The sequence below is a fragment of the Hydra viridissima genome, unplaced genomic scaffold, assembly GCF_058129835.1.
Source record: "Hydra viridissima isolate aposymbiotic clone 2 unplaced genomic scaffold, HvirCarnegie_v1 scaffold_16, whole genome shotgun sequence".
Lineage (NCBI taxonomy): Eukaryota > Metazoa > Cnidaria > Hydrozoa > Anthoathecata > Hydridae > Hydra > Hydra viridissima.
Window position 1 is genome coordinate 4995940 of NW_028324315.1, and position 144179 is coordinate 5140118.

General features: G+C 29.3%; 10 protein-coding genes across 21 annotated transcripts in view; 3 read left to right on the top strand and 7 right to left on the bottom strand.

Annotated features, from left to right (window-relative positions):
- Positions 1 to 26138: 26138 nt before the first annotated feature.
- On the bottom strand, positions 26139 to 41356 carry LOC149877655 (nicastrin-like). Its single transcript, XM_090073922.1, has 18 exons — positions 41233 to 41356; positions 40982 to 41080; positions 39915 to 40038; positions 39590 to 39672; positions 36919 to 36957; positions 34943 to 35001; positions 34639 to 34719; positions 29738 to 29879; positions 29395 to 29495; positions 29108 to 29224; positions 28888 to 28941; positions 28361 to 28474; positions 28139 to 28285; positions 27646 to 27824; positions 27270 to 27468; positions 26928 to 27149; positions 26613 to 26761; positions 26139 to 26478 (listed from the first exon to the last, which is right to left on the bottom strand). Exons 1-18 carry the CDS (start codon positions 41282 to 41284, stop codon positions 26316 to 26318), a joined length of 2124 nt encoding a protein of 707 aa, XP_089930048.1. The 5' UTR covers positions 41285 to 41356; the 3' UTR covers positions 26139 to 26315.
- On the top strand, positions 30209 to 32896 carry LOC145186969 (uncharacterized). Its single transcript, XM_080063275.2, has 2 exons — positions 30209 to 30719; positions 30940 to 32896. The coding sequence occupies exons 1-2, from the start codon at positions 30350 to 30352 to the stop codon at positions 32541 to 32543; spliced, it is 1974 nt and encodes a 657-aa protein (XP_079919401.2). The 5' UTR covers positions 30209 to 30349; the 3' UTR covers positions 32544 to 32896.
- A 717-nt stretch (positions 41357 to 42073) lies between the features above and the next one.
- LOC149877656 (platelet-activating factor acetylhydrolase IB subunit alpha1-like) lies at positions 42074 to 46214 on the bottom strand. The gene is made up of 5 exons (XM_090074355.1): positions 44747 to 46214; positions 44368 to 44457; positions 43892 to 44008; positions 43657 to 43773; positions 42074 to 42532 (listed from the first exon to the last, which is right to left on the bottom strand). Exons 1-5 carry the CDS (start codon positions 45065 to 45067, stop codon positions 42287 to 42289), a joined length of 891 nt encoding a protein of 296 aa, XP_089930481.1. The 5' UTR covers positions 45068 to 46214; the 3' UTR covers positions 42074 to 42286.
- A 1426-nt stretch (positions 46215 to 47640) lies between these two features.
- Positions 47641 to 54208, bottom strand: LOC145181104 (uncharacterized). Of its 4 annotated transcripts, none has more exons than XM_090074222.1 (7): positions 53947 to 54189; positions 50758 to 50907; positions 50180 to 50632; positions 49615 to 49800; positions 48964 to 49088; positions 48605 to 48829; positions 47641 to 48000 (listed from the first exon to the last, which is right to left on the bottom strand). In XM_090074222.1, exons 1-6 carry the CDS (start codon positions 54007 to 54009, stop codon positions 48610 to 48612), a joined length of 1197 nt encoding a protein of 398 aa, XP_089930348.1. In that variant the 5' UTR covers positions 54010 to 54189; the 3' UTR covers positions 47641 to 48000; positions 48605 to 48609. The 4 variants fall into 4 exon arrangements, 2 of the variants coding, with proteins under 2 accessions (XP_089930348.1, XP_089930347.1); XR_016448044.1 differs by having other exon boundaries at positions 47698 to 48000; positions 48451 to 48829; XM_090074221.1 differs by lacking the exon at positions 47641 to 48000 and having other exon boundaries at positions 48323 to 48829; positions 53947 to 54208.
- A 2657-nt stretch (positions 54209 to 56865) lies between these two features.
- On the bottom strand, positions 56866 to 84566 carry LOC149877657 (uncharacterized). Its single transcript, XM_090073786.1, has 28 exons — positions 84337 to 84566; positions 82545 to 83423; positions 80577 to 80706; positions 80171 to 80501; positions 79696 to 79990; positions 79340 to 79577; positions 78784 to 78963; positions 78416 to 78693; positions 74897 to 75010; positions 72691 to 72815; positions 72461 to 72606; positions 71566 to 71733; positions 70391 to 71445; positions 69976 to 70133; positions 68986 to 69118; positions 68721 to 68870; positions 64882 to 65799; positions 63371 to 63754; positions 62859 to 63280; positions 62573 to 62780; positions 62098 to 62370; positions 61658 to 61910; positions 58769 to 58842; positions 58530 to 58668; positions 58141 to 58263; positions 57973 to 58032; positions 57841 to 57872; positions 56866 to 57608 (listed from the first exon to the last, which is right to left on the bottom strand). Exons 1-28 carry the CDS (start codon positions 84389 to 84391, stop codon positions 57208 to 57210), a joined length of 7722 nt encoding a protein of 2573 aa, XP_089929912.1. The 5' UTR covers positions 84392 to 84566; the 3' UTR covers positions 56866 to 57207.
- Positions 84567 to 87907: 3341 nt separating this feature from the next.
- LOC149877658 (centrosomal protein of 63 kDa-like) lies at positions 87908 to 96454 on the bottom strand. Of its 6 annotated transcripts, none has more exons than XM_090074336.1 (17): positions 96331 to 96454; positions 95694 to 95733; positions 95289 to 95429; positions 95005 to 95100; positions 94811 to 94894; positions 94253 to 94312; positions 93886 to 93999; positions 93639 to 93740; positions 90356 to 90405; positions 89899 to 89989; positions 89753 to 89815; positions 89554 to 89615; positions 89084 to 89111; positions 88890 to 88961; positions 88451 to 88592; positions 88208 to 88242; positions 87908 to 88090 (listed from the first exon to the last, which is right to left on the bottom strand). In XM_090074336.1, exons 1-17 carry the CDS (start codon positions 96372 to 96374, stop codon positions 87965 to 87967), a joined length of 1350 nt encoding a protein of 449 aa, XP_089930462.1. In that variant the 5' UTR covers positions 96375 to 96454; the 3' UTR covers positions 87908 to 87964. The 6 variants fall into 6 exon arrangements, with proteins under 6 accessions (XP_089930462.1, XP_089930466.1, XP_089930467.1 ...); XM_090074340.1 differs by having other exon boundaries at positions 87928 to 88090; positions 94240 to 94312; positions 96331 to 96392; XM_090074337.1 differs by having other exon boundaries at positions 87929 to 88090; positions 88457 to 88592.
- Positions 96455 to 114197: 17743 nt separating this feature from the next.
- Positions 114198 to 117071, top strand: LOC145182155 (beta-1,3-galactosyltransferase 5-like). 2 transcript variants are annotated; one of them, XM_080057427.2, is made up of 3 exons: positions 114198 to 114632; positions 115147 to 116082; positions 116184 to 117071. In XM_080057427.2, exons 2-3 carry the CDS (start codon positions 115158 to 115160, stop codon positions 116354 to 116356), a joined length of 1098 nt encoding a protein of 365 aa, XP_079913553.2. In that variant the 5' UTR covers positions 114198 to 114632; positions 115147 to 115157; the 3' UTR covers positions 116357 to 117071. The 2 variants fall into 2 exon arrangements, with proteins under 2 accessions (XP_079913553.2, XP_089930546.1); XM_090074420.1 differs by having other exon boundaries at positions 114199 to 114642.
- A 149-nt stretch (positions 117072 to 117220) lies between these two features.
- LOC149877659 (uncharacterized) lies at positions 117221 to 120327 on the bottom strand. 3 transcript variants are annotated; one of them, XM_090073562.1, is made up of 5 exons: positions 120313 to 120327; positions 119075 to 119131; positions 118395 to 118569; positions 117969 to 118158; positions 117221 to 117497 (listed from the first exon to the last, which is right to left on the bottom strand). In XM_090073562.1, the coding sequence occupies exons 3-5, from the start codon at positions 118461 to 118463 to the stop codon at positions 117331 to 117333; spliced, it is 426 nt and encodes a 141-aa protein (XP_089929688.1). In that variant the 5' UTR covers positions 118464 to 118569; positions 119075 to 119131; positions 120313 to 120327; the 3' UTR covers positions 117221 to 117330. The 3 variants fall into 3 exon arrangements, with proteins under 3 accessions (XP_089929688.1, XP_089929687.1, XP_089929686.1); XM_090073561.1 differs by lacking the exon at positions 120313 to 120327 and having other exon boundaries at positions 119075 to 119175; XM_090073560.1 differs by lacking the exon at positions 120313 to 120327 and having other exon boundaries at positions 119070 to 119160.
- Positions 120328 to 120953: 626 nt separating this feature from the next.
- Positions 120954 to 140510, bottom strand: LOC145182154 (uncharacterized). Its single transcript, XM_090073558.1, has 49 exons — positions 140121 to 140510; positions 137950 to 138519; positions 137652 to 137798; positions 137009 to 137566; positions 136764 to 136913; positions 136306 to 136631; positions 135917 to 136163; positions 135679 to 135716; positions 135462 to 135512; positions 135289 to 135333; positions 134989 to 135078; positions 134654 to 134698; positions 134467 to 134529; positions 134255 to 134335; positions 134089 to 134139; positions 133919 to 133954; positions 133777 to 133812; positions 133595 to 133657; positions 133322 to 133360; positions 132926 to 133075; positions 132758 to 132820; positions 132575 to 132673; positions 131921 to 131980; positions 131623 to 131812; positions 131234 to 131410; positions 130537 to 130841; positions 130167 to 130373; positions 129781 to 129976; positions 129496 to 129681; positions 129177 to 129344; positions 128503 to 128861; positions 127435 to 127894; positions 127195 to 127344; positions 126776 to 127110; positions 126437 to 126680; positions 126136 to 126339; positions 125769 to 125949; positions 125383 to 125554; positions 125009 to 125252; positions 124651 to 124839; positions 124395 to 124511; positions 124160 to 124309; positions 123883 to 124047; positions 123447 to 123686; positions 122980 to 123210; positions 122647 to 122817; positions 122203 to 122545; positions 121645 to 121900; positions 120954 to 121543 (listed from the first exon to the last, which is right to left on the bottom strand). The coding sequence occupies exons 1-49, from the start codon at positions 140197 to 140199 to the stop codon at positions 121199 to 121201; spliced, it is 9072 nt and encodes a 3023-aa protein (XP_089929684.1). The 5' UTR covers positions 140200 to 140510; the 3' UTR covers positions 120954 to 121198.
- A 2237-nt stretch (positions 140511 to 142747) lies between these two features.
- Positions 142748 to 144179, top strand: part of LOC145181788 (uncharacterized) — a 12718-nt gene continuing 11286 nt past the window's right edge. The window contains exons 1-2 of the mRNA XM_090073559.1: positions 142748 to 143090; positions 143212 to 143284. Of these exons, the coding sequence (XP_089929685.1) occupies positions 143086 to 143090; positions 143212 to 143284 (78 nt within the window). The 5' untranslated portion in view covers positions 142748 to 143085. The remainder of the gene's footprint in view (positions 143091 to 143211; positions 143285 to 144179) is intronic.

Here is a 144179-nt window from a genome sequence, read left to right on the forward strand (position 1 = left end):
ATTATTTGTACTAGAAAATATTTCATCTTTTTTTAATCATTTTTATTTTCAGAAAACAAGTTAATTAGTAATTTTTTTTTAAATGTTGCTAATAGTTATAATAAAAACAATAACTAAACTTTTCTCTGAATAAATATTCTAAGAAAAAACATTTTTTATATTTAGTCTTTACTTTAGGTTATAATTTTTGTAAATTGAAAGTACAAAGTATGATAAAAAACTTCTGACTGTTGTTAATGTAAATATAATATAATATATATATATATATATATATATATATATATATATATATATATATATATATATATATATATATATATATATATATATATATATATATATATATATATATATAAGATCACTTATAATTTATAAGAAATTTAACACAACTATTTAAAAGTTTTAATAAAGTGTTTATTAAAGTAAAACTAATTAGGAATTGAGTCAAAATGACTGTTGTACATGTCAACTTGATCACTCATTAAAACATTAACATTATTACTAATTTAATTGTTTAGTGCTTAACACCAAATTTATTGCGCATTTTGAATAGCAAAAAACATTATCATCGGTAAACAAAATAGATCATTAACTGCACCAGATAATTATCTTGTAGTGAACAATACTTGAAGCAAACCTGTTGTCCTTACTGAAATTTAAAAGAACAAATTAAAGATTAAACTTACACTGTTAAGTTTTTGTAAAAAAAGTTTTAGTCATGCCTCAAATTTTTAAATTTAAAATTTGATGTTCAGAATAATATTTTATATTAGCCATGGCAACAAACAGATGTGTCGTAAACATAAGACTTTAGTTGTTTCATGACTTTCGATATATTACGAATTGTTAGATTTTGGCTGTTTTTATGAATTATTTTATTGTGATATGAATTATTTCACTTCCAGATTGTTTAGCTACAAATTATTGATTGTTATATTATGAATTGTAATCGTTGTATTATGAGTTACATTAGTTGTGTTATGTTGTTTTTTTAGCCGTTGTGCTACTTTTCTTTTCGCTTAACGTGACACTGCTGCGCTATTTTTGTTTTTGCTAAACATAACAGAGTGGAATTTTTTCGTGTCCTTCCCTTTTTTTTTTAAAAGGATAGCAAATGATATTCATTTTACACTTTCACCATGCACAATATTTTAATTTAAAGGTGAAAGTTTAAAAAATTTTTTCTAAACGCTGATACATGTCTGTTTTTCGAAAAAAAATGTAAAACCATAAAATGATTTTTACTATAAACTTTATTTTAATTATAATTGTTAGTATTTTTTTGTAGTATATGTAATGCTAAGTTTGGAATTGCTTAATGGTAGTAAGAAATTAGAAAAGCGCTCACAACAAAAACAAAAGAAAGAATTAAGCTTGGGAAAAGTTGCAGAAATTAATTCTTGAAAAATTCAGCGTCATGAACATATAATCGTACCATTATTCAGCCACCTTTTAGTCGCAATTAATTAATTTGGCTCCAAGCGACATAATTGCTGATAAAATGTTCTTGTGTTGTCTTTTTTATTTTATTTGTATGAAGCCACGATTTTTTGACAACTGATTAAGAAAAATATATCATCTCATCGGAAATTATTACGCCACAAACAAAAAATAGCTACGGGCAGATTGAAAATTCAATTAGTATCAACTTTTAAATGCGTTTTACAAATTTTTCATTAGATTTGTTATAAAGTTAAAAAACTATTGAATTAGTTTAAACCTTTGGCGTATAACTTTTAGGAAATTCATGACTATCTTTATACTAACAGGCCGTGTAAACGGACAAAACATCCGATAAACTGGGGGCCATTGAAGAACACAGCTGATTTATGTCTCATATTAAATAAACGTTTTTAATAAATTCTTTTGAATGGGAAAACACAGGTTTAACATTTTTCAAATGAAAACCAAGTTTAATAAACCTTACTTAACAATAAATAAGTTAAATCTGTGAAGTAAATGTTTTATTAGCGAAACTAGATTAGATAATTTTGATAAAAAAAAAACAAATAAAATGCGTAATTAAAAAGTTGTAACAGTTGGTTTATAATACATTCATTGAGAAACAATACGAGTCTAGAAGGAATGTACAAGGGAGACAAAAAGAAAATGAGTTTAGTTGACATAACATAAATATATTACATAAAGACTTTCGACATACTCTATCAGTAAGTGGATGAAACATGGCATAACAAAACATGGTCCATTGAAAGGCATTGTCAAATGGTATGTTAAGACCTCCACGATTAGTTTCTTTAACGTAGTAGCCATATTTTTTCTAATAAAATTTTGTTCCTTCGTCTATTTCTGTTTTTTTAACATACCCAGAAATGTAAATAAGGGCTTTTTTAACATTTACATCCAGCTTTTCTTCCAGGTCAGGTAAAAAACACTTGATGAACTATCATCTAATAAAAACTTGCACTTTTCACAATCATGACCTGCTTCGTTTTCTGCAACTTCATTTATATTTAAACCCACTTGAAAAATTGATTTGGTTTTAAATATTCTGACTTTTTCGAAAGTTTGCTGAATGTTTATAAAATAAGTCCCACCTGACCCTTGTCGAAGCGTCCCAAACATTTTCTCTAAACGGTCTGTTGTAAATTTAACAAGTACCACGTATCGAAATCCAGAGTTAAGAAGGTACTTGACAAGAGCAATCATACCTGAACATGTATGCCAAAGTGCTGTCCCTGTATCACGTGTGAGCTGATACTGACGTTGATCTTGAATACCAGTCATTTTCTGCGCTGTTCATGCAATTTTGTTCAAAAAAAGTTATTCTTTCATCAGTTTCTGTAGATGTAACAGCTCTATCATCATCAATTTTCCAAAACCTTAATATAATTTCAATAACTCGTATGGTACCATCTGAATTACTAATGTTAGAACATGTCTTCAGTGCAGCTAATGTTTCGTCACAAAATATACGGAGACAAGTAGATACATTTTATCTTTCGATGGGTTTTGGTGCTATTGATACATCATTATGTTCTGAAAGTTTAACAAAATTTCCTTTTTTAATTTCATGTAAATTTCATGTAAATGTCATGTAAATCAGCCCATAATGCTGATTTCAATTCACCATCATCTTCAAACGTTAGAGTTTGAGTTTTCTCAGTTAGCCAGTTGTTTCGCACTGACTTTGTTAAATGGGGAAAGTCATAAAGTAAAAATATATTATTTTCTGTTCGCCATGGCTCCCTACAAGTAAACTTAGAGTAAAAAGACTGTTTGATACGATTGTAATCACAAAAGATAGCAATTAACTCTCCATCAGATTTATGAATACAATCAATGAAATGATTCGCCTGCTCAGATAAAAAATCAGCATTGAGTTCAAATACTGGCAACATACGACATAAGTATTTTGGACCACCACAAATTGAAACCAACATAAAACTTACAACGGTTGATGCTAATAAGTCAGTTTTGTTTACCGCCTTTCCTAATAAAGACCCAGAGCAATGTGTAAGAGAAGGCTTTACGTAAACTTCGTCTATTACAAAAATACATTTTTTTTCATAAATGTTCTTCGCTATTTTAAATATCTCACTGATAAACTTAAAATCATCAAGAGAAGAATTAATTTTTGATGTAAGTTTTTGAAGAAGTGAAATACTTGGAAACTGGTAGTCTTGTCTCAGTCTGTCATCGATCTCGATAACGAATAATGCTCAAAACCACGAATAATCATTTCAGGATTATTCTTTTTTGTTCCAATGATAACAGGACTCATTTCATCAAAATGTTCCTTAAGTACATAAACTTTGTTGCTTTTCATTAAAGTATTAAGATATCTCCAACATTCTTCAAGTTGTGAATATGATTTAAATTTGAATATTCTGTTGATAAACTTTGGATGGTATTTTTTATACCACAATGAAATTTTTCAAAGTTCAAATCATTCTTAATCTTTATCAAAACTCTGGGTATTGATATATTTTTTTCAAAATCAGTAGACTGTATGCAAAACGTATTGCTGGTGAAGTACCAAATAGAGCTTTTCAAAAAATCCAGACTACCAGTTTCGACCTTATTTTTAAGATGCTCAAAATTGACTACTTTATCTTGTTAATTGAAAAGACGGAGTTCATCTGGAATTATACTCAGCACTTCAGACAAAGTTTTAGTTGTTCGAGATGAACCAGGTTTTGTAGGAAAAAGACTTTTTTTCACACAAGTAAACAGTGAAGGTGGGTCACGAGGTCTCATTTTACCATGCTTATTAACTGTTATATAACTAGGTGAAAAATGACGCTCACATACAACAGTATTGTCACTATCAGGTATATTATCCCGTGGTATTATATAAATCCATCGAGCACGTTCTTCTTTATCAGTTGGTAACCGAAACACCTTTTCTTTATTTTCTTTATTATAGTTGCCATTGCAACTCATCACACGACATTTCTTTGGCACTTTTTAAATTTTATATCAACTACAAAAGCAATCGTAACGTTTCTATCTTATACAATATTGTGTAAGTACAAAGATTTCCCTTGAAAAAAACTTTTTATCGAATTTAACTTTTCAAGTGAACTTCTTAAATTCTTGCTTTTTAAACATTGAATAAAACTGGCCCCCAGTTTATCGGACATTTTGTTCGTTTACACGGCCTGTTAGTATAAAGATAGCCATGAGGAAATTCAAATGATGGCGGTTCTCTTAACTTTGAAATTGATTGACAAAAACTGCTTTTTTTAATACTAATAACATATTTGGTGAAAGGTGCTTTTCACTGATAATCAGAACATAATTTTCTATTGAGTTCTTCAAGCTAGAATCCACAATACGATCTTTTTCTATTACACCAATCAGTTTTTCCCTCCGCTCGTTATTTAATTTGTTGTTAGAAGGAGAACTATGAATTTAAAAGTTGTATTCTTAATCTATTTGAGGTTTCAGAAATTTCAACTGCGTTCCTTACACCCTTATAGCCGCATAAAGCCGCATACTCTCAATGAAAATCATTAATGATATTCATTTGAAGTATGCTGCTCATTAAACAAAAGATTTATATTATAAGAAGGTATTATTAAGAAAGTATTATCAAGATGGTAATAATTTTCGGATATCAATAAGTAGAGTAGGGTGGTCCTTAATTTTCAAAGTTTGATTTTTGTACAGGGCACCCTTGAATTTTGTTTATATGCATGCATAAAAAATTCACAAAAAAAATCAGCTAAATCTGAAAACATTTAGAGGTCCCTATCACATATATAATAGTTAAGTATCATGTGGGGTTCCGTGGCTGCATGTCACTAGTTGTTATGCTGGTGAACTCTTTCACTGCACACTATACCGCCTGCATAATTTATCAATATGATGTTACTTATTTGTTGTTAAATTATCCAGAATGCATTTCACCAGCTGTCAGCCATTTGTAATCAGACACTGACAGACACTCAATATAACAATAATATTTGATGAATCTGAATTAGTGCCTACTGACTCTCTCAAGGAAACCTCCGTTACAACTAACCTAGTGGATACTGGATCAAAAGTGAGTGTTTTCTTTGTTTATTTTTGCTTAAATATTAATTTGCCAAATTATATTGATTTAACAATGAATTATTATAAAACAGACAGAATGACCGATCCGCTGTGCTAAATCCATTTTAAATTGTTAATTAATATCAATTGCCTGAGCGCCATAGTATCGAACTTGACTTTTCATTTATGCACATAATTGTGTATTTTATTTATTGGTTTTAGACCTTGTCAGAGTTTTCATATGTCATTGTTGTTTATTTATATTGCATAACATAAATTTTGTCAGTTAGTTTTCTGAGCTCTATAAGTTTTTGTTAGAAATTATATATAATTTGAATAATTAAATTGAATGGTAACAAATAAAATTTATTATTTTAAGGGAGATGCCCAATGCTTGCTGTAGGACTTCGAAACCAACTACAAGACGAGAAACTGAGTTGTGGCTGATAGGCCAAATGTCTGAAATTCTCAGCTCTACAAAGTTACCGTCAAAGAAGGAAGTCATGGCACTTTTCTTCTATTACAAAGAGGCCACCAAACAGATCGTTCGTGAAGCATCACATTCAACAACTAATGACGTTCTTGAAGTGTGGGCTAAAGCCCGCATCCCGACACGGTTGAAGAAACACGTTGTTGAAAAAGTTGAATGTCTGTTCCATGAATGACAAACTGAAGAAAAATAAGGAAAATAAAGCAAAGCGCTCTGAAAGTCTACTGAAGAAGGAAGAAGAATGGAAGGATGGCTTAGAGAGTCTTTTTGACATTGCTCATGCGGACGCCATGAAGATGATTAGCATACAGGAGGACAGGGAGTTCCTGTTAGCTCAGCGTGAGGCGGGACGACGTGGTAAGATGGGAAGTGTTGACAAAGCCATGGCCAAAAGAGAAAGAGATGTTCACAGTAGAGAAGAAAACTTCAAGAGAAGAAAAGAGAGAGAAGAACAGGACAGAGTGGCCAGAGAGGAGAAAGCTATTCTTCAGAATTCCGAAAGCGAACAGGAGTCTGGTAATGATAATGAAGCATTTGGTGAGCCATCATCAACCACAACTTCAAAGAGAACTAAACGTAAACGTGACACACACAAAATACTGAATGACAAGTTAACAGTATGTCTGGATATGGCAAAGGTCAGTGATAGAAATGCTGCACTAGTCCTGACTCCAGCACTGCAGCACCTCGGTCATGACCCAGCAGAGTTTAATATCAATCGATCGTCCATTTGAAGAGAAAGGATGAAATGTAGGCAGAGAATGGCAGAGAACTTGAAAACAGAATTCAAGCCAACAGTTCCACTAACAATACACTGGGATGGGAAATTGCTGGAAGATATCAGTAGCAAAAAAATTGTGGACCGGCTCCCAATCCTCGTGTCTGGACTAGGAGTTGACCAACTTCTTTGTGTACCGAAGCTGCCATCTGGAACTGGAGAAGCTGCAGCAACAACTGTTTATGATGTAACTGTAGCGTGGGGCATAGCTGATAAAGTCAAGTGCGTGTGCTTCGACACTACTTCCGTCAATAGTGGTCCAAGAAATGGTGCTTGCATCCTACTGGAGCAGAAGTTTGACAAAGATTTGCTCTGGTTTGCTTGCCGTCATCACATTTTAGAAATAGTCTTAGGGGCAACGGTTACTCTTTCTCTTGGCCCTTCAAAGGGTCCAGACATTATGATTTTTAAAAGCAGTTGGGAAATCATTGACCGGTCAAACTTTCAGGCATCTAGTTCGAATGACATCGTGCACAGTGCTATTTCCAGTGTTGCAAATGAAATTATTGCATTTGCTGAAAACCAACTGCAACAGTTTCAGCCTCGTGATGATTATCGCGAACTGCTAGAGCTGACAATAATGTTTCTGGGAGGCGTTCCATCTCAAGGATGCTCATTTAAAGCTCCGGCAGGACTGCATCGAGCCAGATGGATGGCCAAGGCTATTTATTCATTGAAAATATGGATGCTGAGAAGCCAGTTCAAGATGACAAAGAAAGAAGAGAAGGGAATAGCAGACGTGTGTCTTTTCACAGTGACTCTGTATGTCAAGGCCTGGTTTAGAGCGCCGTCAGCACCATCTTCGCCTCGTGTTGATCTCGAGCTTATCAAGGAGATCGACAAATACAAGGCACAGAATCAAGCAGTCTCTCAGATCGCAATGAAGAAAATTTTAGGACATTTGTGGTACTTGTCAGAAGAACTGATTGCATTGGCTTTCTTTGATGACGAAGTCTCCGATGACACTAAACGTCTGATGGTCAGTGCCCTGCAAGCACCAAGTGCAGAATATCCTTTGAAGAGGATAGCTGTTGATCCTACGCTGGTGAGCTCCAAGAACTAGGAAGACTTTGTCACCGAGAGCAGTCGTAGATTCTTCACTATCACTAGTCTACCGTCACCTTTCCTCAACAAAGATGTGAAGCTCTGGTCTGCAGATGCTGACTATCAGTTGGTGAAGAACACTGTCAGTAGTATGAGAGTTGTGAATAACATAGCAGAACGTGGAGTTGCCTTAATGGACGAATACAACAAGCTGCACACAAACGATGAGGAGCAGAAACAGTGCCTTCTCTTAATTGTAAAGAAGTAACGCCAGCGATTTCCTGATCGAGCGAAGAATACCCTGGCAATGGACTAACTAGAGGGTTTTTGTCACTTTGACAGTCTCAACACAGAAGGACAATAATAATTACAATATGTAACACTGTAACAGTTGTTTAAATGTGCTTCAATAAAGCAATGTTGTGCTCTGTGATCATATTTGTCCTAATCATTCATATTGTAGAATACTGAGCATATGAGCCTTCTGTGGGCACTTTTATAGATATAAACTCTGCGGTAGAGACCCCTAAAATGTATTTTTTTCAAATAAAATTTTCAGTACAATTATTTTTTCATAAACGTTAACCATTGAAGGGGGTGCCCCGTCAGAAAACTGAAGAAAATTTTTTTTGTAATGAATAAGGACCACCCTAAAGTAGAGCTTTGGTGCATTGTGTTTCTGAACCAAAGTTTTAGAAAATAAGTTTTAAAAATAAAGTAATATTATTCATAAAAAATAAAAAAATGATAAAATCATAGTTAGATCTAAGGTAAATAAATTTTTAAAAAAGATTTTTTTTTTCGACTTGTTTTAATAAGAAAAACTGCTTATCTTTCGGGGGAAAGTATTTTTCATTGACTTTGCGTATTAAAAAGCTGTTTAAAAAACTGACTTTCTTATTAGACATGAATTTTTGTTCATAGCCAGGCGCATCACAACCCCAGCAACTTGTCAATGCAACCATTTTATCTCCTATAAAACTTAAGTAATTAAAATGGTAACGTAAAATAAATCTACAATTGTTAAACATATTCTATTGTTTAGCTTCTATTGTTTAGCTTCTATTGTTTAGTTTCTATTGCTTGATAATTGCTAAATGATCATTAGCCTCCAAGGTAAAAAAAACTTTTAAAAAAACAACTCTTTTTTACTAGCTTTAATAAGAAACGCTACCTAACTTTCTGAGATAAACTCCCTGTCTTTCAACAAAACATTGCTGAAAGATCACCAGTGTTTTCAAGAGGTTTTTATTCCTGTATAGTTGGGTTAGTTTTTTTAAATTTGTTCAATTACAATTTGACTTAAGCTGTTTTCTTTATTTATTTACATCTCATCTAAAAACAGCTTTACATGTTCAATAAGAAACAGTTAAATTCAGAGAAATTTAAACTTAGACTAAAATTTCCTAGAAAATTATAGCTTGGTTGCAACTTAATAATTCTTGTTGGTTTTCTTTTAACATTGAAATAGCTTACATAACGCTTTTTGATTGTTGTAGATTATCGTTCTAAATATATTGAATGTCTTCACACAGTCTCTTTATCTCTTAGTGGCTAAAATATCTTATCTTTATCTCTTAGTGGCTAAAATATCTTATCTTTATCTCTTAGTGGCTAAAATATCTTATCTTTATCTCTTAGAGACTAAAATATAAATAGCTTAGTGAGTTAAATCTTTAAAAAATTGCTGAAGATAAATCTATAATAGTTTAAAATGAAACGTTTGAACCTCTTGATAATTCTTTCCGTGGGTTGCACAAAAATATCGCTTTAAAACATCATCTACTAAATAGAGATAAAAATCCAAATCACAAAATGAATTTAAAAATATGCAATTATTAGAGATGTCCTAAAAGATAAAGGAAATAAATACAATAAATTCAAATAACTTACGAGATTAAGTTACTAAGCATACCAGTTATAGCTATTTAATTACGATTGTCAACTTCAAAACGAATCCACTCTTTAGAGTATGATAGATAGTATATTATAAAAATCATTGTAAAGTCAAAAGTTACTACAAACTCATACCTTGCAACTAAAATTAAAATTCATGCTGATTACTTACGTGAGTAAAATATTTTTTACGGTATCAGCAGAGTGTCTGCCGCCAATTGATGAACTGTTTTACCAAAATAAAAAAGAAATGATAAACATTAAAACTGCTCAAGACAATTAAAAACAATTATAATAATATGTAAGCAAAGATTATAAAATAGTCAAAATTTTATATAATATTATAAATATATAATGTAGGGACATTATGCGGGGGATATATTCTTCCATTAATACTTTAATTATATGTATTTACAATTAGTTTGATAAATTTCATTTTTCAATAAGTTTATTACTTTAATGCATTCAATTTCTTTAACAAATCTGGAAGTAATGCCTCACACTGTAAAAAAACTCACCAGTTTGAGAGAGTTTCGTTACCATCGACTTTGTTGAATGATTGGGTAGGTCAACTGTTGGATGCACTTAAAATATTAAGCAATTTACATACATATATGCATATACAAGTGTATGTCTGCATATTGTATATATATTTATATACCTTTTTAACCATTATCTTTGTAAAAGGTTGATCAATTTTTTATTCAATAAAAAAAAGTAATTAAAAAACCAAAAAATAAACTGAAACAGTTTTATAATAGTTTATTTTAAAAGTAATTTTGGGTAATTTTGAATTGTAATAAATAACAAGGTATTTTACAATGTCGAGTAAAAGTTATATGGTTTTATATATATATATATATATATATATATATATATATATATATATATATATATATATATATATATATATATAACATCTAACACATTTTATCGATGTTATAACAATGTCATAAATATGACCTGCTGTTTGGTTTGTTTCAGTTTCATCATTACTGTCATGTCAGTAGTCATCATCACTGTCATGTTCAGTAGTCACTGTCATGTCAGTAATCATCACTGTCATGTTCAGTAGTCACTGTCATGTCAGTAGTCATCATCACTGTCATGTTCAGACATTTCAATGCCCTTGCACCACTTATAATCGTCTAATGAAATTGCAGTTTACAGATGACTCCTTTTTTGAAAACTTCTGCATATGTTAACCAGTAAGGTAAATATATAGGCAGGGGTTTAAATTATAATATTTCTACATACTAAGTTACACCTTTAAGTATTAAGATTAAAAAGTCTTATATAATGGTAACATATCCTGCCTGCAGTAAATTTAACTTTAACTAATTTATATGATGGCCAGGTTTTATATAATTCATCCAAGTTCTTTGCACTTCGTTCTACACATGCTCCTTAAGATCAAAACACTCTGTAATTTTTAACCAATTAGTTGGAACAAAAGCACCTACAATTTCTTTGTTTGTTTCGACAAGAGAAATAAAAGAATATGACATTTTGATTTGAAATCTTAAGTACTTATATAAAGGAAATGAAAGATAACACTGCGCATTACACTGGAAGTCATCGAAGATAGGGTTTTAACTGTTTAATAATTTAACAACAAAAAATGAATTAAACTTTATAAATTTATTAACAAATTAAAAATAAAACTTATTTTTAAAATAATTTTCTTTCTTCAAAGATAAGAATATTTTTTTTTGAAAAGAATATTTGAGAGTTGGTATTTATATCGCATGCATGTACATTTTCAACTGTTCTAACGCAAAATCCACAAAAAACTTGTGATTTCGTACATGTACGCAACCGTTTCAAATTAATAAAAAAACACAATTGGCTCTTCTAAAAAATTCACTATTGGCTCTTCTACGAAAAACGTTGTTTCAGCTACTGCGCTTTTTATTTTTCGAGCATCAAAATTCTGTTTTCAACTTCTTATCCAAATTAATAATGAAATCTCTATTATCAAAACTATACCCTCCTCCTCCTACCGTTCCTCTCTGTCCTTTTTCCCCCCTCCCCATACCAAAAATAAAGTCCGAACGGTACGTTTGTTTGTACGGACGCTTGATCCAATTAGAGATGAAATAATTAAATGAAAAGGGAATTAACAACACCAAGAACAAGAATTATAATAATAAAAATAAAATAAATAATTACAGTGAAATTTTTTAGTAAAATTAATGATGAATTAATGTATTGTAACTATTATTATCATTATCATAACTATTATTATAATTATTATTTTTATTATTATAATTATAGTAATTATTATAACTATTGTGAAAATGATAATGATTGTAATAGTAATAATAAAAATGGTGGTAATGAAAATAAAAATAAAAATGAAATGAATAATAAGAAAAGAAAATGATAAGAAAAACATAAACTACAAAACTATATTAATATAAACTATGCATCAATTAACTAACTTAATTCTCGTAAATTTCAGAGAATTCTGAATGCAAGTTGTGTAATCATTTGGAAAATGTTAATAAAGTTTCTTTAAAAAAATCTCAATTTTAACAAATTTTTCATGTCAAATGATCATGACCTTTTTGATCAACAGCAGCATCCACATCTTGACCTATTTTAATAATGACAGCCTTTACATTGTTAAAACTAGTGCCACGTGCAATTATTTTCCATTCTGATAACACTTTATCTTTTAAAATACTCACTACTTTCACGTCCGTTCCTACATAAACTTTTCTCTCAAACCAAATGCAGTTTCTAACTTAATGTTTGTTTCGAGCAAAAAAAATTCTCCATGCAAAAAATGCTCTATACAAAAATATTGAGGCTAAAAAGTTTGAATACATTAGTGGATTGATAATTGTAACCTTTTCCTGTGGTATAGTTAAATCAAGACTTTTCCAAAGCACAGTGAAGAAAATTCATGTGCAAAGGAAAAACCTGAGAAGAGTAACACTTTAACGAAACATTTATCAATTAATTCATTAGTTTGTTATGCTAATTTATGTAAGTAAAGACCCAATATTTTCAAAACAACATTTGTAAAAACCGGATGTCTATTCTGGAGCTAATTTTGTTCAAGGAAAGAATGCTAAAAGTCTAAAGAGATCTCGCGTATTTAAACCAAAAAAGAATAACTGGAGTGACTTATCAATACTCAAAATATGAATTTCTATTTATTTGAATGTTTGCTCATTTGATGTCTGTCCATATTTCGAGTAGTTATAAGTCAATTCCAAAATTTCTGAGGTCATGTGATCCATCAAGTGATAGTTTAACTGACAGCTCCATGTTGTGTAGCAAAACAGCGCTATTATTAAGCCTATGCTACAAAAATAGAAATCCAAAGAGAAGTGAACATTAGGTATTTTATAAGTTAGCGAAGGATTGTAACAGTTCCCACTACAAATAAAGTTTCTATAATATGTGAACTATTATTTCGTAAAAAAAAAACGCGCGAATAAAAACAACTGAGGCAAAATCAAAAATAAAATTTTGAAACTTTTCTTTTGTACTGAAATTTAAAACCGGGAGTTAATCTAACATACTAAAAATTATAAACGTATGAATCCAATAGTATCGAACGGCTAGCCTGCGGGCTAAATTTTGTTGGTCCAAAAATGCTTTGTAATAAAACGACATCTTGTTGTTAATTGAAGATTCATCTTTCAATTCAAGTAAAACAAAATGCATGAAATGAATAAAAATTCGCCTCGTTGATTTCTATAAACTTGTGAAAAAAAAAACAATTTTAACAAATACTTCAAATATTTTTTGGTCGGTACAATTTGCAAGTAATTTTTCTGTTTCTTTTCACTTATATCATAAAATTAAAATACAGATCTAAAATGGTGGATGAATATCTTGACTGCTCCATTAAACAAGTACCCTTAAAGTTCAAGAAAAAAAAAAGCTGATGAAGCAGCAATATAAGCCGTAAATAATAAACAAAAATAAAACCAGGTTTAGAACATTCCCCTAGCACTACATCAGTGCAGATAATTTTAGATACAACGGCTAGCAATATTCGAACATTTAGTAAACTTTTCAGCATTCACTAAATGCAGGTGAAAATTTGAAAAAGGCCAAACTTATCAAAAATGTTGTTCACTCTGCTCACAGTTTCGGACTCAATACTTGCTTTAGATGTGATTTCCCCAATAGAACTCCATCCTCTCCTTGGTGTTGTGAACTACCTTTTCAAAGCTCTAAAGGAACTTTGGACAAAGGCTGTTGAATGCTCAGTCTCTCTTTGTATCAAGTGCTAGACACTACATGGTACTCAGTTTGCTGGCAATGAGCGTCACAAGCTTCTAAAAAATATTGATGCTTTGCAAGGGCTTGCTGAGAAATCACTGTGCTTTTGAAGTGTTTCCAAGATTGACACACTGAGAAAGTTTAAATCTGTTGTGTCATCTTGCTTTGGGAATCACCTTGATGATGGCTATGCTAAAAAAAACATCAAGCTTTCAGAGGTCATTCCTTTAGGAAAAGAAAAAAACGTATTTTTTTTTATGACGAAAAAAAGTTGAACTTGAAAGAGCCTGGCGATATCAATAACCACTTACGGACGAGGGAAACAAGTTGTGATAAGAATGGCTGACGTATTGAACTACCCCAGCTCAAAAACTAACTTTATACAAATACTTTTGTATTTTTATCAAAGCTAATTCTTTATTTAGTATCGACAATCGTTTTTTTATGTTTTAAAAAATATATTGATATAAAAACTAAAAATAAGATAAAAAAAAACGTTAAAAAACTGTTACATACAATCTATTAAATACATACAATTTACTAATTACATACAATTTTATTTCTAGTTTCTCTCTCATCAAATCGAATACATCGTCGCAAATTAATAATCGATCTATTTGCATCGAGGCAGAAAAAAAGAAATGCCATCTATAATGCTCCAAAACTTTTTAATGCTTTGAATTTTAAAAGGAAATACTTCAGGTAGTAGAAGTAGGCCAATCAACTTATAAGTCTCATTATAGTTGTATCAACCCATCTCTCAAGTCTAATTTTACGAGCGTCGCAATTAGACAATTAATATCTGCTTGAATCATTTCTGATGTTTCAAAAAGTTTAAAGGCAGCAACGTCACACATGCCATAAGGTTTAGCTGCAAACCATGTTAGACCAGTAGGTTGTCAAATAATATTTCGGGCACGTGGCTGAGCAGTACCAATCACTAGAATATTTCCTCGCATTTTTTTATTACAAGCAAGCAAATGAATTTTAGCAGCGCAGCGTTTTAACAATTCTTACTGTAATGGTTTTTTACTGCAACTGATTCTTTTGCATAACCAATCCACTGATTGCAACTTTTTTAATGATTTCTTTCAATCTTTTTTAATGATTGGTTTTTCTTGAAACAAAGATTTTTTAAGCATAACGTTTTGTAGTTATAAAATTATTTTCCGAGGTTAAACTTTCTAAGCTTAAATTTAAATAACATTGTATTATTAAAACTAATAAATGTTATACCTTACGTGTGTTTTATTTGCAATATATTTTGATAAATTTCCGCAAAAAAATAATGGAAAAATAAAAAAGAACCGTTCCCTTGTTTTTCAGTATATTACATCTCCACAGTTTTCTGAGAATACTCAGGATGCAATCTAAAAATGTGTGCATTAAAGACATTCTCATTCATATGATTTGAGTGTTCTGTATTGATCATTTAATCTTTGATAATGATTTTATACTCTGAACTCCTACTATTCATCTTCCCCTCCCTTTTCTGCTTTCTTTTAAAAATGAAAAAGAGTCTTAAAAGATTCCCACGCAGTTTTTTGTCTGATAGAGTGATTTTCCTTAAGATTTGATGCAAAAAAGCATTTTTTCTAACTTTCAATTTACGATGTTCTGCTATTTGTTTTACACTAACTTGATTATGATAACTTGATATTCATAACGAATGAGATATAGTTGTGTTTCATAACTACGAACATGAAATATCGTTTGCATAAAATGTGTTTGCACTCAAAATTATTATATTTGTGTTGTGTTTAGAAATGGCACAAACAAGACTATGCATGCAGAATGAAACATCATCATAAAATTGCATCAACTGCCTCAGTACTCAGTAAATATCAGTAAATCCAAAAATATTTCTGCAGTGAAAATTTCATCAAGCACAAAAAGTTATTTTGATCCTCAGTTCTATCAACACACTCACACTTAAAGAATGCTAACAGGGATTTTGAGATAACTGATGTTTGATGAGAATTCTGATGAAAGCCTTAACATTTACAGTAAAATTCAAAATATCAAACGAAAATTGTTTCCACCATGGCCAATCTCATAAAGCTGAAAAATTGCGTGATTTACGCAAAAAAACAATTTTTCTTACGCAAAAAAACTCCTTAGACTGCAATCTTATGAACAAAACTACGGAGAATTTTTGAGTAAATTACGCCAAATTTCTTACGAAAAAAACCTGCTGCAAATTCAACGTTTTGCGTAATTACGCAAAATTTTTACCAAAGGATGATTGTGCAGAGAAGTGCAAAGGTTCGTGATTTTTTTCAAACCACAGATGTCTATTTTTGAAAACAAAAAGTCTTTGAAAAACGTAGTTACATAATTTTTAAAAATTTCAGTGAATATTAAGTGTTTCAATAATATTTTTGACATTTTTCTAAAAGTATGCGTTGGGTGCGAAGCATTTTTTAACTTTATTTAAAATATTTAAAAATCTATCGACCTTTTTTTCAAATGTTTCAAACTAAGCTTTCTGATTGGCTGGTCATTTTTTGTCATTTTTATTTCTATTGGCTGAAGCGTGACAATAGTTAGAAAACAGCTTACGAAAAGTTTTGTGATTTATTGATTTATTAAATACATATTTACCTTATACTTTATTATTTTGTATATATCAAATAAACTTTTTAGGAAAATAACTGAGTTATTTTAACTAGATATCTAGTTAGTTAAAATAACTAGTTTTTTTTTCTCTAAACGTTTATTTTTTATATACGAAATTTGTCATTTCTTAAATTAGGACATTCTTAAAGCATAGAACTATGTTAGGTCACACCACGGTATGTTGCGAAGACAATTTGCGTTCATTTTCGATTTTTTTTTTACTATTTTATTCTCTTCACTACATTTAATAATATACATATATTTATTAAACTGAAGTTTTAAAAAATTAATACCGTTTATCAAAGTAAAGTTTGTTGCAAATAAATGTTGATATTGATAACTACTTTTTTTCTTCAGATACCTCAGATGTTCGAAGATTGTTCATTGAATGCTTCTTTGAAGCGCATACATCGAAAACAGAAGAGTTGAAGAAAAAATTGATGAACCATGAAGGCTGATTGAGATGGAAAAACTGCTCCTAAAGTTTCAGGTGAGAAATATTTCTTAGAGAAATTAATCAACGCAGGATTCAAGTTGAATCGATTAGGTGTTCATGAAATATTTTATCTGAGGATGAGAAAAATCTTCTCATTACATATTCGATCAACGTTTGTCGTATCTTCTTTAATCATCCATTGAAGAATGATGGATGGAGTTCGAAGCATAACTTTGTTATGCAGATAAGCACCCGAAAAACTTCATCGACGACATTTGTAAATGGTTTCGTGGTTTGAATGTGAAGAAGCTGCAGGTCAAATATTGTGGAAAATACTTCTTATAGCGTCAAAATGTTGATGCGTCAAAATGTTGATGTGAGAAACACAAAAACCTTTTCAATGTTTAAATATTACATATTTAATAAAGATGTAAAATATTGAGATTATAAATGAAATATTTTAGTAATGGCAAAAATAAATTTATAACATGAAACGCGTGTAAGAAATGTTTTTCATTTATATTTCGAATTTGTTTAATTTGAAATTTGTTTTGTGTTGAAGAGAAATTATGACGAAGAGAAATAAAAATGTCACTTACATTAAAAACTAATTTTAGATTTCAATTTCAAAATCAATATCCATTTACCTGAGTAAACAAAGCCAATCACTGCATGGGAATTACAAATCTCAGACAATCATTTGTATACAACCTTTTATCTGGATATAACGAAAAATCTGGAAAAGTCTTCGAAGTGACATCAAATATATAAAATCGCTTTTTTTTTTTGGTACTGAAAACCAAAAACGTTTAGCAATAGATTTAGACCTTTAAAGCGTGGTATTGTTAAAATATTTATCATAATTCTACCAAAGGACTCTAAGTATATGTACGACAAGATTTTTTTATTATATTACTAAGGAGTTTCGGGAATTTGTCCCAATGATAAAAATTGTTACGGAGAGAACACAAAAACAAAGCCTTTTTTTGAGTACGAAATCAATTTTCTCAGAGAAATTAAATTTTTTAGCGAAGTAATTTTGGTTCGAGAAAATAGTTCCATTGCGAGTCATCAATATTACCCAGACCATCCCACTAAGTGCAGTGAGTATACACTATTCCACTAAGTATAGTGAGTATGCCCTGTTTCTTGTTAGCAATTGTTTTCCATCGAATTTTCCTAAGATAAATTTGTCCAAAAGTTTTGAAATCTGAAGTTACACGAGAAAATCTTAGTTTCAAAAGCCTCAAAAATTGAAACCATAATTACTTTTTTTTTTTTTTTATTTTTGATAGAGAGAGAGAGAGAGAGAGAGAGAGAGAGGGAGGGAGGGAGGGAGGGAGGGGAATATTACAACATTAATAGAATATTATGATATATCAACGTATTAACTAGAATATTTGTTAACAATACTATTTATTAGAACAAGAGGTCCAATGGCTCAAGATTAGGGCTACCTGCTAGCAGTTGGGCATTTCTTCATCCAAGATTTCACCAAGGCGGCTTTCATGCCTTGGTACAACAATAAAATGGAAAAAAATAGAATAGAAAAATTGTTTTGATTGACCTAAAACTAAAAAGATTAATCATCAGTGTCAAGAGTGACGAATCCTGACCGTTATTTTTTCGTCAGTAATAGAAATTACAATTACTTATTGTCAGTAATTGAGTTAAATAGGTTCAAATCTTACGTCAATGACGATTGCTAATGCTACAGTTAAACTACTTTTTAAAGTACTTGGCGAAGGTACAAGAGCTTTCACGTTGTACTTCTTGCACATAATCCCCATCATCTTAGAAAAAGCAGGTGTTTTGACAAGGTTAAAGGGCATTATCAATTGCCAACCATTCCATGATTTCCATATCTTTTGTAAGCTAACGAAGTAGCCACTGGTTTGTGGCTCCAGCATGCTTCCTCTTCTCACCACGGTCAGCATCTTCAGCATTGTTGTCGGAATTTTACTGGACTTTCTTTGCTTCTTCTGCTCTTTATTTATGCTGAAAGTGGTATCTGATGCTTGAAGTGGTGCCTTTTGCCATTCCAAGGGTGATTTGCTTACCCTTATACTCACATAACGTGCACTGGGCCTTTACCTGACCACCCTCGTTTACCTTACAAAACAATTGTCATATGGGGGATCTTGGCATGCTGATGACACCTGGACTGTAGAAATTTAGTTGAAAAAAATAAAGTTAAATTTCGTAACTGACGAATATTTACGTTTACGAATCGTAAACAGCGATTAAAATACAAATAACAAAAATAAAATTTTATTAAACTTAACAATACGAATAAAAATACCAGTAAACTTAACAATACTAATAAAAATACCAGTAAAAAATAGATTCTAAAAACTCTTTCTTTAAAATGAGGACTGGATTTGGAATGTGAAGCACAATTTTTTAAACAAATAAAATTATATAAAAAAAACTACATATAAAAAAACCTATATCGTTATTTACGAACTTTAACGCAAATTATTAATGGATGTTTCGCAACTGATGTAAAATACAAATTATTACGATTGAATTTTCAATTAATTCCACTACTTAGAATATGATCGTAAGTTACGAATCAAATAATGACGTTTATTACAAAAAAGGCAATTAATTTAATCGATTTTCGGAAGATCAAAATTTTCCTCGTTCGCGATTAAGCTGACGCAACTTCGGTTAATCGCAATCGTAAGTCTTTTCTCTAGTTCGTATACTTAAAACAAACGAAATTAACAAGATGAAATTCGGTAAATCGTTTAATTTAAAACTTCGCTTATGTTTTTTCAAATTTGTTTTGAATTTTTATCATGAAATAACCTCATAGTGTTGTTGATTTATTGCTCGTCTCTTATTTTCAGGATAAGTCAACCCTTTTATCGTGATGCATAGGCCAAGTTACTTTAATTGCACCTTCCCTGTAGCCCTGTTAATACCCTATGGCTTAAGACATATTCATATCTTGTTGAAACTGCTACCATTCGTTTTGATCTATCAGTACGTTTGCAGATGGAACTATGCGGTTCTGTAGCGTCTATGTAAGCGTGCTGGTTGATTCAACCAATACAGATTTTAAACAAACCTGCTCCATTAATACTAACTATTGCCACAGCAACTTTGCAACGAAAAAGCGATCTATATACTTTTGAGATTTAAATCTTTCAACAAGAACCATACTTTTCCTGTTTATCATTTCATTTCCTAGAAAATTACTTGGTTCCATCTTTCTACAAACCAAAACTCTCCTTAGACCACGTTAACTTCCGGTTTTTTTCATCGATTTTCTAATATGTAGGTTGGCTATCAGTGTTTTCTTTAAGCAAAACCTTATAATTATATTTGAAGAAACACGTTGAATGTTTATAAAAATGGCTATTAACCTAATCTTAGATTGGATTTATTTGATGAAAAATTGTACTCGCATTAGGTAGCTTTTTTACCTTCCTGATGCTGGATGATGTTGGATGCGAACCTTTGGATCACTCTCTGCTTTTCAACCCGTTTTTATGTATCTTAACTTTCAGATCTTCTCAAAATCACAAGAAAAATCGTAAAATACTAAACTGATCAAGCAAGCTTTATGCAACCTAAAGAAAATAACCAAACATTACTTAATAAATTAGTTGTAACGTGGTTCGTGTAATTGTAGACTCATTGGCTTCTATTTTTTAGATTAATCTAAAGCTTTAACATCTCTTTGATAGAGACGACAAATATTGTAAACACGCTTCCATAACGGCGGTTGTCTCGCTCTTCTCATAGTTCGATGAGTAATATTTGAATCAAGTGAAAATACTGAACTTATATTAGTAATTTCACTTGTTCCTCTTTCTTACAGTATTCGTTCCTTTTTCTTACAGTATGAACCTGATGTAAGTTAGAATTCACATTTCTGTGCCGCTAATTAAAAGTAAAAAGCTTGTCTTTAAAGGTTAAGCTAATCTTTAACTAAAGAAAAACCTCTACTCCAATTGTTTTAAACATTTTTATGTCTACTTATGAATTACTGAATCAAAAAAATCACAAGTAACAAAACGTTTAATTCATTTAAACCTTTCACCACCAGCAGCAGATTTTAAAGACATACTTTTTAAGATAACTAAAGTTGGTGTTGAAAAAAACCAAAGGGGGGACACCGAAAAAAAAGGTTTGTTCAAAGTTCAATATAGGATAAAAAAAATAGTTTTTTTAAAATATAAAATAGAAAGATCATAAGAAAGTGCAAAAAATGATCGAATTCAGTTATTCTCTTTCATAATGTAACCGTGTATGGTAAATTCTAAAACACTCTAGTACGCATAATGGCACCCCATTTTCAGATAGTTCACACTAGAAACTTGTTTGGCTTTTATTTTCTCGCAAACTACATACAACGCAACGACGACGCTGAATTCTGCCTGCAATCTGGGGAAAGAGAGCTGGAAAATGGCGCTCAATCAATCTGGACTGGACTGGTTTGCAGGGCCAAAAGGTCTTTGTGTAAGCGCTGAATTTCTATAAGAATTGCATTTTTTTGAATGTTTTTCTAGCAACAATCAATTTGAAAATTTAAAAGACTTCTGTCTGACCTCTTTCTTTTACAGTAGATAACATAAGCATTAAAGAAAGAAAGATCAATGAGATGAAAAAAAACTTTTTTATACCACTTTACTGGCTTCCTAATTCATTCTGAAAAAGAAACCTCCATATCTACTTTATCCGTGAAGTTGTTGTAATTAATTATACATGTTGGCTTGTGTACTGATTGTCAATGTAAAGATTGTGTCCTTGAAAAACGGTCTCATAAGTGTCATAGCAATTGATCCGCTTATTCCTAGCTGTTCAGAAAGAGTAATTTTGTTTTGAATACCAGTGTAAATAATTGAAGACCACACTGGAAAAGTGATCAAGCTACGTTTTTGCATTTTTTTGGGTTTTTGTCCCTGTTATATTCGGCTGCAGTTTAACTATATAATAATTGACTATAAAGCTGGTGTTATAAGAAGTGGATCAGTAGACTAATAATTATCTGTTGAACTTTTTCGAACGAGTCCAGATAGTATAAACACGCGAAGAACAACCCAGATATCAGTTACAGATACATTTACCCAATCAGCCATATTCTGAACTTTATTTATATACCGAATCAAGAAAGCATTGAACATAATCGAGAGGTTCCCAGTCACAAGTACCAATATTTAGTTTCGGTGATTGTCCAGATACTTCAAAAATGTAAAGTACTAGCAGTGTTGCTATCGCAGCCACAAGAAAAGTTAAATGGATGACAACTGTTTGAGGAATGTGTTCGTGAATTTGATTGGCAGTTTACGAAGGAAAGACGAAAAATTGTTTTATTAGTTGATGGTTGTCCAGTCCATCCAACCATTATTTCAAATCAATAGAATTAATATTTCTACCACAAAACACTACTTCAAACTCCAACCAATGGACCAGGAGGTAGTTAGGTCACTAAAGACCTATTATAGAACATTGTCTGTTCAAAAATTGATAGAGAGCAATTCCACGACCGTCTCACAAAAAATGATAAAATTAAAACAACCCAATATAGATAGTACTATATATCAGTAGAAAGCTCTACTTCTCCTCTTTCAGAAAATATATAGCTTATTATAGTATGCCTCTATTATAAAAAATAACATGGGCTGAAACAGAAGGTAAAAGTAGGCGTTTTTGCAATAATTTAATTCATGTTTAATCACCAAAGTTAAATTGAACCTATAAAAAATTCAAAAACTGTCTTGCTCATTGCAATCAGGTTTTTAGCTGCACTAATCATTCCTGCTTATGATAAAAACATACTTATTGCCAGACGAATTCAGAATACCATTTGTTTTAATCAAATGCTATTACCACTATTGTCACGCTGTGACAATTAGGGTACCAATCGTTTTATTTCTTAGACAACCAGTAAAACTTAGGGTTTCAAAAATCCAGCGCAATCAGAACTCAATCTAGTACATCTAAAAAAATACTAACATGTTTAAAAAAATAATTAGCTCAAGTTATTTTTAGGATCTTTTTTTGTAACGCCGTGACGTCACGGCGTGACAATTTTTTAACAACATTTAAAACAAAATTTAAAACTGCTAAACTGAAACCACAATTGAGTTTTTATCAACTTTAAGGACCCAGATTACTGAGCAGCCTACTTTCTTTTACATCATCTACAAAAACTACAAATTATAGGTATGTTTTGCATAGGCAACATTTGGAGGATGAATGCTCAGCTATCCTTGAGGCTCTCTTTTGAGATACATAGAGCCTCTCTAAGGGATAACTGTAACTCCATTGAGCCTTAGATGTAATACGTGCATCTCCATAACTAATGTGTTGCCTTTTTTTTAATCTTTCAAGGGTTTAACATGCCTCTTACTCATGCTGAGCGTGAAAAGAAATATTGTGAAAGACAGTTAGAAAAGTTTGGCAAAAAATTAGTTAAAGAAAAAGAATCAAAAAAAAGAAAAGAAAGAAGACTCGCTAATTTGGAGGCTGAACGAGAAAAAGAAAGGCAGCGAAAGAGAAAGAGCAGACAAAAAATAGCAGAATCAAAATCTGTAGCTGTTACATCACCCCTTTACAAATCTGCAAGCACTCTTGGAAAAGCTGTTAAGAGAGCCGAGTCAGCACTACCAAAATCACCCAGAAAGAGGGCTAAAGTTGTACAAAAACTTTTAACAAAAATGAATGAAATCCCAAGCCCAGAAAAAATACTTAGTAAAAATGCATTAGATGCTTTAACTGTAAAATTGGTTCTTGATTTTTACCAGCGTGATGATATATCCCGTCAAGCACCCGGTAAAAGAGACACCATTGTGGTGAGATTAAAGAACAAGAAAGAAACTGTGCAAAAACGTCATTTGTATATGAATTTTAATGAAGCTTATGCTGTTTTTAAAAGTGATTATCCTGAAGAATCAGTCGGAAAATCAAAGTTTGCTAGTTTACGCCCACCACATGTGCTTTTGTCTAGTTCAATGTCAAGAAACGTTTGTTGTTGTCAACAGCATCAAAATATAATTCTTATCCTTGAAGCCTTGCACAAGTTTGATTCAAATTTTCCATTGTATTCACATAAATTTCCTCTAAGCATTGTATGTGATAGTGAAAAAGACATTTGTTATAATAATATGTGTACCACATGTAAAGATGCTGCAAAGTTTCATAATCTATTTGTTTCGAATGAAATTGACAAGAATAAATGCATTACATGGTACCAATGGGAAAAAGTTGCAGAAGGTAATGGAAAGGAATACATTAAAAAAATTGAAAAAAAGGGAAGAGTTGATGATCTTTACAGCAGCTTTTCAAAATCTTTACCTTCATTTCTTTGGCATTATTTTATTAAACAGAAACAATCAATTACATATCGTGATCATAAGATCCAACTTCAAAGTAATCCAGACACAGCCGTTCTTGAAGTGGATTTTGCTGAAAATTTTTCAACTTTGTGGCAAGATGAAGTGCAGTCAGCACATTGGCACAAGAAGCAAGTTACTATTTTTACTGCTGAACTTTGGTACCAAAATTCATGCTCATCAGCTGTCATAGTTTCAGATGATTTAAGCCATTCAAAAGAATCTATTCTTGTATTTGTTCATAGTTTATTATCTAAGCATATTGAATCAAGTGTTAAAATACTACAGATTTGGACAGACGCCCCAAGCAATCAATTTAAAAATCGTTTTATTGCATCAGCAATACCCTGGTTGGAAGAACAGCATGGTTTAAAATTATTCTGGAACTTTTTCGCTGCTTCTCATGGGAAAGGACCAGTAGATGCTATTGGTGGGACCGTTAAAAGAATAGCAACGCAAAAAATAATCCAGAGAAAATGTATAACTGATGCCATATCTATTTTGTTTCTATGGAAGATAATATAAATACAATAAAAAAAATTTTAAATTGATGAGTTATTTACAAAAGCAACAGCAAAACCAGGAATATTTGCAGCGCACCTAATTCAAAACAATAATGGTAAAATAGAAATGCGACCCTATTCAAATGCCAAATATTTAGTGAAACAACTTACGTCTTCAGACGAAATCACCAAAAAACTTTAAAACGTTGTATATATGACAGCAAAATAATATGGATGCAATTTGACACTGATATAGTATGGGCGTGTTCGGCAGATTGCTATGTAAAAACTATTTTTATGAAGATGTAGTTATATATTTGTCCAATACTTCTCTACTTAGTTTTAAATTTATTAAAAACAGCCCATTTACCTGGTTTATAATTACCCAAATGTGTCTGGTCACGCTGTGACGTTTACCACTAGTTAATTAAAGGTGCACCTGTTTGAAATTTAATTAAATAAATGTTATTTAGCTATAAAACTTGTAAGAGTAATGTCTAAACTTTTTGTTTAATGCCAAGTTAGTAATTCAGTTCATCTATATTAGCTGAATCGCGATGTTGATCTAAAAACTAAAAAACAGTGAGAGAATTTTGGTCACGCTGTGACGTTTTATATTTTCTCGCATGAATAAGAGGCTAATATATCCACCCAAATTTTTCTTGTTTTTTGTAGCACCTTTTATGAGCTAACAAAATAGCAAAAAAAATTATTTTTATATCTATTTAATAATAAAATACTGAAGGCTAAAGGCAAAAAAAAAGACGGTTGTCACGCTGTGACGGTCATGGAATTGCTCTAGATTAAATAGAGAAAAAAAAAGCCTTTTCTAGAATTCTTTATATTAGATGCCATGCAAATGCTTGATGTTGCTTGGGGAAGGTGAAAACCGAAGCTACTTGTAAATGTTTGTTTCAAAAGCTGGAATTTCAGAGAAAAAGTGTACTGAGGCCTTCAAGGACCAGTTAGAAAAACTTGCAGTTCACACCTCCAAGTTCTTTCCTGAAGGAACAAAGGTAAATAATCTAGTGCCCATGGATGATTTTGTCAACACTACCGACCTGATGATGGATGATGAATAGATTATATCAGATGTGTCAGGGGAAGAAAATTTTGAGGCTGAAGAAGATAAAGATAGAGGATGTAGATTTTTTGATCTACATATCTTCATCTTCTGAGATTTTACTGTATCTAAAGCTAAATAGTTTCCCATAGATATTACAGAAACCTTAATTCCAGGTTTCTCAGTTTATTTTCTGCGCAAATTGAAAACAACATGAACAAAAATGTTAATCAACCATTTACAAAAATGCAATCTATACAAACAATAAATAAAAGTTCGATGACATTGAAAAAACTTGAATTTATAAAATATTTTCAGGTCGTGTTGGATATTAGCAGGTTATTGCTTGATACTATTACAGATGCTTACTTATATCAGCAGGTGTTGTGATGCTTACTTATCAGCAGTCGGCGTAAAAAGCACCTCGGCCTTCTTGTTGACAAAATAAACAACAGCGAAGGAAATAGCAAAGATAATGATACCCGAGGACAAAACACCGGCCTCTAAGGCTGGACTGGCGACTAGAAACATTTGTATACCAATATCTGAATTCCACCTAGAGAGAAAAAAAAGCAGATTTTCTCATTATGAACAACAACAGAAATCAAACCAAAAAAATATAAACCGACAACAGAATACTTAAAAAAAAAAAAAACGAAATGAATTTGTTTACCAAAATAAGTTACTTACATGCTCTCAGCCCACGTTGAATATTCTGACGAGTCGTAGTCTTGGAGTTCGAATGCCGGAGAAACAGCCTGTGTCATGTATGTTGTTGAACGCACACATACCATTAAACCTCGACCGGGTACAGTGATGTAAGAGAAAGCATAAGGAAGCTAAAGAGAGAATAAGTTAAAAATAAACGCTAAAAATAACGTTAAAAAAAAAAACAATGTTGCAATTGCTGTTTTATTGATACTTTGTACTAAAATAATCTCTAGGGTTTTAGGCCATGACATTTTTTGATAAATACACTAAAAACTTCAGAAACATCATAAATACCGAAGTCCTTTTTTTATTTTTGCACGAGGTTTCTGGCAACCACTCTCCTGTATAATAACTCAACAAGCGATGTATCACTTGTGTAAAAGGATTATCGATTTGCAAGACGCTTATATACCGCGACATGGGTTTGTTCGGCAACGGATCAGCCTTCTTACCAAGAACTTCTTTAAAGCCAGGACAGTTAGCCGAGAACATTAGGCAAAAAAGAAGGTTGGCAGTCTAAGAAAAGTTTGAATGATGGTTTCTATGTAAAGTTAACAAAGTTAAACTGTAAATTGATTTAAAAATGAAATAACAACATTTTCTAAATATTTAGGTCTAAGCCCGTTGCTACGTTACCAAATTAGCTGGAACAACAATGCGCTGCTTTGGAGGTACTCCACCAGATGCCAATAAGTAAAGTGAATTAGCAACAGCCTCTGAGAGATTACTGAGCCTTTTGACTAAAGGTCCATGTATTTTCATGTATGAAATATTGTTGATACTTTTGACATACAGACCGATGTTATCATGATTGTCAAAACGACTGTTGTAGTACCTAAAAAAAGAATAAAAAACATTTTACTATTTTTTTATATATATTAAAAAACTAATTTAAGAAAAAAGGAAAGCAGTAACAAAATAATAAGAATATTAACAATAAAAATGTATTAATAATGTAATAGCAATAATAAATTTTGATATTTTCAAATTGTTTCGTTAATATTTATTATACTTGTTTGAAAATTCTTTATCATGATCTGCCAATACAACACCAGGTATTTTTTTATGAGAACGGAGAAAGCGCTGAAATGATGCAGGAGGTAACGGCTGTCTTAATGAGCGATCGACAACGTCAAAAGGCATGGATGCATCTTCAAAAGACTTGTTTAAATACTCTAGCATGACGTCAACCTAATAAATTGAAAATTTATAAGTTTCTTGTGAGGGAACTTTTTATGCAACACTTTGTAATACTTTTCTTTCACATAATTGCGATTAAAAAATGCGCTTTCTAAAACAGATAGGATGACTTCATATTTACAAATACATTTACACACCGATAAGAATGTTCAAAATTAATGCATTCCTACTTTTTAGACAAACATCTCTATTTTGTCAACATGATTAATATGATAAAATATGATAAAACAAATTATCAAGAATTGAAACCTGCAGTTTAAACACATAAGACTTAAAACTATAAGTGCTATGCATAAGCAGCATACCTTCTGTTTAACTGCATCATTGTGCTGCGATACTGGGTCAGTGTGTGAATAAATTTTCTCATTCAAACCAACCTGAGTGATCTCCATGAAATACCCTATATTTGTCAAGTTAAATCGGCTGGTCCACGCTTCATCATTGTTTTTAGACTAGAAGAGGAAAAAGAAAATTATTTTTGAGTAATAAGCAACAACTGAAAATTTGAAAAACCAGCGAAAACTAACTTTATTATTAGGATACATGTTTTCAGGTGATAAATACTTTGTTGAGGGGTAAGGGAAATTATCCCGCTCCATATCATACACCATCTTTGATGAGCCAATGTAATCCCACTCTTCCTAAAATGAACAGCAAATGCAAATTTATATATATTGGTAAAATAATCCTCAAAATGATTAACGGTGAACTAAACACAGTGAATAGGTAAACAAAGCTATAATTAATTTGGAAGTAGCATGAACTATTTGAGTGTCATCCATTACTTAGTAAAAATTATTTTTTGTTGGAACTTGTCAAAATAAAATTTGGCTTTTCCTTTCATATGAAACTACAAACATAGTTTGCAGTTATTTATTAAACTTTACATAAATATTAAATAAATTTTATGTAAAGTTTACAAAAATAGAAGTTAAATCTGTTACAAAATGCTTACCCCATTAAAAAAATGCTTACCCCATTAAAAAAATGCTTACCCCATTAAAAAAATGCTTACCCATTAAAAAAATGCTTACCCCATTAAAAAAATGCTTACCCCATTAAAAAAAGCAAAAACAATTGGTTTCAATTTTTCAGTGATATTTTCTTTCTAAAAAAAATTGTATCTTTTATTGGAAATTTAAAAATCGTCAAAAGAAAAAAAAATTTTGTTAACTTCCTGTTTGTAAAGAGTAGTTCAATGTTTTTGATTAACAACATAAAAAAAAGAAATGTTTAAGTTGCTGACCCATTTGTTATCAATTTAAACTACTTACAATTAAATATCTTTTGTAATCTCCTAGAGCATGGGCTGCTGTAAGGAGAGTCACAATACCAGTTACACCATTATCTGCTCCAGGTGCAAAATCATGAAAAAAGGCAGTACTGTCGAGCTAAATTTTTTTAAAAAAAGTCTAAATATTCTAGAAAATATAAAAATGTACAAATAGGTTTTAAGTTTTCATATTAAAATTGTATGTATATGTGTGTGTGTGTGTTTATATATATATATATATATATATAATTTTTCTAAGTTAATAAAAAGAAATATAAGAAGTGAAACCTTTGTAGCAGCCATAATAATTTCATCATTTTCAATTTCACCAACCATTGGAAAAAGGCTTCCATACACATTATTATCCCCTAGTGGATCACAGTAGGTACCTTTAAGAAAAAAAACTCTTAAATCTCTATACATATATGTAAAAAAAAACTAGACACCTAGAATATTACTTGTTCCCTGCCCATAATGAATTATTAAAACCCATAAAACTAAATTTCAGTAACTCTAAAACAAAAATCAAATGGGAAGCTGTTTCAAATATGGAAATAAATTTAAAAATAAACAGCTTCTATTCCCTTCTCATTTACTTTTACTTAATTGATATTTATGGTTAAATACTTACTTTGAATGGGGTTTGGCATTTCTGTTTTTCTACGACATGTTGGAGTATCTTTTGCAGCAAACATAAAATCCTTCATTTCAACTGCGCAGAGTGGGAAGCTAGGAGATGTCCCTTCTCCAGGTCTGTTATGGTCCATGTAGCACTATGAAGTATAGTTTTTCACATGAAATTCAATTAAACAATGCATTTATTTAAGCATGAGGTGTTTTTCTGTTAATAACAAATAATTATGAATAATTATGAATAAAGTTCTAACTTCTATATTAGTCTTTTAAGATAAATCAAATTTTCTGAAGTACAATAAAAAAGAACTTTTATTGATAGTCACTGTGCACTCCTGAGACCGCCAGGGTAAATTTTGGTTTACTCTAAATTTTTTTGTTTATTTACTATTAATGGGTTAAACAAAGTATTTTGAAATAATTTTTAAAATCTAAACTAACTTTTAAACATAGAAATTTTAGATTTAATTAATTAAAATGCCTAAAATAAATTGCGTCATTTTATGATTGCGTCATCTATTCTATTTGGTACAAAATGTTGCAATACCGATGAAAATAATTATTATTACAGTTAAAAGCGATCATATAAAACTTATATTTTTTTGTCAAAATGGCCGATGAAAAATGTCTAATTTGTGCATGTTGCTTTATTTCCTTTGGAAAAGGATCACATAAACTTATTAAAGTAACTCCCGCATTACAACTTCACATTCAAAATTTGATTTGGAGAGAATATGATGTAGAAAAAGAGTGTTGTCCAAAAAACATTTGTAATTCTTGCAAAACAAATTTATATGCATTGAACAGGGGTGAAACATCAAAATTAAATGATTGGATTGAGAAAATATCTCAAATAAACAGACAAAAGCTTAGAAGATCATCTGATATTAGTGAAATATCTGAACAGATCACAACAAATAATCAAGACATCGTTGATAAAATTGTTAAAAAGATATGTCCTTCTTGCTTTTCTACAATAGGTATGATTTCCTTAAACAAATTAAAAATATTGTATAACTTATATATTTTAGTTAATAAACTATTTCTTCAATTAGTAAAAAAAAAAAATTTAAATTTAGCAGAGTCTATGCTAGTCAATGCATAGTTTATGATAGACTTATTAAATATTAGTGTATTATTTTTATATGTTTTACAAATATAATAATATCAGAGTTTTTTCTACTTTAAATTTCTATTTAGGCAAAGGAATTTCTCATTTTTGCTGTAAAAGTGAAGCTGTAAAAAACTTAATTATGTTGGCTGAAGGTCTTGGAAGTGTATCCAGTGAACAAGTTGCTTCTGGGATTCTCAAAATAAAAATGAAAAGAGACCATATTAAATCTGGAGACAAGTTTCCTTTAAAAACCTTTGGAAACAATCTTCTTATTGTTGTTGGCACACCTGATAATAAATGCAGCAGAGCATCCGTTAAAAAGTTATCTCTAGAAACTATAATGGAAATCTCTAATACTCTAAACCTGAGTAAAAGAAAGACTAACCTACTTTGTAAACATATGCGACAAAATTTAGGGAAGAAAATGTTAGAACCTAATATATCAACTCAGATAGAGGAGCTGCATAACGTATTTTCAGATTTTTATGATGTCAAAACTGAATCATTCATTTCAGGGGATGAAGAGATAAGTCGGAGTTTGGTATTTGTAAAAGATACTTCTGATTTAATTCTTCATATGATTAATGAAAGAAGTTTGAATCCTTATAACACTATTGCTAGGGTTTCCATTGATGGTGGACAGGGTTTTCTTAAATGCGTTATAAATGTTTTTGACCCACTATGTAAACATACAACTTCAAAAAGTCTTGATGATTGTGGTGTAAAAAGATCATTGGTTTTGGCTTTAGTTGAAGATGTTTCAGAGCATAATGGTAATCTTAGCAAACTATTGAAACCACTAGCTCTGAGTGATGTAAAATATTCAATAGCATTTGATCTAAAATGTGGTAACTCTTTATTTGGTTTAAGCAGTCACAGCGGCAAGTATGCATGTCTCTGGTGTGAAGGGGAAAGTGCTCTTGAGAGCGGAAAAAAAAGAACCTTAGGTTCAATTGATACCAACTACAACAAGTTCATTGAAGATGGATGTAAAAAGAATCACATGATGGAATTTAAAAACTGTATTTCTCCTAGAGTTGTGTATCTTGATGAACCTCTAGAAACTTTAGTAGAACATCTCATTCCTCCACCAGAGTTACACATTCTTATTGGTATTACTTCTATGTTTGTAAAAATATTAATTACATTGTGGCCTGATTTTGATTCGTGGCTTAAGTCGAATTATATAATCTTTAGAGGTTACCACGGAACTGGTTTGGATGGTAATAATTCACAGAGACTTTTAGATAAATTAGATAATTTAGAAGTTGACCTTTTAAGTGCAGCCTCTATATTACCAAATATGATATTTCTCCAACCTGTAGTTAACTGTCTTAGAAAGTTTTCAATTATTAAAACAAAAGGTTTTAGCATGTTTATTGGAGAATCTATTGCTGAATCAGTTTTAGATTTTAAAAAAGCTTTCGAAAATCTGCAGCTTCATCTTCTGGAAAAGTTTAACTACCAATTAAATATTAGCTGGAAAGTTCATATTTTAGTATGTCATCTTGTTCCTTTTCTTCAGCATAGTCAGTTTGGGCTTGGTGTATATGCCGAGCAGGCAGGAGAAAGTGCTCACCACTATCACTATCAAGTATGGAAGCGATACAAGCGTCGTTTGGAACACAATGATTATGCAAAACAGCTTAAGAAAAGTGTGATTGAGTTTGGTATAAACAGTTTCAAGTAGTCCTTTTCTCTCATTTTTTAAAATTTTTAATTATTGTGAACTTTGAAATGATTGAATTATTTTATAAGGAATTTCAATATTTCATGTTAAACTGCTACATTTATTGCCTTGATGTTATATTGTTAATCTAGAATTTATCTTAATTTTATCATAAATGATCTCATTTTTTCATTTTAAAGTTGTATTTTTTGTAACAAAAATTGTTTTAGAAGTGTAATACCCCTATAAATTTTGAAAAAAATCCCTGCCCTCCTCATAAAACCCCCTCCCCCTCCATATGTTATTTTAGGTAAAAACTATTTTTGCAAAAAAAATATGTTTAAAAGTTAGTTTAGATTTTAAAAATTATTTTAAAATACTTACCTAAACCCAATATTAATAATTAAACAAAAAAAATTAGAGTAAACCAAAATTTACCCTGGCGGTCTCAGGAGAGCACAGTGTAGTAGGTACAGAAGCATACTGTATGCACCCCTGATAACCCTACTTTAATGCACCATTTTGAACAATGTTAATGTACTATTTTAGATAACTACTTTTAAACTTAGCATACAGTTCTTTTACAATTGAGAGAATTAATGCTTTTGCAAGTGAGATTTTCAAACTATACTCAAAAAATTTTTTTTCAGGCATTTGCCTGCTGTTTTCATCACTACAATAAAATTCAAAAAGTTTATTTATATATGAGACATTTCCTTTCACTTCTTTTTTCCAGGCAAGAGAAGAAGTCTTCTTTTTCTGCAGCAATTTGTTTGATATCTGCACCATACAATTAGTAACATTAAAATCTTTGATACATTTATTAGACCAAGAAGCTGGAACCAGTGTTAGTAATTGAATGTTCTGATTGTAATTGAATTTGTTTTAATTTTTCCTGTACATCCAAGTCATTTGCTTCAATTTTTCCTGTACATATATCCATGTCATTTGCTTTATGTTGAACTTCTTTAATTAGTTTATTGAGGGAATCGTCTTGGCTTAACTGAACAGGATCTATATTTAAAGTCTTTGCAATTCCTAATTTTACTGTTTGAGTGACTAGCCACAGCATGCATTTTAAGAGGACTTATGTTCATAGAGGTCACGGAAGATTTAAGGTTTTCTTTCAAATTCGTAAACAGACATATTTTTTAGCTATCAAACATAAAGTTTGTATAAAATAAAGGTACATACTCTTTGATGTAAAATGCATACAAGTGTATATACTAGAACTGCTCCTGAAATACTGGGATTCTACAAATCTTTAAAAAATAAATGCAAAATAAATAAGCACAACTATTTTTTTTATTAATAAAAAACAATTTTACTTACTACTTCTACTTTTTTAGTTTTTTATTATATACTTTCAATGATATTAAATCATATTTAAAAAAGAAAACCCTTGCAGTTTTTTTGTATTATGGAGTTTGTAACATGTTACATTATAGGCATCTCAAAATATTCTTCATTTTATACAGGGCATCAAAAAACTTAGGAGAATTATTGCATTATTTTGAAAATGAATCTTCATATAGAAGCTTTGATTTTGTATGGTTTTGCTAATCATTTTTAAATTCTAAACCCTAAAAAAAGTTAAGTACAAACATTACAAAAGTAAACTTTAATTTATGTGACACGATTTGCAAAAAAATGAATGGCACTGAAAGAAAGTCAAAAAGAGATCGATATCTCTGAAACCATATTAAGTTAGACATGATAACATGCAGTGAATTTTTTTTTCAAGAATGTAAGCTTGTATATAAAAAATCATTAAAATCTGAGAAGGGATGGTGAAAAAAATTTTTTTTCATTGATTTGATAGGGAATGGCCTTAGTGTAAATGGTTATCCTTTGTTTACTTGCTCTTAACAAATCAAACACAGATTGCTTAATCTATTGCTGTAAAATTAACTGATGCAATATGTAAAGCAATTTCATTTTATTTGGAAAAAAACAATCTCTAACAAAATTAGTATTTAATCTGATTCAGTCATTTTTGGATTTACTTAAAATTGGATCATCGGATTGTACTTGTACTAGGATGATACTTGTAATAGGATGATGAGATAAAATTTATAAGATATAATCACTAAAAATAGTAACTAAAAAAAAAAACCTTGATTAAGTCATTTATCTCTTCCTCATCTGATAGCACGAAAATTGGAATTCCATAATAATTTTTTGACATGTCATTTCCCTGTGTAAATGAAAATTGGCAACTGATACAACAAATAAAAACTTTTTAAACAAGACTAATATCATACATTTATTATAATATTCTACAATGATGTGCTTCAATTATCGCATGTTTCAATTGGATTATTAGAAAACAACCCATAGAACTTACCATAGGAATTTAATACCCAATAACAGTTTAATTCCCTGGTTCAAAAAAATGTTCAGAGTGTGGTTATACTTACCATAGGATTCCACTTTATCTTTTGACAATTACTGTATTCTTTGTCATTTGAGTATGCTCCTTTAAGTACAGAGGAAAAAAACAAAGTTAATAGAGTAAGGTTATCAATCTTTTGAAATTCCTCCTAGTTACACACACACACACACACACACACACACACACACACACACACACACACACACACACACACACACACACACACACACACACACACACACACACACACACACACACACACACACACACACACACACACACACACACACACACACACACACACACACACACACACACACACACACACACACACACACACACACACACACACACAGTATGCAAAAAATGAAATAAAAAAAACAAGTTGTACCCTTAAAATCTCAACTTTTTTTGTTTATGACCAAAAGATTTGTACTAATAATTGGTCATTCCAAAACATTGAGGCTATTTATATTAAATTATAGGTTTATTTTATCCTGCGTTAATATGAAATCATTGCTCATCCTCAATTTTTTATTGAAGGAATATCATATTATGTTGAAGCATCCATTTTGTTATCAATAAATGTCAATTTTTCCACTCCTTTCCAACTCCTTTCCAACCTCAAATCCATAAATTTCCTCCTGCATGTTTGACAAAAACAACTCAACTAATAAGCTTCTTTTTACTACACTTTCTGGACCCCATCTAATGAGACGAGGTTATACATCCAGTGAGGTTATATTTTGACTCATATGGCCATAAAACCTTTTTCCAATGATATTGCCATTTTTTCCTACTTCTTTGAAAGCCCTAATTGATAATTCACTTGTTTTGCAGTTAAATGTTTTGAAAATACTCTATTTCTATAATCTTGCTCTCTGATTCAATATCTGATTTTTGATGTTACAGTGTAATGCTGTGGTCTTCTTGAACTTTAAAAGCTAATTTGAGCTGCCAAAATAAATCTATTTTTCCTATTAACAGCACAGTAGTCTTGCTTTTTCATTTTCTGTCAGCCACAGTAAAAATGGTTCTAATCAGATCATGTTTCTTAATGATTGAGGACACTGTGATAAAAAGAATTCTAGTGTCTTTTTTGGACTTGAAGGTATGATTTTCCTTTTCAAATCAACTACGCTGCTTTGTTGATAGAATTTGTTAGCTATTTTACATATCAATTTGATCCTTTAATTCACTCAATTTGCACAAAAATAATGACCTATTTTGTCAGTATATGATAATTTTTTTGCATTCAATTTAATCCATTATCAGATCTATTGTCTTAGATTCTGAGAACAACATACTTAATGAGATCTCAATAAAAACAATACTTTTTAACAATACTCTGATAAAAGATCTCAATAAAAACAATACTTTTTAACTTTGATAAAAAGATATCAAGAGAAAAAAAAATTCAAATGTTTTAATGTTTTTTGATGGGATTTTTAAAATTGTTATTTTTAAGCTTACAATTATTTTTTTACATACTCTGTGTGTGTGTGTGTGTCTGTGTGTGTGTATGTATATATATATTTTTAAGCTTGCGATTATTTTTTTTACATACTGTGTGTGTGTGTGTGTGTGTGTGTGTGTGTGTGTGTGTGTGTGTGTGTGTGTGTGTGTGTGTGTGTGTGTGTGTGTGTGTGTGTGTGTGTGTATATATATATATATTTTTAAGCTTACGATTATTTTTTTTACATCCTGTGTGTGTATATATATATATTTTTAAGCTTACGATTATTCTTTTTACATACTCTCTGTGTGTTTGTGTGTGTGTGTGTGTGTGTGTGTGTGTGTATATATATATTTTTAAGCTTACGATATGTATATATATATTTTTTAAACTTATTTTTTTTACATACTCTGTGTGGTGTGTTTGTATATATATATATATATATATATATATATATATATATATATATATATATATATATATATATACACATTCATTCAAACATACATATAAATATGTACTATTCTTTAAACTAAACACCTTACCAAAACTGTCCAAAGGACATTTAGAGTCTGGAGAAAAGTCTGGAATAAAATACAAAAAATTATGTCTCTTTAAGCCATAAATAACATATACATGCACAAATATCAGAATCCATTTCTAAATGTAAGAACTGAATTAAAAAATAGCTAACTTAAATTACAAAAATATTTTGGCATACAAATGACAACATTTACAAAAGAGTTATTTTAAAATATTTTGTACAATTTATATTTATGACTAATATTTTACACACTAACACTCAAATTACACATATTTTGTGCTTTTAACATATTTTCTGCTAAGCATATATCTTTTTATCATTCAGAGGTTTTTATTTTAAAAAAGGCATATTATTATAGATATATTATCAATTATTATAGATATTATCAACTTATAGGAAGATTCTTGGTAACCTTGTATTTCAACAAACCATTTTTACTTCTCCCTTATTTCCTTTACAATGATCATTAAAGCTATTAGGTCTTAAATTATTTAATAAAATATTAAAAAGTTGTAAAATTTGATTCAATTACATATTATATACAGAATGTTATCATTATGTTATTATCTGCAAATCATCAAGACTTACTATCAAATCATGAAAGTTAGTAATTACTAAACCTTCTCTACTATAATAACTGCATTATAATAAAATGTCAAACATCACAATTTCATGCATTTTGCACAATTTCTCCTTGTGTAATTCATTGATTTTCTTAAAAAAAAAAAAAAAAGAAAGAAAAAAACTGAATTTTTCAGATTGACAAACTTTGACTGGAACTCTGAAGTCATTGATACAAATAAAATTCTTATAAATCATATATTAATAGCTAAGGTGCATAGAGAAATATGAGGTGTTGAAAGAAACAATGTGGTATTAAACTTTCAATGTAGTATGTGACAAAATAGAATCATTTTGAATTTTGCCTATAGCTAGTAACAGAGGTAAACTATTTTCTGGTATTTTTTGGTTTTTAACTGAAGAAATTTTTTGCTACACACTTTATCAAAGAGAGAGTTTTTAATTCATTTTGAATTTTCCACAAGATTATGTAAGTCTAAAAAAAAAAAATAGATAATGTATTAAGATACATCACCAGATATAGTTTTTAATGCTGCAAGGCACTGCAGTATACAAGCAGTGAATTAAATTAAATGGAATTTGATTTACATTTGAGAAAAAATTTTTTCTTTTCCTCTTAAAATTTTTTTTTTGTGAAATATTTTTTAGTTTATTGGAATTTAAGTAAGGAGTTAAAGGATTTCACTTGGTAAGAAGAAAAAAAAACAGAATCAAAAAAATATTTCAGACAGTGAGCAAGGTTTAATATTCAATCCATTTTTATTTATTTCTGTAGAACTTTTTAAATATCTTTTTACATTTTTACAAAATTTTTTTTTTTTTTTTTGAAAAACCCTTTAATAAAGATAAATCATAGTGATATAAACACGTATAGATGATTTAAATTAAAAAATGCAGAAAAAGAAGTCATAAGCAGTTATTGCCACTAAAGGTACACAGATGAGAGCAAGTTATATACTACTTTTTTTATTTCAATCAAACTTTAATTTATAGTAATAGAGCATATATTTCAATTGCTTTTTTTTTTCTTTTCTTTATTTAAAAGAAAAAAATTGAACACTTTGACAAGTAATACCATTTGAATAAAATTGTGAATGATAGTGTAAATAAAATGTCATTTGAATAATTATGAATGATAGTGTAAATAAAATACCATTATGTTGAATTTAATGATGGGAGGCAGAGGGTGTTAGAGAACTTTTTTATTTAACTATTTAAGTTTTCATAGGTACATTACAGAAGCTACAGAGAATAATCTAATCATGCTATCTGTTAAATAAGATTGTATAAGTAGTTGACCAATTATAGCACTTTTCTTCACTAAATTATTTAAGTTAAGAGTTTGGTTATCTTTTTAACAAACTTGAATATCTATAAAACTTTGAAAAAGCTAAATACAACTTTCAGAGGGAACTACTTCAATAGACTATTAACAAATGTGCACAATTTGAAACTGGTGAATTGCTAATGCATGGTCAATTACTAATGTACTCAATACGTTACCAGCTGGGAGAAAAGGTACCAAAAGTGCAGTCACTAAATAACAAGAAAATCAATAAATTAAAGTTGAGATCAAATTTTAGCTATTTTCATTCTTGATATTTTTGTTTTTTATGAACTCTGAAGTATGTTTTGCACAACTTTTTAGATTTTTTATTTATCACTAATTAATATAATAACAAAAAATCATAATATGCAAAAGGTACCATTTTTAAAGCCATTTTTACAAAAAAATGCATATTTGAATAATATTATTTGTAAATTTAATATCTCCGGAATTTGTAGGAAAATATCATTATGAATTTTTTGATATTAATGCCAATGACTACAGTAAACATATTGGCACTCTTAAATCCATCCCACACTTTTGGGACCTTTTCTCCCAGCTGGTCACATACATATTTTTGTTTGCATTTGATTTACTTTGTGATTTATTAAATCTTTCATTTCTTAAATCAAAAGCTTTTTATTTCCTCAGTCTGAATTGACTATTTTTTTTTTGTTTTGATTTCCTTTATTGGTTGAAAAAAAAAAAAAAATCTTAGTATAAGTAATATTTCTGTATCATGTAACTCCTGTATTTTACTTACGAGGTGGTAGAGTTGTTGTTAGCTTATGAATAACAAGCACACCAGAAACCTTTTTTGAGGTCATGAGTTTATTCATTACGTTCCTATAAATAAGAGAAAAGAAAATCTTTAAAAAAAATTGAATTCAAATAACAATATAATAGAAAATTTCAAAAAAAAATTTTTTAATATTTTGCAAGTATAAGGTTCACTAATATAAAATGACAATGAACCACCTCATTCCTCCCCTGTCCCCCTTGAACTAATATATTTTTGCTCTGTTACAGATGTAACAAGTAGAAATATAAATACTAACATGATGTAGAATAAAGCTAAAAAAAATTACTCATTAAAAAAAGTAGAATTGAGCAGAGGGATATAAGGTTGATTTGCTCCTTTGTTAACCAACCAATCCACATCATCATCACTTTCAACTACATGCAATATGCCACGATTACCACTAATACTTGCTAACAAAAGAAAAAGACAAATTAAACATTTTAACACCATTCACCTATGTAAGTAACACAATTGTTGACATTATTGACAGCATTGTTAACATTATTTTTTTGTCTGATTTTACTTTCATCCGGGTCTACATTGCTAATATATGACACTATTTATACATATTAAAATTATACATATTAAAATCATGCATATTAAAATCATACATATTAAAATTATACATGTTAAAATTACACATATTAAACTTATATTAAACTTATACATATTAAACTTATACATATTAAAATTATACGTATTATAATAAGCAACTATATATTATTTAATTACATATTATACATATATAAAAAAAATTTTGGTTGTTCTATCTGTGGTTTTCTAACAGTTTTCTATCTGTGTGTTTTCCTATTATCTATTTGTGGGTTTTACAATAATTCCCATAAGTCTTTAAATTTGTTGAACTTTATGAAATACCATTAAAAAAAGCCTTCTAAACTCGAAACTTTGCCTTTATTCACAATGTATAAAAACATAAAATAAAATCTTTAAAACATAAAATGTTTATTGATTGGTTTTCTTATTTAAAGTTAGGATAACAATATTATATAAATGATATTTTCAATCTATTAAACTGAGAAAAAGAAATATAAAAAAATTTTGACATATTGATTAGCTACTTGGTATATAAAATTTTTGACGGAACAAAAAAGCCTTTCAAACAATTAAACTTCACCTTTTTATTCACAAGGTATAACTTTTTATTTTGTGAGTAAAGGCGAAGTTTTTAGAGTTTAGAGCTCTATTTTTATGCTAAACAATATTAAATTATTAACAATAATTATCATTATTAATATCATTTTTATTATTAATAAATAATAAAAACAATGATAAAGTTAATAGTTTTAGTAATATAATAACTTCTTCAAACAACAATAAAAAACAGTAACCTACATGTGCAACCAACTTGATGGGTAGCATTAGTCAGCAAGATACAAGGAGAATAATTCTTGATGCTTTTATAGATTTTTGATTCAATTTGAGACAGAAAAACTAAAGCAATATCAAATGATTACTTTTTTTCATATTAGTTACTAGACCACTTCAAAAAATTCTTTAAAAACTAAACACTTGATACCACAATTAAAACTTAAAGTTTAACATTTTGGAAATTGTTGATAAGAAAAGTATTTTTAAAAACTTACCATAATTATTTATATACATAAGTGAACCCAAAACCATAAAAGTAGAATACATTTTATTTTTAAATATCTATTTTTATATATATATTATACATTATGAAATCTCTAAAGATAAAAGGGAAACAATTACAAAATTCAATTATTTTCAACTTAACAATGAAAATGCTTGTTCTTGGATTTTCACAAGATGTCAATTTTAATTGTTTTCTAAAAATACTATTACTCTGTTTAAACATTGAACTGCTATTGGTCATTAACATTCTATAAGTAATTTTTATTGCTCTTTTGACAACAGGAATCAAGAAGTATTATCAATTAACTAAATATATGACTAAATTAATATATACCAAAATAGTTTTCTTAACTTAATTACAAAAATTAATTCCATTCACCTATGTAATTATGCTAATTATATAAATAAGCTTTAATGAAAACAAGAATGTTTTAAAAACTTAGCAATCTTTTGTTTCAAAGTTTTTAATTGAAAATTACAACTAAACACAGAATTGTGAACAGGAGAAAGTCTAATAATAACAGAGAAAAAAATTTAAAAAAAAAACTTTTTAAAATTCATAAATATTTGAGAATTCAAAACTTATAAACTACACAACTGAGTACTTAAAAAGATTTTTAAAAAAATCTATAAAAACTGTAAAAAAGTTAGAGTAATTTAAAATACTTTATAACAAATTCAAACACAACACAAAAAACTTTCAAAATTAAAATCCTAGGCAACAAAAATACAGGCCCCAAAATAGGAAAACAGCCTTGAGAAATATATTTTTCTATGATTTTTTAACACAAATAAAAAAGTTTATTAGATTTAAAAAGGAAACTAAACATTTAGAAAAGTTGTATTTCTGGATTGCATAAATAACATACTAATTATATACTTGACATAATTAACATAAGTTAACAAATAGTTACAAAAAAAAACCTGATTAAGGTTCAGCTTAACAAAATTTTTAACTTTAAATAAAATAATAAGAAAGTTAAATAATTTTTAAATAAATAAATAACATCAAAAACTGTTTACAAACTAATTTTTTTTTACATTTTATTTCAGGTGTTTTTTTAGAAAAGCAGTTAAACATGGTGCAATTCTTTTATAGCCTCGATTTGAAGGATGCAAATAATCAAGCATATCTTCATGAGATATTGTAGAATCTTCACGAACAAAACCTGGATCCACATTAAGGTAGTATGAATTAGGAATGGAGTTAAGCACTTTTTCAATTCCATAATTTACTTGATTGATTTTATCACGAAGACAATTTGGTTTTTCACCACGAGGTAAAATACCCTAAAATAATGGAGTTTTAATCAAATTTTATTTTTTCACAATTAGAAAAAAAAAAATTTCAGCACATATGATAAATTACAAGATACAGTGACAGAAAAATATGTGAATTTTAAAAAAGTGATAAAATAATAGGTTGTTTAGTTTGCACAATTTGTAAGAAAATATTTGTGTAGATTCTTATGACATGTAAGAAATGGTTAGTAAGATAATCTTTGTAAAATTAGAGACTTGAAGATGCAGACCATTATATTGGCCTTCGTATACCTTTTAAAAAAGGTCTTCAAAAGTGAAGCACAATAAAGTAACATGACCTATACCATCATCACTTGATTGTTCTCGCTTCTCTAAATATTTTATCAGAGTAATGAGCATTGGTAGTTTCACAACTAATTTCCCAATTAAACATCTTTCAATTAAACATCAACAGAAATTTAACTGAGCTGTGTAATTCAAAATTGACATTGTGAGTACTCTTGTATGCCTGATATTCATTTGCAAATATTACACAAGATTTATCTATTTTTTAATCATGAGGATTTTTAAGATTTTCTAATAATATATAATGCATCTCGGACATTTTCCGAAATCTTTATTTGCTTTCAGAATGTAAGGGTGTGAATATAAATATTTCTTATGTATACATTAAAAATATTATGTTAACTCAAAAAGAAAGCACATTAAATCTCAAAAATGTTAAAATATGGGCTTACATTACATTTTACACACACTGTACAGCTAAAATACAAATTTTTTATCTGCTTTAAAGTTATGTTTATTGTTTTAAGAACTTTTAAAAACTTGCTAACATATAAAATATTGGACTCATACTTCATATAAAATATTGCACTCATACTTCTTCATAAAACATATGCATGCATGCATATGTTTATGAAGAACATACATACATACATACATACATACATACATACATACATACATACATACATACATACATACATACATACATACATACATACATACATACATACATACATACATACATACATACATACATACATACATACATACATTACACTAAGTAAAATAATAAAATAAAAATATAAATCAAATAAAATCAAACTTTATGAAGTCCTCAATGAAGCTTATAATAAACTTTAACTTACCAATACAATAGACTTGCATTTATTACTAGTCACCTTCCATACAATTGCTTCTAAAGCTTCCACTATCTCTTCACTAGTATTTTCATGGTTGTTTGTACCAACCCATATTACAACAATCTTTATAGCAAAACAATTTTATACTGACTTATTTAAAGAAAATTCAGCAAATAAATTTCAACATAATGTAGGCATTCATTATTTACAGAACAATTAAAATTATTTTATTTACAAGTACCTTCGGTGAGCAGGCATCTAAGAGACCATTGCTCAATCTCCACAACACATTTCCTGTACAGTCTCCAGGCATCCCTGCATTTACAACTTTAAACCGTGTTATTTCTTCATTCCATGTCTAAAACATTAAGATTCTACTTAAATACTGATTTAATGTTTAGAAAACCCATTAACATATTCTATTTTGTTAACACAAAATGATTTAACAAACCACATTTAACCATTTTAGTTTTTTTAAAAGAACTAAAAGCTATACTTTAAATAACTAAACAAAAGCTATACTTTGACACTAACATATACTTAAACAGGATAAACTAAATAATAAATCATTTTAAATCATACAAACTGTGACAATTCTACAATCAAATACTTTGATTTTAAAGTGTATAAAGAAACTGTTTATTCACCATTGAATTTATAGTCAAATTTTTTTATATATTATTATTTATATGTAATATAATTTATAGTCAAACTAACCTGAGTATCTTGGAATTTATGAACAATAGAGTCCCCAACAAATAATACATCAGGCTTAATTATTTGGCAATCTTTAATATGGTAAGCATGCTAAAAAATATATATGTATAACTATTTTACTTTAGGAATCTTGAAAAAGAAAAATTGGATCCATTCCATAAAACATTAACATAACATAATTTTGTGGCCTGGTGTTAAAGTATCAATATTAAAAATTTTTTTGTTAATTGACAGTTTAGCACCAGGCCACAGAACTAATGATGAACAAGTCTAGCATCAAAAACCTTTTCTTCCATGCTCATTACTCAAACGCATTCAATTTTTTTAAAAAAATTATTAATGGTAATACAACACAGAATAAAAAACTGCAAACTATTACTATGCTCATCCATCTACCATCTTTTTGTACATCTTCTACGGGAGAAGCTTCTAAAGCACTATTTTTCATCACTAAACACAATCGTCTTTCTTTATTAACATTAGTATACTTTTGCTGATATAAGTTGATACAATAAAAAAAAAAAAAAACTTTTATACTTTCTTTTAACACAATTAAGATTATTAAATATTTCTTAAATCTCATTAATACCAAAATGTGTGCAAAAAACTTTTGTGCGTAAAAATAAACTTTGTGTGCAGTTATGTAGTAATTGAAAACTTTCAAATGAGCAAAGTTCTTAATAGTGCAGCAGATTAGCATTAAAAATGACTAAAATTGTGCAAAATTGGATAAAAGCATGAAATTTTCACCAATAACTCAGAAAATTATGCTGATCATTTTAAGATATGGTGGCAAAGCATAGCATGACCAAAACTGTCTTGAATCCATGATGGCAGCTACCACCATCTTGGATTTATAAAAACCTTATTAAATTTTAATCCGTTTAACTAATCTTGGCCAAAATTTAAGGGATGGTAGATCATTCAAAGTATACATTGATCGTACATGCACCAATGAGTGGGAAAGAGGCTTGGGCACAGCCCTCTTGCCCAAGAAATACCCTCTCCCCCCTGCTTTTTTTTTTAAAAAAAATTTTTTAATTTTTTTAATAAATATTTCTAAAAAACTTCTTACTCAATAAAAAAGTTTAAAGCAGCTAAGAAGCTAAAACAACTTTTAATAAGCTATCTCTGGTACACCCTCGATCTCTGGTACACTCTCCTTGACAACTGCAAAGAGCAGTATATTTCAAGCTGTTACGCACACATTTACAGTGGCATGTTGTACAACCTGTCTTACATCCGCACTGAATTAACTCAGGACAGCATTTATCAGCTTCAGGAAGCGTCATCGATATTGAATGCGTGTAATTTGTGCAGCCCTTGACAAACACACCGCATCACAATCACAGTCATATTGACAGGCTTTAAGAAGTGCTGGAACAATGTCACAATTAAAAATAAGTAAAACATCTCAACCTTCCTGTTGTGCATGCATGTTGAGAAAATGGGCTTTTAGTTTTTCTTTCAAACGTGTGCTATGTATATGCTAAGTTGGTGTATGTAGCCTATTTTCAGTTAGTTGGGACAAGCAATCAGCATATAGTCTAGCTGGATCAGCTAGTTTGAAAATGGGTGTGATACCATTCTCTGGCCTTGTTTCTTCAATGTAAACAATCAACTGTGCAAAAAAAATACCATGTTCACAGTCAACTTCATCTTCTACTTGCTGCATTTCAGCACGCATGCGTCTATTAAAAGCATGTTTTTTGTTGTACAGATCATTATGACACTTAGTGTGATACTTAGCGTCTTGAGCAATTAAATCTGTGTTGCTCAACTTGGTCAATAATATAGAATCACCCAAGGTAATAGCACACTCGCGGACTTTAATATCCAGATCCATGGTACAGATGCTGTGCAATGAGTATCACAAACCAAATTTGATTTTCTCATATCACTTGACATTGATCGCCTGAATGAACTGTGCTCAACCTTAAGTGCCTGGGCTTCATTTAATAAGGATTCACCCTCTGCAGCTAGTGATGCACAACAAAAACGTTTAGCTGCTCGATTGAGTTCAGTGGAATAGTAAAACATTATGCAGGGTTTATGCCACTTAGCTTTATTTGCAATCAAAGTACTTTAAAAGCCACTGCCATCATCTAATCGCTGAATATAAAATCCAGGCAGTAGCAAATCTGCCAGCACAAATTGTGGTAAGATTTCAGCAAGTGATTTGTAACTTGTCAAACAATCCGAACGCTTAGAATTAGCGAGGCAAATCAACTTGTTTGCAGAGGTACTTTGGCAGAAAATACATTTTGCCCAGTCAATCGGATTAGGTCTGTACAAAACTTCATTCTCCGTAGAAATTGGATGTGCAACAATATATCGCTTGGCCATAATATATGTATAGAGGCCTAGGAATGATATATATACATACGTATATATATATATATATATATATATATATATATATATATATATATATATATATATATAAAATATCAATACATAAAAAATAACTATAAACTTAGTTTTAATCGATAAAGATTGTTTATCTATTTTTCAAAACTTTTATATTTCATTTGTGATGTGATTTGTCTTTTAATCATTTTTTTTTTTTTTAATCATTTTTTTAAAATCATTTTTTTAAATAGAACTGGACGTGACACCATATCTTAAATGCATTGGATACTTATTTTCTACATCTAAAAAATATTTCATGCTTTTATCCACTCTTGCACAATTGTTATGCTAATCTGCTGCACTATAACATATATTTCCTTCTCTTCTGAATTAAACAATATATATAAAGTTATAGAAAATATTTTGAGATCACAAGAAAGCCTAAAAAAAAGTATGCAAATTATTTAAGAACAGAAAATTAAGCGAGTAAAATGCTTCAAAAATAAATAGTCATAAATAATAAACAAATGAAAACGATAATAACAGTATAAACTAAAAATCAATATAATAAATTTAAAGTATATATAGTAAAATTTATGCTATATATTGTAAAACTCATGCTATATGTAATAAAACCTATGCTGTATATTGTAAAACTCATACTATATACTGTGAAATTCATAATATATATTATGAGATTCACAAATTCATATATATTGTAATATTCATAATAGATATAATACTTTTAACAAAAATGTTCCAGAAAATGACAAAATTAATGAAACATTTTGATGATATTAAAAATTGTTATTAGTTGATGATATTAAAAATGTTATTAGTTAAATGATTTGTAAATAATAGTAAAAATGGTTTAAAAAAAAATCTATTTTTTTTAAGAAAAAGAAAAACTTACATTCATTCTTTATGATTAATGAAGTAACACTATGAGTCATAGTGATAAATATATGAATACAGATGTGTGTTTATGATGTATCCATTACACAATATATTACATATAAACAGAGTTTTTAAAACTCATCTTTGTCAAAAAGAAATTTGAAAAAAATACATAACATTTTGATAGACAGATATCTTTGCTGATTGAGCTAGTGTGTCTAATTTCACTCCAGTATAAGATTTCATATAACTCTGTAAAGCATCACATCAATGAAAATCTTTTTCATTAGTCAAACATTTGAAGGTCTCATCTCCAATATACGTTTGGGAATGTTGTAAACAACTTTTTTTGTAGGTCAACACTCAGTGGAGCACAGTTAGCATCTGAAAATTAAAATTTTCAGAGGAAAATAAACAGTTCTTTCATTAACTTTATATAATTTTTTAAAATTAAAAAGTAATTTTCAGGAACTCTGCTCAAAATGTCTATTACATGATTGGACTTGTCATTCTTTGATTTGCAATCACCATTGATTATAGATATTTTTCTTTGTAAAGAAAAATATAAAATAAAAATTGTTTTTATTGTAAATATGGAAAAATCTTTGGAGTGCATATTCACTAAGTAACTTGACAATAGTCTTTAAAAAGAATCTCGCCATAGTATTCTTATTGAAAAAATATATGTTAAAAAAAAAGACTAAAATTTATAATCACATTTATATCAATAAATCTATGAATATATATTTTTTTAATTAAAAAGTTTAAAAACTATTAACCGCAATACTTTCAATAACAAAATAGAATACTATAAGAAAGCATTTAAGAAAGCACCTCTTGATAGCTATCTTTATACAACATTCGTGTTATTTATTCAAGAAAGCACCTCTTGACAGCTGTCTTTATACAACATTCAACAACATTCGTGTTATTTAACATAACAAAACATCTTTTAAATATTGAAAAGAGGTTTTCGAAAAGTTATTACAATTTTCATTTTTTCATTCCTGCTGTAATCAACTTGATCATCTTTTTCATTTCCTCTGTACTGCCTTGTCCATGCTGCTTCAAATGGCGTTCCATGTAATCAATACGGTAAAATTTCTTTTCACATATGGGACATGCATGCTCACCACTGCTGTCTTTCACATGCTTCTTAAAATGACGACTGCAGTTACTTTGTTGGGCAATCATTGATCCACAAACTTTGCATCTCAAGAGAAACAAATTAGAAATTTATTGCAAGAAGAAAAAGTTTTTAATGACTATAAAAACATTTTAAAGTTTATTGAAAATATATATATAAAAAAAGTGTAGAATCAAAAGTAATTTAAATGTAAGTTTTACTTGAATGATTGGCTCACTCTACAACCATCCACAAAATTTTCAAGTGTTTCAAAATATGTTTTCCAGTCACTTGATGTCATAGGTTTTGGCGAAGAACCATCTTTGTTTTCACAGTCGCTAAAAGCCTACATTATTTGGAGAACAGAAAAAATTAAGGCTTAACAAAACAAATTGTAAGTATATAGAGCCCAAGAGTCAATTTACACTTTTATTGGGCAATTTAAACTTTCAAAACATACATATATTGAACTACTGAGATTTCTGTATTAAAGTTAGGCTTGGAAATTACTTCAAAGTACTTTTACCTATAACTATTTTATATAACTCATTCTATAACTCATTATTTTAACATTATATAACAGTTCTATAACTCATTATTTTCACTTCTGACTGTTGAACTGAGTGTAAGAAACCTAAAATTGATTGGGAAAATGCAAAATGTTATGTAATTTTAACTTCTTAATTCCAATTCCTGAAGGAATTTCTTGATAAAATTATTAGGTGAGTCTTTATGAAAAATTCAAAAATCCCACTACCCATTTAAACAACAGAACAAGACATGAAAATTTCACAAATTGACATTAACAGTAATATCAATGTTACTGGGTTTAAATTAAACCATTAATGTAAAAAATGTTACAGTAAACCTACAGCTTCGCCTTCCTGTTTAAGCCCAAATGGTTGCTTTGCAGGATTAATACCTGTTACATCAGACATTCCAAGTTTTCTTTTAGAACTTGATCCTTGAATGTGTCCATCTTCTTTCATTTGAATGTTTAAAGTTGATCCACTGATTGTTTCTTCATTTTTTATGTTAATTTTACATGGTGGAGTAGCCTGATTGAAAAACAAGAAAACTAAAAAACACCTTACATTAATAAAAATTAAAAATAAATTTGAAATGAAAAAGAAGCCAAACATTTAAAAGTTATTAATTGTTAATTTAAGTTTAACTTTAAAATCAAAAAATTTGCATTTTACTAAATACAAAAAAAATCTAAAAACATATTTAGGAAATAAATCTTCTTCAATATTAAAAACTTAAATTTAGTTTACTATTAAGATGTTTTTATATGGTTCACATTTATAAATTTAAATTCAAAGATGATAAAGATTTAAAAATCTTGTTAAAATAGTCATGATAAGTTAAAGTAGATTGTTGACCTAAATTAGAATTTAATGGAAGTTCCAAGTTAAAATGTAATGAAAATCTCACCTGTAAACCACTTAAGGTGTATACCATTTGAGGTTGATTTTGATTGACATCTTCATCATCACTATCAATTATTAATGTTGGTTCATTATCAGCAGGTGATATACTAGAAATATTTTGTTGTTGATTGATAAGAGCTTGTTGAAACTGAGACAACTGTATAAAGTTGGGAGACATATGCTGTTTTGGTGTCAATGGTTTTATTTGCTGTTTTGGGGTTATTTGCTGTTTTGGGGTTATTTGCTGTTTTGGGGTTAGTTGCTGTTTTGGGGTCAGTTGCTGTTTTGGGGTCAGTAGCTGTTTTGCCATAGAAGCTTTTGTTTGCTTTGGAGTTTTGGGTGTTGTAGCTCTTTGAATAACTGTCATCTTTTTTTTTGGTGTAATCTCTTGCATGTGAATAGCAGGGTTAGAAAACTGCTGTAGGTGAGGTTTATTTGGGATTTCTATGGGAGGTCTCTATTTGTAACAAAGTAAAAATACTAATGAAATAATTTCAGAAATAATGATGGTTAAACACCAGTAAGGGAAAAAACTATATTTTTTATTATTAAGATGGGAATGAAAAATATTTTAAAAATTACCTTTAGATTAGAAGTGTTGTTATAAATATTTGCGGAACTAGAACTATTTATAAAACACCAAAACTTATCTGTCAAGTCTTGAAAACTGGTTAAAGAATCTGCACGCTCCCAAGTTGGTGCCCATTTCACTTGATAATAGGCAATACCATTCTAAAACATAAAAATTTAATACAATGTTAATGAAAGCATACTACTAAAACACTTACAGTGTCCCTAAAAAAAAAAATGGGACAACATGATTGTTATTTTAAAAAAAATTGGTGCCCATTTCACTTAATAATAGGCAATGCCATTCATAAAACTCAATGTTGTGTCAATTATTTTTAAATTTTGTAATACAAAATAACAATTACTACTTCCTTCATTAAAACATAAAATAATTTAATTAAATTGTTGAAATTTAACTGCAGAAGTGCTAAAAATTATTTTAAAAATAAAGTAAAATTGATTCTAATTTTTTTTTTATTTTTGGTTATAAATATTTAACACCTAATATATTTGCACTATTTTACTAATCAAGATTAAAAAAAAAATTAAAAAAAAAAGTGGGACCCTCACAATTATTAACAAAAGGCCACATAAGGATTTCTTTAAAATAACATTTTCTATTTCACGTTACATTTTTTTTTTTTGTAATGTAAAATTGCTTTTAACTTTTCATCTGTTCATGTTTAAAAAAATATTACATTATTTTATGCAAATTAAATGGTTTAACAATTTTATATACACTAGGAAAAAATACTTAAATGGCAAAAATTATAGAATTAGATGCTTTTGATTCTGCTTTACCAAAATTTAACCATTAATAAGGTATGAGACATTCATACTCATAGCATTTTAGTGTTTAGCTTTAATGTTATCATTTGCTTATAATCTAAAACTCATATTTTTACCAATTTAAGAAAAAACATGTTTCAGTCTTAATCTTAAAGTATAATAATTCAATTGCGCAATGCAGATTGGTCTTTGCGTAATAATTTCAAAGAAGTTGGATGTGGTAAATCCACAGCTTAAAGAATCATGTCCAGATTTTTGTTTGAAAATTTAAATTAACAGGAAGTTAGGAGCAAGAAACTGCAGAAAGCAAAAAACTTAAAGCAAAAAACTGCAGAAAGAGAATGTTTTATTGTCAGCAAAGTAGTGAAGAATCATAGGATATCAGTGAGTCAGATAAAGGAAAATTTAACCATTGAACACTTATATAAAAAGACAATTGTTGCAAGAATAAAGGTAGGTAAAGAGTTTACTTCAGGGTAGAAAACAAAAAAGTATTTCATAAACAAGAAAAACCGTGCTAAATGACTAAAATGCTGCAGAGATCACTTGAACTGGACTTAACTGGACTGGTATATAAAAAATACTGGAATACTTACCTTTGAGTGGCCAACAAAATCACCTGATCTTAATCCAATTGTGCTCTATATTAGATGCTAAACTCAAAGATAGAAAATGAAAATGAGTTATTCTTAACACTTTAAAATGGTTGGAATTTACTGGTTGTTAACTTTTTAACAAAACTGGTTGAAAGCATGGTCCACAGATGCCAAACGGTTATTGATGCTAAAGCCTATGCAACCAAGTATTAGAACTAATCAAAATACTTAAAACCGATTGAATTTCTATTTAATAGTTATGAGGGTAAACTAACTGTATTAAGTATTTAGTATTTAACAACAAAAAGTAGTTTTACCCTAACCATAACAATTTTGTTAAATCTTTTTATTTTTAACAAAGAAATTTTTAATAGAAATTATTTTTTAACATACTTGGAATAAAATTTTTAAAAAAATGACAATGATCATGAAATCCCTTTTTTTTTGAGGACACTGTACGTGCTTGGGACAATCAGTTAGAACCCATTTTTACTAGCCAGACTGCTTTTGATAAGTTGCAAAATCTTTACACTTAACAACTTAAAATGGTTAGAATAAAGGATTTTCAGAGCTTGGTAAAAACTGTGCAGCAAATTATTATCAAGAATATTTAGAAATAGACTGAACTTGTTCTAATATTGAACAATGACAAAAGTTTTATATACCAAAAACTAAAGAGACTTGCTTCAAAAGAAATTTTTGAAAATGTAACCATTCAAGATTCTGCATAATACAGAACCGACAAGAATGTTCATGAGCTGTAATTAAATGTGAAGAGCCAAACCAAAAAAATGTTTCTGCTAACAAGTGAGCCTAACATTACTCAACCCAAAGAATTTACAAAAAAATATGTACCTGGAGATTTTCAAAACACAAAGTTTGGCAAACTGTGATTTAAATCTGATTTATTACTATTCATGAAGTGATTTTTAAGACTTGGAAGGAACCGAATGCAAGTTTTTAAAAAAATATTTAATCATATCCAGAAATGTAATAGAAATCAACAAAAAACAAATAAAATAGGTTAAAGGTGGTAATTTTTTGCCTATTTATAAAAAAATTATTTTACAATTAGTTAATATATATTGTAAATAATATAAATTTAATTGTAGAGAAAATAACTTTAAAGGTGTGAATCTGTGAAATCTGGAAAAACTCTTGAAGTAAAAAAGTATCTACTCTAATTCCATTGTCTGAAACCAATTACATTCTTTTGCTTAAGAATCAATTCCAATGGCATAAAGAATTGAAGCCCTAATGGTCTATTTATTTTAATATAATTATTGGTGAAGAAATTATAAAAGCCACACAAGCTTAAGAAGTGAGAATGTAATGTGAAAGAAACTACAAGTGAATATTTTCAGGCACAAGGTTAATATCAAAAAACTGTAAAAAAAACAGTATTAACATAAAAATTGTATAGTTTAATATAGCAGTCCTTTTTCAATTTTTTCCTGATAAAACCTTATTTAGAATAATCTATAAAATTATCTTTAAAAATTTAATACTTTTTTTTCACAATAAGCTATTATAACATTTAGAAACTCAAAATTTTCTCTACAGCCTCTTATATACTCTACGACATCTCCAATTAGCTAAATATATATTTGTTTAAACTATACCTAGTTAGTACTAGTTATAAGTTTAATAGGTATCTATTTTTAAAATCAATCAAATATATCAAGATTAGTATAATTTATCTTTAAACTTAAGTTAATCTTTGAATTTAGTTTTACTTTACTTTTTATTTATAGAAGAAGAAGCTGCAGGATTAGATAATAATTACTTTAAAAACTCAAAATTTTAAATAACTTACACCGTCGACATAGAAGTCTAGAAGCCTTTCAATACAAGGTTTTTGTGTTAGTGTTGCGGACATTTTTTTTTTGCTTTTTTTTTTTTCCTGTGTTATAGAGTTACAAATTTTTTTTCTTTTTTTGGAAACTCAGGTCTCGCCTGCTCAAAAAATTCTCTATCAAAATTCAAGAATTCCCAAGGGTCATGGAAAAATTCGAAAACATTTAAATGCACGATTTTCGGATATTGCGACGCTAAATGTGGCTAACAAGACGATCTGTGAAGCGTAAAACTTTAGGATTGTTTATTTTTAAGTTTCGTTTTTTTTTTTAAAAAAAAAACGGCGCATTTAATTTGTTTATTAATAAAATTTTCGTCACATTGTAAAAAGAATACATATTTCAAAATCCTTTTGTTTTTACCAAATTGCAAGGTGGTTATTGTGTGTGTTGGTATTTGGGGTTGCTTTAACTTCAATAGAGTAGATCTGGGTAATAACTATTCAGGTCGAATTAACCAACACACTTAGAGGCGCTAGAAAACCGCATGGTTCCATCAGCAGGCATGCCGACTGATCGAAACAAACGAAAGAAGTTTCAACAAGATGCCCACTTAGCTCTCACTGTCAAAGAGTGAATTTAATAAAAATGAAGCTAATTCGATGTCCAGGCTCGAAAAGATTCAGTGGAATCATTTAAGGCTTGGACGGACAAATAATTAGTCAAGGTCCTGAATAAGTTTCATAAAGAGGTTAAAACAAGAGACCATTTGGAGAATAAAGTCACTATCAATTTTTGAAATAATCTTTGCAGTAAATAAATGCAAAAAGAAGTGTATAGATAGTAAAAAAACACGTGAGGATATTTCAAATATTAGCTTTTATGTTTATAGCTGTTGTGTCAATTTTGATTGATTGCAGCTGTTTTAATTGAGTTATCTTATTGTTGTGTTAAACAACTTTTTAAAATATAATTGTGTGTTTTAACATGACATACCCTGGTGCTAGATTAATTCAAGAATTTTTCATGAAAATTAAAAAAAAAATACTGTCAACATTTTTTTTGTTTTTATGTTAAGGTATTTTAAATAAGATTATAACAATCTTGTTTGTCTTTTTTTTTTTTTTAACCACTACACTTGTCTGTAGTATAATTTGACAAAATCTATTTGAAAAATTGAGTAGGGGAAATCCTGCTGAACACATAAATAAGCAAACAAGCAAAAAGATCCAAAGAAAGTTTAGCAAAAAACATCTGACCAGATGTGTTGTGCCCAGCCCCTTCCAACGCTTGTGACAAATTAGTGGAGTAAAGAAAAGTGACTGAGGTGTTTTTTCCCAACTACAAACTTTAGGAAAATCTATGCAAAGATCAATTATTCTAATAAACCAATGATATGTATCACCCAGTAAATCTTGGTAAAAAATTTACTCTTAAAAGGCCGATAAACGCATAAGTTTTCTTTTTATTGGCAGTTTTTATAAGAGCCAAGTATTCCTTTCAAAAAGTAGAGATTCCTAAACTTTCTTTGAAAAGTTCCTTCATCAAAGTGTTTGATGTCACCTCCATTTTTGTTGTTGTTTTTATCATTATCATTTTTCTCTTTCAAAATTTAACAAATATTTCAAATTTTCATGCTTTTAACTTATTTTTTCCATTACTGTAAGTAAATGATTTTTTGATTTTTTTTTTTAATGTATTTACAACTTTATCTTGAATATATTTGACAGCTTGTTGAATAAATTCAAAGATTGTTGTTCCCTATATTGTTCAATCTTTTTTTTGTGATGCAGTAGGAATCGATGCTTTGTGTCGACTGCTCCAGCTGTGTGTACCTTAGCTATTTCGGCATTAAATGATTCTTAGACCCCATTTTCTTGCTTTATGCTATGACAAGGAAGTTAAACAAATATCTATTTAACCAACCAACAACTAGTATTTAACACAATAACAAAGGTAAATGAAAAGTTACCATCGTCCAAATATCTAAAAATATATATGGAAAATAGAGGGGGTGAGGTGGGAAGCATCGGCGGATATAGAAGAGATACAAGGGGGACAAAGAAGTTTTCTGGGAGAACTTTTTTTTTTACACCCAAGTAAGTAGATTAGAGCCCATTGTGTTCTAAAAGAAAAGTGAAAACTTGATAAAAATTTTATTTTATTTTTAAGAAAAATTAAAGTTTATTATCAACATCTACTGTGTTAAAAAATTTGTTATTATTTGGTAGAGCAGAAAATATTGAACACAAATAAGTCAGCGTGGAGTGTCGCAAAGCACCATTTTAATTGTGAAAACTTTCTCCGTGAACATTATTTAACATATTACATTGGATTGGGGAATAATTTAGTTGCGTTTTTTATATCCTACCTTATTTTACAATGATTTTTTGCTGCTTGACAACCCTAGTAGCAAATCGACGATATTTAGCTACACTAAGTACCTATTCGAAAAAGTTTAAATGCACTAAGGTCGTATGAAAAATGTAGCTACTCTTTTTTGGAACGAGGACTTTGCATTTGATGTATTTTAAAGAATCAACCATAATGAGGGGTTAGTGGCTGATTCGTTTTTTGGATTTGGAGGCGGATGGTTTGTTTTTAAACCTCTAAAAAATTCTAAGGATTCAATGTAGGCAGTATCTAAGTAGAGTATCTAGGTAGAGTATCTAGATAGAGTTAACATCTTTGAGAAGAATAAATTTAGCAGCTCTTTTTCAAGTCATTTCACGCTTTTATCGTTTACTTTTAAATCTTATATTTTATAGAAGGTTTCTTTTTTCAGTTACATCGTCGTAAACTTCTAGTACCGAATATATCTACATATCTTCGTTGTAATAAAAATATAAATGTAGCTACTTTTTTTACATGCGCATAAGAAAGTAAAATTTTAACAGGCTAAACATAAACTAAAAAGTTTTTTTTAAAAAACCCAATAACTGAAAATTTAGTTCATCAAACAGGTTTATAAAATACAAACAGGTAAGGTAAATTCAAAGAATATTTAATATTTGTTTGTTTTTTACATGCATTCAAACCACCAAAAATCCATCCACTCACTGTGTTATCGTAGCCACACAGTATCAAAGTTCAAAACTACAGTTCGATATGAAACACACGAATGTACCACCATTTGTGTGTTTCTTTTTTCTTTTTTTTTCTTTATTTATGAGTTAAAGAGTTACTGTTAATATCTTCAAGAAGATTTAAACCATCAGATGATTTATCTTTTCAAAGAGGAAGAAAGATTCTAAAACAGTATTTCTCAGACTCAAACGCTTTTATAAAATTATCGAACCATCATCGTCATTGTCTGCAGATTGAGCCGTATGCTGTCCTCCTGAACTCGCAGCCGATTCATATTCAACTGATGAATCTTGGTCATCGGCCACATTTTGTTCATACGAATGCCGCATTTTTTCAATCAAATTTTTCTCTTTCTCCTGCACTTTCATTTGGACGACTAAGTCAAAGACAGACATACTTCTCTTAGACTTATTTACTTCGACATTAGAATTTTCGGATTCTTGTTCTTTTTGCTTCATTTCTTGTTGTTGTTTCTTAGACATTTCATCAGCTAGAGCATATAAATGTTCAGATGGATCAGTCTCTTCGATAGACGGTTCGCCTAAACTTCCTTCACGAGGTAGGACTAAGATTGGCACTTGAGATCTTTTACTCTCTAAAGTTAAGTGTATGTATTTATACAAATATATACGCGCACACGCAGCAATACGCACACAGACACACGCACCCATGCACAGTTTTTATTTCGTACCATTAGTAACCACTTTTTATCTTTTTATTAGTTTTCTTTTAACAAAACAAACAAAGAAAATCAATTTGATAATTTTTTGAATTCCAGAAAACGTTCAGTATTGGAGGATTGAAATTACATAAATTACATAAATTACCTTGCTTTGAATAGATTTGAGAGGATGCGATACTACAATATAAAAAAAATACATATTTACGTATTAAAACAAAGATTATATATACCTTACATGTAAAAGATATTGTGAAACCCAAAATTTTAATTTGTTCACCTTTGATAATCAACGTGATGAGTTCCAATACCAGATTCCTCTTTTATGTTTTTTTCAAATCTTTAACAAAAAAAAAAAAGAAAAATCACTCTTTTGTTGTCTTTATTTACATTTTTTTTTTAGGAGTTTTATTCATTATTTTTCAACGACTTAAAAAATTAAAATTACCTTCCCCCCCTCTGGCCAAGAGAATAAAAAGTGTTTGGATTTGAAGGAGAGGGTTTTTCGCTCCGATCATATATGACTCCAATTCTATTGGTGTGTTCCTTTAAGTGCTCATTATATAAAATTCTACAAAAAAAAAAAAAAAAAAAAAAAAGAAAGAAATCTTTTTAAATGGAAAAATTATTTTTAAATTAAAAATCTCCATTTGAATTTAAATGGAGTTTAAATTAGACAACCATCAGTTTTACTAACAGAGCACAACATGAAAAATATTCAGGATTATTGAATCATTTAAAAATATAAGTCTAAAGATTTTAAAACTTATTTGTCTTTTGATATCCATCATGGATGTGATTAAAATAAATAATATGTAAAAAAATTTCACATCTTACTCATGCCTCTGTTTCCAGCATACGTATATGAAAACGACTATAAACGAAAGAAAACATATTGCCCCAAATGCAGAAGCTAAAACCACCATACCATCTTGTGAAGTGTCTTGAAAAGACAAATAGGGGAGTGCTCTATTTGCTGAAAGGAAAGAAAAAGAAATTTGGAAATAATATTTTACAAAAAACTCAAACTTTATTTAGTACAAAGTGTAAGAAAATTTCTCAAATGTTTTGCTTACGAATTGTAACAGGATCAGAGAAAGAACTTTCGATAGGAACAATATTTCCATCTTCATAAACTCTTAATTGCAGCCTGAAAAGATAGGCTTCAACATCAACCAACCAATTTAATTAAATAAAAGTGAGTTTTTTATTTATCAGAGTTTTGTGTATCAAATTAACCAGTCAAAGAGATGTGTCAGTGGTAAAGAGGATTTAAGATCAATAAAAAATCTCAACCAAAACTGATCCTTAAAGAGCTTACTTAGAAGTCACAAATCTGTTGAAATTAATTTTCTATCTGGTTAGAACACGGTTTCTATCCGGTTAAGATTTTTAAATGACATTCATGTAAACCATTTTTGCAAATATTTTTTGTTGGACTTTTCTGCTTTAATGTAAAATAAAAAAACATTTTGAAGGTGATTATCATCTCTAGTCAAATAGACTAAATCTTTTATTAGTTTAATGTTAGAAAATTTGATAAAATATATTAAATAGAAGCAATTGATTTGTTCTGAAAAACGAGACCCAAATCGAAGCTTAAATCAAATATTTGTTGGCATAACTAGATCATTTGTTCTGGTATTAAATTAAAAGAAACTTGTAGATCTTGATAAAGTACTATATTCAACTGTTATTAAAATGATCAGTTTTTATCAAGTAAAAATCAGGACCGGAAAGAACAAAAACTAAAAAGTAATAACTATTATTTTAATTAAATTTGAACTACTGTGTTCAAAAATAATTTTAAATAAATATGGACAGACTTTTTTACAGTTGTATGCATACTTTTATATTTACATACTTTAAAAGATATGCTAAAAGATATGTAAAGATATGCTGAAAGATATGTAAAGATGATGCATGCAAATTAAATCTGCAAATCATGAAGAATCTAGGTTAAAGGTTTGTCCCCCTGGGAAGTAGGAAAAAATACATCTAAAATAAAGCCTCAACATTTTGCTATCATAAAAATTATAATTGAACAAATAAACTTATAAAAATATAATTGAATAAAAAAAGTGCACATAAACTCAAGTTTTGATGTATTAAACAGCATATATCCTCTTATTAAATGTGACCTGCAGAATAACATTAAATGAGAAACTAAAAAAAGAAAATTACCAAATATGCCTGACTATAAAGACTTAAGCTGTAAAAGATTCAACTACAAAGCCTAACTATAAAGACTTTATATTGATAAAATAAACTAGAACAAGGGAAGATAAACAATCCAATGCAATATATGGATTACAGCAATGTATGTTAGTTATCAATCATTTGTTAAAGGATGGGGTTATAAAAGAATTTTGGCTTCTGACATCACTGAAGACAATGGTTTACTTACTGCTACAGGAATTGGAAAGATTTCTTTCATTTTTTAATGAACCATTACAGCTTGATTATAGCTAAATACCCTTTTCCAGAATTAAATTTAATACAATGATTCATCAGTCATGTTTTCTGGAAGGTTTTATCAATTTCTACCAATTTCTTGAAAACATAAAAAATTAAATCATACTTGTTTAGGGTGAGGTTTCTGAAGGAAACGCATGCTGTAAACTACTTCAATATGCAGATAAACTTGTTGAATCTAATGAATATGATGTTGCCTTGGTGAAAATATACTCTTGTTTTTAGTTATATTTTCTTGAAGGGTTTTTTTTGAAACGGAAAAGTTTCTTAAAATTTATCTCAATACTTGTATCTTTTGAAGAAAATGGTTCAGGGATTCAGATCAAGGATTCAGAAGGGTACAGATCTCTTAAAATACACATCATTCATGAACAAACTGAACAATGTCTTTAAGAACATAAAGCAGATTATAGATTTGTATCTGAATAAGCTGGAGAGTCAATCTGTAGAGAATTTGTTGAATCAATCATCTCCATTATAATTGGTTAGGGTTATTAACTTTGCATAACAAAGACCTTCAGAAATGAATGTATTATCAGCCATTTTATCACACAGCTTTGGCTACCTTGTTCACCAAATTTATTGTCTTGCAATTTCTGATACTGTGACAATTTAAAACATACACTATTTAATGCATGCACTCAAATCACTTTTAATTAACACTTTTAACACTTTTAATTTTCACTAATACTTTTTAACTTTTAATTTTTTGTTTTAATTTAAATTTTAGTTTAAACTTTTTGTTTTGCTAGTTTAATTTTTTAACATTTTGTTTAATTTTTGTATTAATATTTCATTTGAATTATTTCTAATGCACTAATGAAGTGGATTATTCTCGGTGCATTTAAACTGTACATAAATATGTTGTACTTTTTCTTCTTCTCATTCTAAGTTTTCTCATTCTCAGTTTTTTTTAATATTTTTTTTGAATTTTTCCTAATGCCCTAATAAAGAGCAATAATTCCCAGTGTTTTTAAACTGTACAGAAACATGTTGTATTATTTCTCAATCAAAAATAATTTTAAGTTTATATAATTTTAAGAAATCAGAGAGCAGAAGTAATTTTTAACTGATAATAATTTTCTAACTTTAAAAAAATTGTCATGTTTTTCCTTTAGCTTGCACCAGATGAAAATATTTTTTTGAATTAATGGCTAAAAGATAAAAAGTGATTAGAAACCTAGGTAGCAGCAGAATTTTAGTTTCAAAGGATTTGTAACCTCTACATAAAGGTCTTAAAGAACCCACAAATAGTTTTCATTTATATTTTTATCAATCTTTAATATGCTGAGGGCCACAATTAATAGAACTAAATATAACGTAATTCAGTTCTTTAACTCTATGAAAAAAAAAATTTCATACAAATTTCTTTTATACAATCCTCTATTAGGTGAAAACTTATTAGAACATTGTATAGAACCATTTATTTATGAACTCTACAAATATCCCAGCCTTTAAAAATTTGTCTGAAAAAGTTTTATCAACTCTACCTGTATGCTAGGCCTGCTTTAAGGGGACCATTGCAAATAGAATTATTATCAAAAGTTTTAATTGAAGCACAGCTTGTATTTTCTCCAATAACCACTGAAAAACTGTCTGTAATATTAATAACTGACCGCCGAACTCGTACTTGTGACAATGGCAAAAACTTTTCAACTGCGATGTAGCGTGTAAGTTTTGGCTCATCTACATTGTAGTTAATTTGGAACCAAGTTGTAGGCTTTTCCAGGGTGTTAACTGCAACTAAACAAAAAATCAAAAACTTATTTTTTTGATTGTTGCCTTTAAATCATCTCAAAAAACTACAGAGAACGGAAACTAAAGGCTTTGTAACTAAACCCCCTGAAAATTCTTAAATATTAAACTTATTGAATTATATTTAAAAGAACTTCATAAAAAAGAACTATAAGATTTAAGAAAAACTATTTACAAGATGAGTCAGAGGGTGCATATCGTTGCACTAACACTTGCAATTTATTTGCATTCTGTAAATAAGCAAACTCTTTTAATGAAATGGTTGCTTGAAATTGGTAACTGCCGATGTTAACATTGTCTACCAAAACCCTTGGGATTGTTGAGACTCGTACAAAAAGAATTGCAGGAGGAGAAACCTTTGGAGGTTTAAAGCTATCTTCAGCTGTGATACTTAATTGGTATTGAGGAGAAAATTGAAATCCCTTCCGGGGTTTTGCATATACAATGCCTGAAAGATAAAAAAAAATGTATAAGTATTCAAAAAGACATTTTTCTAGAAGTAAAGTCTCAGTTATATAATTACATTGTTGCACCTACTTGGATGAAAACTATAAAGACTCTTGAGATCAAATAAAGATAAAAAGATAATAAAATCAAACAAATAAAAAAATTAAAAATAAACTAAAAAGGAAAAAAGCAAGGAAATGGACCTGTGTACATGTCAATTTCAAATGCGCCATCCTCATTACCACTTACAATAGTGTATTTAAGACGACCTTCTGGTCCAAGGTCAGGGTCAACAGCAACAAGCTGAGATACAAATTGGTCAGGAATGGAGGTATCACTTAAAGTAGTTGTATAAGTGTATATTGCAAATGAAGGAGCATAACGATTTACTTGATTAATTTTTACAGTCACCTGGAAGAAATAAATTTGACATTCACTACATCCACAAAGAAATTTGTGAAAAAAATTGAAATAGAAAAGTTTACTTACAGGTGCTAATGAACTTAAGGGGGGGACACCAAAATCTTTTGCCTCAAGAAAAAACTGATAGAGACTTCTTTTATTGTAATCCAATGGCCCACTTAAAATAAGGTCAAAACGTTTTCCATTTTCTTTAATGGAAAAACTAGAATACTCAGACAAGGTGACATTAAATAAAGAATTGATTCCTAAGTCTGCATCTTGAACAGCAAATGAAAATAACGTTGAATTGATTGGTTGATCTTCATATATGTTTGCTGCATATGATGGTAAGTCAAACATTGGGGCATTATCATTAATGTCTGTGACAAAAACCTCCAAAGTAAAAGCTGAACTTTCTAAGGATGGGACACCAAAGTCAAATGCTATTATGTTTAGGATAAAATGATCATTGCTTTCTCTATCTAAAGGTTTCTGAGTGGTAACATCACCTAAAATCATAAAATGTTTTTCCTTAAAGATACTCTAACAGATTTGACAACTAAAAAAAGATTTTTTAATATTCATTAAAATAAACCCACCTGTATAAGAATTTATGTAAAACACATTGTTAGTGTTTCCTGATACAATTTTGTAGCCAATTATTCCATTTGTTCCTGAATCTTTATCTATAGCAGATACACGATATACCACTTTTCCCACGCTTGATGTTTCTTGTACATATATGGTTTTATTTAACTCCAAGAATAAAGGTGCATTGTCATTGACATCAATTACTTTTACAAGAACATTTGTTTTTGCTATTGTAGGTGGAACACCTGAATCAGAAGCTTGAACAGTAAACTGATAAAATGTTGCCTGTTCATAATCAAGAGGACGCTTTAAGGTAATGATTCCTGTTTGAGGACCAATTGCAAATATGTCAGAAACATTTTGGTTGCTAGGAATACTATACTGCATTACTTCTGAAATAGAAAAATATCAGTAGTGTTACAATAGTAAGAACATATCAACCATTTATATGACAGAGACATTACAGATTTATTAGTTACTTAAAGAACTCTGTAAGAAACTTTTGGATAACCTTTATAACTGTTGAGGCAAGTGGATATTGGATAAATTCAAGCCATTATTTTTCTAACTATATTTGTCAACAATCACTTACATGTTGTTTCCTAAAGCATTATCAATGATATTTTTTTGCATTTGTAAAATTTTTGTACAGCTTTTGTCAGATCATTAATGAGGAGCTTTATCAGATCAAAATACAAAATTAAAATTGTCAAAATGTTCTTTAATAAATGGCAAATCAAGAATTTAATTATGATAAAATTTGTGGTCTAAAGTTTTGTACTTATACAACTTTCAGCCAATTTTTTAAGCAAACTTCTTTTTATTTTTTGTTTTAACATTTCTTGGTGTAGTACTTTTCTTGTCACTAGTGTAATATCCAGCACTGCTAGGACTTTTCTTGTCACTAGTGTAATATCCAGCACTGCTAGGACTTTTCTTGTCACTAGTGTAATATCCAGCACTGCTAGGACTTTTCTTGTCACTAGTGTAATATCCAGCACTGCTAGGACTTTTCTTGTCACTAGTGTAATATCCAGCACTGCTAGGACTTTTCTTGTCACTAGTGTAATATCCAGCACCTGCCAAAAGTTGCCAGGATCTTATTGTTGAAATCTTAACACTTTTTATTGTCAAGGGTAGTCATAATTTTTAAGTTTGCTTTCTCAACAGTTTATGACAAACTTTTGATTTGATTTACTAGAGTAAATGTTACATGAAAATCAAGTTTTCATGTAACATTTACTTTAGTAAATCAAAAATCAGAGTTTAATCATTTGCCTGAACAGTCTACTAAAAATGAATAAGTCATTGCTGCTCTTTTATGACTTGCATTCTTGATTAAAATGCTGATTAAAATTATTGTTACACTTTTAAATGATGTTACAAAACTTTATAGAATTGTTGTATTTACCAATAAGAAACTTAAATCTTTGCATTAACTATTATAGGCTTAACCAGTTATAAATTTATAATTCAAAGATGCTAAAGTTTGAAAATGAGAGAAAAAAATTACTGTTACCTGTGCTACCTGCTTTAACAACAAAAGGAGGATTAAAGAAAAGAGAGTTCTCTGTCACTGTTGCAATGTACTCTGGTTTTTCAAATATTGGCTTGTTACCATTAGAATTAAGAATATTAACTGTTACTGTGGCATCCTTGAGACCAGACTTAGGTGGTGACCCACTGTCTTCGATATGAACTTTTAACACATAGATATTTTTTGATTTATAACTAAAATAGCCTTTTGTCACCAACATTCCTGTCGGCATAATGTCAAATAAATCAGCTTCATTACCACTAACAATTGTGTACTTTATAAGTGCATTTAAACCAGAATCGTTATCAGTTGCTAGCAGCTGTTTTATAGGTATTCCTGGTGTCAGTATCTCTGATATATCAACATTATATGTATCCTGTAACCAGTATGGTTCAAATTCATTTACATCAAGAACTGTGATATATACTTGGGCATATGAAGATGGCACAGATTTTACAATGTTGCTAGCTTCAATGACAATGACATATGATGACTTTACCTCCCTATCTAAATTAGCAGCAACTGTAATCAATCCACTAGATGAATTTATTGCAAATAAATTACTATCAACAATGGGCACAATTGAATAAATAATGATTGCATTTTGGCCTTCATCAAGATCTGTTGCATTCATTTGCAGCAAAACTGTTCCAATAGGAGAATTTTCTAACACAGATACGTTATAAATTTTCTTATCAAATACAGGAGAATTATCATTTTCATCTAGAACAGTAATCCATATTGCTTGATTGGTACTAAACTCTATGCGCAACACATTAGCTGCTTTGATTTTTAACTTATAATATTTTGTTGTTTCTCTATCTAGAGGTTTAATTCTTGTTAATGTTGTGCCTGTGGTAGATCTACTTGGATAAAGCTGAAAGAACCCAAGATCATTCCCTAAAATAATTAAAGAAATATGCAAACAGATATATATATATCCATGAACATATACAAGATGCATGGAAAAAACATGTCAGTTTAGAGAATAAAAATGTAAAGTCAATTTTTACTGTTTTTTTAGAAAAAAAAATTTTAGGCTTTTTTGCATAGAAGATGAGAGAATGGAAGAGGGGGAAGGATAAATTATGGGGGTGCTATAATATTTTGAGAAAAAAGGGTTGCAACTATTGAATACAAAGTGATAATATTTCTATCAAAGTTATACTGTTTTTATTTAATTGTTGTTATTGTTGTTATTATTATTGCAATTTATATTTGAAACAAATGAAATTTAACTAATTTAACTCAGTTTGCAATCAACAACCAACCAATCATTGTAGATGGAGGTTTATCTTATTGTATATAACTATACTAAAAATCTTGAGAACTTAAATTAAAACCTTAGGTTTTTTCCTTTCTCAGATTATTTATCATTTATTTATTGTTTTTATTATTATTTTTTTTTTTTAATATAAAATATAAAAAATTAATGCTGTGAAAATTAAGTTTCTGCATTTTTGACAAGAAACAAGTTTATTTCAAGTTTTAATAAGTTTTTATATAGAAAAGTTAGTGACTTCTTAAAAACACGAATGAAATTAAAAACATGAATGAAAGCTTTTTTTACCTAAGTAAGTTTAGTGACTTCTTTCATTCAAAAACATAAAAGTTTTTGAATGAAAGTTTTTGAATGAAAGTTTTTTTACCTAAGAGTTTAAAGATTTATAAATTATTTATGTTTATAAATTTGCATTCTCAAATATTATTTTTTTGTCTTTAGATGGAACTACACAACACAAATTTGAAATTCATGTGCAGAGTTTGTGGCAAATGGCTCGGAAAAAAGCAATACCCTATGAGTATTAGCCTGAAAATCAAAATAGAAGAAGTTTTTTTTGTCAAACTGACAGATATAGAGAGTGGTCATTCCAAAAGAATATGTCATAAATGAAGTTTTTCTCTGAAGCATCAAAAAAAAGAACAAAAATTATAAAAAGTTAATTTTGTACAGAAAGAACATTTTATGGTAGGTTCTATTAACAAGGGCATGTTTGCTTACAAAATAATCACTTCTGCTGTTTTAGACCAATCAAATTTTTTAAAATGTGGTTTTTGAAAATAACTGTTCATTGGCGTCAACATATTTACTAGGATTTAACAATAGAGAGAAAAAAAAAATTGTACAAAAGTATTTTAGTAACAATATATACGGTATTTACAGATTGTCTTTTTTTAGCTTTAGAGGCATAATTTTAAGCAAATTAAGGTGCAGAGGGCAAGTTATCCCTCCCACATACGGAGTCCATCAATCTTATTGTTCCATTAAAAAGCAAAATTTAAAAAAAAAAAAAAAAATACCCAGCTGTTCAAGGTTTTATATTCCCCAAAAAAATACAGTCTTGAGATCCCTTTTTTCTTGAGTCCTGATTTCTATTCTAAATTTGGTAAAAATTTTAAGACCACTTTGCACAGGAAAAATTTGATTTGAAAAAATTAAAAATAACATTTTTTTCACATTTTGAAAAAAAATCTCATAAAAAAGATGAGAAAAAAAAAAAAAAAAAAAAATCTATTGATGTTTTGCAAGTTGTTACTTGAAAGCAGCAGAAAACTCTTAGAAGAATAAACAACCACATACAGCAATTGCCCCTGAAGTGTATTTTAGATTTTTACCTATAACATTAAGTTTCTGCTGTATTGGTCTACAGTTTCACCTAAGTTGTCATCAGACATTCATTCATTGTATGAGAAACAAACTTTAACAATTTGACAATTTTTAAGAATTGTCTGATATACTTGAACAATTTTTTTTTTGCATCTGAAATTTATGTTGATGAGACTTGCGCCTCCATGGTACAAAAGTTAAACAGAACCTTGTAAAGTCAATAAACAAGTTGGTGACTTCACAAGAACTGATGAAATGAGATTAAAGTGGTATTGGCTGCAAATCCTATAATAGCAATACTGTAGCTCTAATGTTTATTTTTCCAAGAAAGAAGTTTCATGCCCACTTTACCTGCAATGAACCAGAAGATTGTATTAGTGTGAGCTCCTTAGTTGCCTGTACCACTTTATTTGTGTCAATTTGCTTTTATTTCCTCTTCATGGCACTAATAAGCTGCACCATTTAGACTGAAATGTGTTTGAAAAAGAAGGAGGGGGTGTAAAAAAGAAAGCAGACTGTTTTTGTTTGTAGCGTTTAGAAATTGGGTTAATAGTTCGAATGGAGAGTTATGGGTATAATCCAATGGCTGGGCTTATGTTGATAGTAGCATGGTTGCTCTGCTTTTATTTGTCCTAGATACAATATTATTTACATTTAAAGAGCCTATGTGTATTACTTTGTTTTTAACTAATTTGTGTTTTGTTGAATGGTTTAGTATATACTTTATAACAGCTAAGTAATCTTTATACAGGTAACATTTTATAGTATTTTAAGAGAAAAGTATTTCAGTAATCTTTATACAGGTAACAGTTTATAGTATTTTAAGAGAAAAGATCATTTTAGAAATCTTAGTTTTCTTTTGCAATTTTTTTTCAAATTTTCTTTTGCATTTGGATGGTTAGAGATATTTTATGATGTAAAATCTGCCTCTAAAAATACATTCCTATTATAATAGAAGAATCCAGGTGCTCTAAAACTCTAAACTCTAAAGGTTATAAAACAAAAAGGGAACAAGTCATTACTTTTTATGTAACTCAACCTCCCCAGGTCCCCAGTATATAAAATCTTTTGCTATAATTTTCCAAAGTCAAAAAAGTTAACAAAAAAATAAATAAAAGGTTTGGTGAAAGTTGCTGTTTAAAAAAAAAATGTAATCTATAAGTATTATTTAATATAAATTACATTAATATGATAATATTTAACATAAATATACCTTCCACAATATCAAAAAACATTTCATCAAGGTTAGATTCTAAACTTTGTGTTTTTACAGAGATTTTTAGTAAATCCATGACTTGAGGTCCATTCTCCATTGCTGTTATATTATAGTCAGAGGGAGGATTTAAGAATACAGGATAAGTATCTAAATAAATATGGAATTGCAGAAAGATGTTTGTGTTAAACTATCAATTTAGGACATTAAATAGCATTTTCTAAAATTAGTAGCTAAAATTAGTTATTGTTATTACTGCACTTACCAAAAACAACTATTTTTGCTATATTACTCGACACCCTGACTTTGTTTTGAACTGCTGCACAAAAATAGGTTCCACTGTCAGTTGATTTTGCATTGAGTATTTGCAACAGCTGTGAGGTCATTCCCTGTAAGGGCTAAAATTGTACATAAAAAAGTTGCCAGTAGTTACCAAAGTAAATAATTTTCAATGATTTGGAAAATTATTTACTTTGGTAACTACTGGCAACTAATAACATAATTAAGATCCAATTAAAAGTGATTTTCTGTTGCATCTTAGTGATCATGTGATCTTAGTGATCATGTGATCTTAGTGATCATGCGATCTTAATTTCTCAAGGCTGAAAACTAGGGAATATTTGAGATGGGGACTGGGAGATATGGGATAGGGGATAGGAGGATAGGGATAGTGGAAAGAGGATAGGATAGGGGTCACTAAGTGCCTTCCTTTTCCCTCTATGTGAAGAGAAATTTTCTGGATTGGCTTAAGTTCTTTATCTGAATTCTAACAAAATTTTAGAGTTTTTTCTGAAATCCTCCTTTCTTTGAGTATTTTAAATGAAACAATTTTTTAGATCACAAAAAAATCTTCACCACTGACTTTTAACCAAAAATCTAACTAACTGACTGATAGAGACAAACTGATAGAGACTAACTGATAGAGACTGATAGAAACTGATAAAAAATTATAAATATGTTGCTATAAATATGTTGCAGATGCACAACATTTAACTTTTTTCACCGATACCACAAAACTTCAAAATTGATATAAAAAATCAACATATTTGTGCAACATAACAGTGAATGAAGTAAACAATAACTTAAAGAATGTTGTTATTGGAATTGACGGGACACTGAAAAATTACAGCTCAAAAAATAAGTGAATTCTTTTAAGTGTATCAATATATACCAGTCAGAAGCATAACAGTGTAATATTTAAACAAAGTAAAATAAATGTAAAGAAACTGATTAGTTAATAATATTATTATCAAACCTGGAAATTTTTCATCCATTGATAAGTTACATTGTTCCCAACAGCAGAGCAATCCCAGATTACATTTTCTCCCAGTCCTAATCTTGTATTTGTACTAGCTAGTTCTCCAAGTATATTTGGTCCATTGTCCACACAAGTTGTGGAAAGAGTGTCAACCCCTATGAAAATTTCATGCAAATTTTATAATAATCACAAATGACCTTATACTTAAGAAATAAAAATAAAAGCAATAAATATAGAACAAACTATTGTTATTATTATTAACTTTATGTTGCAACTTTAATATACAATATTGGAATTGCTATTTATAATACTTATAATTTCTTAATAGTTTAATGTTAATATTAAAGTCATGTTAATTGAAATCAAAAAAAAGTAAAAAAAAAAATCCTTGCTTAAAAAAACAACTGCTCACCAATACGAACAATTGAAAATGATGATTCTTTTTTGATTACCAAGGTATCACTATTAGAACCCAGTCTTACTTGTAACTGTAAGTAATCTAACTTATTTAAATAAACTCCTCCACGGAGCATTGAAGTTGTGGATGATTTTGAAGACAACACTTTTCTATCATGCAACAAGTGAACTATTTTATTGAGCACAACAACTAATTCAACAAAATTTTCATTTTGAACTTTATCAAAAATAACGTTTGCTGAGATGAAAAAAAATCCAGATTTCTCAACTATATAATCTATTTTAGAGAGAAAACCATTACCCATCTCAAATAACCACCCGCTTCCAACTGTTGTCCAGCCACCAACTGGATACCATTGGCTTTGATTGTAAAAATTACTATTAATTTTAGACTGCACTGCAGAAAAACCATCAGAATTATCTCCAATAAATGTCAATGAACTTGATGATGGTTTACCGATTGAATATGAACTATCAGTCTCAGCATTAACTTTTATAGAATATGTATCACCAGCATAAAGGTAAACAGCAGTAGCAGATGATAGAGTAAAAGGAGTAGTTCCATCATAAAAGTACTCAATAAGGTTCATGAGAATTGCGGTTGAAAATGTTTTTATACTAACAAATCCTTTGAGGTCTAATAAATCAATGTTGAATGCTACTAAATATAATCCTTGACTGGTGATGCTATATTCATCAACTTGTGCAGAATTCTTGTAATGTATGGTCTCTGGAACAGACCATCCAGTTATTTTCTGCTCACCTGAAGAACTTATTTTTAATTCAGAAGAGAATTGGCATGAAAAACCATTTTCTATAGATTTAAGAGGAAGCAAGAGCTTCAGACTGAATCTGCTTGACTCTGCCACATAAGTTGTTTGTGCATTTGATTGAATAAAAACTGCTACAGTGTGGCCGACTAAAAGTTGAACTGCTTGTGTTATGTAAATGGTACAAATCCCAGAACACAGAGGAAGTGAGTATGATGGGCCAACTCCAGACCTGATCACCACCACATCACTTAAATTTGCATTTATACCAATTTTTAGGCTTAAAAATAAAAAATAATAAACAGATAAAAAGCAGAAAATCAATTTCAGCATTTGAACTTTAATGCCTAAAACTTATAACAACAAAAAATAAAAAAAAAAAAGCAAAGGTTAAACAAACCCAATAGACACTTGACTTTCATTTGTTTTAATCACAACAGATGTTGATACTAAGTACACCCCACCAAGAGAAGCAGTATATATTCCATCTTTTTGGTTTAGCCCTTCTCCTTCAACACCGAGATTTGTTGACATAGTAACAGACCAATTTCTCAGACGCGTAAAATATCTGTAAAAAAAAAAAGATAAAAATGGTAACAATAAAAATAACAATTGAATAATAATTACAACTTTGTTTACAAACATTTATAAATCAATAATTATAACTTAAAGCTTATAAATATGAGTTTTAGATTGAAGGTTTTGGACTTGCATGCGTTAAGAATTGTTTTTTTATAAACAACAGTATTATCTATTTCTTATTCACAGATGAATTTTCTATGGATTCACAGTAGAAGATTGTGCAGTGTTTTTACTTGTACAATGATTTCTAATTAATGATATCTTTGCAGATATTTCATAAGTGAAATCAAACTTTCAAGGGCAGTTTTTCTTTGTGTTAAAATTTGAAAAAACCAAAATTTTTTTCAAAAGAAAAAGTTTAAAAAACATTTGAACAAAAGACATTCAGCACAGGGGGCCACATTTCAGGAATCCAAACATGACTTTCACTTTTTTTCTTCACTATGATATCTTCTCACCAAAAAGGACGATAGAGGTGTCTTTTTAACCAAAGATATCAAACACAACTTGATGCATTTCGCTGAAATTTGTTTTAAACTTTTGCTATTAAACTTTTGCTTATAGATTATATACTATATTTACAAAATAATAAACTTTTGCTAATAAATATTTTACAATATTTATAAATGATTTTAAAGGTATACTCAAGTTGGTTTTTGTGATGAACAAAAAAATAAAGAAAATTAAAAAAATAAAAGATTAAACTTTTTTACCCTTGTTTCATGGCTGGAAGTGATTCGAGAAGAGGTTTTCTTGATCCAACTGATGGAATTGGCATATAAGGAGGTATTCTGACTAATGACCAACCACTATTAGGGCGAAGATTTTCCCATTGTGCATTTGCAGAAGATGGTTTGACCTAATGATAAAATCTCTAAAACTTATTAAAAACTGTAAAATAAAAAAAGTATTAAACCATCAACACTTTAAGAGTATATTGTACCTTAACTGAGAGAACTTGACCTTTGTAGAGATATAAAGTGCCAAAAACCTTCATAGTGTATTGAGTACGATCTGTTTCACTATATCGTGTTGTTAACGTGGCTGCAGTCACTGTTGTGTGTACCGCTATTAAACAAGTTCAAAAAAGTTTATAAAACTTTACATTAAAAAACACTCTGTTGGATGAAATCTATTTTCCATGATGACAATGGATTCTTTTTTAAAGTACCAACATTCTTTTTTTTTTTTTTATAAAAATTAAAAAACAGATTCAGAAGTAATTACCCAGACAGCACCTGTTACTAACTTAAGATTCAGGCAACTAAAAGCATATTACTGTGATGGTAGGCTGTTAAATGGTAGAGGAACTAATTTGTGAAAACCATGCTTTTCTTTATAGAAATATCAAAAATAGTGAAGAGGCAAATGGGTACAGTGTTCTTGACTTTATGAATAATTATGATACCTCTATTGTCCTTTCTGGCGAGAAGATTTCATGATAAGAAGAAAAAGTGAAACTCATGTTTGGACTCCTGAAATGTGGCCCCCATCATCACCAGACCTAAATCCTTTGGTGTTTGGTTTGTCATGAAATCTGTGAAGCCAGCTAAGACCAACTCAAATGTGGGAGTCCTGAAGTCTGAATTGGTGAAGATCTGGTCAAAAATTGATCTAGACCAACTGCAATTAACTTGTAATTTGTATTGTTAGCCTTTATTTAACTTTCCTGTAAAAGTTTGAGTTCCAAACCCAACTAAAAAGTAGTTCCAGAATTGGCTCTTCTATATTTTTAGAATCATTTTGTGTGTATTTTTTTTTGCAGAAAATAATTTTTTTTAATGCTATAATCTTATGGGCACTTCATGTCTGTAAAAAATTAAATGAGGAAATGTGTTCCAATAAAATCAGCTAAAAACTGTTTGTTAGCAAACTGTCTAATTACACAAAGTGCAATTGTCTCATAAAAAACATTATATTGATTAATAAACTAGCATAAATTATTACATAATAAAAATGTGCAAATTTAAATAAATTGTGTATTAATATTTTTTTACTTATCTACTTGAATCTTTCAGGAATTCTTCAGGTGAAGCTGTAGTAGGTGAAAGTGTATAAAAGTATCTGTTGATGCAACAGAAACAACTGTTTCAAACTTAGTGGGCGACTACAATGGTTTAAAATCCAAACAAACAAAAGGTTACTATCACTATGGGGTTTACATTAGCAAACAATGTTTAATTGATACCAACAATCATGAGGTGTAGCATAGCTGCTATTAGGTGAGAGAACAGTACTAATTTAAATGACATTCCATCCATGAAATTTTATCTGTGGCATTTGTTTTATCTGATTTATATAAACTTAAATAAAAAAAAACTTTACAACTTTTCAAAACAGAGCTTTTCAGTTTTACTGTCAACATAAAATTTGTAATAGCAGAATCATGTAAGTTTTCTAAAGCACTTTTTTTTTTCTTTTGAAAATGCACACTCTTTAGGATATTTTTTTTTTTGCTGTAAATCATTCAAAATTAATTTAAACAGAACAAAAAATTTTTAAATGAGGAAAAAACTTTAAAAGTATTTTTGTACAATTTGTACAGTTTAACAGTGAGAAATATGAATCTTGATTGGATTTGGGTACTAAATGTTGGTGCCCAAAATATTAAGTTAGACACATCAAACTCTAAACTGAGAACCAGAAGTCAACTTTGTTTTAGTATGGAACAGCTGGAAAAAGAAATTATCGGAGGACATAAAACAGACAAAGAGGTAGTCTAAAAAATAATGGAATAACTTTATAGCTTACAAAACAAAAGTTATTCAGCTGATACAAACAGAAAAAAAGCTATTTTGTTTCATTAAAAAATATTGTTACAGGTAGTCAGTTTATTTCTTGACTGTAGAATATGGCAATAAAAAAACGATAATTATTGAAATGAGCATTAAAATAGCGTTGTTTAGAATGAACCTAGATATCAAAACATTTGTAGTATTTGTTTAGTCTAGGGTTTATCAGTTTAACATTTAAATACTGATTTTTACATTTGATTATTTTTGTCTTAAATATTGGTGGTTATATTTATTTATAATTCAGGTTCAAGCAGCAGTTACTAACTGGTATATATTCCCAAATTAATTGTGCTGTTTGGGTATCTATGGCAACACTGAAAATTTAAAAATGAAATTGTAAGTATTAAAAATTACCAAACTGAAAGTTAATGCCACTAGAACTAACAGCTAGATTAACAAAAATCATATAAATTCCTGTCGCTTGAACTGTCACAGTTCCTAGGTTTTGATCTAGTGCTAGAAGATTTCCTAAACAAAAATGATTTTTTAAAAATAATTTCAAAATTGGAAAAAAATTTTATTACTGTTCATTTTTCAACATTTTTAACATTACATACATATACCTACCTACCTACCTACCTACCTACCTACCTACCTACCTACCTACCTACCTACCTACCTACCTACCTACCTACCTACCTACCTACCTACCTACCTACCTACCTACCTACCTACCTACCTACCTACCTACCTACCTACCTACCTACCTACCTACTTACCTACCTACCTACCTACCTACCTACCTACCTACCTAGACACACACACACACACACACACACACACACACACACACACACACACACACACACACACACACACACACACACACACATATATATATATATCATGTCTACTGGAAAAAATTTGTCTGTAATTTTTGGAATAAAGCAAAACCCAAATTGTTCTTCTGTAAATAATTAAAAAATTTAACTGCCGTTATTATTAATGATTTCTTGCCAGCATGAGGGGAATTTGTATATCCTATTTTGGAAAAATACTTTATTTTTTGATGTGAAAAATTGAACCAGTGCTTGTTTGGTTTCTTTTTCATTTATGAATTTTTTTTTGCCCCATTAAATATTTTGTAAGGACAATAATAAGTGATAGTCAGAGGGTACTAATTCTGGAGATATGGTGGATGCTATAGAACTTCCCAGCCTTGTTCTGCAAATTTCAGTATGTGACCTGATGCACTATGATACTCTTCCTATTGAGCATTGATGGCCTCTTTTCTTGGTTTCAATTATCCAGTTGCTGACAATACTTCTCTGAAATGAGCTTTTTGTTCAGTTTTAAAAGCTCATAGAATGTTCCTTGAATGTTGCACTACTTACACAACTTTCTTTTATTGAGAATCAAACTTGGTTTAGAGGTGGAAGGACTACATTTTCTGGGTTCACAATATGCCCTTTTCCTTATGTAGGTAACCCACCTTTTGTAGGTAACCCACTTTTTATCCCCAGTTATCATCCACTCCAAGTAGGACTCAATTTTGTATTGAGCAAGCAGAGATGTGCATATGACAACTCAGTCATTCAAATTCTTCTTACTTAATTCATGTTGCACTTTAATATTTCCACACCAATCATATCTTTCAAATATAGTCAGATAGAATTTGATTTGCTGAGCTGAACAAAGCCTTTCTGTGAACCCTAATATTGTCAGAATCCTGTTCCAAAATAGTCTTTACAAAACTGTCATTTATCAAAAATGCTTGCCCAAAACATGGTTTTTCAGAACGGTCAAAAAAATCTGATCTAAACTTTTTGAACAATCTTCTGCATGCATCAGAAACTGTTTTAAATGATGTAAACACTTTCAAACTTTATCAAACCTTCATCAAATACTTTTAATAAGTTAATACATGCTTTTGTAGCATTTCTTCCCTGTTGAAATTTATGTATAAAACACAATAACAAAAATAAACTTTGAGTACATTTTTGTTATTGTGAACACAATCACTTCACACATAAGACTAATAGGAATCAACTTTACTTTAGTTAAAATGCTACATAATTATATATACATTAAGTGATAAGAATAGAGAGGTACACATACACCAAATAAAGATGTACTTAACTATCTAAACATGTTGTGATAAAAATAGACAGAACTTTCCAGTAGATCTGATATGTATGTATGTAATGTAATGTAATGTAATGCAATGCAATACAATGCAATGTAATGTATACATGAATGCATGTGTGTATGCAACAAAATTGTTGATACCCCTAGCATAATACTAAATTTTGTTTTCTTACTCTAATGTGTAATATTCTTTATTACTACAAAAAAATAAACATGTAAACATGATAAAGAATAATTCTGTGTTAATAATTATGATATTTAATTTGATGTTTGGTTTTATTTAGTATATAAAATTAAAAGTGTAATTTTACAAATGACGTAAGTATTCATACCTATTAATCTATTTAGTACTGTAGATTTATTTTTTAATTATTTTTGACAATAAGTTTTTTTTTGTGTGTCTGGAGTGAAACTTTAAAATATTTTAATAATTACTGCTTTGTTTTATTTCAAAGGCCAAAATGCCTAAGTCTTGCAAAACTAGTGTTAAGATACAGCAAATGATTGTTAATGATCATGAAAGTGGCATAAGAAATATAGGGAAATTTCTGAAAAATATAATAAAAGCAAACTAAGAGTGCAATGAATAACACAAAAACAAAATAAAAACTAAAATGAAAGTGTGAAAAATAAACCACAATTCAACGCCTTCACCTAAAACAACATTTAGGAAAAATCAAATAAAACCAAATGTATCCTGTCTTAAAAAAACCTTTCATTTCGAGAAAAATAAAAACCAGTGCCTTTGCAAAAATGTACTTTTCAAAGCCACTAGATTTTTGGAAATTAGTTTTATGGTCTGATAAAAGTAAATTTGTACTAAAGAGTTCCAAAAAGATCAAATGTATGAAAAAGAAAAGCAAAAACCTTGAATAAAAACAATAAAAGCAACTATCAAACATGGAGGTGGTAATGTACTTGTTTGGGGCTGTACAATAGAGTTGGTAACTTAGTTCAAATTGAAGAAAACTTAACAAGAGTTAGATACGTAAATACTTATAAAATTTGAATTATCAGACAAATTTATCTTCCGAAAAGACAATGATCCGGTGGGATTGCCAAAGCATATTTTAAAGAAAATGAAATGGAATTGTTAGATTGGCCTGGTCAAAACCAAATATTAATCAAATTAAGAATTTGCTGGAACTGTGCTCACCCATATTAGCAAATTTAATAGGGGTACCAGGGGGTAATAGACAGGTAAGCATAGTACCAACAAACAAAATTTCTCTTTAGCTTTGGAAAAATATTTTGTAAACCTTAGTTAATGCTTGCGAGCAGTAATCAATGTCAAAGGACTTCATACTAAATATTAACAAACTATAAAACAAAAAACTAGGTATGAATACATTTGACATTTTCTAAAATCATAGTTTTCGAAAAAAAATGTCTTTAGAAACAAGACTTAATTTCGGAAATATTATAGTTTATATTATTGATATTTATTATATTAATTTTTTTTTTGACATTTTTTAAATTATTTAAATCAATTTGAATTTTGGTTTATCTTATTACATATTTTATAATAATCTTGTTGCATACTATTCATATATATATATATATATATATATATATATATATATATATATATATATATATATATATATATATATATATATATATATATATATATATATATATATATATATATATATATATATATATATATATATAATTGTTTTAGAAATTTAAGCTACAAAAAACTGTATATGTTAACTATAAGTTAATTATTATGAGAAATTATATAATTTAATTAAAAGTACATCACAAAGTTTTTGAATTTACCACTGCTGAATACTCCTGGTGCAGTGTTTAATCTACTACTTTCCCAATTCTTAACTTTAAACCAGTCTGCAGCGCTCTGTTGTTGGTTTATTACTGTGTTTAACATCAACTGCATTCCAGATGAGTAGATATTGTTATTAGGAGCCACAAAAACAATAGAAGCAAAACTATCTTGACTAATAGTGTATGAATTATCACCTTCAGATTTGATATACAGTGAAATGCTATCACCAGTATTGACTGACACCAAACCAGATACAATCAATGAGTAAAAATCACTTCATGAAAGTAAATAAACAAAAAGGTAAAAGTATAAACAAGTGGCTGATTATGAAAAATGAACTATGTTTAAAAAAATCGCAACCTACGTTGTACTTTGAGCAGCTTTATCATTTTTAAGATAATCTTGAATTCCATTTTGATACAGATAGCTCGATGGATTACCATTTACAGCAACATTTAGAGTAAAACTAGAACCAACTGCACTTGCCTGAATCATTTTTACTCCAGCACTGATGATGTAAAAACCAGATTTCAGAGCAATGAAGCTGAAAGGCATGAATAAAATCAATATATTTTAATCTTTTTAGTTAAATGCTTTAAATGCTTTTTTGAAGAGACTATTGATGCCAGTAAAGGAATCAAAATTCTACTTTAAAATCTATTCTATTTCTATTGATGCGTATTACTTGTTTCATGACTTGACAGCCATGAAAACTTTCAAAAATTGCATTAAAAAGAGGATGACAGTTAAGCAAAAATGAAATTAAAAAAGTAGTTTTTTACATTTTTAACATTAAAAATGTGATAAACTACTTTCTTGTATCATATCAAAAAATACAAACATATATATCAATGTATAACAAAATGTATAACAAAATCTATAACAACATATAAGCAACCCAATTTTGAAAAATTACTTACTCTCCTGTGTCTGGGTAGAATGCTCCTCCAAAATCAAAGAAAGGACCTGCAACGGTTTGAGCCTTCCATTTAGTAATCTTAGTCCAGCCAGAAGTGCAGTCTAAATTTACTGACAGAACTGTTGTTACGCCAAAAACATTACTCTGATATCCTAGGAACACCATAGAAAAGGTTGAGTCAGCATCTATGGACCAGCTGTTGTCATTTTCCATCATGACAAAAACATTGACGTAAGAATCTAAAACACATCTTCAGTTAAAGAGTTGAACATTTTTGATCAAGATTAATTAATTAATTTTCACAGATTAATTTTAACGTCAACAAAATAAATACAACAGCTTAATCATGCTACACACCTTTCTTAATAAATAAAGCTCCAGATACACTGAGACTATCCTGAACTACTGATGGCTTCCCTTTTGTAGTATATAAAGAAGTACGTTTTGATAACTGATTGTCAACAGCTATCATAACATAAATTGGGCCATTGCAATCTTTAAAGATAATGTTTGCAGATAAATAATAAATTCCAGTTGCCATAGCAGTGTATTTACCAGAACTTAACTTTTCTGTAAATACAAAAGAGTCACTCTTTACACTCTTTGACCATGTATTAATAACCACCCAATTATCTTTTATAGTTTGATCAACCTGAAAATAATTTATGAAAGTAATTGATAAATAATAAAAACAGTAAAAGATCAAATAAAACAATATTCTGGTTTCCATTATTTCTACTTTTGAACATATTGTCTCATTTATCCCAGATAGAAAAATTTAGAAAACTTTGAATTTATTATGTAAAAAATAAAACTAAATTTTTGTACTTACAGGAGAAGGAATTACTACATTAAATGATTCATATTCTTGTTGAACTGTAGTAATACAAACTCGACTTCCAGTAAGTATAGAATAATCTCCTTGTGATAAAAGATACACATACATAAATAGAGGTTGATCAGCTGGCAACTCAAGAATACCTGCAATACTGTAGCTTGAATTTACTGATGTTCGCTGATTAGTTGTAAATAACCCAGTTCTTTGGGAAGAAAGTGTTGAAGGATCATTTTGCATGGAAATGATTAACGAGTTAGATGATGATGCTGATTGTACATTAATGATTGCGCTGATCATAAAAATTCGTGTTTCAGAAAAAAAAAACCTAAAGAAAAATTTTTCAAACTCAAACTAATGTAATTTTTTTGTCTGGTCTTTTAAGAACTTAATTATATATTACCTTCCATTGCTTATTACACTGTTATCAGGAGTCCTAAACTGCCCATAACCAGTTGTTGGTATTGGTATAGGAATACTCAACCATGCACCTCCAGTATTAACAACTGGAGTGTTAAACATACTTGAAATTCCTTTGCAAAAATCAAAAAAAGCTTTTAAAAATGTTTCTTATCATGATCCATGAATTTCCGACAAACAATCTTCCATGGAATTAAATAGGGATTCTGCCCCAATAGTTAATAATATAAAAATAACAGGTGGAAAATGAAAACAATCCTCTAAGAAGGGATACAATTCAAATAGAAAATTAAGTATACTGTCTAGAAACTGTCTATCTTTCCGCACTGATCATTTTTATTCAGATTAAAGTGTTTTTACAAACTATAGTATCCCACCATCCCATAGTTTACAAGTTCATTCCAATTACTTAAAGGGGTTCAAATTTAAAATATTTAAGGGTCAAAATTCTTTTGAAATGAAATTCAGAAATTTGTATCTGCAGAACTTTTACAACAACTTGTGCATGTGAGCATGTGACCATCATGTCATAACTGTCTTACCGAAATGTTCAGTTAGCTTCTCAAAGCTCTAGCACTTACCTACATATTCCAGCTAAAGTTTATACTGATGCTTGTATAACTTTATGCCCATCATGTTATGCAGCATACTTAAGACAGTCATGTGAAAAAAGCCAGCTTTTCATACAATTTTTCTGGTTTAAATTTTTTTCTTGCTCACTGATTCAGTTCAGTTTTTATTTGCTGCAGCAATTCTAGCTTGTCTTATGCTATACAAAACCTTAGCCCGAAACATAACTTCCAACATTTAGAGTTGCTTACTTTTTCTCAAAAATTCAATCAAGTCTCAGAGTACTATTTTAATTTTCCACCTGGTAAATACCATTACTACTATTGTTATCATAATTAACAATAATAATAATAATAATAATAATAATAATAATAATAATAATAATAATAATAATAATAATAATAATAATAATAATAATAATAATAATAATAATAATAATAATAATAATAATAATAATAATAATAATAATAATAATAATAATGATAACAATAACAATAATAATAATAACAATAATAATAAAACAATAATAATAATAATAATAATAATAATAATAATAATAATAAAACAATAATAATAATAATAATAATAACAATAATAATAACAATAATAATAATAATAATAATAATAATAATAATAATAATAATAATAATAATAATAATAATAATAATAATAATAATAATAATAATAATAATAATAATAATAACAATAATAATAAAACAATAATAATAATAATAATAATAATAAAACAATAATAATAATAATAATAATAACAATAATAATAACAATAATAATAATAATAATAATAATAATAATAATAATAATAATAATAATAATAATAATAATAATAATAATAATAATAATAATAATAATAATAATAACAATAAAAATAATAGCAATAAAAATAATAACAATAAAACAATAATAATAATAATAATAATAATAATAATAATAATAATAATAATAATAATAATAATAATAATAATAATAATAATAATAATAATAATAACAATAATAATAATAACAATAATAGTAATAATAATAATAATAATAATAATAATAATAATAATAATAATAATAATAATAATAATAATAATAATAATAATAATAATAACAATAATAATAATAATAATAATAATAGTAATAACAATAATAATAATAATAATAATAATAATAATAATAATAATAATAATAATAATAATAATAATAATAATAATAAAAATAATACTATTACTATTATTATTACCATTATCATTATCATTATCATTATAATTATCATTATTATTGTCATTGTTGTTGCTGTTGTTGTTGCTGTTATTGTTTTTCTTATCATTATAATTAAAGAATTAAAAGCTAAACAAATAATTTCAATTAGATATTTTACCTGGCACTGTTCCACCCTTATTAACCATTATGCCAAAAAATCCACTTCCCATTTTAATGGAGTAACTTTGGCTGCCTCTGCTAACAATCACAACTGAATCTCCAGTAAATAACTTTAAAGATATAGAAATACTCAATGAAAATACTAATTCTTGAAGATCTGAGTTGATGTCAGCACCAGTTATACTTCCATCTGATATTCCATTTAATGCGATACCAACATCAAAACGACCACTTTTAGAAGTTGAAATTAAAATGTTTGCAGAAAACTGATAAATACCATCACATATTGATACGAACTCACCAACGTCTTGGGAAAAGCCAGTTCTGCTCTTAAAGAGCCCAGGCTTATCTTTAGTATTCCATTTTAGTATTCTATTCCAGTTATTATCATCTACATTATAATCTTGAGTTAAATATGATGAGAAACCTGGAACCTGGTTATAAAAACCAACAAATTGAATACAAAATGTTGATTCAGAATTTCCCCGAATTAACCAATCTGTATCCAACTCAGAAAATACATAAACAGACACAATATCACCAGCATAAAGACGAGCTGTACCAAATACTGACAAGCTTCTGTACCCAACTGAGTCTTGAAAAGTGGTGGAAAGGCCAGAAAAGTTGTAGCTCAAGTCATTGTTGTAAACTAATGCAACTTTAAAAAATCCAGTTTGAGCACCTGAAAATGTAATAGTGGTAAACAACTGATACAATCCAGATTGTATTACATTGAATTCTCCAGTATCAAATGATACTGATGAGGTGAAGCTTCCATAACCAGCTGAAATAATCCATTTTGTAATTTTTGACCATCCGGTAGTAGCTATCTGCTGGTTTTCAAATAGATATGAGCTCACAGCAATATTGGAAAAACCTGACAACACCAAAAAACGTCGAAATTTAAAATTCTATTTTATTTTATCGATTTATTATTGTTAAGGTAACAGAGTAAATTTTTACCAAAATAAATCCATAACTCTCAGAAGCACGTGTTTTTTTTTTTGTTATTATTTCGTTGCATAAAAAAAAACAACTAATTTAACTCCGTCAGTCGGCGCATGGGAACGCTTTTTATGGTCTTAATTTTTTATTTTCTTAAATTGTGTAATTGGTCATGTAATCATGCATGCTAATTAGGCTTTTTCAGAAAAGAAATTTTTCCACAAAAATAACTTTAAAAATTGAGGAAGGGGGTTCTAAACCTCTTCATGCACTTTCTACCCATGGCATTTTAATTTTTGTCCACGGCATTTAATTTAGTTATTCTATTTTTCGTACTTGAGACAATTTTCCACATAAGAAATATTGTTTTTTATACTTTGATGTTATTTCATTTTCTAGAAAGACAGTTAATAATTTCTATGTTCTATTTTTATTTCAGGTTTTCTTAACCTAACTTATAACAATTACAGCATCGCCAAAATGTTTTATGGGGCAGAAGGAGAAAACAGGTCTCTTTAAACGTATCGACAGTAAGGGCGGAGTTACATTTGTTCGTAAAACATAGTGCAAGAGAAAATATTGTAAATATAAGTGGTGTAAAAAGAGTTATTGTAAATAAAAGTGGTTTAAAAAATAAAATCGTTAAAATATTTGAGCCATGGTCCCTGCCCTCCAGGTCCGACGGCTCTGAATGACTTAAATTACTGTTAATAAAAATACCATATTTGGTTTAAAGAAATTATATACAGTTATCAAATTAAAAATGAAGATAGTTTTTAAAGTGCTATATGTTGCTGCATGTGCTGATAGTAGATAGTTAATATAAAATATGTGAAATCAGTTACCTTCTGAGTACTGATGGTTCAAAAGAACTGAAAACAAAAAGCAAGTGTAATACATTTTCGACCTCAAGGATGGCGGAATAAAAATCTAACTAGAAATCTCCTTCAAAATCAAAAAAATAATCAAGACCATTTTAACTTTACTTAAGAATATAAAATTAAAACTTTCCACTCGAAAAATTCATCTTGCACGAGATTTTGTTTTACAGCGGCGCAAAATACGATGAATAAGCAGACTTTATTTATTAAAAAGACGATTCATCGACGCAATCGTTTTTTTTTTATTATCGATTGAAGCTATTTATACATTTTTTTAATTCTTACTTGTTTTTAGGAACTGAATCTAACTACGATGTTTTTTTTTTAAAAAAAAATTCAGACAGCGGTATTCTGTATCTTGGCATTAAGATGAAAAAGTTAGTGGTCATTTCATGTTGGTATTTTAAAAGTAAAGTAGATTTGTAATTATTTCAAAAAATTATTCTGTATTACTACAAGGGTGATTCAAAAACATTAAAACATTTTCATATCATATGATGTCAACAATTATGCATGACTGAAATTTTCTATCACTTTTGCCTTCGTTTATTCTCTTTCTCACGCCGCAGTCTCGTTTTGAGATCTCAAATGATTTTTTCTTCTTTCTCGACCAAACCAACATCAACAGCTTTCATTTCATATATCTTTGCAAAACGATGATTAACAAGAAAGGTTTTGTCTTTATGATATCCGTGACCTCATGATGCTAATAAAAAAAATATTAATTGAACTTAGAAAATCGTCTTCTTTCGTTTTTTTATGCTGATTCCTCATGAATCTTCTTACGACAGATCTTTCGAACAATTCTTCTGTGTTCAGCTGTAGGTACTCCAGACTTAACACATCTTTGATAATACAGTTTTCACATTTTTCCGTTTGTTAAAAAGGTTTTTTCCTTTTAAAACATCTAATCCTGTTGGCAACAGTCGGATTCGAAATTCTCCTGTGGGTTATCAAGTAAAGTGTCCTGTAGGTTGTCGAAAAAGGTGTTTTGTAGGTTGTCCAACAAGATGTACAAACGTTTTTGATATGTTTTTAGTCATACTTATCTTTTATATTCTAAAATGAATAATAAATAATAAACAAATTATGTAAAAGAACTTAGCAAAAATGATTTTTAGAAGATTTTTAGGGCTTTGCAATAGTAAAATGCGTGGTTGTACGATGCTTTTTAAAATATTTAAAAATATTTTTAAAATATTTTAAAATATTAAAATATTTTAAAATATTTGTAAAAAATTTTTGCTCCTTGAGACAAAATTTCAATCTTTAAATGAAAAGGAACAAGAAAAACAAAATGCCAATAAAATTCATGGACTTTCGCTTTTTAAACAAAATATGAAACATGAATCACCCATGAATTCAAACATGAATTACCACGTATTATCAAAAAATCAATCTGTGCTTTATGCTTAGAATGATTTTTTGGTAAAAGCGTGTTTAAAATACTATTTTACGCCACTGTTTCAAGTCACTGTTTTTCCTCATTTTTTTATAGTAAAAAAGATAACAATAAAAATTTTTCTTTAATTTAGTTGTTTTTTTTTATTACAAAAATTCAGTTTTACTTGCTTAGACCATCATCTTCATTTTACTTGCTTAGACCATCATCTTCATTTGCCATAATATAGACTCTCTAAAAATCTTGCAGCACAGGCGGTATAATCAAACAGCGTTGCCATATGGCATTATAAGATGCCAAGTTTTGGAAAATTGGCATTTTTTTTGACAAAGTATTTTATGGCATTTTGACACAGAAAAATTAAAATTCTTGAAAAACGTTTCTTTTGGAAAAAAAGTTGAATATAATTTTTACTCCTCGTGATATTTAAGGATGATGACAAAAACACCTTTTGACTTCCAATGCAAGAATTAACTTTTTCATCCAATTTTGAAATAAACGCGAAAAACAAATATGTTTAATTAGTGTTTGTTTCTTTAGAAGTAAAAAGTTCTAAGTCTAGTGTTTGATAAAGTTCTAGTCTAGTTTTTGATAAAGTTTGTTCAAAATTTCTCTACAAAAGAACGGATGACGTCACTATACTGCACACGCTGCATTATTGCTAATGGCACGGGTAGTGAATCTACTCTATTCGCTTTCGTGGTGTTAAATAATTCTTGTTTGGTGCAGAAAACGTCTTTTCTACAAAAAATCTTGTCTTGAGTATACACAACAGCGTTAGAAGCTATATGAACGTTTATCCTACATTAAACCCATGTTAATCCCATGTTTATCACTACGTTTTTCACCAAGTTTATCATAAATGTTTTTTTAAACTTCTAAAGAGCCTGGTACTGGAGATATGTAAGCTCATCCTTCAGGATGAACTGTGTGCAAAAAAAATTATCAGCGTTAAATTAAAAAACCTTCATAAGCACATTTGTATTATGTTGATGTACGTCAAGTGTTAATGAAAGAATTGTAGACTCAACTCCTGATATTTCTAACACGGAAAATAAGTAAGATAAAATTCTGCAGAGGGATATCCTATTAAACGATTTTTAAGATTCGTACAGCGTTGCCATAGAGCAAATTACTATTGCCACAAGCTTCAAGAGTAATAGGCCTTTGATGTCTGTTATATCTCGAAATTAATGATAGTTATTCTTGCTTACGGTGGCCACATTATTGATAGCTGCAGCCGTAAAATCTTACGGAAATATATACCGAAATTTTTTTAAGGGGTTTATTAAATTATATTTCAGGGACAAAACATCACAGAAAAATCTTTATTTATTCGATTCCTTACAACAGTTTGAAGCCTTCAAAAGAAATTATTAATTTTTGAAAAAAAAAAAACACAATGCTAGGATATAAATTTAACTAGAACATCTTGAGTTGGTTTTGGGTGTAATCCGATCCTAAGGTAAATTTAACAACAATTTTTATCCTGGCATTGTAAGGGTCATTGGCATCAGCAAAAGTGATACTTCCTTGTGCTGCAGGATACTTTGCAGGTACTGCTGGATGCAATGTATCAGTTTTGTCAGAGGATATCATATTTAGAATGTTTAACGAGTTGGACAACCATACTATAGTTGTTGGCTTGATTCATCAATAGTAACCATGTGTTAGCTCATTAGCACGATTTCGCCAACTATGGTAAAATTAGACTACGTCATTTTGAGAAAGAAACTTCCCATAAATTTTGAAGAAAAAAAGATTAGTGGCAAAAAACGTTCACATACCAAATTTGCGAGTACGAACCTGAGATACTATAATACTGCCCATTATAGAGGTATAGATATGGATTGATAACCTATGCATGGAGCAAACGCAATATAATTGAATATTTTAAATGCTAGAAAGTTGCATATAAAATATTCGGGAAGCCTATTTTGCGTAGGCAGAAGTTCCCGGTTAGATTTAGCATCTTTAGATAAAGTGTCTTAACATCTAAAGCACTATTACAGACATCGAATAAAATACAGAATACTATTAAGTAAATTACAGAGTATTTTTTTATGGGCATTGCATTACCGACATAAATCATATAAGAGATAAAAAGAGGGAGAAGTTTTATAAACACAATCCTTTTTTTAAATAATACTTTATTTAAATATTTAAAATTAGCGGGGAAAAATATAAATATCAGAGTTGAAATAATTTTTCAAGATCGTGAATTCTTGATTTGATCTTTTTATCGAGGTTTTCTTCGCGTTGCAGTTCTCTTTGAATGAATTCACTTGCAGGCGAAAGCGGTATTTTTGTATCGCGCTGAAACGCAACACAAAAGAATACATGGTTTGAATGTTTATACTAACATTTTATGAAACTCGATTCTTAAAGTTAAGTTTTTTATTATATTAGTCTAAATGCAATTATTAAAAATACCGCTTCTATTGAAGAGTCTTCAGAATCTTTGTAATCTGAAAAGAAGAAAAAATGTTGAAGTATTTTTACACTAATGCGGTAGAGGATACTTTCCACGTCAAAAGTTAATAAAGTAAAATACAGAATGCCAATAAACAAAATACAGAATACTGTTAAATAAAATACAGAATACTGTTAAATAAAATTCAGAATACTATTAAATAAAATATAAAATGTTTTTTTTTTCTATGGGTTTTGTAGTACCTTCACCTTTGACTGTTTTTCTTTCAACTGCCCTCCTACCATTTAAAAGAGAATCTTGTTGCTGAATCAGGGATTTATTATACGTAGACGCTAGTTCGTCTTTTAGCTCCATTAATCTTTTATGTAACTCCGAATTCTCCATCTATTTATACGAAAAATTACTTAGAACAGCCACTATATAACTCTTTCACACAATAACGTGGATACATTAACGGTCTTTGCAATGTAGAGTGCAACTTAAAACTAATGAGAGATGTGTTTGTGCTAAACAAATTATTCGATTGATTTTATTTTTTTTATTACAATCAAAGAGGATTAAAAAATACACCTGCGATTAAGTCGCACCATGACTGAATTTTAACTCAACCAGAGATTTTTTTAACTTATACATTTATTTAACCAGCATTTTTTTAACTTAAACATTTATTTTCTAACAAACCTCTAGTTGACGTATTTTTTCTTCGTGCTTTATATGCGGAACGGAATCATAAAGAAGAGGTGATCTATGGCCCTGTAACACAATATTTGCATTTTAAAATTATCACGTGGTATTGGTGTCATGAAGCAGCAGCGAGTTATGACTTTTTTTTTTTAGGAGAGAACGAAACAAAAAAACGAGAAAAATAGTTTTACCTGTGCACTAGGATCATAATCTTCAAAGCTAAAATTTGGTGAAAAATAAAGTTTACTAAATACAATCGACAAGATATCACTAACTTGATCAACATCATTTGAATGCATTATGATTAATACATTTGGTAATAGGCTAATAGGTGATAATGCTTGGAAATGTAAGTTACATGTCATTACAATGATTGTCTTAAGATAAAAAAGATTAGTTATTGCAAAAGATTGTACAGTAAAAAACAGTCTTTCTTCTTGATTCTACTGAAGTTACAATCAGGGACATGCTAGATGAGGAGCTATAGCATAGTATGGTCATAATACTCAGTATTTAAAAACTAACAATCAAAGTAAACACAAATCAAACTCTAAAACTGACCAATCCTTAAATCCCATTTAACTAATTGATTAATCTACGAACAAACCATTTTCTTTCCTGATTCTCAAATTTACATCTTAAAAGTTAGAAGTAATCAAACCTGCGAGGAGAATTTGGATTCTTTGATCGTTTGGATAGTTTTATCATCTCTTGTTCATATCTCTAAAAAAAGTAAGTTGATTTAGTGGGTAGGTCAAGTTATAAGAGGGTGAATAGTTTGAACTACAAAGGGGGGAGAGGGTTGAGTTGCAAGCGGGTGAGTGGATTGAGTTTTAAGTGGGTGAAAAACCTGAAAATACCTGAATGACTTTTTCTTTTGCTTTAATTGAATTTTTTAATTGTTCATTTTCTCTATGAATTTTCTAAAGTATCAAAACGTTTCATAAAATAACAAAGGCCAGAAAATAAAAATTCCTAAGGCCAGAAAATAAAAATTCTTTTCTACCTCTAAGGTTTCATTTCTGGTCTGGTTTTTCCCAACATCATTAGACCACTCATTGGAAACTTTGTTTAAATCATTAAGTTTAAGTTTTAGGCTATAAAAGAAATAACAATGGTAGGTGCAGAGATTCATACATGATATCTGCAAAGGTTTTGCTATGACCAAATAGAAACAAGATTCAATAATGATGCAAATTTAAATAAAGCTTTATAACATCTATGGAAACTTAAGGGAACTTAAAGCAATTTTCTTTACTTGACAAGGAGGTATAGTAAAAACTAAAACTGATGTTAGAAATAAACTTGAAAGAAGACAAGAGAAAGTGAAGCTTGATGCATCTTCATTTTAAAAAATTACTAGTTTAATAAATTTATTATTCATTAAACTTTTTTTACAACAATTTTTTTTGAGTTGATTAAAATCAAACTGATAGAGTATAATCGAGACATACAAATATTACCTTTTAATTTCTACCTCTTGTTGTTCGCAAGTTTTTTGTTGAGAACAAACCTACCAAAAAGTTCACAGAATTAAAAAAACACGCCTAAAAACTTTCTTCATTTAAACTGGTTTTTCTTGTCAATAACTGGGAACATTTTTTTTTGCATCAGCTGATGACTTTTTTATAAACACCTTTTTTTAAAAATATGTTAACTAAACTTTAAGTTTAAAGTGAAATTTTTTTACCACCATAAGACTTAATTGAAGACACCTTAATCATAAAAGAGGAAAGAACAAGCAAAAAGTAGTAAAATTAAAAATACATTAAAAAATGGTAAATAGCCATTAATAATTGTTTTTATGAAAATAAAAATGGAAAACAGCTGTTTATGAAAACACCTATTTTTCAAAAACCTTAGTTCTTGTTAACAATATAAGAAATAATCATCCAATCAAAAAAATTTTTAAGATTTTTAAGATTATTTTTAATTTTTAAGATTTTTAAGATTAGTTTTTAATTTTTAAGATTTTTAAGATTACACAGGTCAACAACAAAAAAAAAATTTACTGGTGTCCAAAATATTTTAATGAATTTGGGGTATTTTTGGGGTGCTGATTCTGAATATGCTATCAGTTTTGCCAGATTGGCTCAAGTTTTTGATATTTTTGGTATCTTATTTATAGCACTTGTTGGTAAATGCGACACATCATCTCATTAATTTCTTGGGATTAGTACTTGAACTGAGCAGTTCTCAATATAGTTTTTTGTTAATTAGTGTTCTAAAAGTTTGTTCATAGATTGATTTTTGCACTAACTTTATGTTGTTGTCTGTTTTCCAGTGAAAAGCATGAACTCATCAAGAAGAAGTTGTCTTAACGATCCAGACTCATTCTGTTACATTTGTGGTGAATATACACTGCAAAAACATAGAAGAAACATAACAGACTTCATAAAAAAAGTGTATTTGGCCTATTTTGGGGTTATGCTTGGGGACCAAAACAAGTCTTGGGCACCACACATAGTGTGCAAAGCATGTATCGAATTATTACGAAAATGGAGCAAAGGACAAAGAAAAAGCTTCAAATTTGGTGTTCCAATGGTGTGGAGAGAGCAAAAAAATCATCATGATGACTGTTATTTCTGTGCAGTGCAAGTGCAAGGATTCAATAAGCATAAGAAACAAAAATGGGAGTATCCTAATATGGAATCTGCAAGAAGGCCTGTCCCTCATTGTGAAGATGTGCCTGTACCTGTGTTTACCATGTTACCTGACCTTCCCCCACCTGATGATGATGAAATGCAGGGTATGGAGCTAAGCATTAGTTCTGGAAGTGAACCAGAATATGAAGGAAGTTTCAGAACACCTACGCAATTTACCCAAAGAGAGCTCAACGATCTAATAAGAGACCTCAACCTCTCAAAAAGTGCATCTGAACTTTTAGCTTCAAGGCTAAGTGAAAAAAATTGTCTGACGCCTGGAACTAAAATTACATCTTACAGGACCAGAGAAGAAGCACTTCTTCAATTTTTCTGTGAAGATGACCTACTTGTATATTGTAAGGATATTCCTGGCCTGATGCTGCAAATGGGTTTACAAGTATATCATCCTGAAGACTGGAGGCTTTTCATAAATAGTTCTAAAAGGAGTTTGAAATGTGTTTTGTTGAACAATGGCAATCAGTGTGCATCTCTTCCAGTAGCTCACTCAACTAAACTTGCAGAACAATACAAGAATGTCAAAATGGTCTTGGAGAAACTGTGTTACCATGAACATTTGTGGCTGATATGTGTTGATTTAAAAATGGTCAACTTTTTACTTGGACAGCAAAGTGGATACACAAAGTATCCTTGCTTCATCTGCATGTGGGAAAGTAGAGCAAAACATCAGCACTGGGAGAAACTGAATTGGCCTCCAAGGGACACCTTGACAGTGGGAGCATCAAACATAGTGAACGAACCTTTGGTGGACAGGGAAAAAATCATTCTACCACCACTTCACATAAAGTTAGGATTAATGAAGCAGTTCGTAAAGGCATTAGACAAAGATGGTAATTGCTTCATGTACATCTGCAGATCTTTCCCTGGTCTTAGTAGCAAAAAATTGAAGGCAGAAATCTTTGATGGTCCTCAAATTCGGAAACTCATTAAAGATTCAAATTTTCCTAAGGAAATGAATGACATTGAAGCTGCTGCATGGCATAGTTTTGTGTTGGTAGTGAAGAACTTCTTGGGAAATAAAAAGGCAGACAATTATGAAGAACTGGTACAAAACATGCTATTGAGATTTAGAAATCTGGGTGTACACATGAGCATTAAATTGCATTATCTTCACAGTCACTTGGACAGATTTCCAGAAAACCTTGGAGATTTTAGCGAAGAACAAAGGGAGAGATTTCATCAGGATATTATGGTGATGGAGGAAAGGTACCAAGGCAGATGGGACAGAAATATGATGGCTGATTACTGCTGGAATCTACAGCGTGACTGCTCGAATAGCTCACATAGAAGAAAATCATATAAAAAGCGCTTTTCCAGCAATTAAATGTCTCCTATTTTTCATGTCTTGTTCATTTTTGAAGATTACTTTCTAAAACTAGTTAAAATAAACTAAAATCAACATTTACTTTGTTAAATTTATTGTATTCATGACAATATCAATAAAGTTAATGCGCGTGTAGCAAATTACGTCTTTTTTTTTACACATTTCACAAAAAATCTCAAAAACTTGAGCCAGTCTGGCAAAAATGATGACATATTCAGAATCAGCACCCCAAAGTTACCCTAAATTCATTGAAATATCTTTGGCCCCAAAAATGCTGTTGACCTGTGTTAGTTTTTAATTTTTAAGGTTTTTAAGATTAGTTTTTAATTTTTAAGGTTTTTAAGATTAGTTTTTATTTTTAAGATTTTTAAGATTAGTTTTTAATTTTTAAGGTTTTTAAGATTAGTTTTTAATTTTTAAGGTTTTTAAGATTAGTTTTTAATTTTTAAGGTTTTTAAGATTAGTTTTTAATTTTAAGGTTTTTAAGATTAGCTTATTTAATGGTATCAAATATGTTTTTACATCATTTGTGAATTTTCATTTACAATTTGACATCACTAATTACCTCAATCAATGTAAATAATTTAAAATGTGCCATAAGGCTGTGAGAGCTTTTTCCCACAAAGTTTGTACATAAACCATTTTATTGATATTATGAAAATTTATTAGTTAAATATGTCTTTAAAAAACTTACTTATTTATTAGAAAGTTGGTTTATTTGGTGTAAATCAGTGGATATATTAGTGAGAATAAACCAACCTTTGTTTCTAAATCAGCTATACGAAAAGCAGTGCCTTGCTCCAAACTTTGTAAAGTTTCTTGTTTTCGATTTAAATGAGTCTGGTAGTTTAACAAACTCCCCTAAAAATATTTTTAATATTTAAATTAAATCAGAAACTGATTTTAGCAACTTTACAAATATATTGTTAAAAAAGTTCAAAGTTGTCTTTAAATAGATCATTTAATACTTGCATAGTACCAGCAAAACATAATACCTGCATAATACCTGCATTGTTTCGCATTTTTCAGACAAAATTTCTTTTTGTGCTTCAATGCTTGCAGCGTAACTTTTACAGTTTTCCAATTCCATTCGATATTTCTTTTCTTGTTCTTCAAAGTTCTACGAAAATCATGAAAAAAAAAATGAATAGAAAAAAAAAAAGTAAAAAAAACCCAAACTTTCAGAACTTGAATTTAAACTACTTTTTATTTTTGAATTAAAGAATTATTAACTTTTATTTGTTAAAATAGTCATAAATTAAATTTTAAAAATTGTCAATTCCATTTTCTTAAGGAAAACAATGTAAAAATAAAGATATGCTGAATTTTTTGATTTCCAAGAAGAACTGCAACAACCTACCATAAATACTCACTCGAACTGCTGTCTGTAAGTTAATAATTTCTGTTGTTTTAATGTGACATTCATTTTGAATCTACAAACAAAAAATAATAATTTACCAATAATGGACATTTACTAATATTCAAAGTTCTAGTTAGAGAAACACAATCAAGAAATGGTAGCAACAACATGAGTCAATCCAAGCATTGTTAACATTTATTTGTACTTTATGGTCAAAGCGCCACTAAAATTATATTTAATGAACTTCACCAAAAGACTTTTTATAGCAGAAAAATACTTCTTTAAAAATCTTAAGCTCCGATTTCATCAAGGTTCTCTATTCAAATGAGGATTTACTTTTCATTTTTGGATTTTTTGTTCTTCACAAACTTGCTTTTGTAAATTTTTCAAATATATTAATATCTATCTATATTTGTTATTTATACAAATATTTATACTATGTATATTCTAATTTTAAACTAACTTTAAAATTAAGGTAATGCGTTAAAAAACCATGAAATGAAATAACTTGCTATATAAGTTTACTACTTTTTTAAAGAGAATATTTAGAACTTAACAAAAAAATATTTACATTTTGAAACTCAATAGTCTTTTGTGTCTGAAATCTGTTGGTTTTCTTTTGAAGCCTGTCATACTTCTTTTTAAGCAAATCAACCTGCAACGTCGTTATTTTGTATAAATATTTTAAACACACCAATATATTTGTAAAAATTTACAACTAAAAACTTAATATGCTTTAATAAAACAGCATCATAAAAAACCTACCTCTTCTTTAAATTTTTTAACAGTACTTTCATATTTTGTCACCAAAGATTTCTTAAGATTTTTCAACCCAGCAACTTCTTGACGCAGTGCACCAACCTATTTGCAAAGATATATAGCTATGCAGCAGATATAGATAGTTGAAAAGGAAAAGGATGAATGAAGATAATTTTTTGATTGCATAAATTAAGATAATTAAATTACTTATTGTACTTCTAATAAGTAAACTTAAGAAATTTAAAAGAGAAAAACTTGAAGAAATCTGTAGAGAGAAATCTGTACTTTACCTCATAATTTGCAGCCTCCAAATCTTGGTATAATCTCAAATTCTCATCTATCTTTTGCTGCAGTTGTAGTTGCAAAGCAGATATTTGTTCAGACCATTCTTTCTTTTTTTCTTCAACCATATTGTCAATTTGTCTCATAAGCTAATAAATATAACTTTATCAACACTGAACATAAAACTGTAATTAAAGTATAAAGAAAAAACTTTTAAATAAGTTTTCTTGTCAACCTTTCAGTTTTGTAATAAATTTTTTCAACACTGTCCAATCACATTTTAGATTGTTTATTACCTTTTATATTATTATTTTACATTATATACTTATTTCATTGTGGCTTTTCAAAAATAAAATAAAAATGGCAAAAATTAAGGAAAGAAACACAACTAATATTCAGATACAAAGTTTTACCTCGATTAATTCAGGTTCACAAGAACGAAATGTAGAACCACTAAAATAACATAAAATACTCTGAATTATCAAATTTTAATGGACAACTTTTGTACAAAGGAAAAATATAACAGGATGTAAAACAAACAATTACTTTTTAATGGATTGTGTTTATTGCAGTATGAAATATTACAATATATTACATGTGCATCAGCAGTTGGTTTTTCTGTTTTCAATGAACTACAATGAATAGTAACTAACTTCTATATCAGTCTTGTATGATTGTTATTTAAAATCTGTTATAAAACTAAGTATAACAAATTTAATTAAATAACAATGTGCGATGCTTTAAAAGTTTAAAATAAAAAAACATTGGGTATGTTATTTTAAATGAATATTATCTTAAATCCATTAAATTTTTTTTCTAAAAATTTATAGCTTTTTATGTTTAAATATGTAAACCTTTTAAAATTGATTATTTAAAATAATCATTAAAAATTAAAAACTAAACACTGATGCTTAACAACAATGTAATAATTTGATAAAATGATAAGTATTATTCAATAATTTTAAAAAATCAAAGAAATAGGAACTGTATTTTGACAACATAAAATCAAGACAAAAAATTTTAAATATATTTTGGCATTACATATTTTACCTATTTTTACGAACAGCACCAAGAATATCAGTAAACTTCTCCATTTCTTTTATTCTAAGCTTCAAATTTTTTCAAAATAGAAAACAAAGATTGATTAAATCTTTGATTATAAACTTTGAAACTATCACTCTTACAAATTCCACTTATAACATTATAACAGAAGATTTATACTACAATAACATATTACTGCGGAAATAGAATTCAAAAATGAATGCTAACAGGAAACTAGCAAACTATTCATATTAATAATTAATTAACTAATTATTTAATTAATTAATTAACTAATTAATTAATTATTCACTAATTAATATTTCAAATATTTAAGAAACTAAAAGATCAAAAAATTCAAAGTTTAGTTTATTAAGGGTGCAGATAGTAGAGATAAATTATAAAGTAATGCTTTTCAATTTTTAATAGAATTTAAAATTATTGCTCCTAACAAAAATGCTTATAGCTAAAAAATGTATCTGAGATTTTTGTGTTTATTTGCATAGTAAAAGTGAAAATAAGTAATTATTAGCCATTGCCATTTTTGATAAATTGTTATAAACAATAGTGTTGTGTTTTTATATTACAAACGTTACAGTTAATTTTTCAAAACTAAAAAAAAGCTTCTTACCCTAAATTATACATATTCAATATTTATACACTATTTATACTCTATCTATTTTGCACTCCAACTTCGTGATCTTTTTTTGATACAGTTAAAATATCTTAGAGTGTGTCACTTAAAACTAAGCAAAATTTTTATCAAGAAGAATCTAATAGAATTAAGTTATTGATCGCTTTGTAAAAATTTCTTTTTTATTTTTCTTAATTTGTTTGATTGTTTCACAAGAATTCGTAGTGTTAAACTTTGAAAAAAATTTAATTTATAATTCTTTTCTAATCAGTCATCAAGTGAATATTTTTATTAGAAGAAATTTATAGTTTATAGAGGTGTTGTTTTAGTGTGTGATCTTTTAGTCAAAATTAAATGAACACAGTTATGCAATTTGTAAACAACTCCCTACAACTTTTTGGAATTTGTCTCAAAAACTTGATTTAAGTAACTGGCTTTGGATATCATAAATTTAGGTGACATCAAGTGTACTTTTTGAAAGTAAAATTCTATTTGCGTAGGAATTGGGCGCTTTTTTATTATAATTGGTGTTGCTATTTCTTCTTGCAAAAACTCACGAAAATATTTTATAACTGATTTTCTTAGTATTCTAAAATGATGGACATTTCAGGTGAACATAAGCGTTTAAAAGTAGGAGGCAGGTTAAATTTTACAGAAAAAAACAATTTGTAAATTTTTTTAATGAGTTGTTGAGTCTAAAAACCTTACTCTCTACCTAATGAACTTTCATTTTTCGTAGTTCGGCCTAGAAGAATCAGAGGCTGGGGGGAACTTTTTTTTAGCTTTTTTTCAGGAGAATTATTGTGACCACTAAATGTTTTTTTATATTGTTAAATTTGTAAATATGTAACTTTAAATAGAAAATCGATTATTTAAACAATTTTTTTTGAACACCAAACAATAAAAACTGAAATATATAAAGGAGAATAGGTTGTACAACGTTAATGATCCAGAAAGCTTTTGTCATTGTTTTTAATTTTCAATTCATAAATAACTTTCTTTATAATCTTAGTTATCTTTTGACCTTCGCACAGTCAGCGACTCACAGCGTCGTCAGAATGCACAAAAAATGTACCGAAACTCCAAGAAACTGAGATTTTTTAAAAGTTAGTAAACTGATATAAATTTGTTCGTTATGATATGAAAAGCCAGTAAAAATATTATTTTCAAAAAAATGACCAAAAAAGTTTATATTCGCGAGTATGATATCTAATGCTATTTTTGGAAAGTTTTAAAAAATCTGGAAAATTTACACGGTAACTTAAGAATACTTTTTCAAAAAAATCCATTTAGTCGTTTTTTACTGTTCATGAAACCTTCTAAAATTCTTAATCACGTGCATTTTAATCAAAATCAATTTTAAGTTCTGATGACAACTTTTCACGTTTTAAATAATACTAATTTTTGAGGAAGACGATCCATTGATCCAGTGGAATATTACTAATTATTTCTTACTATTTCTTATTATCATTTCTTATTATTTTTTATTATTTCTTATTGTTTCTTATTATTTTTTCCCTCTAGAATATTACTCTTGAAAAAAATACTAAACTTGATCTGCACAAAAATTACAATTCGATAAAAAAGCAATGAAAATTAATAAAAACAAAATAACCCGAAAATTTTATTGGTGATGCTATCAGCTGTAAACATAGTAAGAATTGTGAACAAGCAATCAGAGACTTTTTCATTTTCAGCTTCTTTACCTCAAAAAACTATTCTACCATCCAATTTCTGTGAGCCTTTGCAAACTCCAAATGTAAACCTACATTATCCAATGGTCACCGTACAGTTTATTCTGATATATCGATTTAAAATCCGGAAATTTCATCAACTTCTCTGCGGTCAATCAACAACCTCTCGTTATATATTGACCAATTCATTTTAATGAATGAACGAGCTCTCGAATACATGTACCAGCATGGATTCAAGAGCTTGTTCATTCAACATTTTTTTCATAGCAATAAAGCCTTTGTCATGAAAAAACAATTCATGAACTTTCAAATTGATGGTGATGCCTTTCAGGGAAAGGTAGGAGCGCTAAAACTGAGCAATTTTCTCCTCATAAACACCAACTAAGGTAATGCCAAAACAGGTGGCGACCACACCACCAATTTTTTTTAATATGTCAATCAGACCAAAAACCGGAAATGCACAATCTGACTCAGCCAGCCTTTGAAGGTCTATATTTTTCAGACGTTTGGGGCAGTCGAATCCTGCAAAATGACCTCCTTGAAAAGGCTGGATCTAATAGTGAAGGGCTTTCTTGGCTTTTGCTCACACTTTCATCAAGGTTTTGAACAGATGGTTGACGACCATAAAAAGGAAATGAAGTTCCATTGGAGGAATTAATTCCAGGATGAGCTTGTTGTCAGGTGCCAGAATCAAAGGTTCATGAACAACATTTTTAAAGACTTTGGCTTTCCTGATGTTGTCACCAGAAGCCTTGAGCTAACTTTACAGGTATCCGATGGAACACAAGCTCTGCAGGATTCCAGCTTTGGCAAGATTCAGAGAGTCAACATTGCACTATGTGCATGGTTGATAGCTGGAGTGTGGCTACAGACCACTTAGAATGTTTGCCAACTTCAAGTCACATGATGTAATGAAGTAAAGCTTGTCCAGTTAAATGGGGGAAAGAACTTGCTTAACATTTTTATAGCTCTCTGAGAGGTTCTCAGTAACAGCAACTAATTGTAGTCGCTTGACACCACTGTCCTTTGCAGTCCGGGTTGTTAGAATTTTTTTGTTTGATGAGAGGAGTTCTGTGTTGACATTCTAGATGCCCAGGCTTACGAGAAACCCACCACCTCCATAAATTCTAGTATTACTTAAGTGTTCTGAGTACAGATGTCTTCTCAGAAGGATTTCTTTCTGGAGTTCAGTCAGGCTTTAGTTGTTCAAAACAATGAGTGGCTCTGATTCACTTTTGTTATTGGTTATATTAATTTTTGTCTGGGTGAAGTGTTCCGAGAGCTGTTTGCTGACCTCTCGAAGCTTGGCTACTACCTTTGGCTAGTGCGGTTCGGACAGTTCCGAGGGGAGATGAATCTTTGCCGGCAATCACAGATGATGAGATGTGCTCATTGAGTTGAGGATCTTGAGAAACAAGAAGCATCATGTTTTCTCTGAACTGTGACTGTGTGCAGTTCTGTGGACGCCCTTTCCCAACAAGAGTCTAACTTTCTGAGTAGCTTTTATCTGCTTGCACTCTTTGTGGCTGTTTAGTCCCCTGAAGCAAGTGTTTTTCGTTAAGTTTCAGTATTCCTATCTGACAGATCAGACAGTCACAGCTTTTGCCTCTTGAGTCTGGTCTTGATGTGATTGTGTTGAACTTGAAAAAGATGGGAGGTTGATACTCTCAACATCGGAGTTTTTGCGAAGAGCCACCCGGCTTGGTTCATATATTCTTTATGGAACTCTAAAGGCAGTGAAATGAGTTTCCATGGCCAAGATAGTTTGTACCCTCTCTTCAATAAAACTTATTACCTGCTTTGAACACTTTCCCATTTTCGTTTATTTTTATTAAATTAAAGACATTAAGAATTTAGCTAAAAACTGTAAAACTATTGTTTATTCTGCTTAAGTAACTAGTTCCTAAACCTCAATAGCTTGGTTTCATTCCTCTATTCATTTAGATCAGTGTTAACACTGTAGAACTGTAAAATTTTATAAAATCCTGTGGGACTGTACTAACACCCTGCGCAGAGCGTTATCATGGGAACAGCCAAATAGGTTATACTCAAGTCTAACTGACGGTGCCATGTGTTTGGTACCATCAAAAACTGGATGTTTTTAATTTCTGTGGTGCTCATCGGAATTTTAATAGTGAAATACTCTTTAATTTTACATGGTCAATTTTTATTTTTAATTTTTTACTTTTTTATGAATAATTTGATTGCTTATATTTTGCGAATTTTTGTCATTTTGCAAGCGCTGATACCAGTGCTCAAGCTACGCATTTTCGCGCCATTGTTTAATAAAATTTTTTGGTCATTCTTTTTAAAAAAAGGTTTTTGTTGGCTTTTCAAATTATAATGAAAAAAATTGTATCAGTTTATTAAATACTAAAAAATCTCAGTTTCTTGGAGTTTTGGCGCGTTTTTTGTGCTTTCTGACCACAGTGAGTCGCTGAGTAAAGATGTCATAAAAAGTCAAAACAGCTTTAAACTTGAACTTGAAATTAATTTGAAATAACTTTGGGAAAACCTGCTTCATATTTCACATTTAAAAAAAGAGCAGTATTCTAAACGCAACGTTAATAAAAATGTCAAAACTTCTCTCAAAGAGGGGCAAAATATGATTACTAAAAAAACAGCAACTTGGAATATAAACTCAACTTACAGTTCACAAAAAGTACGATAAAATATTTTGCAGACTGATTTGTACCTATTTAGCTTACTATTATTATTATTATTATTGTTATTATTATTATCATTATCATCATCATCATTATTATTATTATTATTATTATTATTATTATTATTATTATTATTATTATTATTATTATTATTATTATTATTATTATTATTATTATTATTATTATTATTATTATTATTATTATTATTATTATTATTATTATCATTATCATCATCATCATTATTATTATTATTATTATTATTATTATTATTATTATTATTATTATTATTATTATTATTATTATTATCATTATCATCATCATCATTATTATTATTATTATTATTATTATTATTATTATTATTATTATTATTATTATTATTATTATTATTATTATTATTATTATTATTATTATTATTATTACTATTATTATTACTATTATTATATATTATTATCATTATTATTATTATTACTATTATTATTATTATTACCCTCTACATTAAGAATTGTTGGTCAGAGCTTTATTTTTAGTAATTTCATGAACCTAAGCATATAATTTACCTATGCCACAATTTCTCCCTCCAGAATAAGGAAAGGTATGAATTATTACATTTTAGGGCAAAAAGTATGGCGAAAAGTTAGCCATACACATTTAAAATCAATTTAAATAGAATATAAAAACTGCGTAATAATCAACGCACGAGTAAAATTAACGAAAATAAACTATATTAATTTTACCTTTTAGCAGCAAAAAATTTTGTTCATTTTTATTCTTTTATTAGTCTTACGCGTTTCACATACTCGTTGGTTTAAAGAAACTGTTTTTTTTTTTGTTTTTTTTATGTTTTCTTATAGTATTAGACCCAGTAATTTTATCTTAATTTCCCAGTTTTTCTAATTTAAAAAAATACTTCATTTTTGAAGAATTTTTTTAAAATTAGAAAAATTGGGAACAGGCATTAGTTTGCAAAAAAAGGCCTCAACGCATTGGGTCACATAACATCTGTATTGGCTGGTCGCCAACTCACTATGGTTATGATGACGTAATCGATAAAAAATTGAGGATGAAAACTTTTTAAACAACTTAACTTTTCTTTTTAAACAGCTTAATTTTTTTACTAAAAACGAGCCAATCAAAGAAATTGCATATTTTATGTGTAAAATGATTTTTTTTTTTTTTTGTATATTTTTTCTTCCTTAATATGTATACTTTTTACACATATTTTATATGAACACTTAGTCAACTTCGCCGCTATAGTTGTAACAAGGATTAAAAGTACCCCTCTTTCCTCCCCCCCCCCCCTTCCGAACAAAAGTTATTTGTGTTTTAAGTAGATAAAATCAATTTTCTATTTTTAAATATTTTAACTAAGGATTTTGTTAGAAAATGACATTCATAGTGTCAACCGAAACAAAGTTGTTAATTACTTTTCTTATCGTACTGAGATTACTGCACCCAATTTAATTTAAAAAAAGACGCATTTGGATTATATAATACGGCTTATTTACGTTAAACATTTCCAGCATTTACCGTTCCTTCTTAAATATGTCAAAAATCCGACAGATTGCCCATTCATTAAAGACCAATGTTCAATTTTTATAAGAAAAATATTTAATGTTGTTACATGCTAATTCTTACTCTTACTGTAAAAAGTCAAAAAGCTTTATGGACAATTGTTTGAACAACGCGTTTTTATCAACTTTCTTTAACATTAAAAATGTTAATTGCAAAGTTTTAACGACATCTGTCAATCGAAAATCAAGACGTCGATTAAGCATCGGCGTTTACATTTTTTGTAAATATCGAATAATAACGAATAAAGTGCATACTTCAGTATCAGTCATTTGAAATAAAGCGAATTTTTCAACAACCCTTCAAGACGTTGCATTGTAATATTTTGTTACAACCCTTCAACGACGTTGCCCAGAAAAGCTATTCAATTAAATTTGTTAAACTTATTTTTCAAAAACAGCAGTTTGTTTGTATATAAACCGGCCAAATAAAATATTATAATAATATTAACATAATATAAACCAAAAACATTTGTTGTTTTAAAGACAAACGTTTTATTTTAATAAACCTCAAAAAATTTGATTGATTTTAAAAAACTGAAAAAGAAATTTTTACCATAATTCCTTATGATTCGTTAATAACGGAAAAACCAGACAGAGGTAGAGGTTTGATCAATTTTATTTTTTAGTTCGTACCATGTGTAGTACAATTGCAGCATGCCGCCGAAAAAAGGTTAGTAAAATATTTTAGATCTTGTTTGTTCGTGCATTTGATATAGCAGCTGACAAACAATACCTTTGTTAGCCATTTCAAATAAAAAAAATTCAAGTTTTATCATTTAATGATTTTTTTTTACATTATTCATTTATATTACACATTTATAAAAGCCATTTTTAAATATTTTTTTTATGAACTTTATTTTATAAAAAAAAAAAAAAATTAAAAAAAAAAAAAAAAGAATACACGCTGGTGCGTGCATTCGTAATCGTGAAAGTCATCACGCTGAAATCTAATGAATCACGTGTGAGCCCATGAATCGGTGTAATTAATTTTAATTAGTTTTATTACCTTATATTGTTCTTGTAGTTTTTTAGAAAATGAAATCGATAGCTCCGCGCAAAATCGGACTATCTGCAATCTCCGCCAAAAACAAAATTGGCATTAGGGATTGCAATCACGCATTGCGGGATCCCGCAATCCCGCGGGATCCCGCATAAATTTAAGGCATGCGAGATCCCGCAAAAACTACTGCGGGATCCGCGGGATTGGCGGGATTTTGAAACTATTGCTTTTAAACAAAAAAGGTCAATTCTTTTAAACTAAAAAGACAAAAAAAATATCAAATTAAAAGTGTTTAATGTATTTGCGAAACAAATCCATTTAAAAATTTATCTTCAGCTATTAAAATATTTTTCTTAGCTATAAATATAAAAAAATCATTCAAAAATAAATAATTATTTAGCAAAACATTGGTCGAACTCGTTCAAATTTTTTTTTGTTTAATTAATGATTATGTTGAAATTTTCGCTAATGAGTATGTTGAAATTTTTGTTAATGAGTATGCTGAAAACGTGAAATTGAAAACGTGCGTGCATAATTATAAAAAATATACTTTTAAAAACTACTTTTTAAAAAGTCTTTAAAAATTATTTACATTAAGATTTTAATACAAAAGTACTAAGCATGTCGCAAATTAAAACTATATGGAATATTTTAAAAAAAGTGATAAAGAAAATGCGAAGTGCATGCTATGTTCAGCTTTACATTTAATAGTTTTTGCACATCTTCATATTTACGGTTCTTGTTTTCAAAGAGTGGTTTCCGGCTTCCTACTTCACCTAATACTATAAGATCGATGGTAGTTAAATTCTCAGATTCTGTAAAAGTCAATATAATGAAAAAATTCACATCACTAAAAAAGCAAAATCAAAAGTTTTCAATAACGTTTGACGAATGGACATCACAAAATAGTCAGAGATACTTAAACTTAAATTTACATATGGAGGCGAAACACTTTAATCTTGGATTGATTCGAATCCATGGATCGTGTAATGCAGAATATTGCGTCAAGTTAGTTGCTATCAACAACTATGTTATGCTCATGGAATACAACTTGCAGTTATTGATATCTTATACAAGAAAAACAGCGGAGAAGTCGAAGAATCGTTTACTACATATGAAAATTGTAAAGAAGAAGATGAATATGCTAAAACTGAGGATGATGAAGTTATAAATAAAGAATATGGTTTGACAATGATTTTGACCGACCATCTGCTGATTGGTATTTGGTATTGTATTGAAAAAGCCTTAATTGATATTGGGTCAGAAATTCGTTTCACCCAAGAAGAGTGGTCCCAAATCAATGACTTAATTATTTGCCTAGCACCACTAAAACTTGGTCTCGAACTTTTATGCAGGAGAGAATCGAACCTTGTCACGGCGGAAACAACTTTTCAATTTATGCTAGATAAATTGCAAAAGCAATCATCACTTTTGAGCATAGATTTAGCCGCGGCACTTCGTGTGAGGTTTACACAACGTCGTAATAAGAAATTAAATGGACTACTAGTTTACTTACAAAATCCGACGAAGAAAATGAACTCAAAGAAAAAGAAGCTGTAGATTTTATTTAGAGTTCCCAAATACTTACTCCTACAATTCTATCGCTGAAAAAAGAATTGGAAAATCAAACACAGAAAGACAAGAAAAGCTGGACAGAAAATGTAAAGGAGAGACCAAATTTAGATTCTTTAGACTTTGATAAATTATTGAAGCTGGAAATGTCTGTCTATAAAAGTAATGGAGTAAGAGGCAAGCTTCAAGATATAGCGCATAGTTACTTGATGACCATACCACCAACAAGCGTAGAGGCCGAGCGAGCTTTTTCAGCAGCTGGTTACATATGCAGTCCTTTGAGGAATAGATTAAGTGATGATACCTTAAGTAGGGTCTGTTTCTTAAGAGCGCATTTCTTTCAATGATTTTCTCATTTTGATATTTAAAAAAAAAAATAAAGCTAATAGACGTTCTACGTAAAGCTAAAAGATGTCCTATGTACTTTGGCTTGTCTTTTTGTTCATTAAATGTTAAGAATTATATTGATTTACAAATGAATTGTGTTTTTTGGCTTTATTTACCTTATTTTATCAATTTCATAAGTTGAGTATATTTTTTCTGAAATACTTGAAAGAAAAATACAATTGTCATTTTGCCTTTTATAATGTGCATAAGAAACCTACTAATCCCGCGCGGGATCCCGCGGGATCCGCACAAAAATTAAAAAATTCCGCGCGGATCCCGCGAGATTGAAAAGTGTGCGGGATTGCAATCCCTAATTGGCATATCTGCAATCTCCGCGTAAAACAAAATTGGACTATCTGCATTTTCCGCCAGCTTTATTTTTGAACTATCTGCATTCTCCGGGCGTTCAAAGTTTTTATTGCATGAAATTATGCGCCTTGTCAAAATGTGATTTCACTACAAATGGCAGATCTCATGAAATAAGTTGTTAATAAGAAGACAGTAATTGCATTATTTTCCATCTATTCCTGAGATATAAACCTGTTTAAGTTTTAACACAAAGTTTCACTTGCCACATTTGATTTTGTTTAGAAGTAATTATTTTAAATAGTTATATGACATATGGTATGTTAATGCAAATGAAAAATTTACAATATTTTTAGAACATCATTTTAGCAGCTAAAATAAGAACAGTCTGCATCTACTTTAATCTCAAGTCTGAACTTAGTAAGCGTATACACATCATGAATTGATCAAAGTGTAGCTGATCGCAAAACCAATTTTATGTATTCAAATTTAATTTGAAATTAAAATGCTGCTGGATTAAGAAAACGTTTTACAGTTTTACGAGGCTTATTCGAAACATTGTTTGGTGTTTTTCAAGTTTGTCTATTTTCAACAGAAAAAAAAGAAAGTAGTGTTACTGTGTTATCTATGTTATATAGGTATACTATATAGCATATAGCAGTCAGTCATGTTTTGGTTAAATGTGAAAATAACAAGTTGGTTTGTTTAGCTTACAAAATTAATTAATTCAAGTGTATAATTGCTATCGTCAAATAAAATATGTTAGATCTTAAAAATATGTTAGGACTACAAAATTATAGATGTTTTTAGATAAGTTGTGTTTGTATGTTAAATTATAATTTCTAAAGTTAAAAGTTACCTAAATGTGACTATAATTTAAATTCAAGTAATTAATATTGTCTATTACAAATGTGATAATTTATTATATTGGGTATACTGTAAAAGTAATAAAAGCCTGATATTCAGATCAATGTGCAAGTTAAGGATATGTTTATTTAAAACAGCAGTTTTTTGTTATTTTGTAATTATTCTTTTATAGAAAAAATACAGCTATTTTTGATTGTATCATAGTTATTACTATCATAGTAAAAAAATTACAACCCTTTTTTATATATCATTACATCCCAAAGTCCTGGATATAAAAAAATTATCAAATATAATTGGACCAAAATTGTTTGATCATCACTGCAGTTGAGGTGACATCTGATTAAACCAATGTTTAATGGTTTAGAGCTCAAATCCAACTGAACCTTAGGTTCAGTTTGATTTTGATCCTAATTATTGATAAACCAAGTTTAAGAAAAGTTGGAAACCATAATGTTTAATACTCATGCATGAGTTTTTAACTAGTTTGTGTTCAGTTAAGTAGCATCTCCAAAAAAGAATGGTTTTAAGTAGACAACAAAGAAAACTCCACATAGTTTGATTGCTTAATGAACAAAAATAGGTTAATAACAATAATTTTGTTAGTTACGATCTAGGTTACAATATATATATATATATATATATATATATATATATATATATATATATATATATATATATATATATATATATATATATATATATATTTATAAATGTGTGTGTGTATATATATGTTTATATATAAATATATGTATGTATATATATATATATATACATATATTTATATATATACATGCATATATTTATATATACACGTATAGTATATATATATACATACATATATTTATATATACACAAAATTATTGTGATATGTGTGTGTATATATATATATATATATATATATATATATATATATATATATATATATATATATATAAATTAGCAAAAATACTTATCTAATTTTTTCTTTGACAGCTTGTTTTACCATCAGTAGGTTCATCAGGAAGTCTGATGAACCTAGTGATGGTGAAAGATAAGTTTATAAATATATAAGGTTAATATATAACATGTTAACTAATGATTAATTTGTTAACCTTCCTGATTACTTATTGATGGTGAAACAAGTTGTGGAAGAAAAAATTAGATAAGTGTTTTTACTAATTTATTACTGCTCTGCTCTTTAAGACCATTGAGCACTCTATTTACAGAATACACTAACATAGTTTATATATATATATATATATATATATATATATATATATATATATATATATATATATACACACACACACACACACACACACAGGGTGTCTGCCAATATTATAAGTTGGATTTCCCTAGCTTTTCCCTGATATTTACCTATTTCTCGTTTAGAAAAATGCTCTTCAACTGCAAAAATATAAACAATAATACAACCCACATTAAATATATCAAGAGAAGTTCATAAAACTATCTGCCAAATAAACTTTTAGATTACGTGAACTATATACAACTTATTTAAGTTATATAAGTTTGATAAAGACTCATCTTTCCTGATTTTTCTAAAATTTAACCTAATTTCTCTGATAATCCCCTGATTTTTTTGAAGATATCCGAATTCCCTGGCATTTCCCTGATTTCGCAGACATCCTGTATATATTTATATGCAGATCTTGTGTATAAAGACCACTTAGCAACATTGCAACATAACATAACAATAATTTAATTTGATCTAAACTTATTAGTCACAACAACAAGGCTAAATAAAATTGACAAAGTATGTATGATGAATTTAGCAATTAGTATGTAACATAACAATTTTTTGTTACATATGCTATATTATTATTAACAATAACATAGGTTATTTTTAACATATTTATCTTAACTAAAACCACTTGATTACTCACAAACTTAATCAAGTTATGATCAAGGTTTTGTGTTTAAATAATCGCTATTAATAAATGTTTAAATAATCGCTATTATTTAAAAAATTGTAGAATTTTATAAAAAACTTCAAATATTTAAAGAAACACCACCAAAAATTTATGCACCCGAAAAACGCAGATAGTCCAAAAATGTTAGGCACCGCCGATTCGATTCGTAAAATCCGCAAATAGCCAATTCGACTTATTTTGCGGATTAAAACAGTCAGTTCGTAAAAATTTTTCGGATCAATAATCCGAAAACTAATTTACGAACCACTAACAAATTTTTTTTTTGCGGATTCACTTTGTTGTTCGGATTAATAATCCGAAAAATTTTTACGAACCAATTTAACTTTAATTCGCTTAGCGAATTATACGAATCACAATCCGTTCGCGTCACCATTAAATGGTGTGGTCCAAACAAATTTCATTTTTATTATGTGCGCGTCCTATAAATAGTGGATTTCTTTTTTATTTTCAATCAGTCCTATTTGGAAATCTTAACCTACAACAATTCGTTCAACAGATCAAGTCTACTATTCTTCACTTACATTTATTACGGAAAGCCATTATTATATTATTTTTATTTAAAAGTTAAGAATATTTCAAACTGAATTTTTGCGGTTTTTTTGTTTTTTTTTGTGGATCGAATTCCTTTGCGAATTATTTCGCTTTGCGGATTGCTTCAATTAGTGGATTGGCCCGATAAAATTTAAATTGTTATATTTCTTCTACTTAAATATTAACAGAAATAAAAATAGAAATAGAGATAAAAACTAGTTTGAAAAATTGTTACGTTCATTTCAACAATTAAGGCAAACAACCTTTAAATAATTATTTCTTTTATTGAAAGCTTTTTGCATGCCTCAAAATTATCACTTTTTGTTAAGACAAATATAAAGGAAAAACTCAAATAATCTGATTTATTCCATTTTTATGTTATTTCATTTTTTTTCTACTTTTCAGGTGCCTAAGCTATCTAATATTTGAGAATTCTTCAACAAGGTGAAGGAAAACAAGGAAAATGTAAGGCCTGTGTCAAGCCAAAAATCGAGGTGTCATTAGAGCTTGCTCACTAATTCAATGAAGATCTTAACAAAAGATTCAAAGGGGAACTAATGAATATTGAATTTTCTATAGCTCTTTTTTTTAAATCCTAACAGGAAGGGCATGTGCTTTGTGGGTGAGGGGAGAAAATTTGAAGTAGTCAAAACTGCATTAAAGAAAGCGATGGAAGAACTGTCAAAAAAAGAAATTTTGGCTAGCCAAAGCCCTTCAATGTTGGATGATGAATACTTTGATTTCACTGAACAACTGAGGAAAAAAGTGTTTGGTGCAGGTTAAGCAACTCAGTAAAATTCAAGACATTGTGTGGCCAGGAAATGAATTTGGAAAATGATTAACTTTCAGTGTGATTTTGCCTTTTTTTATTTCTTAACAAGGAAATCATTTCGTTTCATTGTATATTTGAATATTATTAACAAATAAAAATGAATCTTATTTCAAAAGCATTTTTTATTCTGAATCCGTATAAATCCGTAAAAATAATATCGATTCGATACTTTCGGATCGGATTGCAATTCGAATAATATTTTTCGAATTGCAATCCGATCCGAAAGTATCGAATCGGATTGCAATCCGAAAAAATAATCCGAAAAAATTTTAACGAATTTTTTTCCGATACATTTTTTTCGGATCAAACCAATCCGTAAGTAATTTGAACCGTTTAGCAAAGATAATTCGGTGCACAATCCGCAAACCGATAAACAGTAACGGATCGGCGGTCTCTAAAAAATGTATCTGGCAAAAATGCAGATAGTCCAATTTTGTTTTACGCGGAGATTGCAGATATGCCAATTTTGTTTTTGGCGGAGATTGCAGATATGCCAAATTTGTTTTCCGCGGAGATTGCTGATAGTCAGATTTTGCGCGGAGCCATCGAAATATCTTTACCAATCTATACGTCGAGCAATTTTAAGGCCATCGGGGGACTCTTGGTTAGACTCAAATTGTGCTCTATTTTTTTGTATTTTAAAAATGGAATAAAGCAGTTAAATAGTTAACCCTTATTTAAATATCGATAAAGTCACATGAGACGTTTTCTTACTTTTTTTTTCTTGAAAAGTCTTTAACAATATCATCAAAATCAATGTTGAGAAGAACATTAGTTCAATCGACATTTAATTTGAAAATAATGCCTCCCCAGTGCAATTTGAGACTTTGAAAAAAACAAAACTTCAAAGAAATTTCATTACTTGAAAAGATTGATTCAAAGTGGTCTCTTTTTAATGTCGAATAAAATTCAACAAATGAATGATCGTCTTATAAAATGTAAAGTTTTACTGGCGTTCAATAAAAAATTTATTTTCATTTAACTCTTTTTTATTGATTTGTGCTTTGGACAACGATCTTTTATTTCAACATTAACCTTTTTTTTTTAATGTTTACTAGAAATCCGAAATTATCATTGATCTTCTCATATTACATAAAAAGTTCAATTGTAGGGGCCCTAAAATCTGGGCTCTAAGCCGCAGCTTACCTCGCCTATGCGTTAAGACGAAGCTTTCAATACGCATTAACATCTCATATAATTATTCACCAAGTTTAGTTAAAACTAGAAATTTACTCTGTTAATTTACCATATCCCTTGATCTAATTCCTTATCACTTTATTTATCATTTTATTTATGCATATGAGAACTAATTTAGTTCAACAATTTTAATCAAAGATCTTAAAAGAACTGCTTCACTGTTCGGATATTGACTGGAAGCTTATAACAGCAGAATGTCGCTAATGTAGTATTGCATTAAAAATGTATAAATCATCTATGACTATAAAGTAAGCTTAAAAAAATCTATTACCGTAAGTTCACTTAAATTTAAAAAAAGAACCCGAGAAAAAATATGGCCTTCACTCAAAATCGTTGTACACTAATATAAACTACTTCCTTCATAAACACTAATCGCGATAAAATTGCCTCAAGTGAATTCTATGATGGTAGAAGGAAAATCTAAAATTGAACTTAAAACAAAATGAACAGGCAATTTTTGATTACGTATTTTAGCGTGGTGGAATGTTTATTCAAAATTCTCAAATTTGGTAAGAAAAGTTTATACTACTGACATAAGTGAAAGACTTTTCTTTACAGCAGGAAAACTTTTTTCACAAACAAAAAATCAATAATAAATCTAAATAATGTTCTAAAGATTTTCTCGGTTTAAGGCCAAAGAAAAAGTAAATAAAGTAACGGAAACAGAAAGAAAAAAAAAACCGCTCAATATGCAACAGAAGAACTAAAAAATAAAAATAAGTTATATTGTCATTAAATACCAGACTCCCTTCCATATGTTTAAAATATGACGTAATATAAACTTTCTTGAGATCTTTTTTTTTTGTAAAAAGAAAACTGAAATAGAAATTATCTTGTAAAATTACAAAGTTTGGAATTTATTAAAAGGTCAGTAAAGTTTTTTAAGTTTTTTTAAGCCAATGTCCAAAAAAAATGAAACAAATTTTCTTGATTGCAAATCTTTTTTACGTTTCAGGATTTTAAAAAAATATTTATTCTTAATCTAAATTTCTTACCAATCAATCTCGTAATTTTTATCATTTAACATTTTTTTCACCACTGTCAAGAATTGTTATTTATTAAGATATATCATAGATCGAATATTTCTTTTAATATTCAAATGCTCTATTCGCGTTTTAATATTCGAATGCTCTATTCACATTTTAATATTCGAATGCTCTATTCACGTTTTAAACCTAATTTACTTGATTATAACTCACTAAATAAATCTTAAACTTAATTTTAAAAATTTGCGATTTTAATTAAATGCTGCATTATTACAAATAAATAATAGTTTTAAAAAAATGCTGAATGCAAAAGCATCTTCAGAGTACCAAAATAGTGTGTATTAGTCTCGATGGCATCATCGCTTTCAACGATGAGCCAGTCATTTGCGACAACATCAAAATCTAAAATATTTGTAGTTGATACATTAGATACTTCTAGTAATGTTTTTATTTAAAGTTGCAACAGAGTTGGCTTCAACTCAGCATTAGTTAATTTTATAAATTTTATGCATGTTTTCTGACAATGCTATCAATTCTGTTCCGCCGCTTTTGGTGGAAGGCTCATTGGTGAGTGTCTCATTGTAATCTTTTACATCCAATTACAATTTCAAAACAGTTACTAAACAAAATAGCTACTATCTGCTACTGGCTATTGATGAGTTTTTTAACCAGTTCAGCTAAAACCTTTTGGATTGGTTCATTCGAAACTTTGCACACCTCTCAGAGTTGAAAAACTGATATTTATAAACTTATCGAAAGCAATAAGTTTCTGAATACAAAACCACTGGATGATTGTTGAAAGATTAAAAACGTGTCCGCGTTATAAAACAATTGTAAATTGCGGAGTTGTTAGATGTTTTCATAAAAAAGGTGGTGCAAATCAAATATCTAGAAAATGAAACAGAAATTTCAATTTTTTGAAATAAATTCTTAAAATCCAACGTAAATAATGATAATAAAAAACAACAACAACAACAAAAAAACAAAAGCTATTACTGTTTACAAAATGATAATAAACATGATATCTTTTTTTTTCTTCTAGATATTGAATATTTACATTAGCAATTAATGTTATTAACTGAGTAAATGATTATTATTAACCGAGTCATTCTGTAAATTAGTTCCGTAGATTCTTTCTGTAGGCTAACTCATTTTGTAGATTTTTTCAAATTTAAACTCTGTTGAATTCATTTTGTAAATTTTTCAACATTGACCTTATAAAAATCGTCTCTAACATAGAAAATACATAACAATAGACATAAAAACTAATTGTAATATAAAGAATACTATAGTTTACCTTAAAAAAATTTTTATGAGAAACGAATTTATTGTAAACGAACGTAAACATTTTTATTAGTGAGAAATATACAATTAATGTATCAATTATCGTTGCATGGCCACGAGATGTCATGGAAATAAATATTTTGATAACTTTGCTTTCTTTAAAACAAAAGCTATTGGTGAAGTGTTATGACTACACAAAAGTTAACTAAAATTTAAAACGCAAAATAGAGCAGAATTGCCGCATTGCTATTTGTTAAACAAATGATATCATAAATAGGATGGTAAAAGGCCTTAAATCGAGATTTACTCTTCTTTTATTTTTGAAAAATTTTAACACAACTGTTAAATGTAATTTGAAAATCGAAATGAAGCTATTTTAAAGCTTGTAAAAAAAGCTAAATCATTAATAATTGTTACAGATCAATGGCTCAAGCGTCTTAACAAATGTTATTGAGCGTTAGTGAGCTGTTACATAATCGCTTATATAATTGTTATGTTGCTGCTAATATAGCGTAGTAGAAGTTAATTGGACATAGCGACTTGGAAATAATTGGACGAAAAATGTCGTGCAAATATAAACTGAACTTTCACGTTCTTCACCTTTTGACATGACGTAACGCTTCACGAAACTTAATTATGCTATTTAGAACGATAATATCTAAAAGTAATGGAATTCAGTTATGTAAGAGATTTCGTACACGCAATATTTAAGTTGCGCAATGGATTTTTTGTAAACAGCCAAAGTACAAACCATTGCATTTAATTAACTCAAGTCAATGTTGAAAATTGCTAAAGAACTTAAGAATCTTCTCCAAAGAGCGTTTCCATGAAGTACGGGAATCACTTTTTCAATAAGGTTAGTACAGGTAATTACAATTGTATTAGGATAATTTATTTTTAAACAAATCTGAACATACCTTATCATCTGTTAAACGAACATGGTTTATCACACTTAAAAAAGAACATGATAAACGGTTGCGCTAACTGTCAATCCATAGGTCGCCACATTCACAAAAATATATTTGCTCTACAAAAATGGAACAAAGTTGCCTACTTGCTCATTACAAAAAACGTCGGTGGTTACGAACAATGTCCAAAAGTTTTATTTTAGGAAGTTAAACTATCTAAGTAAAGGTTTTATGAAAGATAAATATCTCAAACGAATTATAGATAAACGGTAGGTAAAATTTTCAAAAAGAAGTTTTGATAAATTACATTTCTTGTATTTAACCAATTTTATATTTCAACATAAAATGAGACAACTTTTACAACGTAAAATTGCGCCATTTTATTATGGTATCCATTTTAGATTTTAATATTTCACTTTAACAGTAAACTTTACTTCTCTTTTTTTATTTTCATTATTGTAGAAATATAAAAAATGAGGAGAATATTGAATTCAAGAGTCAAACTGGTTTTCAATTTCAAGATCAGTCAAATAAAGAAGATCTTATGTATAGTTATATTTTTCACACTTCTGACGTTTCTCTTTCTCAGCAACGAACATATGAAAGAAAAGCACGTTTTTTTTAAAGTATCTAACTTATTTCGACCAAAAAACAGCGAAATCCTAAACATATTTCTCCCACATCGCCCCTCTGCTTTGTCCACGTTGACGCAAGAACAGCCAAGTAACAAACGCTCAACGGAGAATTCTATCAATGTAAAGAAATCTCTTTCTCATATCACATTTGATGCAGTTGAAAAAGACAATAGCATATTATATACCGTAGTTATTTTGATTTCATCCCACGTAAATCACAGAAGTCGGAGGAAAAGAATAAGAGAGTCATGGGGTAATCCTCGTGTATGGAATTCTTCAGACAAATACAAAGTCGTTTTTGTGACAGGGAAGGTAAAAAATGCACGATCAATGATTAAAATAGCAGAAGAAGCCAAAGTGTCGAAAGATATTATTTCTCTTGACATACCGGAGAATTTCTATTTGCTTGCTAAAAAAGTCATCATTGGAATTTCATGGGCAAAACACAATATTAAATTTAAAGCATTTTTAAAAGGTGACGATGACACTTTCATTAACATAGATCACGTGATTGATTTCGTAAACGCAAATAAATTAGAATATGGATATTTTGGACAAGCAATGATCAGTCAAACGGTTGAGCGAGACGGGAGGTATCAGCTGACAAAAGAAGAGCACGAGAATGATCAATACGATCCTTACTGCTCTGGAGGAGGATTTATCTTTACAAATATGAGTGTCCATAAAATCTTACCGATGCTTGATATCAAAAAAACATTAAGAATTGATGATGCGTATATTGGTGAGGCAGCATTCAAAGCAGGTAAAGAAAAAAAAAAGGATTTTTCTTCATATCCAAAAAAATCTCAATATTTTTGTGATTTGATGTAACGATTGCATAGAAAGAGACTTTTTTTTTTTTAGGTATTATTGCGACACATGCCAATGGATTTTACATGTGGAATGATAAATGCAAGTATTATCCAGACATCATGGTATCGCATCCCGCTCACGACCCAAATTGTATTAAATTTCTTTTAATGGAGTCAATTAGTAAAAATGGAAAAAATCTAAGTTCTCAAATAACGAAATCTTAAACATTTTGGTACAGAAAAAATGTTAACTCAGCAAGAAAAATGTTTCAATACCGAGTCTTCACTGACATCATGGTCGCAAAAAGTCTTGTGACTATGCTTACAGAGAGAAAACTTTCAATGAAAACATGACATTCTTTACACCGGTCTGCTAGAATTTTCTCGGTATTTTACATTTTTTTAAAAAGATTATTGAGAATGTAAGAAAAATAGGGTGTAAAAATTTCGATAATTTTCCTGTTTTATAGAAGCTACCCAGTAAACATCGAACAGTTGGTAAGTAGTTGGCCCGATCCTAATAACCAACTATTAGCTACAGTTGGGCCAACAATCGGCTATTTAGTTGGTACCGTGAAAAAAACGTAACGCTTTTACCAACACTTAGCCAACTGTTTTTAAACAATTGTTTGCCATTAACGGCCCAACAGTAATAAAACAGTTGGCTAACAGTTGGTACCATTACCGGCCCAACTATATGATTTTTTTTCGCGGTTTTTTAAATTCACTTTTGCGCTTAAATTGAAAGTGCAAAAGTTATAAATCATGTTTTGAATATTGCTTAATAACAAAATATAACTTTGCTTTTTAATATTTAATTTTCTATCTAATAGTGATTGTTTGTATATCAGATTTTACCAAACAGTATTACTGTCCACACAAAATATTGTATTATTTATAGATAACTTAGTTGAATACAAAAAAAAGAACAAATTTTTTATCATTACACTTTTATTTCCAGACCATTAAAGAAAAATATTTACAAATAAAAAACTAAAAATATTCTATTATTGTAGTTAATATTATTAAAGGTTTGAAACTAATATTGGCAGCTTTAATTAAAAACAATATTTTAAAACACTAGTATTTAAAAACGTGGCAATGTATTAGATAATTATTAATAATAATTAAGAAAAATTAGAATTATAAATAAAATCAAGATAAATAAGCTTTTATAAATTTGCAAAAGAAAATAATAACTAAATATTCTTTTCATTGATTAACTGCAACTGATTTTTTAAAAACTTGCTTTTCATCTGTCTATTTATTCGCCCATCTCCTTGATCAATTGCGCCCTGAAACCATCTTAAAACGATCGGGTAAATATCTTTATCCTTGGAATTAAGATACTGAATTCTTACTGTTGCTAAAAGAACAAAATGAAAATAAATTTAAAAACTCAATTTATTTTTTGTTTAAATATAAATTATCTTTAAGTTATTTTTAAGCTCTTATACGTATACTTTGCAAATTAAAGATTACATTAACTGGTTAGCAGTTTTAAAAATATGTGCATATGATAACCGAGAGCAATTAGCTTATCGGTTCAAGACAAACTTCTATATGCTCTTTAAGAATCATATAGTTAAATACTAATAAATCATGGTTTACATTGGCAATTAATGTCTCTAGTTAACAATAAAATATGGCATTAATAAGTTCAAGTCACCAAGGGAGAACATAATATTTTAGAAATTCACAACTAATGACAACACTGGTAATTGTCATAAGTACTAACATATTGTATTCTTTCTTAGTGTTGTAAACATATTTTTGTAAATATAAAAATATGGTTGACTTTATAAGACTAAAAATTAACATAACTAATAATACTTACATAGTAAGCACTTTAACACAAAATGATAACATCGCAACTTAATCTTTCCCACTCCAGTAGCTATCATCTTACTTGAAGATCCGTTTAGATTACATAAAACGCTAAAATTTTTGGAAAATATGGCTCCCAACACACATCGTATGTATTTTGGACGCTCAACTTTACTGCCAATAGAACACAGATATTCGACCTAAAAACAAATAATGCTACATATTACAACTTTTTTTATTTAAATTATTTTTTCAAAGGTAAATGAAAATGTAATGCGATATAATATAACTAAGGTATTATTAAATTACCTTGGATAAATTACAATTATAAAACTTATAAAAAAACTTATCTTTGATCTTATAAAATAATAGTTACTAGTTTAAACACAACCTGTAGACTGCTAGAAACATAATATAAAAAATAATTTCAAATTACATAGAGAGCCATCTCAGATTTCATCTTTAGCATAAGGTTAAGCCTCTCCAAATCTTCCTTACTTTCCATTGGAAGACCAGGGGGAACAACAATGTCTTCATTATCCAAAAAACTTTGAACTTCTAAAAAATTATTTTTTTGCTCCAGTTCTGTTAATCTTAACTCCAAAACTTCTCTATAAACATACATAAATAATTAAATAATATTTCATTGCATTTGAATCTTATTGGAAAACTGGTTTCAAAAACACAATCTAGTTATTAAATTGAAGACATACACGGATGAAGGTGTTATGGAACTCAAATATTTGGAGTTAAAGTTTTAAACATTCATGTTATTTATCCCTGTAGGTGAATTGATTGCTGTAAAAATGGTATTCTAGCACATTTTTGTGCTGTGTTATTAAGGTCACGGAAAAGAGCGTTATTTAAAACCTTTATCTGCATAAAAAAATAGAAATGTGTAATTTTGTAACATGAAATATGTATTTTTTTAAAGCCTTCATCCATTTATGACTTAAATTAAAACACAATTTTTTTTTTACAAAAAATATAAATAGTTTTCTTTTGTCAATGTCAGCATCTTAATCAATGTATGTATGCGTAACACATATACAATGTATAACAAGTAGTAAAACAAAAAAAAAAACAAAAAAACAAATAGTTTATCCAAAACCTTACTTTCCTGATCCCCAAAATTTTGAACAGTTTTCTCATAGTTTTCAGAAGTCGAAGTCCCTTTTAATAAAATGCTATAATTATATGCATTATATGAATATATATATATATATATATATATATATATATATATATATATATATATATATACACACACACACACACACACATAATATAATATAAATGTCATATATGCTTAATATGAAATGTATATGTCATATTGTATATGCAATTGCATATACCATTTATTCATATACTGAATATATTATGTCAATATTGTATATATGGCATATATTATATGCAATATATACAAAATACATACATATAAATTATTATATACAACATTTATATTAGAATATAACAACTTTTATGCATGCATGTTATGTGAAGGATGTCTGCCAATATTTTAAGGTGGATTTCTCTGACTTTTCCCTGATATTTTCCTGATCTTCTACCTGTTTTCCTTGATTTTATTTAAAGTTACCCAAATTCAACTTCACAAAAATTGACCTAGATTCATTTAGAAAAATGCTCTTCAACTGCAAAAATGTAAACAATAATACAACCCACACTAAATGTATCAAGTATTGATACATTTAATATGGGTTGTATTATTGTTTATATTTTTGCAAGTGAAGATTCAAGATTCGCTTGATGCAAGAGAAGTTCATAAAACTATCTGCCTAATAAACTTTTATACTACATGTACTATATACAACTTATTTAAGTTATGTAAGTTTGATGAAGAGCCATTTTCCCTAATTTCTCCCTGATTTTTCTAAAATTCAACCTAATTTCCTTGATAATCCTAGATTTTTTCCAGATATCTGATTTCCCTGACTTTTCCCTGATTTCCCCTGATCTGGCAGACACGCTGTATGTGTGTGTGTGTGTGTGTGTGTGTGTGTGTGTGTGTGTGTGTATATATATATATATATATATATAGATACATACATAGATACATACATAGATACATACATACATACATACATACATACACACATATACATACAGAAATACACACATAAACATACTACTATACACACACATATACATTTTAGCTGTATTTTAACTTTTAATAATAGTTAAAATAGAGCTAAAATGTCTAATACAAATACAAAAATGGTGTCATCATAAAAATAAATTAAAAACTCAACCAATGTCAAAAATTATATGTAAGTACAAATATTTTACATTTTTACGTTATAACTAATGGATAAATGTAAAATATTTGTACTTACCAGCGTAACGGTTTTATTAAGAGGTGTAGGAGAGTTTGAATTTAAAACTTTAGTTGAAGGGTAAAAGAAGCGTTTGAAAGAAAAATAATAATAAAAAGCTTCAAACTAAACTAACTCTATTCAATAGTTTTAATTATTGAATGAATCTATTTGAGTAATTTTAATAATTAGTCGCATGGTCTAAGTGAATATGTTAACTTATCTAAGTGAATATGGTCTAAGTGAATATGTTTACTTAGAGCATGCGACTAATTATTAAAATACGTTCATAAAACTTACGGGAAACTTTAACGATTCAAAAACACGCGGTACACAGTCGGTTAATGGTTGGCAAGAAATGCCAACAGTTAGCCAACTATAGCCAATACTGGCCCGTCAGTTGGACTAACTAAAGCGTGTTTACTGGGTATGAAGAAAAGCGCTGAACGTTCGGAAATTTACGATTCAACGTATGCAATCACGGTATTATAACTAACTATGCATACGTCATAAATGTATGAAAAGAGACCAAAGCACTTGTAATATACTGCTTTCATTCTAGTTTTCGAGTAGCTGATTTTAAAATTCTTAATTATGCGATTAAAAAAAAAAGCAAATATAAAGTGTATGATTTAAAAAAAACAAAAAAAACAATAAACAAATAAGCATAAACGTATGATTTAATTTTGAAATAAGAATGTTATATATATATAAAAAAAACTGTTATAAAATGAAAAAGCGCCGTTTGGGTTTCCACTTTTATTAAAAAACCGACTTTTAAAAAAATAAATTATTACAAGCAACAGTGAAAAGATGAACTTAGCATCATTTTTTGTATGCCGATATAAAAGCGAAATATCTAAAAAAAAATATTTTGAAATTTATGAACTCTGGTTCAAATACCTAATTACTTTTTTTTTTTTTTACTGTCGACGTTTCTGGCAAATCGTCCATTTTGCGGTTCAACAATATTTTTACTACTATCTCCTGTAGTACGAATGCATACTTGGCAAGTTGACACTCGTGAATTCAATGCGTCGCCTTTAGATTCAGATAAAATAACCATCGGTTCCGTCTGGAACTGGTTTTTAGGATCGATAGTTTTCAACCAGAAACTATACTTGTCTGCGAAGAAATTACATGTTCCGCCTGATCCTTGACACTCAATTAGAGGTTTGGGACGGAATAACTCTAAACACGATCCAGAAGAAGAAAGTGATTGACCAGCTCCCGTGTTACCTGCAGCACCCACCTAAAAGAATTTTAGAAGCGCTACAAAAACCAATGATAAACACATTAGAAAAATCGTAGTAAGAAATTATATAAATATGTTAGTTCTCTTTTGACAGTTACCATTAAAAAGCTGTAGCCGTCCCATAACGGTTCCCATTGCATAGGGCAATCAGGTCTGTATACGTCTTGACTGTGAACAGCAATATGCGTAGAAGGTGCCTCACACACTGCACACCGACTGATGTAGGGCTCTATAGCTGAGTTACTTACAGGAGAGTCAGGCGCACTTTCAGTTCCTGAGAGCCAATAAACAAAGTCGTTTCTTGATGCGTATTTACATCTGCCGCTTATACCACAGAACAAGAAAGGCAAGGTGCTGAAATATTGAAGTTAAATATTAGCAAAAGCAAAGCCGAAATAAAACCAAGGAAAAAAAAAAAAAAACTTCGGATCGACAACGAACTTTGAAATTTTTAAAAATTTCATAGTTCGGGTTCAGGATACATTTGTGAGGGCACTCTACATTCAAATTATATTGCGTAAAATATAACACTTATAGAACTAATACAGAAACAATTGCTACTTCAAATTAACTCGATATCTTTATCTGGTAATCTTTAAAAAATCATGCCTCATACAACCTTCAAAGAAAAAATAATTATAAACTTGATCATTTACCTAAATGATTTTAAACATGAACCAGCTGAACCAAGATCTTGACCATGTGCTTGACCATTGCCTACTGTGTACATAAGGGAATAACCACTCCATAACATTTTATAATTTCGAGGGCACTTTGGAATGGAACTGCTTAATGAATGACGAACTATGTAGAATCCTTCAGCAATACCACTTGGTCCAGGAGGTCCAGGAAAACCAGTTTCACCTGCCACACCTTTATCTCCTGCTTGACCTTTTTTTCCATCTGGTCCAAGTGGACCAGGATCTCCTTGAAGGCCTGCAAAACCTGGACTACCTCTAATTCCTTTTGTTCCTTGAGGTCCTATATTTCCTTTAATACCTGTAAAAAAAAAAAAAAAAAAAGAAAAAAAAAGTAGTCCAAATTTAGCATAAAAATACCTATTAGTTTCTTTTCTAGAGAAATTAAATTACAAAAAATACCTTCTTCACCCCTCTGTCCTTTTACACCTTTTCTTCCTTTAAGACCAATTAGGCCAATATTTCCAATGTCTCCCTTCTCTGATCCTCCAATTCTTTCACCTATTAAACCTTCTGGCCCAGCTGGTCCTTGTTCACCTGGTGCACCACTATCTCCAGTTTTACCCTTTGGTCCTATAAATTTAATTTTTTTAAAATTTATAAAAAGTTTAAAAAAAATTAGAAGAAATTAGAAAAATTTTAAAAATAATAATAATAAAAAAAGTGGAATGTTTGTAAAACTATAAAAATACAAGTTCAAATAATCAGCAGAAATTTAGAAATAAAGATAATTGCCTTGTCTGCCTGGGAATCCTTTAAGCCCTTCATTTCCTTGTTCTCCTCTATCACCTGGTTCACCTTTTGGACCGTCAAGACCTTTTTCACCTCTTTGACCTTGAGCTCCAGTGGCTATTCCTGGTTCTCCAGTTTGTCCTTGCTCTCCAAACTCCCCAGGATAACCCTTCTCCCCTCTGATACCTTTTGGAGCTCTAGAGCGAACTGTTTCATCTTGTGCTTGTTGCTTTCCTGTTTAGTTACAACAATTAACAAAAAAAATACAGAAGTTTGTTTCAGACTACAAAATAAGAAAAGCTGGCATCATATAAAATTGTAAATTTTAAATAAAATTATTGATTATAAATAAAAAAAAAAGCAATTTAGGAAAGAAAAAGCCAACGCTATCGTAGAAAAAATACTCAGTAAAACGTTCTAAAACAAGTTTTATTGTTTATTAATTGGTTATATAGCAAACATAAACCCACCAGGAGGTCCTTCTTCTCCCCTGTCTCCTTTTTGCCCAGGCATTCCAAAGAAACCAATAAAACCCTCATCTCCTTGTGGTCCTTGTTCACCCTTCTCACCAGATTTACCTAACTCGCCTGGTTCACCTTTCTGACCAATACCTTCATCACCTTCTTCACCTTTTTCTCCAGATTCTCCTTTTTTTCCAGTGGGTCCATCCTCTCCCAACTGTCCAGTTCGTCCAACATCACCTTGTTCTCCTATAGATCATTAAATGAATTGAATTTTAAACCATTAAACAAACTAAAATTTAAAATTCAAAGACTAATAAAATATAATAAAATATAATAAAATATAATATACATAAGATATATTTTATAAAACCATAATAAAAGTTTAAAAAAACTTTTTTTAATTTTATGAAAAAATGAAGGAAAAAAAATTTTAAAAAAGCACCTTTTGTGCCCTTTCTTCCAGGTTGTCCTTCTTCTCCAGCATTTCCAAACAAACCAGATTCTCCTTTATCACCTTTTGGACCATATAAACCAATTGGACCTGGTGCAATTAAAACTTTACCAGGTCTTCCTGGGCCACCTACCTCACCTTTTGGCCCAACAGGACCTAAAGAAAACAGTTTAAATATTTAAAACAGACTTCTTCTTATGAAAAACTTTCTTAAAATGAAAAACTTTCTTAAAAATTCAGCAGCAAAACTTATTGTTAATTTGTTTACCTCTTTGCCCATCAAGATCTCCAATCACTGAACCAGGGGGTAGTTCACCTGCATCACCAACAAGGCCAGGCTCTCCTTTATCACCTACAGGTCCTGGTGCTCCAACCTTATCTGCTGAATTACCCTTAGAACCTTTCAACCCAATTGGACCTAAAAAGTGGAGTGTAAAATATAAAAAAGAGATATAGAAAATATTTGTTTGTGCTAATAATTTTAAAAAACACTGAAAGCTAACCTTGTTGTCCTTTGTTACCATCTAATCCCGGAAAACCAGGGTCTCCTTGAGGACCTTTTGGTCCTGGAAATCCCTTCAGTCCGCGCAGGCCTGGAGCACCATTAGGTCCAACAAGTCCTTAAAAATGTTTAAGAATTACTTAAATATTTTTTTAAATTAAATATTATCTAACTTAAGCTTTTCTTTTATTCAATTTAAAACTAGATAAAACATTATAGATAAAAATTATAAAAAGTGTTAAAAATATCATAAAAACCTCTAAATCCTTTTTCTCCTACATCTCCTTGTTTGCCAACTAATCCTCTTTCTCCTTTATCACCTTTGGGCCCAAGTCCTGGATCTCCCTGATCACCTTTCAAACCTTTTTTCCCAGTCTCACCTTTAGGACCTATGCTACCAGGAGGACCATCATCTCCAGTTTGACCGACAGGACCACGAGGACCACCTAAGGAAATATGAAATAACATAAACCTCAAATACTTAAAAAAATTTACTACGAATATTTAATTATGGTTTTGCATTCTCAATATAAAACAAATAATAGCACAAAAACTAAAAAATTTAAAAAAGTTAAAGATAATAATAGCATTAACAGTAAGACCATAAAAATGAACCTTCACAAGAAAGCGCAGTTGAAATATCCTTGCTTAAGTCACTTATCAAGCTATTTATATCAGCCGAAAGGAAAATATGTTGAGGCTTTGAGATCAATTCCTTCAAATCAACTTCATTAATTTCATCTCCAATACCAATCGCAAATATGTCAACTCCATATGCAGCTAGTTCTTTTGCATAGTCAGCTGGGTCCTTACCATCTGGAACATATGTTTGCTGACCATCAGCAAGCAATATTAGGACCTAATGATGTTTAAAACATTAAAGCAATCAGTTTGATGTTAACTTTAAATGAACTTTGAATTTTCAATAAAAAATTTACACTATTTACAAAATGTTAATAACTTTAAACAAGAGACAAAATCTATCTTACTTTCTTGGAGCTTCCTCTTCCACCGTTCTTTTCAAGAAACAATTCTTTTGCCTTTTCCAACCCTAAATCTATTCTTGTTGACTTGCTATCATATGGAATACGATCAATTTCTTTTTTAACTGCCTCTTTGTTAAAGGAATAATCAAATGGAATTCTTATGGTAGCATCATCACTAAAAAAATTTTCAATAAAATATTACAAAAGGCCTAAAAATAACATTTAAAAGAGCTAAAAACTAAAATTCCCAAATATATTATTTTATTTTTATGCCAAAAAGTTAGTTTAATTAAAACTATTTTCAAATAATCATTATAATTCATTATAATTCACTCATTATAATATTACATAATCATTATAATAATAATAGATAAACATTTTCTACATGCCTGTAAGTAATAACACCAACTCGGATACCAGAGCTGGAGAGAGAACCAATTTGATCAAGAACATTTTTGATAAAATCCTTTTCCTTTTGAAAACCATCTTCAAACAATGAAGCAGATGCATCAAGTGCAAAAGCCAAATCAGTTGGAATTTCTTCCAACTCTCCTATGTCGTTAGTACATCCTAAAATCATATCATGCAAAACAATGTTATTCATACAATAAATCATATAGCTATGCTTAGTGTGAAGATATAGATAATATACAAAATATATATATACATACACAAGTACATTTTTAACTTATCAAACATATCATTGTTCTGTTAAATCAAAACATATTAAATAAAGTTTTGCAATAAAGTTATCACCTGGAAAACCTGATGGACCTTCATCACCAGGATCACCTTTGTCACCTTGAGCCCCATCTCCAACTGCTTCTCCTTGACTGCCTTTCTTTCCTTTTAACCCAGGAGATCCTTGTTCACCACGAGGGCTTGGTCCTGCAGGTCCATCTGCACCAGGTTTTCCGTCCTGTCCTGGAGCACCATCTTTACCAGGTTGACCAGGAGGACCTTAAAATAACTTATTTTAGTTAAATTACTATACTAAATTTAGATTTATCTATAATCCCTGTAAAAAAAATTCCAATCAAACTTAAAAATCATTCACCTTGACACCCACGCATAGCAATGTAGCTTATTTGGTCTTCAATTTTCAACTTTAGCTCGTCAAAATTCTCTGCATAGTTAACTCTGCTACTCGCCACAATTTTAAGTTCTTCTAAGTCTACCTCACGTCCAATACCAATAACATAACGTAGAACATTCGCACCTATTAATGGCTGGATTGCATCTTCTAAAGCCACTGAATCATTAGTAAAAGACTGCTGACCATCTGCTAATAATACAAGTGCCTGAAATAAATAATTAAAGGTAATATATTTTCAGCAACGTTTTATCAAAATCGCTTTCACATTATTGCTTATGAATACTTAACTATTTTATTTACCTTGTTTGCATCAGCTCGACCTCCATTTCGTTCAGAAAATGCTTCCATTGCTTTACTTAGTGCTTTATCAATACGAGTTTCGGTTCCTTCAGAATAGCGTATGTTATCAACATCATTTAGTAATTTTTTTAAAGAGTTATGATCTGATAATTGTATGAGTATTTCAGCATCAGAATCAAATGTTAAAATACCAACTCGTGACATCTGATTATCTACATCAAATTTGACGATGATGCTTTTAACAAAATCTTTCATCTTATCAAAGTTCTCAAGGCCTACACTTCCTGATGAATCCAAGAGGAATAGAATGTCTGTCTGCAAAACCTTGTCACATACTAAAAAAAAAAAAAAATAAATAAAAAGTAAAATATTAGGAAATAAAAACATTAATAAAGTAATAAATTTTAAAAAACACCTACATATTTGTTTAGTGTCAGCTCCAGGTAAACCTACATCCCCAACTTTACCAGGTGCTCCTTTAACACCTTTTACACTATCACCAGGATCTCCACGAGCACCTTTAAGACCTGATGCACCATCAATACTTAAACCATCTTTACCAGGAATTCCTAAACAAATAGTATGAAAGCAATAGAAAAAAAATACTTGTAATTTTACAATGATCTTTTTACAAGAAGGATGCTAAAAAAACACAATACCATTTTCTCCACGAGGTCCAACCGGCCCATCTGCTCCAGGTTGTCCTTTAATTCCAACACCAGAATTTCCTTTTTCTCCTTTAACACCTTTTGGTCCTTGTAAACCTCTTGGTGAATCACCATCTTCACCTTGTGTACCATTCTCCCCACGCAGACCTTTTTTTCCAGGAGTACCATCTCGACCTGGTTCACCAGGAGTCAAACACGATGACGAAATTTGAGCCTGAAAATCACCAATTTTTGAGACAAGCTGGCTATAATTACTGATAGTTAAATAGTATTGTGGTTGAGATACAAAATTTTGAAGCAGAAACTTATTAGGTTCAGCACCAACACCAATTGCAAATATCAGAACTCCAAGTTCTCTTAACTTAGCAGCTTCTGTTTTAGCACTTTCAATAAGAACTCTTGATCTGATATCTCCACCACTTATATATCCATCACCAAGAATAACAATAGCCTAGATAAACAGAATAATTTACTTATGTGGTACCTCTTTAAGTGGCACCTTCAACAAAATCATTTGGGTCATGAATAACATTTTCTCAAATTTATAAGTGAATTTGTGTTACTTTGAACAAAATTAAAATAAAAGTTAGATAAAAGTTATTTTTATAAAAGTTAGAAATTATTTATATGAAATTTAATTAAAACTGTTTTTAAAAATAAGAAAAAGAAAAAAAAAAAAATTTGATGAAAGTTTTATATATAAACATTAAACTTAAAAAAAATGGATGAAAGAGGATAAAAGGTTTACAAACTGACATTTTTTATACCCCCCTTAAAATACATAAGATAATTCAAATTTTTTAAAAAAATTTGAATTATTTTATTTATTTTGAGGGGGCATAAAAAATATATCTTTATTCTTTATTTGTTGTTGCTAATTATTGGTGTTTAACTACAAAAGTAGTAACTGAGTCATGCAACATGGTCACCAAAAATAGAATTTAAAACTTGTTAAAACAACCTTAAATTTTGAAATAACTAAGCAACCACACAACTCATTATGTGTAAGAGTTGGATTGAAATATGGCCAGTGTTGGGGATTGTCTAAAAAGTTGTTACCTTTTCAATGTGATCACCACGGGCTCCTCGAGCAGGTGCAAATAACTGGTCATGAGCCATCTTCAAAGCAAGGTCCAAACGAGACTTATCTGCTTTTGTATGACTAATTTTGTTAATTGCATTAAACAAATCTAACTCAGTAAAGAAATCTCCAAAGCTAATTTCTATGCTAGCATCAAGTCCGTATTTAATTATTCCTGCTTGAGTTAGCTCAGGTCCAACGGGAAATTGAGTAAGAATGGTTTTAACAAAATCTTTCTGACGATTAAAGTCATTACTTGTTACACTACTTGATGAGTCAAGTATAAAAGCAATATCAGTAGGGTCACCAAATGTGAAACATCCTGGTGCTGGTATTGCTTAAAAGAAGAGAAAAACAACATTATGCATAAAGATTGCATACAAAAATTAAAAGAAAAAAAAGCAGATTGGACATTTGTTTTATTTTTCTCATCATTTATTTTTATTCTCATCAGAACAAATGATTAGAAAGCAGTTAAAAGTGAAGGTAGAATTATAATAATATCAAAATATTGATAAAAGATGCCTTGATCTCCTCATCACGCTATTATCATTTAACTTAACTGCTTATAGAAATCTATCATGACAAGAATTAAACATTAGTTACTCTTTTTCTAAAATAAACTTTTGCACAAACAGTTAATATAACTCACCATCTACACCTATCTTTCCTGGCAATCCTGGTTCTCCTTCTTTTCCTTTTTCTCCACGCTCGGTAATTCCATCAGCACCTGGTAGACCATTTTCCCCAGAGTCACCTCTTCTACCAGGAGAGCCAGGGAACCCTGGGAATCCTGGATTACCATCATCACCATTTTTACCTAATTTTTAAAATGTGATAATTAGAAAATTCCATATTTTTTAAGTGAAAAGAATGTACAAGTATTTTAAGAAAATATTCAATGTAAAAATTTTAGGGAAATATTTATAACTGTAAATTTTATTTGAAATATCAGAAGTTAAGTTTCATACCAGGGTCTCCTTTATCACCAGGAATGCCCCCATAACCTTTGGGGCCTTCAGAACCTTGTGTCCCTTTCAATCCACGCGGGCCTCTGGGTCCAGTTTCCCCTACTGGCCCACTTAAACCCTGCTGGCCCTGATCACCTTTAACTCCTTTTTCTCCAGCTATCTTTTTCCTTAACTCTATTAATTCTTCTAAAGTTAAATACAAATACAATCATTATTAGTCATTTAGTCACTTATATTACTTGGATAATTTAATTGGATAATTAAATCAAAGAAAACTATTTCAACCTTCTGTTGGGCCGGCTCCTGGTTCTCCAACTACTCCATCTGGACCTGAATCGCCAATAGATCCTTGATCTCCAATGCGCCCATCATTTCCTTTCTCCCCAGTCATTCCTATTTCCCCATCACCTATGTCACCAGGACTTCCAGGTAATCCACGTGCACCATCTAATCCAGATTCACCTGTTAAACCAATGGCACCCTGAAAAAAATCAATTTCAAAAGACAATTAGAGAATAAAATTGCTTATTTTATAGAAAATTTTTTTTCTATTTTTTAAATTCTAAAACCTTATTCACAAATACTTTAAAATATTTTTAAAAAAAAAATAAAATGAAAAAAGTAAAATGCTTCTTTTATAAAATAAACCTAAATTTGATTTTCAAACATACTTTTTTCCCATCACTTCCTCTTTTCCCTGTTGCTCCTGCTTGACCTTTAAATCCTTTAACCCCTTTTTCACCAGGAGGTCCACGATCACCAGGTTTTCCATCAGCACCACTTAGCCCTTGTTCACCTTTCGGGGCCACACTTGTTCCAGGACCAGTATCTCCCTTATCTCCTATTGCACCAGGAGCTCCTTGTACTCCTGGTTTACCCTATAAAATACTTAGCATGTGAAAAACCTAAATGATTATAACTATCATATTAAGTATCATAATTTGAAAAAACAATGATAACTGTGAGAGTAAAAGATTTAAAGAATATTTGTATCAAATATTCTTTAAAAATTTAAGAAATTAGAAAGATATTTTAACTAACTCTGGGTCCTTGTTTTCCAATAGCTCCAGGTGCACCTCGTTTTCCTTTTTTACCACTATCTCCAAGGTCTCCTTGGTCACCTTTTTCTCCAACTTTACCTATTCTACCAGGGGAGCCAGTTTCACCAGATGGTCCTTGATCACCAGGAGGACATAGTGGACATGGACCACCTTTGAAGCCTTTTGGCCCTTGTGATCCATTTATTCCAGGAGGCCCTTCAAGACCTACATTACCTTGTGGACCGCGAACACCTTTTTCCCCTTTTGGGCATTTTCCTTCAGAGCAAACCAAAACAGAGAGTTCTCCTATGAAGTACAAAAAAAAGAGTTCATAGTTTTTTTTTTTTTTGATGTATTAGAAAATGGTACAAGCAAAGTTTGGCTGCTTTGTTCGTACTCTTGTGATATAAACATACACAATTTATTTTAAAATATTCTTCTGCAATTAAAGAAACATTTCAAATATTAATTGTTATAAATTTTAACAAGATTAGTTAAGTATTTTTTAAGATGCAGCATAAAGAGATTGAGTTCAGAAAACTGATTTTGGACAAGTATCTTGTAAATACCTGGAAGAAAAATTGAAAAAGCTTGAAATAAGTAAACTGTTATAAATTGACTATAAAATAAATTGATAAATTAGGGTTTATTGACTAAAAATTATTTACATATTTATTTTAAAAAATTATAAAAATCACCTTTAGCTCCTTCACTACCAGTATCACCAGTTGGTCCTTGCACACCTTTTTGTCCTGGAGGGCCTATCATGCCAGGTTTACCAGCAATTAATTCTCCATTTCGACCTTCATCTCCTCTTGGACCTTGGATTCCTTTTGCACCATCTGGTCCTGTATCACCTTGGGGACCTTGAGTTCCTGAGTTATCATAAAACATTTACTAATTAAAAAAAAAAAAATTAAAATTAAAAAAAAAAGGTTAAATGGATTGAAAAACTCATACAAATTTATATATATATTTATATATTTACATGTAATTTATATATTTACTTAAAAAGCTTATAACTTAAGTCATTCATAAACCTCTTTAAAAGAAAACTTTTGTACCAAAATTTGTAAAGAATATTTACCTGCAGTTCCACTTGAACCTCTTGTTCCTCTAGGCCCAACAGAACCACGGTCCCCAGCAGTTCCCGGCTGTGAGGGACCAGGTTGACCTTTTACTCCAGGAGGACCTTGCTCACCTGCAGGACCTTCACGACCTGGAATTCCAATTTCATCATTATTTTGCCCAGGAAGGCCTTTTTGTCCAGGGACAAGCTTTAAAAACAATGGTAAAAAAATTATTTATTATCAAAATAAATACAATTTCATTTTCAATTGTAATTGTTACAAAATAAGAATTCAAAAAATTACTTATCATCATACCTCTCCATCAAGTCCTTGCGGGCCAGGTTTACCTTTATCCCCTACCTCTCCTTTTTCACCCTGAATTTTGAAAAGGTATTTAAAAAACTAATCATTTAATCAGCAACAAGAATCTGCTTTTGGTTTTTCTATTAATATTAACACATAAAACACAAATTTCTATAACAATTTTTTTAAATTGAACAGCAAATACATTTTGTATAGCAAATTTACATTCATACATGAGATTTGTTTTGCCACTTTTAAAAAATAAGTTCAACATGTAATTGAACACTTAACAATACTTTTGAAGGGTTATTTTGATTGATTTTAACACAAATTCGGGTAGTAAGCGAGGTATAACAACAAAACATCAAAATATGATGAACAAAAAACTCTTCTTAAATCCATATTACTATTAGTTATATGGATTAGTAAAGAAGAGAAAAAAAGTCAAAAAACAAAAAAAAAAAGTTAAAATTACAAATATTTCACAATATTTTCTATGGTTAGAATAAAATTATGTGATTTTAAAAGCACTATTTTTGAAATTGAAACTCATAAATTTTAATGCTTACATATATAAATAATAATTCAATTTATTTCAAAAGTCTTTCTAACATCTATACTTAAATAGTACATAACAATTTTTAAAATTCAATGGATTTAACTTACCTCGGGTCCTTTTTCACCTGCTCTTCCATCTTGTCCTTTTTCTCCCTTTTCACCAACTTTTCCTTCCCTACCTGTTTCTCCTTTAACCCCTTTTAAACCCTAAATAAATTATAACAGTTAAAAACTAATTTCACTTTTAAGAGAAAAAAAAATTATCTTAGGTAGTTTAGAAAATTATGTTACTTTTGGACCGGCTGGACCAGGTGAGCCTATCTCCCCTTGAGCACCCTGTTCTCCTTGCTGACCCTGTATATAAATATAGATAACTATTTAGAAAAAAAACAAAAACTTAAGCACGTGCAACTAAAAAAGAGCATAAACAAAATGCAACAAGAAGTGTTAAAAAACAACCTTTCTGCCAGTTTCTTCAGAAGATTCACCTCGATCCCCAGGATCACCTTTTTCCCCTTTCGGTCCTCCAGTGCCTACTTCACCAGCCATTCCTTCATTGTCTGTCATGGTTCCTGCTTCAAACAATGGGCCAGCTGGACCAGGGGATCCCTATGAAAATAGCAAACAAAACTAAGGAATAAAATAATTTAAATTTCACTGAAAATTGAAAATAAGAATTCTTTAATAAAATAATTATTATCAAACTAATAATAATTACAAGTTATATTATAATTAACTAATATTTAGTTATAATTAGTTAATAATCAATATTTATAATTAATGGTAATTATAAATAACTTTCTAATAATTATTTACAGTAATTACTAATTTACAGTAAATGTAAAAATTTTTTACCCTGTAACCTTTTTGTCCTTTCACATTTATTAAGTTGCCCTAAAAAATTTAATAAAAATATATATTAAAAAAATTATATTAAAAAAATATGTTAAAGGTATATATGTAAAAATGCATATGTTAAAAATGTTGTTAATGATGATGACCCAAAAGATCTAAGAGTATCTTTTGCTCTTTTTTTTTAATAAATAAATGAAAGCTATTATGCATCAGATCAAAACTAAAAATTAGATTGCCATTGCTAATAATAATCCAAGCAAACTAAAAACTGACCGTTTCTCCCATTTCACCTTCCTCTCCTTTTAAACCTTGCACACCATCGGATCCATTTTCTCCCTTAAACAAAAAAAAAAACTTATTTCATCCAAATTTGTTTAAAAAAAAAGCCAAATAATTTTAAAAATGCTTAATAATTTGAATATTTCATGATAGGATACAAAAAATTTATAACAAACCATGTCTCCTTTAGGACCATCAGTACCACGAATTCCCTACATAATCAAGATATGTGCATATTATTACAACTACACACTATTGTAAAATAATCATTATTTACTTTGTGTCTTTTATTTTGATAAAGAAGACAAAAAAGATTACCTTGAATCCAACAGGACCAGCTTCACCACTATCGCCCTAAATTAAATTTTTCGGGTTAAACTAGTATGTGGTGTAATGGGTGTAACTTCAAATGAGAATTAGAAAATAAGAGAGAAAAAAAAAACAAAAAACCTACAGGTCCTCCAGAAACAAAGAAAAAAAAAACTTACAGGTTCTCCAGGAAAAATGACCAAATTAGGATCATCAGGAGTAGGCATTCCCTGAAGAAAAAAATTTAAAAATCTCAAAAGAACAATTAACAAACAAACAAAAAAAGGACTACTACAACAAAGAGCTACAATTACTTTTTAACCATCATTCAAATTATAAAAAAACCTTTTGTCCTTTTTTGCCAGTTGGACCAGGTCTTCCAGGAGGGCCACCAAAACCATCCAGTCCAGGGGAGCCAGCTTCTCCCTATAACATTTTTATTTGATTTGTTATGTAAAGCAGATATCAAAAAATACAAAAAATCAAATATAAAATAAAAGTTTGCTTTTCCTTAAGTGTAAACATTTTGTCATAAAAATGAAATAGGAATGTTTTACAGATAATCCTGGGAAACCACAATCGCCATCTATTCCCATTCTTCCCTCAATTCCAGGAACTCCCTTTTAAAAAGTAAATTACGTTTTTAATTTAATTTCAAATTGTACTTAAATAAAAAAAATAATACAAAACAAAATGTAAACAGCAAGAGCTCATCAAAGAGTAAAAACTACAAGTTATTCTTACAGGAATTCCATCATAACCAGGAAATCCAGGAAAACCATCCAGACCCTAAAAGTAGAAATTTGACCATTTAATCAAAGAGTGTGTAAAAATAAATACATTTAATAAAATAAAATAAAACTAATTTAAATTTTTTTTAGTACTAACTTTACAGAAAGTAACATAAGATTTATATGATTTTATCAACATTCTTGAACAGAAACTTTCATTAGAAATTTTTCTGGTTCTTTGAAAGTAACGCTCTATTCCCATTGTAGTTTTTTTGTTTCAAAAAACGTGAAAAAACGTCCCAAAATATGACAGGAATTAACAAACTGCAATAGTATTAAAGCACTTACAGGTTCTCCTCGATAACCTTTTGATCCCATAACTCCATCTGTTCCTTTGGCACCCTTAGGTCCATCAATTCCTGGTAAACCACTTGGTCCCTGAAAGGTATGTAATAACATTATTAAATAAATTACCAATAATCAACAATTGGTAAGTTTAAAAAGTAAAAAAATAATCAAGAATTGGTAAGTAAAAAACAAAATGACCAAGTGCAAGTAAAACTAAAATCCAAAATTTTATAGATCTTAAATGTGCTAAAAAATTTAGGTAAAATGGTATATAAAAGAGTTTTTTCAGTTATTACAAACCAATATTCCAGGCTCTCCACGTGGTCCTACTGGTCCTGGTCGACCCTTTAAAAAAAATTTATTAAAAAATTATGTTTATATACTTTTATCATAGTTTTCTAAATTAGACAAAAAAATTCAATTCTATTTTCCAAAAAAAAGACCATTAGCATAAGAGCAGCAAAAAAACTTACCCTTGATCCTTTGGGACCTCTGTAGCAAACATTTGGTTGGCCACCACAGCTCTAAAACCATGAAGAATACTTTAGACTATTGTAGAAGCTTTTGGAGAGTAACAAACAGGTATAAAAAAAGGGAAAAAAAAAAGAAAAAAAAGGAAAAAAAAAAAAAATCAACCAAGGATTAGCTAAATATGAACAAGTAAAATTAGTCAGGATTAATGAAAATTACCTTTTCCACCAGAGGACCAATAGGAGGAAGCTCACCAGCTTAAAAGTAAATATTTTTTATTTACTTTATGAAAAGTAAAAAACAATATCATATTGATAAAAAGTAAAAAAAAGTAAAAGAGTATATAGTAAAAAAAACTAACTACTATTTAAGTAAAGAAAAAAGTTTGAACAAGATTATTCATCACATAATAAATAAAATATAAGATTCATCTACTTAAAGAAATTAACAATGTAACCTTCTCCACAAGCAAAGTCAGCAACATCTTGAACATATTGGACAGTATCAATATATTCTCTTGATAGCCAAACACGATTTTCAGAAAATTGATCATTACTAGTCAGGGATTGAAGCAGTTGGAGGTTAACATTATGGCCAATAGCCAAAACAACAACATCAACGCCACGAGATCGTAAAGTCTGAATACGTTGTTCTAACTCATTTTGGTTACCTGAAGCAATTTCCCCAACAACCAAGAAAACCAACTGTAAAAAATATATTAGTTAAAATCATATAAAAAAGTTATATAAAAAAAAAAAATTAGTTTTGAAAATCGTACCATTTTAAGAATGTTAATTAGATGTTGAAAAAAAAAAACAAAACCAAATTTATGTAAAAACTCTATACCTTAGGAACTTCGTCTCTTGTCCCACCTGCCACACAAAAAATAGCATCACATAATTTCCCAAAAACATCTGTCAGTTCACCTTTTCCTTTGTTAAACTTTACATTATCAATGTGGAATTTCAAATCAGCATTAGATGTTTGTCCAGATTTAAAGTCAAAAACAACATCTGTTTTTGGACCAAAAGTTAATAGAGCAGCATGGGCACCATTTTTATTGATGTTAAACCTATCAATAGCAGACTTGAGAAAAAACTGTGCAATTTCAAAGTCCTCTGCATCCATGTTTAGGTGGAGGGCAAATGCAACATCAACTTTACGCGGACACACTAACAAGTTTTTAGAAATTGAAAATTGATAAAGATTACATTTTAAAGCTTCATATTAATTAGAAAAATAATTACTACTTTAACTATTTGTACTAAAGTTAACAAAACTAAAATCATTTTAAAAAGAATTACCTCCAGCTTTAGGAATGCAACTTTTCTTGCATCCTTTTTTGCAGCATTTAGATTCTCCAAAACAATCAAAATCATTGCTACATTCATCAATAACTCCAGCACAAAGATCTGGGTCTTCTGATTCAGCAGAATTGCATTTACCTGGCTTTCCTAGAGAATTTTTTTTCTTTTCAAATAATCAAACTTCTTCTAAAGAGTTATTTAGGGAAAAAAAAAAAAAAAAACAGAACTTAAAAGTTGCTTACCATTGCATGACTGCTCAGCAACAGAATACAATAACGGAACAAGATCTTGAAAACTGTTACCAGAAAAAATAGCATTATCCTCAGCAATCTTTCTTAGCTGATATCGGTTAACTTCAGGCCCAACACCTATAGCAATAATTTTTACACCATAATCTTTAAGAGGTTGGGATACAGTTTCAAGATCTGTCATACTTCGTGTCACAGTACCGTCAAAAAATACTAACAAAATCATTGGGCGACGAGATCGAACTTTTCCTTGCAAGCTAAATAAATCTGACTTGGCAACTTCTAAAGCTTTATCAATATGAGTATTTGACTTTAAGTAAGGTAAACTTTGAATGGCTTGCTTAATCTCAATATCAGAATCATAACGAACAAAATTGAACTCAACACTAGCATTACTGCCATATACAAGTGCAGCAAAACGAGCATTTTGCTGGGAAATTGAAAAACTGTCAACTATTTGATGAGCAAACTTTTTCATTTCATCATAAGCAGACTCTCCAACACTACTTGATGAGTCAAATGCAATTGCAACATCTACTGGAGTTAGACAATCTACAAAAACAAAACAAATTTAAATTATTAACTTAAATTGTTCATTTTAGATGTAAAAAGTTTTTTACTCATAAATTTTACTTACTTAGAAGAGGTGGTTTGCACTGTTTTACACATCCATTAAAACAACATTTATCTACGCCAGGGCAGTCATTATCACCAACACAGTTATCTTTATCTTGAGTTTTACAGTTAAAAGGCGGTAGTGGTACAGCACATTTACCTTTCTTTGCTGAAAATTGAATTTAAAAAGAGACCCATATTAAAATTTCATATATATACATATAATTTTATTTGTATTTTTATAAATGTATATAAAACATAAATTACAATCCATTAAAATTAAAAAACTATCTTGGAGTTTATCCTACAATGTAAAATACCTTCACAAGTTCTTTTATAAAGTTTACTAATAAAAATTGGTAGTTCTTCAATTGAGTTGACATAGAAAAAATGCTCTGCTGCAGGTTCAGAAGCAATTGAAAGCAATTCTTTTTCATCAATATCTTTTGATATACCAATACAAAAAATTGTAATTCCTCGTGCTTTTAACAGAGCAGAAGCTGTTACTACATCTTCATTGCACACAGTACATTTTCCATCATTTACTAATATCAAGACTTGTGCAACCCCTTGTCTTGCACCACCAGATAATGAAAACATATCTTTATTTGCAACACGAAGAGCATCATCAGTTGCTGTTCGATACCCAGGGTAAGAAATTTTATCGATTCTGTCATTTAAATCCTGTTTGTCAAAAGAATCATCAAGTTTTATTTCAACTTCAGCAACCTCACTAAACTTTAGTACCCCAACATGTGTGTGGAATGTATCAACTTTAAAATTGTTAATAATAGATTTTGTAAAGTCTTTAATTTTGTCAAAACCCTTTTTCGTTATGCTTTGAGATGCATCTAATGCAAATACCAAGTCAACTGGAACGTCACAGATTTCTAAAATTTAAAATTGTAATAAGAAAATCTGCACGTTTGAATGTAAAAACTTTTAAAAAACTAATCTTGACTAATTCAACTAATTCTAATAAAATAATGAAATAAAATAGAGAAATAAAAACCCCAAAATTTGATTCTGAAATTTAATAAGCCTAACAAAAGCTAGAGTTTATTTTTATTTATTGATGATTGTGTTAAGGCTCCTAGTTTTTTTTTCCTCATTCAAACTAATAGAAATTTTTTTCGTGAAAGAACGAACTTTGACCTTTTGAGCACGTGGAGGCATAATTTACATGTTTTCCATTGTGGAAAGACTAGATCTAGTCCTTTTGTCTATTCTCAATGTTGCATTATTTTAAATACAACAGAAAATATGCAATTGCCCAAAAATTCCAATATGATTACTAGAATATATCAAGGCTCCCTAGGTTATGGCGTGGACAACTGCGAAAACAGTTTTAATAAAATTTTTTACGATATAGGGAAGTAAATACTCTCAAGTTGTTTAACCAATCCTTAATCTCATCTTTAATCTCATCTTTAAGCTCATTTTTAAGAGTAAATTCAAACAAATAAAGAAATAACAAGAGGGAAATATTAGAAACATTGAAAAATAAACACAGATAGCGTTTTTCCTTTAAAAAAAAAACAAACCGACTGCGCTAAAAGGAAAACATTTGTGATTTGTCAACCCCCAAGTATTAAATCAAAGTATTTTCTTCGTGCCTTTGTAGTTACCGCAAAGGGACTGTTTATCCGCATTAAACATCAATTTCAACATTTCCGAAGACCTTAATTTTTTTAACAAGCGCTTATAAAACAAATATTGCGTTGAATAAAATGCAAAAATACTCGCCATGCACCAATCAGTAAAAGTTTCGTTTTCAGAGGGAAAAACCAAATATTTCGTTTGAAAATATTTTAAATTCTTAAATTTGTGAATGGAATTTCTTGTCTAAAATTTCAATTTAAAGAAAACCTTTGTTAAAAGTTAATCTTAATTCTTTTTTTTTTATCATACATTTATTTATGTTTTATTATATATATATATATATATATATATATATATATATATATATATATATATATATATATATATATATATATATATATATATATATATATATATATATATATATATATACAATATTTACTATAAATACATATATTTAGTTTATCTAAATCAATTAAAAGTAAGCCTTTATTTTTTACATCTTCATTTCTATGGTACATCAAAAACATGATTTTAAAATTTTGTTGTTTTAATATTTTGCTGTAGTTTAATAAAAGAGTTGACTATTTTCTGACAAAAAATCAAAATAACGAAAGAAAAAAAAAAGATTAAAAAATAGAGAAAAAATAGTGTGCAACTCTTATTTTTAGTTCACTAAAAAGTTGAATGATATAATAGTAAACGTTTTTTACATTTAAACACGTTAGAAAAAAAACATTCTTTTTTACTTTTAGCGGATTCGATGATAATTTCAGGATAATTTTTTTAAAACTTAAAATTTGTAAACAACAATGTACGAAAGAATTATAGAGTAAAAACTCGCGGTGATGGTTTTCAAATTTTTATATATATATTGGTAATATCATACCTTCAGGCTGTGCTTCAGTCTGTGCTTCGCAGTTTATTGCGAACGCAATTAAAAGAAGCACAATGCGAGTCACCTGCATTGTAAGAATTCTCCGATGTCCTCTTCTTTCCTTTAATCAAAAGTCGTGTATATTTCTTATTTCTTGGTGTGGAAGATATTTTACCGCATCTCAAAGGAAATCTCTGTAATGGTTTTTTTTGCTCGAGAGAGTTCTTTTACTTAAGCTCGATTACTCAAAATTTGTCATGAAATTTAACAAAACAAAACGATCCTTTATTGTTTTAATTGTCAAAGAAAAATAAAAACAGGGAGACGAGTATTTGAGAGCAAACAGCTTACTGTCTATCATCTATCGGTTTCCGTTTTAATCTTTTCGTTCATTTTTCGTTTAAAACATCGTTGAGCACTTTGTTTAAATTAAGATTTAAGCTGACGCAGTTTTTTGATGCGCATAATCAATCACGGTGATCTCACCTTCAAAGAATCCTTTTGTTTTTTGAAGTTTTGGAAATTGTTAACTTCCAATGAAAAATAACATGGTTTAAATTGAAAGCAGTACTATAGCAGCTCACTGCTGTTTTCAATGTGACGGTAAAGCAAAGGAACATTATCATCTTTACATACATTCCCACGACCTTTAATTTGTACCTATATGCAAATTTGTTTCCATCTATGATTTTTTAACTATCAAATTCTACGCTAATCTTTGAAATTGTTCTAAAAATATTTCTGTATCAGGGTTTGACAAACAAATTTACAAACTTAAATTGAAACAACAACAACAACTACAACAACAACGACAACAACAACAACAACAGCAACAACAATAATAACAAGTTGAAGTTACGCCGCAAAGTTAACAAGGAAGTTTTTATTGAAACAGAGAAAAACTTTTAGGATAAAAAAAACGTAAACTGTTAGTTGGGAAAGAAAAACGTGGAGAATTAAATTGCACGAGTTCCTTAACGTTCCTTAAATTGGCCAATCCAAAACCACACCATCATCAAACTCACGTATAATTAATCTAAAAAAACTTAAAATGATGCACTCAATATTACCAAAGATATTTAAAAGTTTTATCACTTTAAATTAGTCCTATAATGCGATATTGTTTAATTATTTTTAATTTATATTGAGTACATAATTATTTATAATTGTTTGTAATATAATTTAAATTTTTTCAAAACAAGCTAAAATCGGTAAAAAGGTCAGGGAAAATCAATTCAGCAGTTTATAAGTTTCGGACATTTTCTTTTGAGCTTTTTTCTAATGAGATATTGCGTCAAGTACTGCGATGAATAATGTCTGCTCTTAGAAAGAAAAAAAAGGGAGCAGATCAAATGTACGATTTTACCAGATAAGATTTTATTTACAACGCAAAGAAACTACTTTTTCATATTTGTTTCAGGAGTTTGTAAATATCTACCTACTAAACAGGTTACCAGAGGCAAGGTTAAAGTATCCGTACCAGAGAAATTCATAAATGGAAAATTGTTCAGGAAAATTAAGCTGTAAATGTCATGAAATTTTAAAAGATTTTATAAAATTGATTTTCAATTTGTTTGTAAGCTCAGTTTTACACATGATTCTTGTAGCAGAGAAAATTTGAAAAAATTGAAAAAGTTTTGAAATGTTTTTATGCCTACTTTCCCAACCAATCGGCTTTTATCTTTTTTGTGGCTAAAACTTAAATATTTCTTTGAAATATGTTTATTACTCCCTTTTAATTTTTTCAAGAATTGTTAAAAAATCAAAATTTTGATGCTGAGTGTTTAAGAGATCTGGTGAAGGCTGCAGATCCAAGTGTTTTGGAACAACTGTAATTAAATTCTCTGTAGCTCAATTTAAATTTTGGTAATTAAAAGATTGTTGCTCACTAAAGTTTAGATTGCTCGTCCCATTCCTTGATTACTTTGGTAATAAAATTATTAATCCTTACTTCAGCTTAAAGAATAAATTACTAAACTTAGCCTTTATATTATATGGATAAGAGTAACGTTTTCGGGGCATTCGGCATCAAGGATGAAGGGAGAGAGTAGTAGAAAAAAGATAGAATAGGGGTGGGGGGGGGGTAGATTTCATTGCCAAAAAAAAAAAAAAGATGGAAGAGAAAGTAAGAGCTTTATAAAAAAAGAAGATCACACGTGGTTTCAAAATTTTTTTATCAAAATTTCTTTATTTTGTTATATAATCAGAGCTGAAATTTTTCTTAATTGGGCTTTAATACTCTCGAATTTTTTGAATTAAAAAAAAAGAATTGTTCGGTGAACTTGTCACACAACTCTACAATCTCTCAGTTTAATCAATATCAAAGCCAAATTGGCGACTTTAAACAGTTAAAATGTAAAGCAGATATTTGAATTGTACCCATAAAACAAAAAGACATCATCAGCTTTCATTTTTTTCTTTCATTCGTAACAGTCATTTGATGTCAAAAGATCTCCAAAAAAAACAACTAATTTTGCGTCTGTGAATCATTGAGATTGCGTAAATATTAAGGAATTCAATCACCATAATTTAGCCTAAAATAATGAAACCCTCCACTGTTAAAACACGGAGTAATAATATTGACTAATCCAAATCTTTACGACAAAAAAACGATACTGTGTCACACGTTACTGACTGTTATTATAGTCTAATGTAAGACACAACTGCGAAAGAAAACAATGGTTCGTTGATGAACGAATTTATAGACATGTTTTTCTCGAAAAGCACATTCTTTACCTTTTGCTAATATTGATTGACAACCGGAAAGAGCGAGTGAAAATATAATGGGAAACCCCTGAAACTTAACAGTGATGTTCAACTCCTAACAAACTATTCTTCGGTCAAAAGCGTAAAATAGACAGTGCACACCTCAACATTCTCACGGAAAGCTATTTTTTATACTTGATTGTAAGAAATACCCTGCGATAAATGCTATTCTAATTAAAGATAGTGGAGTACGTTTCTTGGGATCTCAACAATGTTGTAAGTAAATTTTTTGTAAATTTTTCTCCTTTGGAAAAAAACGTTCTTAACATCATACATTTTTAGTTTTTTTTAAATTAAGTTTTTTTCATCAATTTTAAAAAGCAGTTTTATTTCATAGTCATACGTGTAAGTGCACGCTTTGGTTAGTACTAATCATAACATTTCATTCGTACACCGTGTTAACTCAACAGGTATGGTAAAGTTTATACATTTATGTATTTTTTTCCATTTATGTTATTGTATTTATTTACTGCATTATACATTTATATATTCATTAACTAATAGTTGTAATACTTGGGTTTCTCTAAATTATATATATATATACATGTATATATATATACATATATATATATATATACATATATATATATAATATATATATATATATATATATATATATATATATATATATATATATATATATATATATATATATATATATATATATATATATATATATGTATATATATATGTATGTATGTATTTATGTATGTATACTAAAATAGAGGAACCCGCGTCTTACTTGGGTTCTCGAAATGTATTAACAAAGAAACTTTAAACCGGTTCAAAGATCGTTCAAAGACAGGTATTTGAAAATGTTCAAATCTAAATTTGTAAATTTATTCCAGAAGTTTGACAAACTGTGAGCTCTCAATTCTGTTTTTCACAAGCAAACACGGGTTTGTTTGTTTAACGCAGTAAAAATGAGCAGAGAGATTAGTTATACGACTGCAAAGCTTTTTATTTGACAATTAATCTCAAACAACTGATAAAACTCCCTTAATGCTCTTCTACGCTTAACATTGCTCACATTGGGCTTTTTGTTTGCCTAAAGGTTTTTAAAACTGCGGATGTTTTTCAGGAACAAATATTCATACTTTAAAGAAAAAAAATTTGAAAAGTTGGCACTACGGAGATTAAGATGCATCATGGTCGTCAAAGGGATTAAACTTTAGTCTTAATTCTTCCTGGAGGAAAACATTTTTTATTCATTTTTCAAAAAGCGGATATCTTCTTAAAAACGCTCTTAAAAAAATCTCTTCTATAAAAATCAAACTTTTAGACATTTTTGGTCAAGAATAAAAA

Excerpts from the sequence above, each read along its gene's own strand:
- LOC145186969 (XM_080063275.2), top strand. The coding sequence starts at position 30,350 with ATGGCCGATGAAAAATGTCTAATTTGTGCATGTTGCTTTATTTCCTTT. Across the intron at positions 30,720-30,939 it reads TTCTTGCTTTTCTACAATAG|GCAAAGGAATTTCTCATTTT; the intron begins GTATGATTTCCT and ends ATTTCTATTTAG.
- LOC149877655 (XM_090073922.1), bottom strand. The coding sequence starts at position 41,284 with ATGTATTCTACTTTTATGGTTTTGGGTTCACTTATGTATATAAATAAT. Across the intron at positions 39,673-39,914 it reads AATTCTACTTTTTTTAATGA|GAACGTAATGAATAAACTCA; the intron begins GTAATTTTTTTT and ends TCTTATTTATAG. Across the intron at positions 35,002-36,918 it reads ATGTCCTTTGGACAGTTTTG|GAGCATACTCAAATGACAAA; the intron begins GTAAGGTGTTTA and ends CTGTACTTAAAG.
- LOC149877656 (XM_090074355.1), bottom strand. The coding sequence starts at position 45,067 with ATGCTAATCTGCTGCACTATTAAGAACTTTGCTCATTTGAAAGTTTTC. Across the intron at positions 43,774-43,891 it reads TAGATGCCTGCTCACCGAAG|ATTGTTGTAATATGGGTTGG; the intron begins GTACTTGTAAAT and ends TTTGCTATAAAG. Across the intron at positions 42,533-43,656 it reads AATGCAAGTCTATTGTATTG|GGTATTTTACCTCGTGGTGA; the intron begins GTAAGTTAAAGT and ends CCATTATTTTAG.
- LOC145181104 (XM_090074222.1), bottom strand. The coding sequence starts at position 54,009 with ATGTCCGCAACACTAACACAAAAACCTTGTATTGAAAGGCTTCTAGAC. Across the intron at positions 50,908-53,946 it reads TAGACTTCTATGTCGACGGT|AATGGTATTGCCTATTATCA; the intron begins GTAAGTTATTTA and ends TTTATGTTTTAG. Across the intron at positions 48,830-48,963 it reads AGAGTGAGCCAATCATTCAA|ATGCAAAGTTTGTGGATCAA; the intron begins GTAAAACTTACA and ends GTTTCTCTTGAG.
- LOC149877657 (XM_090073786.1), bottom strand. The coding sequence starts at position 84,391 with ATGTATTACACTTGCTTTTTGTTTTCAGTTCTTTTGAACCATCAGTAC. Across the intron at positions 58,669-58,768 it reads CTCTGATCCTGTTACAATTC|CAAATAGAGCACTCCCCTAT; the intron begins GTAAGCAAAACA and ends CTTTCCTTTCAG. Across the intron at positions 58,264-58,529 it reads TGCTGGAAACAGAGGCATGA|AATTTTATATAATGAGCACT; the intron begins GTAAGATGTGAA and ends TTTTTTTTGTAG.
- LOC149877658 (XM_090074336.1), bottom strand. The coding sequence starts at position 96,374 with ATGGAGAAGTTTACTGATATTCTTGGTGCTGTTCGTAAAAATAG. Across the intron at positions 95,734-96,330 it reads GGTGCTGTTCGTAAAAATAG|TGGTTCTACATTTCGTTCTT; the intron begins GTAAAATATGTA and ends ATGTTATTTTAG. Across the intron at positions 88,593-88,889 it reads AAAAAATACGTCAACTAGAG|ATGGAGAATTCGGAGTTACA; the intron begins GTTTGTTAGAAA and ends TCGTATAAATAG.
- LOC145182155 (XM_080057427.2), top strand. The coding sequence starts at position 115,158 with ATGAGGAGAATATTGAATTCAAGAGTCAAACTGGTTTTCAATTTCAAG. Across the intron at positions 116,083-116,183 it reads TGAGGCAGCATTCAAAGCAG|GTATTATTGCGACACATGCC; the intron begins GTAAAGAAAAAA and ends TTTTTTTTTTAG.
- LOC149877659 (XM_090073560.1), bottom strand. The coding sequence starts at position 119,110 with ATGAGAAAACTGTTCAAAATTTTGGGGATCAGGAAAGTAAG. Across the intron at positions 118,570-119,069 it reads TTGGGGATCAGGAAAGTAAG|AGAAGTTTTGGAGTTAAGAT; the intron begins GTTTTGGATAAA and ends GTATGTTTATAG. Across the intron at positions 117,498-117,968 it reads TGTGTTAAAGTGCTTACTAT|CAACAGTAAGAATTCAGTAT; the intron begins GTAAGTATTATT and ends TTGTTCTTTTAG.
- LOC145182154 (XM_090073558.1), bottom strand. The coding sequence starts at position 140,199 with ATGCAGGTGACTCGCATTGTGCTTCTTTTAATTGCGTTCGCAATAAAC. Across the intron at positions 133,813-133,918 it reads CTGGTCCTGTTGGATTCAAG|GGAATTCGTGGTACTGATGG; the intron begins GTAATCTTTTTT and ends TTGATTATGTAG. Across the intron at positions 126,340-126,436 it reads TGCTATGCGTGGGTGTCAAG|GTCCTCCTGGTCAACCTGGT; the intron begins GTGAATGATTTT and ends AGTTATTTTAAG.